This window comes from Cavia porcellus, unplaced genomic scaffold (genome assembly GCF_034190915.1).
Source record: "Cavia porcellus strain 051 isolate PalLab524CR breed Dunkin Hartley unplaced genomic scaffold, mCavPor4.1 scaffold_26, whole genome shotgun sequence".
NCBI lineage: Eukaryota > Metazoa > Chordata > Mammalia > Rodentia > Caviidae > Cavia > Cavia porcellus.
In genome coordinates this window covers 37,379,171-37,502,470 of record NW_026947509.1, presented here as the reverse complement: position 1 = coordinate 37,502,470, position 123,300 = coordinate 37,379,171, and the positions used below count along the sequence as shown (strand labels likewise).

Sequence of the window (123,300 nt, the reverse complement as noted above, 5' to 3'; positions counted from 1 at the left end):
GGGTGAGAGGCAGGGGTACAGTGCTGAGTTTGGAGGAGTATGCACGGATGCTTACTGGCTGTCCTCACCGTTCTGCTCTGACTGCCCTACTGCCCGTGGACTGCACCCCTGCCAGCCTCACCACTGACATGCTATTGGAAATGGCTGAGCTGTTGATCTCTGGCTTATCTTCAGTTGTGTGTAGGCCACCTATGTAAGTTCTCGAGATACGTCAGGCAGTTGAATAGATAAAAGAATGCTTCAGAGGCTTGATTAATATCATACAACATTTCATAGCCACAAAGAGACTCCAAGTAATCCAAGACAATGTACCTTTTCATGAAAAGAGGAGGTAAGTCAGCAGTGTTACCATCTACTTAATGGTAGGGGTTCTTTATCTGGTTCTTTATCCAGTGCAGGGTGACAAATCTGATTCTCATAGAAATGAACAAAAACAACGAGAAAGTAGAATCCAGTCTCTCCCACATTCTTTACTGAATGTTAACAGATGAATTCACTTTGAGGATTGGTGTCAGTGCCGGTGACAGAAACCTATGTCACCCTTCATGTCAAAGATGTGGTCCCCGGGGGAGCAGGTGGGACTGGCGCAATTTAATGGCATTTCCCACTTTAGAATCAAGGGCACTGATGACCCTAGAGATTTATAAATGTTAACCCCAAATCCCACTGTAATAGCCCTTCTATTTGGAATACATTCTTCCTATTTTAATTTTCAAGACAGGATGGATCTAGAAATTAAAGCAACATACTGAATAAATAAGGAGGTTGTGAAAAGAACATAAATGACAATATTCATGTAACTTTTGATACACATAATAAATTTTTATGATGTTTTGTCAAATGCATGCAGCTGCATAATCACAACAATCAAGACACAAACATTTGATCACACATTCCCAAAATCTCTTGGGCTGCTTCCTTAGAGTTAAACTTCACCTGTTTCTTTCTCCACTGCTCTCTGGGAACTGCCCCTCTGAAACTGAAACTATGCCCTTTTCCAGATTGGCTATATAATTGGAATCATATACAATGTAACCTTTTCAGTGGCTTTTTAAATTCAACATAATGTCCACATCTCTCTCTCCCCTCCCTCTCCCCCCTTCCCCTCTCCCTCCCCACTCCCCTCTCCTCCCTCCTTCTCCTCTCCCTCTCCCCTCTCCCTCCTCCCATCTCTCTGAGACAGGGTCTCACTATGTAGCCTAGGCTGGCCTCACCTCATAGTGATCCTTTTCCCTCAGCCTCCCAAGTTATGGGATTACAGATGTGTGCCACCACATCTGGTTTGGTTAGGTAATATTGAATTGTCTTGATAGAGTTTGTTGACAAACATTTAGATTGTGTCCAGTTTTTGACAATGATAAATAAAGCTTCAATAAACATTTGTGGACCAGTGTTTATGTAAAGGTAGATTTTCATTTCCCTTGGATAAAATTGTAGAAATAGGATGACTAGGTCACATGGTTAAATACAGTTTACAAGAAACTGCCAGGCAGTTTTCCATGGTGATTGGCTGAGAGTGCCAATTGTTCCACGTCTTTGCCATTTCATGACATGGGAGGTCTTTGCTCTGTTTGTAGCCATTCCAGGTTGTACACAGTGTCATTTCATTCTCGTTTACCTGCAATTGTTCCATTTCCTAATAATGTGAGCACATTTTCATATGATTATTTAACCTCTGTACCTTGCTTGCATCTTTGACTTTTTTCCCTACAGTACTAGGGATTGAACCCAGGGCTTTTGCACTGAGCTACATAGCCAGCTCTTTTTTTTATTTTGCATTTCAAGACAAAGTCTCACTAAGCTGCTGAGACACCCAGCTGACCTCAGACTTCTAAAGAAATGAAGACTTGTTTAGCTTTTCATACCAAAGCCCATACATGAATGTTTATAACAAGAATAGCAATGTTTATTAGTAACAACTAAAAGCCAGGCGGGGGGCACCAGTCACTCCTCTGTGCTTCCTAAAGGTGCCAGCTGCAGTTAACCCCAGGGACTCCATTTGGGTACAGATGCTAGGGCAGAATGGCTGTGCATCTTACCCGCATAAGCAAACCACCACCAAGTGTGCAGGACAAACAGATGGTTTGGACCGAAACCTTTTGTTTTGTTTTGAGACAGGGTCTCACTATGTAGTTCAAGTTGGCCTTGAACTCGCTATGCAGCCCAGGGCTGATCTCCTGGTTGTGGTGATGCTCCTGCCTCAGCCTCCTGAGTACTGGGATTAGAGTAATTTGCTACCACATCTGGTTTAAATGACTCACTCCTAGCAACAAAAATTACAACCTGTGAATTTATCCAACTAAACCAAGGACTTAGAGATGTGTGCTTATCAGACTCATCAAAAAGATAAATTTATCAAACACACCAATCAATGAATAATGCAACCGCCACATTCCAAGACATATAAACCCAGAAACTTGTGAGGTTCTCGATGCCAACCTGTCATCTTATCGTGTCAAGACCTATACTCAGGTCACAGGTGAGAAACTCCTAACCTTAGCTCAGTGGTGGTGCCCCTGCACTGATGCTGCCCACTTCAAAGTGGAGTAGCTGTCTGCACACCTGCACTCTGACAGCTATGCAACTGGGTTTGTTAATTGAATACTTGACCACCTACCGCAGCTCTTTTACATGGGTGTTAACTCTTTGCCTTTGCTCTTTGCAGTGTCTCCTTAAATGTTACTGTTTCTTTAATCTTTTATTTCTATACTCTAAGCACTGCTGCTTAGCCATGGTGCATGTGTATAATTCCGGCAGGCTGAGGCAGGAGGATCGCAAGTTTGAGCCAAGGTTAAGCAATTTAGTGATTTAGTGAGACTGTGCTTCAAAATAAAAACAAAAAGGCTGGAGATGTAGCTCAGTGCAAAGGTGCTAGGTTCAATCTCCAGCAGGGGAAAAAATTATCTTTTGGTTGTGTGTTACATATTTCCAGTGCTAAGATAGCTAATTATTAGATATTGGTAACAGGTGAGAAACTCCTAACCTTAGCTGGAAGGTTGGAATGGTTGGAACAGAACAAGAAATTTGCAATCGCCATGGTCACACCTCCAGATTAAATCAGGAGTACTCAGGGGAGCAAAGCTGATGAAACTGATGCAGTCTGTCCGTCTACTGATACTAAGTAAATTCTGACAAGTGTGTCAGACTGTGTTAATGGTGTAGCTCACTCACAGCAGTGACGATTCCCATCGCATTCATGAGTTGACCAGAGAATGGCAAAGGAGTAAAAGCTGGTGATGTCAGGTTCCCGGGAGAGTTCACGGCTGGGACGATGTGAATGAGGCTGCAGCAAACGGACAACTCGAGGTCTCGGGGTGGAGGGGACACGGTGGCACTGTGGATCTTGACCCTAACCAGTGCCAGCATCTTGGTTCTGATCTTGCACTGCAGTTTCGAAAGATGTCACCGCTGGAAGAAACTGGGGAGAAGTTTCAGCAGAACTTCCTGTACCATTTGAAAATAATTATTTGGGAGCCTGTTAGGTTGACAGAGGCCCTGTGCCTTTGGTTCCTTCATAAGCAAACTGAGCTTCAGTTCAGTGTGAGTGATCACATGACAAACAAATGCAACGTACGCGTAACCAATCAGAAACTGCCAAGTCATCAAATACTTTGTGGCATTTCTATGAACACTTTACAAAAGTTTTCCTTTGCAAATTACTAGTGGGCACACCTGTAATCCCAGCTATTTCGGAGGCTGAGGCAGGAGGATTGTGAGTTCAAATCCAACCTGGGTAACATAGTGAGACCTTGAAGAGAGAGAGAGACAGAGAGAGGGAGAGAGAGAGAGAGAGAGAAGAAGGAGGAGGAGGAAGAGGAGGAGGAGGAGGAGGAGGAGGAAGAAGAAGAGAGAGGAGAGGAAGGAAAAGAAAAGAAAAAGAAATTTTCTCTTTGAGCCTCTCAGTGGAGTCCAAACCTCTTCTGCATTGTTGTTGTGATTCATGAGCTATAATCTTCTCAAATGAACACTTTGAAGTTTCTAAATGTGCCTCAGTAATATTTTAACACAGCTGAAAAAGGACTCTACAATTATCTCAAAACTAAAGTTTCGTTTACAAATTGAGCCAGGTATACCAGCACTTACCCATAATCTTAGCACTTGGAGGTTGAGGCTGAAGGATCTCAAATCCACAACCAACCTGGGCTACATAGTGATTTCAGGGCCCACTTGGATTAAATAGTGAGATATTAGGGTATAAACCTAAAATGTACCCAAACGTCTCATCAGAGGTGGTGCTTTTGGAAGTGGTTGGGTCAGGGGAGTGCTATCCTCCTCAATGGATTAATCCATCCATGAGTTCATAGCTGAATGTATTTTTGGGAAGTAGCGCTTGGTAGAAGGAGGTGGGGGACACTTGGGGTCATGTCCTGCAAGCCTGTTTTCCTGTTCCCAGCTCCTCCCTTCTTGCTCTGTTTCTTGGCTGCCAAGACAAGAGCAGTTACCTTTGCCCCTTCCCTTCCACCATTCTGTTTCTGGCTTCAAGCCAGTCAACCATGGACTGAACCCTCTAAAACTGTGAGCCAAAATCTCTCCTCCTTTAAACCAGGTATTTTGTCTCAGCAAGAGAAAATGCTGAAGTGACTAACCCAGGGAACCTGTCTCAAAAAAAAAACAAAAAACAAAAAACAAAAAACCAGTATCAACCAAATCAATCAGACACAAAATTGGCAAAATTTAGCATTTATAAACATACTTGAGTGCATGAATATTTATAACTTTTTGTACTTTTTATGTATGAAGTTATTTTGTTTTTTAACAAAGCTTAAAGACTAAAGACAAATGTCTGCTCCACTCAAGGCTGCCGTCAAGTAGGATTACATTAATTGCAGTTTCTCTGAAAGTCTCTGAGGAGCCTGTAATGCCTGGCACAGAGCTTCTCATTGTGCTTACACCACTTTCCACAATTTCTACATTTAGTATAGTGCCTTGAATGCAATTGTTATTCCTTTTGAAACTGTTATTTTTTTTTCCTATTTAGAACTCTAAACCCCCCATTTAAGTCTTTATCTCATAATGAAAAAAAAAAGCAAGCCAAAATAAATACCCTGTGCATTATAGGAATTGAAGGAACCATGTTTTGAACAAAGCAGTCCCTTTGCCTAAAGGAACAGAAGGTGGTTTGTGGAATAGAAACTGTTTTCATTTCTTGGGTGCTGGCTTCTCCAGCTCTGCACTGTTTAGAATGATTCTGGGGTTGAGTGACAGATCTGGAACTTTCTGAGCTTTAATCACGACAAAGCGTGTGGCATGAGGGGCAGGGGTAGCATCGACCACAGCCCAAGGCTGGGGTTCCATCTTCCTGGCTTCTGCTTTCTGAGCTGGCCGACATCATCTGTAGGCTGAATGACCTGCAGGGGCCAGACCCTCTGGGGAGGGTGTCCTGGAGGAGGCGGCCCTGTCCTCATCTTCTTCCCCCTTTGCCTGAGAAGAGCACCCAGGATGCCCTGGGGAAGCCTTCTCATCAGGTGCCCGAGGCTAGACCAGTGTGGCCCCACCGAGACCAGGCCGGTCCCGTGCCTCGGCACAGCTGTAAAGAGGAACTGTGGGTGGCCTGGGGGAGGGGAGTCACCTGAGCCAGGTGGACTTCGCAGGGCAGGTGTGAGAGAAGCTGACTGTCAGGCCCCAGCATGTCTCTCCGCCAGCTTTGGTCAGGCTGCAGCTTCTGTTTGTACCTCTCTTCCAGCAATCTTGCTCTGCTCCGTTTCTGTTAATGAGGTGTTCCCAGGGGCTCTGGGTTCGGGCTGACTTGCATGAAGAACAAAAATGAAGAGAAACACTTTTCTTTGTGTTTTCTGTCCACAGCAATCTGTGCTAAAAGGCCAAGGGCAGAGCCAGGTGAGGGGAATGACTGACTAAAACCCTCCTGAGCTTACATTAGCTATGTAGTGAGATCCTGTCTCAATACCAAAAATTTTTAAAAGGCAGCCAAGCATAGTGGCACATGCCTGTAATCCCAGCATTCTGGGAGGCTGAGACGGGAAGATCCCAAGTTCAAGACCAGCCTTGGCAACTTAGCGAGACCTAGTCTCAACATTAAAAAGACAAAAAGGTCAGAGAATGTGGCTCAGTTCAAAGATTCTGGGTCCTGTCTCTAGTACCAGGGCAGGAAGATCCTAGACCTAAGTCAAAAAGGCTGTAGAAAGAAGGCCCAGACCCAGCTCCAATTTCAGGGAGAAGTCAAGCCAAAGAATACCTACACAGGACAGAAAGACAGAGTGACCATCTGGTGGCAGATCCTCCTTTTAGGTAATGTTGAGTCTGCCTCAAGTCAGACTGGAGGCCAGAATGACTCCACCTCTGGAGAAGCTGAGACCAAACCCAGGTACAATGGTCAAGTGCCAGTGGGTGTTTACCAAGACCAAGGTTTAAGATGTGTTTGGGCCAGCAGGAGATTGGAGGACAGAGGAGTGATGCATTCTGGTACTAGGACTTAAAGGGAATAGCCAAGTGTCAGGATTTCAAAGCCACAAGATGTTAAGGAAGTTGGCCATAGTGGTGGCACACGTTCATAACCCTAGCACTCTGGGAGGCTGAGGCAGGAGGATGGCAAGCTCAAGCTCAGTCTGGGCAACTCAGTGTCTTAGTGGAACTTACCTCAAAAATAAAAAATAAAGCAAAGGGCTGGGGATGTAGCTCAGTGTGAAATCCTGCCAATCCTCAGTTAAAAAACAGAAAACAAACGTGTTCAAGGATATAGGACCACCATATTCAGCTCCGTGGCCCAGGTTCACATGCACCCTGGATTTATAGGGAGTTAATTTAGGCCCCAACATAATTTCAGTAAATGCAGCCCCTTTTAAATTAAAGTAGCTATGAAATTCAAAATGAATTCAGATTTAAAAATACATAAACAAAAAGCATGGAAGGCTGGAAAAAATTATCCGGTCTGTCATTCATTGTAATTGCCATCTCTTCCCTGCCCAAATTGCCTCTCTAGCATCGTTGGAATAGCTTGAGATATTTATGGGACTCGCCTGGTAAAGATTTAGTGATGATACATATTACTGTGAGCTCTGAGAGGAAAAAAAATTGGGACACAGAAAAAAATAATTTTTCTCTTCTCCTCTCTGAAAATGTTTAGGAGAACATATGAAGAGCTATTAATAGTGCTTACTTTGGAGCACAGAAACCTGGGATTGGGCAGACCAGGAAAGGCAATCGATTTGCACTACCATTCTATGTGATAGGCGCTTTTAAAACACACTATGAGTGTATAAAACTATTGTCATTTTTATACATTAAGTAAAGTAACAATAAAGGAAAAGAATTTATAAGATGTATCCTCAGTCGATCAAGTTGGGACCTGATGTACCAGTGCTTAGTTCTGGTGTGTTTTGTGTCGCTGTCCTCTCTGGGAAGAGCTTGAGTTTGATTATCCCTGGCAGCCTCCTTCCAGAGAGCAGGAGACAGAATTTAATGGCAATGAAGGACAGACGTTCCACACTGCTTCTGTTGTATCAATGCTTGTATTGAATATCAAGCATGACATCTCCACTAAGCCCCACCTTCCCACTTCTCAGAAATACCTTAAGAAATGGCCAAAGATCAGACACAGTTCATTAGGAAACGTAACAGAGTTGTGACTAAACATGAGTGACAGATTTTAATTTGAGTTAGCTCAGTGGTGCAGAAAAGTCAACTTTGACTTTGTCCAGGGTGGGGCACAGAACTCCGCTGTGATGCAGGCATGATTTCAGGGCATAAATGACTCCTCAGTAACTTAGAGAATAATTATAATTTTTCCAGTGGATACACATCGTTGTGATGATAACCTCAAAGAATTTAAATGCTATATTTTATAGGGATATGTGTTTAACAAGGACGCTTGGTGGGTCTTGCTTTTTCCTGTACTTAGGAGATGTCTGGATATATCTGAGATGTGTAGCAACTATTTGATCTGGGGAATATTAACTCATATTAGATTCTTAAAACTGGAAACTCTAGGCAGACAAAAAAGGTGATGGCATGTGAAAAACTCAAGCAATGTATTTGTAATTATTGCTTCCTCTTTTGATTGTAGTATTTTGGTAACAAATTTCCTTATCCGTTTTCAGCCTGATCTTTAGTGCTTAAATCTACACATACATAAGACAAAGGCCAGCAGAGTTCCAGTTAGCCGGGTATAGGACAGCCGGTCAGGGAACTTTTATTAGCCTTTAAATCTGCAAAAATAAAACTTTGGGTTTTTCTTTCTTTTCTCTTCCCCTTTCCTTCCTTTTTTTACTCTACCTCCTTCTTACCTCATATTCTTTTTTCCTCTCATCTTAAAAAAGCCTGTGTGGGGGTTCTGATGAACGTAGGGACACTGACTGAATTTTGAGATTGTTGTTTGCTCAGAAGTTCTTCCCTTAAGGATTTGACTTTAAACATCTGCCCTGCCTACAACTTGAAGCAAAAACAAGCTTCTGATTAACAATGGGGTTCTAAAGGTTAAGACAAGAATGATGGTTTATTTCTTCTCACACATTTAATGATTGTTTCTCTTTAATTCTCTAGAACATTATGCATTTGACCCGGAGTTTTATTAAACTCAACACACTCTAAATCTTGAAATAAGTAGCCAAGGTGATTTTGTTTCTGTGTGTGATTATGAACACGTGTTTATCTGGGGACTAAGACTTAGTAAGAGTTTTATTTGAAGGGCTGGGCATGTAACTCAATGAATAATATGTATGTGTAGCATAACATCTGTGAGGCTATGGATTTGCTCCCCAGTACCACAAAAAATATATTAAAATTGTGTCAAAAGAATATATATTTTTCAGGGTCATTTAGTTGGGTCAAGCAATCTGCTTTGTTGGGACTTGATAGGTAAGCAGCAGGAAAAAGAAGAAGCTTGGGGAAAGACCTAAATTTGGGTTTTGCAAGCTCAGCGTCACTGGGATTTTAGGCTGGAAAATTCTTTGCATGTGAGCAAGGGCGGGGCTGGGGAGAGGATTCTGTATAGCCCAGCATGTGACAGCATCCCTAGCTTCTGCCCCGCGGTGCCTGTAGGAATCTCTTCCCCTGAGTTATAACACCCCAAAGCGTCTCCAGATATTGCTAAGGGGAAAAAAATCATTTGCTATGAACCTAAATTCCACCCTGATTACCTGTATGAATTTCTAAATTTTCATGATCAGTATCTCCCTGTGAGTTATTTGAGAAACTTTCAAAAATTAAAAAAACAAACAAAAACAACTGTAGCAGGGTAAACCTTTACATGGCTCTCAATTTTCCTGGGTCATCTGCCTAAGACAGCATGTCATAGCCTCTCCCAGGAGACTTGGCCTGACTCCAGCAATGGATTGTGATGATCTAATAGATCTTTTCCCCTGTCTCAGTATTCTTGCTAATGACAGCATAATTGATGCACTGATGCTGAAAACATGCTGAGATAACAATGGGAACAAATTCTCCTGAAGAAAGGGTTGTTCATAGCCTGGGCCAGACATAACACTGCCACACATTTTCTTTTTATAATGTAGAAAACCCCAGTGATCCAAGACATAGCAAAATGTCAGCCTCTTCATTGTATTCAAGTCTGGTACCCAAATCATACATAGATGGAGCTAAGTTTAATCACAAAAAAAAGAAACCTTGAAATAAGCTACCAAGTGGCTTAAGATGATAGCCAATCTATATTTTTGAGTTAGAAATGAAATACCTTACTTATTTCTTATTTGGGAAATGTATCACACTACGCTGCCTAGATTTGAATAAATTATGAGATGTAGAAATTTAGACTTGGGCATGAAACTATTTCCCCCCCTTCCCTTTTCCTTTCATATTCCTCAACTTCACAAAGGACAGTATTCACACATATAACAAAAGCTGACTCAACACATCTGGACGGTGACACAAAGCATGAGGTGTGGATTACAGTACGTGCATTTCATACTGGTAAAGTTCACTTAAACATTTGAAATTAAGCAGCTTGCCTTAGCGAGGGCTATAAAGGAGTACGGATTTTACCAGCTTCTCTGTAACTTCAGTGACTTTTCCGGTTGTACTAACCAAGGTCAGGTCTTCCACCCACCCTAGTACTGGGAAATGAGCCCAGGTCTGGAGCCCCTTCCATTTTTGAGATAGGGTCTTACTAAGTCATTATATTGCCATGGCTGAACTCCAACGCGTGAGCCCCCTGCCTCATCCTCTGAGATACTGGATTACAGGGGTGCACCACCTCCTGTGTCCCAGCAAGGACAGGTCTCCAGCTGCAGAGGCTGAACGGTAGTGTATGGCTTTCTTCCTGGGTAGGGCTATTAGCCCACTTCCCGGGTGGCTTTATGTTTCTTCTGCTGGCTGAGCTGAGGGTGGGTCAGACCACAAGTGAGTAAGAATTTCACCTTACTGAAAGATTTTACTACTACATTCAAACCCCATGACCAGAAATGTTAAAAATTAAAAACTAAGAGAGACACAAATCTTCAAGAATCCCATGCTATAAAAGAATCGAATTCTCCCTCCTGGTCTTGTTTCCCTAGTTTCCAGCACCAGCCTCAACCCAGCTTGTTCCTTCCTCTCGGGGCCCCTCTCCTCCAAACCTGCCTGCTTCTCCATGCAGTCTCCTTCCTCTGATCCTTCTTGAACCAAGGCAGTATCTTGGGAACTGCCCACTGCCTTATCCCACTGCTTTTGGTAACCTTTCAAATCTCTCTTCAGATCCTTCACCAGCCCTTTCCTATCACCCAGGAAGCCATTGGGGAAGAATGTCTGGCTCCTTGTTCCATTTCCCAACACCATGTGGCTTCAAACTTTGTACACTGAGTTCAGCAGATAACGCGTTAAATTAGATAGCATGCCTGTTCCACCCGAGTGCCCATCTGGAGAGTGAGATAATGTGGCTGAACTCCCCTCCAGTCACACAGCAGTCCCAGGTGAAGAGAGGCAAAGGCCAGCGACAGATCGAATCCCAGGCTGATGTTGCAATTCTTCCTGTGGCAAGCACATGTCAGCATTTCTGGCTCTATATCTTTCTACTTATCAAGCTCCCTATCTCATACCCCAACCTGAATTTCCACATTTACAAATCTACAAATGATTACATCACCTAGTCCTCACTTCTGTGCAGACATCACTGGCCAGTGTTGAAATGATACTACACTGGACCTTTCTGGAAAAGATCTGTCTGCTCAGGCATATTGGTTCTCTGGGAGGCTGCAGCAGGAGGATTGCAAATTTGAGCTCAGCCAGGGCAATTTAACAACTTAGCTACAGCTTGGCTCAAAATAAAAAAGAAACGGCATGCAAATGTATCTCAGTGCAAGGGCCCTGGGTTTAATTCTCAGTAGCACAAGAAGCAAACAAAGAGAAAAGACCTTTCTGAAGGAAGAAATTTCCAGAAGTCTTTATGAGCGAGGAAGACCAATGTTCAGAGTTCTTCAAGATCTTTTGGTTCATTATTTTACATAAATCTGTATTTCAATTAAAGGAACAACTTGAGCTGAACCACTTGAGAGATTTCTTTCACTTGGTCTGGTTCTGGATTCTCTCTTGCCCTTCATAAGAACTGAACTCTGGCAGCAGAGTTTTCTGCTAACTTGTAACCATTGCATTTCCTGCAGGATTTGAAACCCAGGTAAGGTTGATTTTGTCATCTATGCATTACACCATCTGTTAAATCTCAGTACTGGACAAAAGGTAATAGTGGTATATTGCCAGCGGATGGAGGAGGTATTGCATTTATTTGAGTCTTGGCTCTGCTACTGTTGGCAGTTTGCACTGGAGAAAGCCAATTAACCTCTCTGCCTCCCTGATTCTCATGTGAAAAAGGGAGACGATGATAACAGGTATCTCTCAGGATTGCCACGATAGCTTAGTGAATATGCATTGTAAGTTTGGTTCAATCCCCAGTACCATTAAAATAGGAAAGGAAAGGAAATGTACTGTAAAGTCTACATTGTTATATAAATGTCTATTTGAAAAAAAATCACAGCACCAGCATCTGGCATGCAAATGGCACTTTCATTTCAAATCAACACTGGGCGTTTACATTCACTTTCTTCCTTTGAGCCTCAGGGGAGAGAAAGCTAAGACAGACCAACCTCACCTTTAGGGGGTATTTGATGGAGAAGGGCCACAAAAAGTCAAATGAGCTTAATTATATTTGCTTGATGAGTCTGAAAAAGTAGCTTATCTTCTGGGTGTTTTGGTTTCCTCACAGGATAGATGGAGTAATACGGACTTTTCAAGGACAAAGGAGATACTACACATAAGGCATGGAGCCCAATACTTGTCGTATGTAGCTCAGTAAACAATGCTTTCCCAAAGAATATAATGAGTACCGTGAGAGCCCAAGTTAATAACCAAGAAGTATTACATCAGGTTGGAAAAAATCTGGGAAGGCTCCGAGGAAGATTGAGAATTTATTCGACTGGAGCTCTGATGGATCATAGACGTGCGCATTTGGAGACAATAGTGGCAATAGCTAAAACACGCCAGGTGCTGATCAAAGAGGCACGGGGTGGCGGTGTTGGGGGTGATGACAAGAAGCACGTAGAGGGAGAGAAGATGAAGGAGAAACCGCTCCTCTTATTCACATGCGAGAGGGAGCGGAATGAAGAGGAGAAAGAGACAAAAGTCGAAAGAAGCCTCACGTGACCGGAAAGGGTTAGGATAAAAGGGCAAAAGAGACAGACTTGTCAGAGAGTCGTAGCCTACCCAGAGGCCACCAAGAGGGACCCGCTACTGGGCATGGATGGTACCTGGTGGGGGTGAGTGAAGGCAGCGAGAAGGAGCCCTTTGGGCTCTGCAAAAGCAGATCACATTTAATATACCGAAGGATTTTCTCATGGGGCCGCCTTGCCTAAGAAACCAAGATTGTTCCCTGTCTTTGTCCGTAAAACGCTGCTGACCTTTGCTTTGCACCAGAAAAGCCTTTATTTGGTGCTGCTTCTCATCAGGTCTTGATGGTTCCATGCACTTCTTAAAAACGTTAGACTTGTACCTTTTTTCCAGCTGACACAGGAAAGTGCCATTGAATGTGTCTCCTTAATCAGATCAGCATCCAGGTTGTGGAAGGCGACCCTGCAAAGCACATTGGAGACAATGATAATAAACACCTTTCGGTCTCTAACATATGAACAACAAGAACAGTGCACATTTCCTGGGGCTGGGAGCGTGGCTTAGCGGTAGAGCACTTGCTTAGTGAGCATGAGGCCCTGGGTTCTGTTGCCAACACTGCGAGCCAAGAAACAAAAGCACATTTTCCTTACAAACCCTAAGGACTCACATCCAGTTTGTCATCTTATTTTGCATGAGATTTGCTCTTCTCTCAAACTCAGAGTGTTAGGACCGAAGTGTCAGACTTTCTCCTGGATTTGGGTCTGGATGTCTTCATACGGCTTGGTACTGCTATTCTTTTGAGTTGTGTTGCTTCCCCTGAAGAATGTAATGGGATGGAATGACGATTAGCCAGTGATTATCCATTACACCACCTTCGCGTGAGCCCTGGGCCTGTCACTTCAGCAGCAAGCCAGTCTCACTGTGGCTTTTCACTGAATCACAGGCGCTCACCTCCCTGTGCAGAAGTAGAGCCGCTGAAAGGCAGTTAAAAACTACTGTATTGTTCACTCACAGCAGAATTTTTCTTTTGGCAAAATATTTGTGACTTTTAAGTAACTTCCTTGAATATTCATTCTTTTTCCTATATTCATCTAATGAAAGGAAACCTAATGTTTGATTAGTATTCTAGGCAACTGTTTTTGCCAAGAAGACATAGAACTGCTGTGAGCTTCTTGTATTTAAAAGAAGGTTCTGCTTTCTAAAGTAAAATTACTGACCAAACTGTCTTTTCCCAGTTTTGTCGCCTTTGTCCTTATTAACATTGGTAAACAACATTGAGGAGCACATACTAACAATAAATAAATGACATTTATTGTGTGTTCAGTCTTCTCTACATTTTCCGTGTCCTTACTTGAGAACTCTCTAGAGATGATATTCTTATCACAAATCAACTGTCAACCCAGAGCCAAGCTTTATACATTCATTCATTTACATACTCAGACATGCATCCATCACACGGTAACAGAGCACCTGTTAAATGTCTAGCACTGTGCAAAGCACTTGGAATACAGAAGCGAAAAAGCAGGGGTTTCCTCCCCTCCTGGAGCTCCTGACAGCCTCATGGTGGAACAGTTGGATAACAGATGAGAAACACAATAGACAAAGGATTACACGTAGGTAGCTCCTAAGCGCTCTGGGAAAGATAAAGCGTTGGTGTGCATGGTGGGGGGTGCGGAGAGAGCGGATCACTGCATCAAATGGGGTTCTCAGGGGCAGGCCTTGAGGCAGAAACTGAGATGGAAAGAAATCAAGGAGTGGGACCAGCCAGGACCAGGCAGAGGCATACAGGCTGGGGCAGGAGCCTGGAAGGTTCCAGTGCAGGAAGAAGGCCATAGAGACTACAGCAACAGGAGAGGAGAGGAGAGGAGAGGAGAGGAGAGGAGAGGAGAGGAGAGGAGAGGAGAGGAGAGGAGGAGAAGCCCCGTGGAAAGAGGACGGAGGTGTTGGGCAGGGATGTGAGTGATGATGTGACACGACCGAACTCAGAACTAAAAGGACTCACTGGTACTGGGTTGAGAAGGGACAGCAGAGGGGCCATCGGTGGGTGTGGAAGCAGGGAGATAAAATTATTTTCTAAGATTATGTCAGATTTTTGTTTTAGAGAGGGTCCCACTGCGTAATTCAGGCTGGCATTGAACTCGTGGTGATTCTCCTGCCTCGGACTCCCAGGGACTGGAATTACAGGCGTGAGTCACCACATCTGGCCACATCAGAAAATGTAAAAAATTCTCCTTGGTTGATAACTGTTTCAAGTCAGCCACAGAAGTAGGATATAAGGCTAGAGAACAATGTCCTACTAGTCACTCTCTGGGACTGCATCCCTCCTCCCCAGAAACTTTACCCTCACCGCAACCCAGGTTTCTTCCGTTTCAGAGGAGCCCTGGATCCCTGCAAGCAAGCATTCATGCTGTGGTCTTAATTATTTCCCATGGCGGGGAGTGCAGGAGTACAGCTATTCCGAGAAATCCTAGCAGAGGCTCCTGCCCTAGAAAGAGAAGTCTCTGGGCCGCTGCTGAACCAATAAAGCCACCCGAAGGTGTAAGTGGGGTGCAGGGAAGTATACCACCGCATGGGACTGACAGCAGTCTTGGGAGGTCATTTAGCAGCAGGATGACAGTTAGGGTGCTGAGCCCAATACCAACCGGGATCATCCAGAGTCAGGTCACCAGGTAATGTGTGGTGTGCGTCAGAAACGGTGCAGTGTGGTGCCTGATGCCTGCTCCAGCCAAGCAGGCAGGAACAAGCACAGAGAGATGTCTCCCCCTGACTGATGAGTGGTCCCTTGCCTTTGTATCTGTCCCCCTTTGCTGTGTTAGCAAGGCAAGCCGTGTGTCTATTTTTAAGAGGTCTGAAGAAGGCATCATCTAAACTAGCTTCAGAAATGCAGATTGTTACTTAAAATGCATTGTCTTCATCTTATCCAAGGCTTGGCTGCTTTTGTGTAAGTTAATTTCTTGGGTCACTGCTGGGGAAGAGAGGAGCTCCACTTCACAGGAGCCTGCGGCAGAGTCCTCACCCTATCTGCATCTAAGGAGAAGACGCCAGACTCCACTTCCTTGGAGCCACCCCTCCTGCAAACCTCCTCAGGGTCCCTCCCCACCTTGGGCTTCTCTGCAGGCAAGCCAGGGGCTTCGGGTTGAGATGAGGCAAGCTGCCATTCTTGGGATCTTGATGAGTTTGGAGAATCTAGGTGCCTCTTTTGGTTCTGCCAAATTTCCCCCAATAATGATGGAGATCCTCTCCTTCTTTCCTTCCTTCCTTCCTTCCTTCCTTCCCTTCCCTTCTCTTCCTTTCACTTTCCTTTTTTCCTCTCTCCCTCCCTCCTTCGTTCTCTCCCTTTTTTTCTTTCTCCCTCCCTCCTTTTCTCTCTTTTTTTCTTTGTACTGGGGATTGAACCCAGAGCTTCCCACTGCTAAGCAAGAGCTATACTACTGAGCTGCATTCCCCTCACCCTGGTTAAATTTTAAGGTAGGGTCTCATTCAGTTCCCTTGGGCTGGTCTCAAACTGGTGATCCTCCTACCTCATCCTCTCAAGTAACTGAGATCACAGCTGGGCACCCCCACACCTGGGTTTTAATTGAGCACGAGGACCAGCACACTGATATTTTACATGTTTGGTGCATCGTTTGGGTTGGCATTACTTATCAGATGCTCCTAAGGGACTGCACTCTAAACCTGCTAGGTCATAGTCAGGGTGATGTTGATGGGCTCCCTGTTTTAAACCCTGTATAAAAGTCCCTTTCGTGTCCCAGGTAACTGTGTCTCTTGCTCACAGCTGAAGATGTGGCACAGCCCTCAGATTCCTGCCCTTAGCGAGACCGGAGCCATAGTGATCAGATTTGTAGAAGACGCCTAACTTGGAACAAAAGTGTAACATTCATGAAAAAGGGGAAGGGGGGGGGGCTAAAATTACCCTGAAAACCTGTGGGTTATGCAAAGTGAGACATGGTCTAGATGATTTCTTACCTTGTATTAACTGTAAATTAGAGGCATTGCCCATGGGGGAGAAAGGGCTTTGATGATTTCCTAGCCGGAGCAAATCATCCCAAAATAGGTGGCTGGAAGCAACAGGAACTGATTCATTCCCATTGTTCTGGAGGCCAGAAGTCAAGCATTAGGCTACTGGCAGGTTTACGCTGTCTCCAAAGGCTCTCGGAAAGAATCCTTCCTGCCCATCAGGCTCCTGGTGGCCCAGATCTTCCCCGGCTGGTGGCAGCCAGTTCTCTCCTGCTGTCACAAGGCCTTCCTCCCCGGGAGTCCTCGTGTCCTGCTGAATTTAGGGCACTCTAAATCAGAATGATTTCATCTTGAGATCTCCAATCAATCCTACCTTTGATGGCACTATTTCCAAGTAAGTCATATCCGGGTTCCAGGTGACTGTGACGTTTTGGGGTCCACTGCAACCCACTGCCACGGTATGGCTGAAGCTTTTTGAATTAGGAGGCTGCATTCATATACTAACTAGGCCATGAAAAGACAAAAAAAGAAGAAGGCTTAATGAAAGCGTGTGTGTTTGCTCGCTTACTTTGTGGAGTTGAAGGCAGATGTTCGATGGAAGTCAAAGAAACACAGTCACAGTCACAAAACACGCGGAGTGCTTCACTTCCTGTCAGACTCACAGTGGTTTTGGGAGGTTAGCTCATGTAACCCTCAGGGTTATGAGGCGGGGTGACATTTTCACCCCTACCTGCCAAGTAGGGAAAACCCAGGCACAGAAAGGTGGAGATACTGGCTCAGGCTCCCAGGGGAGAATCACCTCGACCATTTGCTGTCTGTCCGAGACAGGGGACAGAGGGACAGAGGTCTGATGCCCCGCTTCCTCTGCACACACAGACCCCAAACCGCCCCCTTTCCTCCCTCAGCCCAGACATAAGATGCGAACATGTCATTTCCGCGGTCAGAGGCGCTTGGTCTGGGGAGTGTCAACCTAGAATAATTTCCGCAGAAACCTGCCCGGCCGAGTGGAAAGCAGGTCCTTGTTCATGCGTGTCCTTGATCGGCTTTCCGACCACTTAGACCACACTAGTGAGACTAGGTCATCTGGCCAGTCAATGGGCAGTGATGCTCTGGTCAGAGGGGAGCCACGTGCGAGACGGCTCACAGAAGCTTCTGGAACACCGCAGCCGAATGACTTCCAAGTGACACATGCTGAGCGGAGAGGGGATTAGTAAGTGCAGATGGAAGGCCAGTGCTGTGCAGAGGCCACTTCCTCCTCCAACCCCAGGCAGCAGCCTTCTGAGTCATCGCAGCCCCAGGGCTGTCTGATGAGTAATACAGGGCAGCCAGGGCGGCCTTACGGTAAGATGCCTGGGCTCAGCCCCGGGCACAAGGGGCCACGAGCACACACAGCAGGACCAGTCTTCCTACCAGTTACCTGAGCGCGCTCAGGCCCTCTTCCCCATGGGAGCTCAGTGTGTTTCACTTTAATTAATTAATTAATTAATTATCTTTTAGAGACGGGGTCTTGCTACGCAGTTCAGCTGGCCTTGAGCTCACTTTGTAGCCCAGGTTGGTCTCGAACTTGCAAGGATCCTCCTGCCTCAGCCTCCCAAACGCTGCGATTTTAGAACATCACCATGCCCAGCTGATGTGTGTGATTTTTCAGGCCGTTTCTCTGAATAATTTGCGGAGGGAAAATGGCCTTCCACATGCATAGCCTGACTCTCTCCAAAGCAGAAACCTCAGGTGAGAGGAGCCGTTATATTTAGGGGTGTTTGTGTTGTGTACCCCCAGGGCCCAGGTTGAGAACAGTATTCCTGTCTTATGGTCTTTCCTGACTCCACATGGGGGCTTCACTGGATTCTCAAGGAGAGGATTCAACAGAGCGTGAGGGGATGCCTGTGGAAGTTAAGTGGTGTCTGTCCCCTGACATAGAACAGTCCCAGTCCCTGCTCCATAGTCCCAGTTCTATGACCTTGGCTGGCTGACCAACTCAGTGGCCTTAGTTTCTTCATCTGTAAAATGGGTAGAGTAGTAAAATCTACCTGCAAAAGCTACTGTGAGGCTTATGCAGTTACTCTACAGAAACAGCTTCATATACTGCTGGGTACTTAGTGCCAGGAGGTATTAGTCCTTGTCATTGGGACTAGGTCCAGGGCTCAGTCACTGGGCTCCAGGGAGGTGTTGTGTGCCCAGTTCACCCTGAGCTGTCTAATCCACCCATTACTTATCTGCAAGGTATTTGCTAAGAAACACAAAAGGACAGAAGCGAGGCTCTTGTTTTTAGAGATCTACTTTTGAAATGGAAAGTTGGCTGGCAGAGTCCATTTTCTTTTCTGTGGACCCAGCCAGTCCTGCGGGGGTTCCCTTCCGATAACTGGAGCAGGTTTCTCTCTCCACAGGGCCCCCTTTCTTTCCTCTGAACCAGAGGGGAAGATCCCCTTTCTCTTCCAGCCCCGGGCGAGAACAACGTTCCATTGATGACGTGAATGGAGTGTTTCTTACCCCGGACTCCTCCTGCCGCAGAGGCAGGGACATTTTCTCCCCCCCTGGCTTCGGAAGGTTGTGAGCCAGGTTGTCTGGAGGCGATGAGGCTGGCCGGGCTTCCTGATTCTGGCCGATCTCCCCAAGGAAGGGGGCTCATTTTGCCTGTGGCTTCTGGTGGGTGCCAGTCCCTCCGCCTGACCCCTGTGCCCACCATCTCAGCTCTGTATGCCCTCACCCTGCTGCCACTTTCACTGTTGCCAGCTGGTCTGTTCGCCCTCCCAGGGAAACCCGAGCTCCAAAAAAGTTACAGACGCTGAACTGTCCATTGTGGTGCCCGGCAGATGGTTGGTGCTCGGTATGCGGGAACTGAATGAAGCAAGGCCAGCTGAAAGCTACTTCTAATTTCTAAAATCCAGAAGATGCTTTTCTGAACAATGGATGAGGGAGGTCAGCTGCAGTTGTTTGGGGGCTTCCAGAAGGGCCTAATTGATCCTGGGTCGGGGTGATTTGTGCAGTACCTTCTACGGCTCTGCAAACGAGGCGTGCAGAGGGGATGGCTTTGGGCCATTTCAAAAGCACAGAATTCAGCTGCTGAGAGAAAAGCTCGCATGTGAGAGCAGAAGAATAAATGCAGGCTGAACCAGCAGGGACAGCCGGGGGTGGGGGCGGCGGTACATCTGCAGCCTCGGTGAGTTCAGGCAGCTGCGGGGATGCCAGGTGTCCACCTGTCAGTGCTACAGGACTGGCGTCCAGTAATCCGTGCCCTGGGGGTGTCTGGCATCTGCACCCTGCATGTGCTCTGCAGAGTGTACCCCGAAACTGAGCTCGTATTTCCAGGAAGTGCACACTGACTGCTTGTTCTCTGTCGCCTCCCCCCCTCCCTCTTCCTTTTCTATCTCGCAGCTTTCTGCAAATTAAAAAGCAAGTCAGGAAGCAATGTTAAAAATAATCAAACCACAGCTAAAGGAAAGCACTATCAAAAGAACGGGGTGGGGGGGATCAACTTGGATATTCTTCTCCAGGGCTGTCTACTGGAGGCCCTGTGATTATTCATTCTGAGAAACCCGCTGGGGCCTGGGGGAGTTCATGGGGCCAGCATGACTTTTCTTTCTGTACTGCTTACACAGGCCATAAAAATTCGCATTGGCTCTTTGGCCAAAAGCCGGAAAAAGTCACGCCACGGGGTGGGAAGAATGTTAATCAAAATGGAAAACCTACAGCTCCGGTTTCCCTGTGCTGGGTGGGCTTTTTGCTGTCAGCTCGCCCCTCTCGACTCACAATCAGCTTCAGGTAGCAGAGGCCTGACGGCAGGAAGCACTGAACACCCCATTCTGGAGAATCAGAGCCCCCCAACACCTGCACTCACCCGCCCAACATTGGGTGTGCCGGACCTGGGGCTTCCAAGGGGCTCTGCACCAAGCTCTAGGGTTAGCAAGAGACAACTGGGAGTCTGGGGGCTCGGGGAATAAGGTGAGCAGCCTCAGAGAGAAGCCATGGTCATTTCAATTTCTTCTTCTTCTTTGTTTTTAAAGGCTCATAGAACATCAAATGTGAAAAGATGTCAAAACAGAGCCCCCAAACTGTGGCATGATCTTATTTACTTATGTATTCATTCTGTTTTTGAGACAAGCTTTGGCTCTGTAGTGTAGGCTGGAGTAGATTTCACTCTATCCTGGGCTGGCCCCAACTCACTGTGCTCCTCCTGCCTCAGCCTCCCAAGTGCTGGGATTCCTGGAGTAGTTTAAAATAATGACACTGAACAAGTTAGCAACTTTACTGTTCACTGGTCTTGCCCCTATGTATTAAAAATAGGAACTCAGCACCCTGCAGGTGGCCAGCGGACACTAGCTTATCTGGTAGCATCTTCCTGTTTTGTAAGAGGGTCTTAGGACCCTGCAGGTAGGAAGTCTGGACCGAGTTCTCTGAGTGTGGGGAGCCCTCCTCCACCTGGGGCCATGCCCAAAGCTTAGCCACTGTTTGGTCAGAGCAGGCAGAGGAGCCTGCTGGGGCCTGGTCTGCAGGCTGAGTGGGCGGGGCAGCGAGGATGAGCTGGATGAGCTGGCCTCTCTCTCTAGCTCCTGGGCTCTCCAAACACCGGGTTTGTCCAGGACATTTTCTCTGACTCACCCTCGGGGATAAGACAGGTGATAGCCTTGGGGCCAGTGGGCCAGCAGGAGGGAGGCACTGGATTCTTTACAGTCAGACGCTTGATTTCAGATCTGGCAAGCTTCTTGACAAAACTGCTGTAGGTTTGACAGAACTGAAGTTGAGCTGAGAGCTAGAATAAACCATGGGTGACAATAAACAGCAGGCTGAGCCCACTGCAGGTGACCCAGGGAAACTTGATGCTCAGGTGCTCCATAGATGCCCTTAGCTATGCATTCAGCCAGTATCTACTGAGCTCCTTCAAACCCCGGCCAAGTGCTGGAGAGACAATGGTGAGCATGGCCCAGCTGGCCCCTTCTGGAAGGAAGCCTGCTGTGTGTGGGAAGGGGTAGGTGTGTGTGTGTGCACACGTGTGTGCACATGTAGGTGGAAGATCTTACTGAACATTACAAAATGACAGAAGCAACCACAGCTTTCCGGGCAATAAAGGAGAAGCATATGGGCTATAAGCACATACAATAACCTGGGGTCTGATTTGGAGAGGCAGCTCCTCTGTTTTCCTGTTGAAAACAGATACTGAGTGGGATCTGAGAGATGAGAAGGGAAGGAAGAGGCAGAAGATGGCTTCTGGCAACAAAAGCGGCATGTGCAAAGGCTCTGTGGTAGAAGAGAGGAGACCGTAAGAAACTGAGAAGCAGGGCTGGAGTGGAGCAGAGGGGCCTTGGGCAGTGCCTGAGGCGGCTGGGGCACAGGAAGGGGAGATGCGGTGTGGCGGGGGAAGGGCTTCTGAGGCACCTAGTGTTTTCATCACAGGAGCAACAGGAAGTCACCAAAAGGCTTTATTGGAAGAGGCGGAGTGGGGCTGTCTCTGACACGTTATGAAAAGACTAAGCTGACACCCAGCCAGGTCTGGTTTGAATCCTGGTTTCTGGCTTCATTTCTCCACGGCATGGGGCAAGCCAGCCTCGGTGCTTTAGTTTCCTCCTACATAAAACAGGAATAATAATACCTCCTTCTGTGCGTCTGTGAGCGTTAAGGAAATGAAAACAAACAGCCTCGTTTGATATGCCACAAAGCCTCCTTGGAATTTTTAAAAGTAGAAACCTTTGATATTATAGATGGTATAAAAGAGCCAACATTCGTACGGTGAGACGAACTTCACTCAGAAAAAAAAAGATTTTTTTGAATTTCATCTAAACTTCATTTTCCCATAGATTTGTAGTTTGGAGATACCAGCTCTTCAAAACAGCAAAAAGACCTCAACAAAACAACCACTGTTGAAATGTTTGTGGAAGGGGCTGCAGTCAGAGGAGAGAGCAGGGCGAGATGAAGAGCCAGAGAAGAGACTAGTGCTACGGGAACACTGCAGATACAGAAAACGGCCACTGGCTGCAGGTGAGCCTGAGCAGAAGACACTGCTGGTGTCCTCTTCGAAGCCAGAGCAGAGCTGGGGTCTGTCTTGATCCTTCCAGGATGTGGCATTTCGGGCCCACATCTCTTGAATGACCCAGGGCCCTGCCAGAATAGAGCTCCAGTTCACCTCCGGAGTCACAGTCTTGTCAAAAAGCTCACTGGCCCACTGCCAGCAGCCCGCACTGGCCAACACAGGGGCGTTGTGAGCAGCCGGGACACCTATGCAATACAGGCAAGCTACACTTGATAGCAAGACTGGAAGGTGATAGAAAACCAGTATGTTGTCTTAAGAATTTATGAATAAAGGAAGGAAACCCTTGTCTTTCTTCTGTGAAATATACCAAACTGCAGATCAAGAGAAGCTTTTTCTTTATAAAAATATTTCACTAAAAAATGAAGTGGGAATGGCAGAACTTCTGTTGTTATCTTATAATCTTTAATGAATTTCTGAATTTAGATATTAGTCACCGATACCTGATAAAAGCGTAAAACAAACACCCAACGATGTGCCTCCTGATGGAAAAAGAATAAAATACTATCCGCTAGATGGACTAGATACAAGTGAACTAGATCCAACTACCAGTTTTGAGGAAATAGGACAGAGGCCCATGTTAAGTGACACAGACCATGTGAATCTCTACTGGAAAACAGCGCCTGATTCCTAAAATTAAATGGAACGCAAGCAAAAAAGGAGACGGAAGGGAAACCTGCAGAGAAGATAAAAAGAGACTTTATGAGACGTTGTCAGACTGCAATGGTCAGGTGCGGTTTCAAACTAGAAATCTTTTAAAATAACAATGACATGAATGCTAACTAGCATAGGACTTTTTAGGAACTATTATTAACTTCTTAGGGGTATTGATGCTATTGCATGGTTAAGTACAAAAAAGAGGAGATTTTAATTTTTGTAGTGATACAAGTTGAAATATTTACAGATGAATGATGTGATAACCACAATATGCTTCGAAATAATAGGACGGGGGTTAGAGACACGGGTCAGGGCATTAGTAAAGCAAGAGTAGATCTGAGCTGACACTTGCTAAAAGTGTACCAAGAATTCATGTTCACTTGAGGTTTTCCATAAAGGCAAGGGTTTTTAAAAATCCATTGGCCAAGCTGCCTGTCCCTCTATTTGAAAGTATAAATAAATAGTGTTATGTTACCACGAAGACTCAGAGGGCTGATTTATCTGGTCACTTTTCTGGGGGCCCTGGATATAGGCATTGGCACTTAGAGATTCTTCTGCGATAGCTTCCCATTCAAAAGCTGAGCGATTTGGAAGCTCCGGCTCTGAGTCTCCCTGTACTCTTTCCAGAAATGTGGCGCAGGGATAATTTCTAACATGCTGCTGGCAACTGATCCTTGCCATGATAAAGAGAGCCAGGTCCTAGAGTGTGACTGGGTGAGTGGGACCTCAGGCAAACTCAGGGCCCTGGTGCTTCACCCTCCTGATTGGTGACATGGAAATGCCAATCATGCTTACTTCCTAGGGTTGTCCTGAGGATCAGATGAAACATTTCAGGCATCTTCCACGCATCCTGAGCACCTCTGAACAGACCCTTGGGCATCAAACTCCGGGCACAGCATGAGTGGAGGAGTGAGGAACACACGGGGCAGTTGACAGCTTCTAGGGAGAGTCCTGTACCTACATCAAACACTAAGAGGCGGCATTTCAAAAAGCTGGAGCCATGAAGAAAATAGAACTCACCAGTTTACTTATTCATTGTTGGGGATAGAATGCAGGGCCTTTGCACTTGAGTTAGTCTTGTAGTTTTCACTGGGGATTGAACCTAGGACCTTTCCATAAACTACAGCCCCAGCCCCCCCCTTTTTTTTCTTTTTCTTTTTGAGATAGGGTCTCACTAAACTGCTAAATTACCCAGTCTGGGCTTAAACTTGCTGTTGTTGTCAAGGTTTACAGGGGGAAAGGATTTAATACATGATATATAAATTATAGGGTTATTTGACAATATTCACCCAAAGAATCACATGCAAAACAGTGCAGGAGCTCTGTGCACACAATGAAGACCTAAAGAATCCAGCTAAAGGCCTGGTTCCCATGGCAGTATCCTGCACAAATCCAGCTGAAGACCTAGAGCCTGTGACAATGTCTCATGCAAGTCTATATCAAGGATCTGCATTGGGAAGGCCCACAGATCACTGGTGGAAGCTACAGAGTCTGTGCCAGTGGGATGAAAGATCTGTGCCCGCAGGCTGAGGGGTCTGCACTGGAGGCAGGAAATGACATTCATGATAAGGACCACTGCACCCCTAAAAAGAACCATAGCCATCCCCAGAACCTCAAGAACCAAACCTACCTCCAACAATGAGAAGAGCTGAGCTCCTTTTAGAAAAGCCAGAGCTTCTCCCTGCAGGAAACCATCCTCAGGTGGGCCTTCTAACACCCTGCACCACACTGATTCAGTTCAATTGGGGGTTGCAAGTCGCCCATTAGTTTAACCCACCACACTTGCCATCCTGCTGCCTCAGCCTCCCAGAGTGCTGGAACGATAGGTGTGCCCCTGCGTCCCCCCAACAACACAGCAGTGTGATGGTGGGCAACTTGCAGCTAGCTGAGGCGCAGCATCAGCAAGGCAGACCCAACACAGTTTGGAGAGGTGGCAGCTGCACTGCATTCCTAGTCCCCTCCTACGCGTGCAGCTTTGGTTCCCAACGCCTTGAACCTCCCTCCACACCTGTCAATACTCTATCTCGGGATCTGGGGCATTTGGAATTGGTGGCAGGGGTCATCATGGCAGCTAGCGGGTAGAGGCTAGGGATAGCTGCCTTATAGCCCTCAGGACATACAAGTGTTAACTGGTCCCACATGTCAACCACGGCGAGGCTGAGAAACCCTGCCGGGCAGGAGGGAGAAGGAGGATGAAAATCCAGGGTGGCTAATAAATGATGAGGCGGAAGAGGATCGCTGAGCGAGCTGCTGGAGGGTGTTCAGGGAACAACCAAGATTTTAGAGTTATCCGCAAAGCAATGGGCAGGAAGGCAATCCATGTTAAGCGCTTAGCACAGAGAGGCACACAAAAAATATTGTGTATTTTTTGTCGAGTATTCCCTACTCAGCCCCGCCCCGGCCTCGGCCTCGGCCTCGGCGTGGCCGCAGTGACTCCTCCTGGCCAGCAGGGGGCGCGAGCCGACGCTTGGCCTCCGGCCGCCGGGGCGGGCCTCCTCTTGCCGTCCCCTTTCTCGTCTTTTCCCTCAGGAGGAGTCGGGAAGGTGGCGGCGGCGGCGGCGGTTGTCCCGCGGTCGGTTGGTGTGGTCGTCAGCGCGCTTCCCGCCGCGTCCGCGCCGCGTCGAGCCCAGTCGAGTCGAGCCGAGCCGAGCCGCGTCGCAGAGGCCGGGCCGGGCACGGGCGGCGCGCGCTGACGGAGGGCGGCGGCCGCGGCCGGGGTGGCCTGTGGGACCGCGGGACCCGGCGCAGCCCGCCCGGCTCCCGGCGCTGCCGCCTCCGCCCTCGGCGCCGCGGCCATGGCGGCCAGCGCGAAGCGGAAGCAGGAGGAGAAGCACCTGAAGATGCTGCGGGACATGACCGGCCTCCCGCACAACCGCAAGTGCTTCGACTGCGACCAGCGCGGCCCCACCTACGTTAACATGACGATCGGCTCGTTCGTGTGTACGTCCTGCTCCGGCAGCCTGTGAGTGCGGGGCCCGCGGGGCCGGGGCCGGGGCCGGGACCGGAGCTGGGCGGGGAGGGGCGGCCGTGCGACGCGGTCTCGGCTAGGTCTTGGGTCGGTCGAGGCCGGGTTGGGTCGGGCCGGGCCGGGCCGCGGCGGGCCGGGTAGCGGGGGAACCGTGAGGGGCCGGGGCAGGGCCCGCGCGGGTCCTTTGTGCGCCCCTCCTCGGCGGACGCGGATCCGAACCGGGCACCTGCCGGCCGCCAGGGCGAAGAAGGTGGAGAGGGCGGTGCGGTCGCAGTGCTCAGCACCGCCGCACCCGGAGCCGAGCTGATGACACAGATGGGGATCCCGGGGGAAGAGTTGGGAGGATTCGTTGCAGGAGGGGGAGACAGAGGCAGGCAGCACCGAGCTTCCCAGGGCAGAGTCAGGGGTCCTCGGGGCAGAGAATGGAAGTAAAGCGTAGGCCAGGAGTTGCATGGCGGTATCTGTGAGAATTGTGGGTCGATACCCAGGAGCCCTGGCCCTCCGCAGAAACGGAGCCGTTGAGACCACAGCGTTGGTTTTAAAAAAATGGAGATTATCAGCTTGGATTACTCAGATGGTTTGTATTTGTTCTTATTTGCTTCGTTAACCTTTATTTTGATAAGATTTGTTGTTTTTGTGACATTTCGTTTGGAAACTTTTGTGGAGGATTTTGGGACTGCTGATATGATGCATTTATATACTAATTATCGTGGATTCAAGTTAAGTTACTTAAGTGGTAGTTACTGAATACTTTCATTCTCAAAATCCTTGTAAGAGTAATAACTTAAAGTACATAATGAATAGAAAAATGAGTTTCTTAAAGGTTGAAAAATGTAGGACATGACCAATGGTCTACTACTAGTTTACTTTTTTTTGGTCTTGTAATTTGGGCAACGATTCATTATTAGTTTTCCATGAGAAGTAGACAATTTTTGGGGTACCCAGTAGGTTGTATGTGACCCTTTGAAGTGTGCTGCTGAACACATACTTACATTTTGTGGAAGAAATGGTAATTCATACGTAAATACAGGAGAAATGTCAGGGGTAAGCAGGGTGCTGAACATTAAAGTGGTATGATAGGCATGTCTCGGAGATCACTTTTAGGTTGTGTAGTAAAAGAAACACTCAGAGAAGTAGTCAGAGGTAGACGGTACCTAGGAGATAGTCTGCGCTGTTTTCCATTTATAAGTGAGGTAAAGCGAGAAAGTAAAGGGACCTGTGTTGCACAAGTTTGATTCTAAAATTAAACTAATGGGCCAGTTTTTTAGTGTTGGGCCCTTAGTATGTGCTTAAAAAGCATATCCCGGGGCCAGGGATTTAGCTCAGTTGCATAAGCGCCTGCCTGGCAAGTGTGAGGTCCTGAGTTCAATCCCTGGTACCTCAAAAAAAGGAAAAAGAAAAAAAAAAAGCATATCCCAGCTGTTACTGTACTAAACAAGTCTTTGAGGCATTTAAAGTAATATATATATGTTTTTATGTTTATATGTTTATATAAAAATCTGTTTATATTTATATATGTTTATACATATATACGTTACAGGTTTCTGCCATTGATTTTTCTTTTTGAGGTGGTGCTTTAATTGAACCCAGGGCCTTTCTCATGCTACAAAAGCATTTAATGGTAATTAAGCCACACACCCCCAAAGCAGATTGATTGATTGATTGATTGATTGATTGATTTCTTTCTTTTTTGAGACAGGGTCTCACTGTGTAGTTCAGGCAGGCCTTGAACTTGCATTTGTAGCCCACACTTGCCTCAAACTCCTGGTGATCCTCCTGACTCAGCCTCCTGAGTGCTGGGATTACAGGTGTGCCTCCAACCAGATTTCTGATTCTTTGTAGCTCTTTATAAGTATACATATTTGGGGCAAATACGTAATATAAGGGAACTATTTTCAGATTTCACCCTACATCCTATGCTTTAGAAGCATTCTATACAAAAGGATATTTTGGTATAATAAGAATTTTTTATTGTTTATTGCAGAGGAATTTAATTTGTAGAGGATAGGACTTAAATTTATCTGTTCACTCTTCATTTCATAAATACTGCTCACTTCATCTGTGTCGTACACTGTGGGAGACTGTGTAGTCACCTGAATCCTACTATACTATGGAGTTGGTATTGTAAGTATCAAGACATATGGTTAATAGTACTTTGTGATAGTCCTTTCGGTGAGTGTGCAAGTCCTGAAATACAGAAATAAATTCTAGAAGGCTTCCCAGAGGAGTTGATGCCTGAATAAAGACCACTCAAGACAAATCTTGGCCTTGCATAGTTAAAAAGACTAACTACTTATGAGCTATAGAAACCTGCTTTTGAATTGTGGCTATTCAGAGTATTAGCTCTGTGGTATTAAGAATGCCACTTAGTAATTGAGTTCATTTTCTCACATACGAAATGTTGAAGATAAAATTTCTTGTGTACATTTTGAATATAGATTTGTTTTCAATATTAAGGGATAATATCTCACATAATGCCTAGTACATGGTATGTGTCCAGTAGTTGAGAAGTGTTAACAGGAGAGAACATTCTGTGACTAGGGGAATCATAAGTAAATTACGATGAAATGAGAAACATCCTAACAGAAATCTGTCACTTTGTAGTGTTTGAAGTAACCCAAAAGCTGACTCAAACTGGTGTTTAAATGCAGATTTCACAGGGTTGCTTATGCCTGCGTAAAGATCATTCAAGACAGATTTCAGCTTCTTGTAGCTAAAAGACCAAGTACATGAAGTAGTTTAAAGTGAGACTTTTAGTCTAGCATCCTAGTGATACTGGTTAGCTTTCCCTTACTCAAAGATGGTTGCCCCTAGCTCCTGCAGTCACATTACTACCTTAAGGTTATGTCCTTGGTCTGACATTTTCAGCAATTCTGTGGTTCAGTCTGATTGGGTTAGCTTAAGTCACGTGGCTACTTTGAACCAATACCTTGACTGGACACCTGTTTTCCCGAGTACCTTTGGAACAAGGATCTCAGTACAGAGTTCCCAAGTCAGAAATCTCAGATTCTGGGAAATGAATGAATGTGGGAATTATAGCCATCAGATCAGATGTGTATTGCAGAATATTAAAGAGGTAGTAGCTCTTGAGGGTTTTTAATTGAAAAGCAAAAATGCCAGGAAATAATTCCAAAAGAACAGCTATTGAGTTAGTAATCAGTGCTATGTAGATGACATAGTATAATTGAAAGGAGCAATTTAAAGTCAGAATTTGATAGTCACTAGTTTCATGACTTAGGGCTAGGTGTTAAACAAGGACGCTATGTGGGATGGCTTGGATCTATCCCCTTGGCTTGGTTTTTCCATTTGTGATAAGGTGATAATGTATAGCTTAGAGCTGTTAGATCAAATGGTTCAAGTACTATGTTTACTAAACACATTCTACATTTGAGGATGAGGCTGACTAACGGAGGAACAAATTATGAAGTGGAGCATGTTAACTGCAGTTGCTTGGTTAACTTAGAAAATAACTGATAACGCCCAGTAAGTGGTATCTATCCTGGACGCTGAATTCCAGGGTAGTCACATACCTTTTAGCTCCCATGTGGCAAAATCTTTAAATGAAGCCAGTGTCTCATTGTTAATATTACTAGATTCAGAGCTAATTTGTCCACTTTTTCTTTTCCTTTGAATATCCTCCTACTGTAGCCTGAGTGATGCTCATTCAGAGTATATGACTGAAGTCACATTTAGATTTAGATGCGGTTTATTATTGAAGCAAAGAAGACATGTCCTAACTTGTTAGTTTGTAGTTAGCTTTCTGGTTCTCTTTACAGACTACTTTATGAATGGACACTCCAATAATTTAAACTGTGGTCATCAATAAAAAATTGTCTTTACAATGCCAGGAATGTAGCTCTCTGGTAGATTGTTTGCCTAGCACGCATGAGGCCCTGGATTCAATCTCTCGAATGTGAAAAAAAATTGCCTTCATGTTACATTACTTTTAGTTAATTGAAAGACTAGTTTTAGGCTAAATTATTTGTTTGTGGGAATTGTGAACATTACTGCCTTATTTTAAAACTTTTAAATTTTTCACTGAAGGATTGGATAGAATGAAAAATGACATTTGTGTTAAGTTTGCTGTTCCTTTTTTTTGGAGACAGGGTCTTGCTATGTAGTCCACACTGTCCTTGAACTCACCATGTAACCCAGGCTGGACTAGAACTCACGGTGATCCTCCTGCCTCAGCTTCCTAACTGCTGGGATTATAAGCATGTACATCATACCTGGCAGCCAAGTTTGCCATTCTTGTGTTACCAAGTACTCTCAGCTGTGTTATTGTTTTATTTTGGCACCTGTTTTATGTGACCAGTGCATTTAAACTGGGTATTTTACAATTGGTAAATGTAGCCGGTATTCTCTGTTTTATGGCTGTTTTCGATTAAGGTCTATCATTTCAACAATTTTAAAGTTAAAATTGGACAGGTAAAAGAAATCTATTATTCATAGGATGAATTGCAACCAGATAATCTTACTCATTGTATTCAGGACTTTAGGAGGTCACAGTTGGTAGTGATTTACAGTCTTAATTCCTTTTTCACTGTTTTTTTTTGAGATCATGGAAATGGAATCAAGGGCCTAGGGAGGTGTCTCACCACTGAGCTACATCTTAGCCCCCTTAAAAATTTGATTTTGAGATGGACTTGCTAAATTGTCTAAGCTGGTCTTCAGTTTATGGTATCCTGCTTCAGCTTCCCACATTGCTGAGACTGTAGGGTTATGACACCTGGACCTTTCCACTTCCTGTGATTTTCTAATGTGGCTGCATTCAGTGAGGTATTTTGACAGTGCAGTAAAATTTCAATCTGGAATGAGGGAAAGAATTGTTTGATATTTTTTAAAACTGTGAATGACTTTAAAAAATTAAGTGACATACTAGTTTATGTGCCTGGGTTATCAAAATATTTGCTAAAATGAAAACAAAAGAATATCTATTACTACTTAATAAATGCTAGCTTCCTAGCAGGCTTTATTCTAGTAACAGTCATTAAAATTCTTTTAAATTTTGAGATCGGGGCGTCTCACTCAGTTGCTGTGTTACCCAAGCTGGAGTTGAATTTAAATCCTGCTTCCTCAACCTTCCAAAGTGCTAGGATCACAGGTATATATATCCATACCTGGCTCTGCCACAACTTTAAATTATGAAATTAACATATTCTTAATTCTTTGCTGTGATATCCAGTTTGATGTTGGCCCCCATAACTAATGTTGATTCTACCATGAAAGGATATATAATGTCTATGGGTTACTATAAATGTTGTGAATTCTTTATTTTGTCAAAATTTCAATGGAAAAGCAAATAGTCAGTGGGTACATTATGCATATTTGTTTCACAGTCGTGTTATGAATGTTTTACAGGAACTTCTTAGCTCCAAATGTGTGTTATCTTAGAATTTTATTCATAAATTACAGTTGTGTGTTCTGGATGCAATGGGGATTTGGTGCTTATCGATGGTTCAGCCGCAGTCCTTCTGAACTCAGCATATTCATGTGTTCCACAGGGCTGGGCTAAGTGATCCTTATGTCTCAGCTAAATAGCTGGGACTATAAGGCATATACCATCATGCCCAGCTTTTATCTTTTAAAGCAATTCAATACTGAATTGTTCTAGATTTGTTTTTGAATTTTTTAAGAGGCAGAAATCTTGCTGTGTAGTTCAGGCTGGCCTTGAATGCTCAGGGATTCTTCCTGCCTCAGCTTCTGGAGTGCTAGAGTTGCAGGCTCCCAAGCTCGCAGGCATGCACGGCCATTCCCAGCAGCCTTTTTACAGTTTTTGTCCACAGTTAAATAGTAGCTTTTCCTAGTGAGTTGATGATTAAGTCCCTGAAACTCTTCACTAAATATACAAAGAATTCTTGAGTCATTGTTATATGTAATACTCAGTTTATGTACTTACCAAGTACTCTCCTAGCTGTGTTACCAAGTACTGTGCCATACAATGCTTGACACACACAAAGCTGAGTTGGAAGGAGCAGGTGTGTAGCCGTGAGCGTTTATGGTGCTGTGGACACCAGGTGGGCTTCAGAGGGAAGGAGAAACAGGAATTCACCAGCAGATAGGGAAAGAAGCTCTTCGCACCATGGCGAAAGCACCTTCGGTGGTGGGAACTGTGCACTGAACATTCAGGTGTGACATCTTTAGGCTTTAACTGGGTACAAAAGCATCATTTTTCTGTTTTATACTTTGGTCTCAGGTTTGTCCATTCATTTGTTGGTTGTTGGCATAATGTGCTCGTAAACACAAGCTGTGAATATGAGATAAAGTACAACTTAAAATTTAAAAATTTTAAATGTTATCTTTGAATTATAAATAAAAATAAAACTATTCTAGTAGCAGTCTTTGGAAAACAAGCATATCTCTAAAACATATGTTTTCAGTTTTTTCTATGTGATGTGCATGATGCTAACATTTGTGAGAAACCTGTGGAGCTCTTCAGCAGTAGCTGTTATTCCGCTTGAGTTTTTCCCTAGTCCTTAAATCATTTTCTAGTTCAAATGGTCAAAGTAGTTTAGGGAAACACAACTTGGCTTCCTCTAATATTTATAAAAAGGTAAATCATTCATAACTTTGAGTACTTTACTAGGCTCCTCTGATACCTTTTACAATCTCACACATGAGAGCTGTTACCCTAGTGATGTCTGACTGAACGTGATTAAAATAAAATTCAGAAACTTAACAGGGGGACAGGAAACCTATTCAAATCATTTGAAATATTAGGAATGATAGTTTTGTAAACATTAAAGATGATAAATGCTTTAGTTTATTAGCGTGTATTAGTAAATAGTGTTTCTACTCATGTAGAGTCGGTGTATGTATGTAACACATCTTAATTCCTTTTCATGTCCGTTCCCTCCTTTCCCTCTCTTTCACCCATCCCTTGACACCCCCCCCCTTTAGTACATGTATGTAACATATCTCAATTCCTTTTTTTTTTTTTAATCCTTTGTCTGTTCTCTCCCACCCCCCTGGGAGAATGGTAATTTTTTAAAAGAACATATTTTGTTTGTAGATTTCTCAGTAGGGTATTAATTTTTTTGCTTGAAACCATTTTTTTTTAAAAGGGAGGTTATAATTACACCTTGTTTTTTTACGTATTTTAAGAGGCACATTAACAGACCGGAGCATGTGTCAAGAAATGTAATGAAGATGGGAAAGATTTGAAATTGCAAGAGAGGCTCTTGCATGCTCTTACCAGAAACAGAATTGTTAATAGCTTGAAGAAGAAAAGACTGGGGGTGTGGTTGTACTTGCGATCACCAATTTTGGGTAATTTGTGATCTCTCATTGAAAGAAGTAATATTTATCTTTATGAGTCTACAGGAGAATGTAACACTTGTGCATGGAAGTGACAAAAACATTGAGAAAAGGAAGATGAATGTTCCTTATAATTGTCTAAGAATTCTCGTCCCTTTTTTGTTGTTGAATTTTAAGCTGTTAGATGGGGAAGTATGAAAATTAAACTAACAGTGTGGAAAAATATGAAAATTTGTGCTCATTTTTCTCTACAAGTCTTTGTGCTAGGCAGTGAATCTTGATGGTTCTAACTTGAAACAGTTTATTTTGTAGGTTCTTGTTTCAGAAGATTTCCAGTATATGATAAAGAAACTGTTTTGAAAGTTTAAAAATTTCCTCAAATTTTATAAGATTTTTTTTCATCAGTTAAAGAAAATAACCTATGTCAGATATACATTACTTTGAAGAGCAAGAAGGGTTTATTTTCACTTCTTTGTTTGATTTTTAATTCAGTTGTAATGTTTTCTTTTCTTTGAGACAGTCTTGCTGTACAATTCAGGCTGGTTCTGAAGTCAGTATGTCCCAAGTTGGCCTCAGACTTGCTGCAGTCCTTTTTCTGCAGTCTCCTGAGTGCTGAGATTACAGCTAATTTTTCTTAAAAGAATACATGAACTTAATTTTAAAAGCAAAGTATGTGATAAATAGCAGTAATGTATTTCTCAATTTTTGATTACCCTAGGAAGTGAATTTATTGTTTCTAAAACAAATTATTTTTGTTTTGCATTTTTGTCTATTGACTACCATAAGAGGAAAAAGATAAGGATTTGGTCCTTTTTTCTTCAATTGGTTTTTTGAGACAGGATCTTGCTGTGTAGGGTGTAGTTCATTTTTGCCTTGAACTTGCTATGTAGTCCAAGCTGGCATCTCAATTTATAGGGCTCCTCCTGCCTCAGTCTATAAAGCATTGAGGTTACAGGCGTGTACCCCCTGCCACCACTCAGACTGTGATTTGGCCTTTATACATTCTTCTTACCCACCTCACATGTACACGTTTTCCTCTCCTCAGGTTTCTAATGGTTTAATATTCTTAGTCTTACTGTATTTTCCATTTGTATATCATTAATACATTACCAGATGAATGATCTCTGATTGAGATATAACACTTCTTTCATTCTGCTCAGACATAAAAGGTTCTTTTTTTAAAAAGTTTTTTGGTTATCTTTCTGGATAACTTTGTGACTCTCATATCTCTTGCTAATATGATGTTGGCATTGAGGGACTTCTCTGCTTCTAATCTGACGATCACCATCACACAGTTAGCCTCCTGAAGGTGAAGTGGGAGATCAGTTTTGGGAGCTAAAGGACCAGAATGGTCTCTGTGCTTTCAGTTCAGAAGTTGTTTATCTGTATTCATAGAAAGGAAAATAGTTTTTCCTTTGAAACTTTTAAGACCTTGATTCTTGCCTTGTTACTGATTCTTCACGAGCTATTATTTTCTTCTTTGGGATTTGTGTATCCCTGCTGGCTCTGTACCTCATATGGAATTGAGGGTGATAAGACTCCTTTTTTATGTGCTTACTTTGGAAATGCACTCCCTTTAGTACAGAGTTATTTGCTATCATCTTCTTTGGGAATAAAAAAGTAGCCCAGCTTCTACTGGGCTAGGAGGGGGACTGGCAAGTGGACCTTGCCGTTCGCTGTGTCCGGTATCAGGTAATTCCCCAGTTTCTAGTCTGCTGCCTAGCTCTGCTTGAGTCCATTTGTGTAGCCTGTCTTAGATTAAACTTTGCAATTTGTGGTTGCTGAAGAACTAGGAATCTAATGGTTTTTGATCCTACATGTTTGTAAACGCCCCATCTGAATCTAGTTCTCTCTTTCAGTATTCTCACAGGTCCTGTGGTGGCGCTCAGCTTCCATTGGACTTCTATTCCATTAGCGCTCCTCTGTTGGCTTTTCTCATAAACTCAGTTGCTGCTGGTGAATTTACCTTTGTTTTTGAGACAGGTCTCAATACATTGTCCAGGTTAGTCCTGAGCTTGTGATCAAATTACCCTCTCACAGCTTCTAATTGGGACTGCAAGTGCAAACTGCGTGTGGCTTAACATACCACCATTTATATTTTTATCTTCCAAGTTTTATTGTTAAGGAACTATTCGTGAGTTCCTTGCTCATTTTCTGTTCATGGTGGGTTCATACCTTTTCTTCTTCTGTGGTCATTTTATTGGTGGTTGGAGATATACTGAAGATATTTTCAGTTTTGTCCACCTTTAACTGAGTGCCTTAATTAGGGTTAAAACTTTGTTTTTTTGAGGTAGGATCTCTATGTAGTTCATACTGGCCTTGAACTCACTATGGAGCCCAGACTGGACTCGAACTTGTGACAGTCCTCCTGCCGCAGCCTCCCATGTGCTGGAATTACAGGCATGCCCCACTGTGTCCAGCTAAATTGTTAGTTGAATGTTATTTTTTTTAGATGCTTGCTCTTAATAGTATTACAGAGATCTAATGGTATAGCATTTGTAGCATTCCAAAAAAACCCCAAATAATGTTGTGGTTTACATCATGCTTATATAAAAACATATAGTATATATATATAATATATTTGATAGACTAATATTTGGACAATGTAGTATCTTGGCATCAACACCCTGTAGACTCTCAATAACCTGCTAAAGGCATCTTCTATCTGTCCTAGACTTTAAATGTGTAATTTTTACAGTATTTTGTAAGTATTGTATATATTATTTTTAGTGACTAGGACTGGGCTAGAACTAAACGTTGCATTAGCTTTATTATTTTCTGCCAGTAGTATCAGCAGCCACATAGATTTCCACAGCATATTGAAATATTTTTACCAGCTTTTCTCCCAGCATGAGAAAAACAAAAAAATAAGCTTTCCTACTGATTTAGCACAGATTGTTATTTGAGTTGAGTCAGTGGCTATTTGTAAGATTTTAAGAGCATCGTACTGGTGACATGCAGAAGGAGGAAGGAGGTGTACTGTCTGGTTGAGTTGTGCTTGAGTGGTGGTCAGTATGACTAATGTTCCCACAGGTCTCTGTATGGCTTAATTGTACCACAAAAAGATACAAGACTGCACAAGTAGGTTACTTTGGACCTTGAAACAACTGGCAAACATGTTTTCAAAACATCTGTGCTGTAGTTATTGAGTCAAATTTTTTTTGGCACAAAACCAAAGACTTCAAATGTCTGTTTCAGAATTTGAAATACTTCATTCAGTATTGACCCTGTAAAAATGTGGTTTACTTGCCCAACATTTCCATCAAATAGATACGAGTACTATCATTATGATAGTGTGAATACTACATTCATGTGGTTGCTGCACAAGGCTTACCCATAAAGAGACATGGATTTGGGTTTACGATTAACAGTTTCGGCCATGTAAAGGATCAGCTTTGGTAGGTAGAAATGAAGGTTTGCTAGCGAGAAAAGTTAGTGTAAAAATTGTTTACCCTAGATAGTAACATGGAACTTCAATTTTATTTCTTCACATATGCTAAAATTAACCTTTTTTTTTTACTGTGTAGTTCTGTGAATTTTAACTATAGATTTCACTCAGAGTAACCCCTTTACTCTTTTTTTTTTTTTGTCTTTCATTTTTACCGGTAACAGGGATCGAACTCACGACCGCCTGCTTACAAGGCAGGTGCTTATGCCGCTGAGCTAAATCCCCAGCCCCCCAGAGTAATCCCTTTAAAATAAATACAATTTAGTTGTTCTGTCTCAATAATTTGTTTAGTCTTATTGCTGAGTAATATTCCATTGTTTATATATTTCTCATTTAGGGATAATTTATGGTTATAGATATTGAGTAAATAAAAATTTTAATTTTGCATAAATAAAGCACTCTACTTTGGGGTAAAATTACTAGGTTAATGGCAAGTATGTTTAACTTTTTTAAAAAAATTGACAAGTTTTGTTTTGTTTTGAGTTTTCTTTTTTATTGGCTTGGAAGCTGTGAATTACATTCTGTTACTGTCACCGTTCAAATTGTATTGTTTACACTGACATTCTACGATTATTTTAATTTTGTAATGATACAGAGTACTAACAATAAAGTGCTTTCTGTTGAGTGTTGAAATGTCACATTTGTCCCTTTTTTCTCTGTACAAATTGGACATTATAATCACTTATTTAGTGAGTGTTTAAAGGATATGAAAATGACACTCTTGCTGTTATACTTCAAAGTAGCTTTTCCAGCAAAATGGTTATTGCCTCTTAGCACTTGAATATGGTATTGTTCCTGATGAGAAGTCTGTAATCTGTCAAATTTAGTTTCTTCTGTGTTTTTCTGATTGCTTTTCAGATCTCTTTGTGTTTGAGATTTTGCCAAAATGATTTTAAATGGAATTTATTTATCCTGGTTTGCTTTTTGTTAGATCTGAAAAATCTCAGCCATTATCTTTTGAAATGTTACCACTCCTTTATTCTTTCAGTTCTCTTATTCAGAAAGGGAATTTATTTCATGTGTTATTAAATTAGTTGTTTTATCTTTTTGTGTGTGTGTGTGTGTGTGTGTGTGCTTCTTTACATACCTGTATTACTTTCTTGCTTTTTTTTGTCTTTTCATTTGTAAATTCTCTCTTTAGGTGTGTCTAATTTTCATTTTAACTGATTTAATTGTTAATTTTCATGTAAGTTTCCATTCTGGTCTTTAGAGATTTCTCTTTCTAAAAATTCCAACAATAAGTTAATAATTTTTTTGGTAATGTATGGAGACTTTCTCATTTTAGCAGTAAATCCTTTTCATAATATCAAAGTCTCTTTATAATGTTAGAAGCAGAAAGATATCAAGTATCCAAAGTGCCAATCTACTTTTTAAGCATAAATTTTCTTCTCTCATGAATTTAATATTTTGCCAACTAGTTGTTTTATATCTTGTAGTAATATGTATACGCATAATTCATATTTTATTTTATGGTTTTTTTTTTTTTTTTGGTAACACGGATCAAACTCATGATTTTGCACTTGCCAGGCAGGCGCTGTGCTGCTGAGCTATGTCATAAACCCCATAATTCATATTTTAAACTTGTATATTTCTTTATCATTTAAAAAAGATACTGTTTTTTGTTATGTTGACATAAGTTATGGAAGAATTTTTTTGTTGCCAATAAAAAATTACAGAATGTGAGATCCAAGAAGTTCTGTTAGTTTATTTTTGCTTGGCATTGACATGTGTTGTAGTTAGAGTAGTGGTTCTTTTTTTTTTTTTTTTTTTTTTTTTGGTCCTTTTCGTTTTTATCAGTACCAGGGATCGAACTCACGACTGCCTGATTGCAAGGCAGGTGCTTATGCCACTGAACTAAATCCCCAGCCCCAGAGTAGTGGTTCTTAATTGGGAGGATTTTTGCCCTGCTCAGAAGGTGAGACATTGGGAAGTAGTCACTAGTTAATGGGGCACACTCTTGACAGTCAGTGGAAGTCAGAGGTTCAACAGAGATCCTCTAGTGTTCAGGGTAGCACCTCACACAGAGTACAATTAATTGGGTCTGAATGCCACTGGTGCTGTGGTTAAGAAACTCGGTTTAGAAAAATGAAGTTGCTGGTGGATGGCTATCAAGAGTTTGCAAGGCAATTTTTTCAGGTTGTGGAAAAATTGCGAGAAAGCCTTAAAAAGATTATTTATTTTCTCTTTCTTACATTTTCTTCACTATTTTTTTTAAGCTACAGTTGTGTCTACATTGAAAAATTCAGGACTCACAGTCCAAATTTTTTGACAACTAATACTAACAGGTCAATTGTATTTTCATTATTTCTTGCCATATTTTCAACTTATAGTTGGAATGTGTACATATAAGTTAATATATATGAAATACATATTGTGGAAAACATTGGATGGAACGATCATTGAAAGTAGAAAAAACAAATCATCCAAACTCATCTGTAGGCCAAGGACTTAATGTTAATTTTGGTTTGTTTTCTTTGTAGAGATATTTTTATTTTTTAGTGTAGTACTGAAAATACTTTGTAATTTTTTAAACTTAAAAATTCAAGCATAAGCATGTTATGAATAGTGTTAGTGTTATTGTCATTGACTTAACCACTTCCCTTTTGATATTGGTGTTTCCTAAATTTTCTTATTATGAAGTGTTTGATGAATATCTCATAATTATTCAACAACATTTCAGATATTTATTTAAAATAGCTTCTTCAAAGTGGTAATGAGCCAAATGGCATGAATGGTGAGGTAATTGATTAAAATTGGTGAATTTGCACCATCAGTGTGTGAGACTTCATTTTCACTGCAAGTTTGTTAACCTGAATGCTACTTATTAGCAGAATCATTCTTCAGTTTCACTAAACTCTTAAATGTGTGTAATATTCATGTATTTGGATAATAACATATGAAGTCTATATATACTTAAATTGGAAATACAGTTTATCTGTTTGCATAAATGGAATATAAAAGAGCAGTTAGAGAAAGCAACATGAGAATGCGCATAAAATTTTCTTAAGATCATTCAATTTATATAAAAATGTGGTCTTGCAGAACTGTGTCTGTTACTGTTACAAATTAAGTACAGTTTATACCAAGACAATTCATTTAAAGAAATTCTGTAACAAGTATTCTTATTAGGTGGAAAGAACACAGTTCTTTCATAGTTTGGCTGTATTTGTTTCATAAGTTCAGATTTGTTTATTTACATACTATGAATACTATCTTTGTTCATAGGTAGACTTGTGATACGGTAGGGCCTGGAAATTTGTCAGTAAATACACTATATATTGTATTGGGTTCATGAGAGTACATCTCTGTAATGTAATTTTAGAAGAGTTCATTTTATGAATTTTTTTATTGAACAGTTTGAGAGGTGTAATTCTTTGCTCCAAAATATACATCTTTGTAATATACATCTAGTGTTTGCTAGTTCTTCATAAAGAGCTATTTCTTTGGTTTTCCTGTTTAAAAAAAAAAAAACTATTATAAGGATGTGGATAAAACAATGAGAAAGTATTCGAGAAAAAGGAGAAAGTTACAGAGTGTGCGGGTAGAAGAGGCATAGAGAACAACAAAATAATTCTTACTATTTTGGAATATTTCTATTATTTTGGACAAGGGAAGATGTAAATATATATATCACAAGTAAATGTATATATCATAGATTAATAAACTTCCCACTACTCTTCCCGAGTGGAAAATTTAGGCTTGTTCTTTTTTTTTTTTTTTTAAGGCTTATTCTTATAATATGGGCAAAATGGAAAGTAGCATTATGCTTTAACAAATAATGATTTTTCACTTTTAGAAATTTATATGATATTTAGTATTAATTTATGATTGCAAATTAATTGTGAAGATACCTGAAATTTATTTATACTAAAATTGTTTCTTCACAGTTAAGCTTGAAAGTTTTACTTAGAGAAGAATTGTTTCTATTTAGTTTCTCCTGTATTGAGTGTTTATTTCTATGTTTTATTACCTTTCAAGACTTGGAAGGAAACAGTTCATTAAGATGTAACAGAACAAAACAAAGTAATAACCAAGTTGATTTTTCTCCACCTTAAAATGTGATACTGATACAGCGTAACTCGTTTTACTTTTTATTGTGACCTGAAAGTTACACTGTTATCATTACTGTTAAGTGGAAGGGGAAGAAAGAAGCAGGATAGGAAGGAGGAGCTTCTAAATTTCACTTGTGTTAACTTAGAGATAGATTATACACTATGTTTAATTAAAAAGTTTCTAAAGATTTTTGAAAGACATTTGGTTCAGCTATTTTTATATCATTGCTAAATCTCATATTTAATTAGCATGGACAATTGTGACTTGACCATGACAGGCTCTGTAAAAATGTTAGTTTTCTTTAGAAACTAGATTCCAAGTGAGGCCTTCATAAGAAGACATGACCTCAAAGTAATTCCATTGAAGTTTTCATGGATTGTTTTAACCTATGTTTTTGTGAGTAGGTCACTTTGTATTAGTTGCACAAGTTTTTCTCTGTATACATGATCAAAGATCATCAGGATAAAATCCTCATAAGACCATCCATAAGTAAAAACTTCAGTGTTGTAAAAGACCCTTCAAAAGGGACTGGGGATTTAGCTCAGGGGCATAAGCGCCTTCCTTGCAAATATGCGGTCGTGAGTTCAATCCCTGGTACTGATCAAAACAAAACAAAACAAAAAAAACAAAAAAACCCCATTCAATGTCATTACATTGTGTAACTAGCTCTTTCTAAATCCCTTTTCTGTGTTTTAACAGTTTTTTCCTATGCATTTAATTGCCTCTTGATTAAAGACATTATTATGAATCTTAAATTGCTGGAGAGAATAGCACCTTATTCATAGTGGTTAATTACTTCAAATTTTGTTAGCTTTCATGTGGTTTTCTAAGTTAGCCCCAAATTTATGTAAAAGTGGTAGATCTTCCAGTCTTAACAGTCTTTGTCTCTTGGAAAACATGAAAATATTTAGTTTTAAAATTCTTTTCCATAGTGCTATGGTCAGTTCTTACAGCAGAAATATTCTGAAGTAGTATTCGGGTTTTCTAGAGGTTCATATGCTATAGGTTCTGTTTTCCTAACTAGGTAATTAGTTGAAGTCATCTTCAAATATATTGTTGAGTAAGAATTTAATTGGACTTATTTTGGCATTTTCTGATGATTAAGACTTTAAAATAATTTTTAAATACTTTCAATTTAGTGATTGAAAACGTGATTCCAGTTTAAATGTGCTAATTAAAAATGTTTTGAATGACTGCATGTGTCATTTTAAGATACACAGTAGTAAATTTTGTGAAATCTATTTTTTTTTTTTAGACGAGGGTTAAATCCTCCACACAGAGTGAAGTCTATATCCATGACAACATTCACGCAACAGGAAATTGAATTCCTGCAAAAACATGGGAATGAAGTAAGTGTTTTCACATTTTTCAATTATTTTAGTGGCAGTCATTTTAATAAAGTTTAATACATTGTTTAAAGTGGTGAATTTCATTTTCTCTAAAATTTGTGTTTGTATTTCATCTTTTGATGTTTTGGCCTATACTCATTTAGTAATGTATTTGGAATTAATGTCTACCACATAAATACCTGAAACCTGAGATGGAACACATATATTTAAAATTCATGGGTGTTGAATTGTTACAGGCATTTTTAGAGAGCATCTAGTATTGAAGTCACTGGTAGTCTTTGTTTTAAAAGTCAAAAAAAAGTTAGCCCTGTGATAGATGCTCTGTTAAACTTTTCTAGGCTGCTGTGTGATGATCAGCTTATAGTTTAGTCCTCTCCTTACTTTTTACTAAGTTTTTTAACTTTGGGTATACAGGTGATGTTTAATATTGAGCAGGTGCTCAGGAGGGAGGAGATTAGTAGTTCAAGGAACAACTTTGAGCTACTAATAGATAAAATGAAGAAAATAGATAAAATAGGGACTTAGATGGGAACTTTTTCCTCTTATCATTATGGACTTCCTGTGATCCTTTTGTTTATTTGTTTTAATTTTATATTTGGCTAATGTAAAAGCAATGAACCAGCATTAGTTTTATAAAAGAGCTCAAATTCTATGGGAGCTGAATCTTAAGACAGAAGAGGAGTTGCTGATACTGCTACTTTGCTACCTGTTGAAAGCAAGCTGGGCTCAATGGTATATGCCTGTGATTCCCAGCACTCTGGGAAGCTGAGGCAGGAGGATCTCCATTTCAAGCTCAGCCTGGACAACCCTGTCTCAAAACAAAAGTGCCAGGGATTTAGTTCTGTGTAGAGGCCCTGGGTTCATTTCCTAGTAAAACATTACACACACACAAACACACACACGCGCATGCACAGAATCAATTAAAAATGAACAAAGAAATGCCAGGTTTTATAATCTCAGTAGCCAGTCAGCCCAGTTGATTAATAATAGCCATTGTTAGTTCATAGGAAAGTCTTATATATTTTTTTAGAAAAGTAGTAGTACTTTAGTTCTTGAATTCTTGTTGCATATGTGTGATACCCTTAGTAGACATACAAGAAGTTTAAGTGTTAAATTATGTTTGTTACAGCAAGTCACAATTATTTGTTATATACATGTCTCTCAGTCTTCTTTGTTACAGTCTTCTTTGGCCCTTAGAAAATGTATACAACTATTTTATATTCAGTCTTTTTTCCTAGTACTTCGATAGTTTATTTAAAGTTATTGGCCTACTGTGAAACACATGTGATTTTGGTTCTAAAACAGTGACTCACAAGTATTGTGACTCTGACTCAGAAATATTTAAAATAAATGTTTTAGAGAAGAGAGTACCCTTGGAAGTCTCCAAATTTTGCTGATAACAACTTATTTTGAGTAATCAAATTCCAGATTGATCTGGGTACAGTGTAGTAAAATAAAAATCTAAATGAAAGAATACAAGATTTTTAATGATACTAAGCTTAGAATAATAATGTTTACTGGTTAAAATACAGTTTGAACTATTTGTAGAATATATTGGATTAGTCTAGCAGCTCAGACTTGAAATTACTTTCTAAAAATGTTGGCAAGGTTTTGAGAATCAGTATGGTGTCAGATGAATATTAATCTGTTTTTAGAATAAAAGATTAAAAGATGAAAATAATGAGAGTAGCCAAGAGTTACAGACCTGGAAGCCAGTGGTCCATTAGAGAAGTAAGTAAAGATTGCTAACCTGCCCTTAGATAAGGTTAGTGGGACTGTTCCCAAAATACGAAGAGTGAAGGAACGTATGTTTTTTATTGTGCTAAGAACTCTTAAGAGAGCTACTCTCTTAATAAATTTTTCAGTGTACAATACATTGTTATTAACTATAGATAGGCACAATGTTCAAGAGATAGCTAACCTACCTGTTTTGCTTAATTGAAACTTTATTTCCACTCTGTAGCAATTCCCTATTTCCTCCTCAGTCTCTGATTTATGTTGTACTTTCTTCCTGTTTGTTTTATATACTTGATATAAATGGACTCATATGATACTTATGTTTTTGTGACTGACTGACTTCACTTAGTATAATGTCACAGTTCATCGTTGTGTCATATAGTAGAATTTCTGAAGAAACAGTTGCAGCTAGAACATCAAGGCAAATTTGGAATATACAAAAACAAATATTTCTTATTGGAAAACTCACTATATCAAAAAGTAGATGCAAGGGCTGGGGATTTAGCTCAGCAGTATAAGTGCCTGCCTGGCAAGTGTGAGTCGTGAGTTCAATCTCCAGTACTCCCCCCCCCCCCCGAAAAAAAAAAGTAGATGCAAAAGTTAAATTAGTTGTGATTGGAATGAGGGCTGAGGATGTAACTCAGTGGCTGAGTGCTTTCTCAGCATGTGTAAGGCCCTGGGGTTGATACCGAGACATTGCAACACAGCAGCACGGAAGTGACTGGATGACTGAAACGAACCTGTGAGTCTTAAATCCTGTAAGGATTTAAGTCTGTGGGCCACTTAGAACATTTTATGACAGTCATTGTGCCAATGTGTCACAGTTGGAGAGACATGTATATAACAAATAATTGTGACTTGAGGGAATAAATTGCAGAATATGGAAGAGGGCTCAAACTGTTGACAGAAAAGAAAAAAACGAGGAAGCTTCACAGAAGAGGCAAAAAAATTTTTGCTTGTTTTTGAGGGTGACTTGGATTTAAGTTGGCAGAGAAAAACCCAGAGATGGAGCAAATAGTCTGCATAGAAAAAGGGAAATTTGTGATAGGAAGTTAAAACACGCTCATACCTTCTTATAGTGTACAGGAATTTCTTAAAAACCAGATTATTAACAGTATTATCAGTTACTGTGCTTTGAAACACTTAGGAGCTATGTAGTGGGTGAGGATTGTGAAGTACAAGTGTTTTTATTATTAGTTTATCTTACTTAAACATTTAAATCTTACATATAATATGTATAGAGTAGAATTTATTCCATAAATTTCATTGCTTTCTATTACTTTTGTGGAAAACTACTACCATTGAATTATATTCCTAGCCTTTTTCATTTTTCATTTTGAGATATGATCTTGCTGAGTAGCCCAGGCTGGTGTAGAACTTGTGATCTTCCTGCCTTAGTGTCTGAGTAGCTGAGTTTACAGGCATGCATTCTTGAATCTGGCTCATAACTTTCCCTTTTTTTTTTTTTTTTCCCTCCTCAACATTTTGTTTGATCAGGATCCAAGTAAGGTCTACATATTGTGAGTGGTTAATAGGCTTAAAATTTTGTACTATTTATAAAGACTGCATATTCTACATTTCAAAATACGTTGTCATATTTCTGCTGTTATCTTTCATTAGTTTGGAGAGGATCATACTCAACCACATATATGTAAGATTAAAACGACAGCTTCATACATCTTTCATATGAATGGATGAATGCTTGAAAATGTATGTTTCTAATCTAAAAGATCAGAAAGAATCTTGACTTTGGCAGCAGTCTTGGATTTTTTCCCTTATTATAGGACATTGTGTGCTGGGACATATTTGGTGGATGTCGTTGTTGGAAGGTATTACTGGAGAGCAAGAAAGCGTGACTTGTAATGTGTTGAGCAGAATTAACTTGCGTGCCACATGTTAATGTCCTTCCAGACATTTATATATAGAAAACATTGTATATAGTCACCATATATAATATAATGCTGTCTTACATGCACTACCATTGTAAATATCCTGTTGCAAAGAAAATCATGCCAGATTCCAAGTGGAAAAAGGACTACCAAGATAGATGGCAAGGGAGCATGGAGACATGGAATCTATTAATCAAGATCTAATATTAAGGTAACAGCTTACCATGTGTGTGCATTTAGGGAGGATTTCACTTCTTTGAGAACTTTATCAAGGGTTACTTGCTGTTTTTGGAAAATAACAAAACTGATGGCAGTACTAATGGAATTTGAGATCTCACTAAAGTATCTCTGTTTCAGTCTGCTTTGTAGCCTTGACTAGCAAATACTGCTATTTACACATACACATGAAGGTTTTTTTTTTCTTTAACAGAGATGTCATTAGTTTGTACAGAAATGGTTTCCAAATTATTGAGTAGTGATTTCAGACTTCCTCAGTGTGTTTGATGCAACAGATGTGTCTAATATTATGTTATAGAACATAGTACGTCAGATGTTATTGTTGCAGAAAGCACTTCATATTTCCTGAAAAAAAATTGACCTTTTAATTTTTTTTAAAACAAGAGCCTGTTATGTCGCAAAGTTTCCACATGTTTACATGTTAGTCAAGTTTCTGTCAGTATAACAGAATACCTTAGATGATTAATTTACAAAGAAGAAAAGATTCTTTTGACAGACAGTTTTGAAGATTGCCATCTGTGATGGGTTGGCCCTACTGCTTTGGGCTTGGGATGAGCCAGAACATCATGGTGGGAGTACATGGTGGAGCCACTTCATTGTCAGAAAGAAGAAGAGGCTGAGAAGGGGCCAGCTTTCCCCAGTCTCCTTGAAGGGCATGCCCCAGTGACTGCAGAGAGCTCTCACTAGACCCTCTCTCACAAAGGTTCCAGTATTTTCCAGTTCTGCCACCCTGGGGACCAAACCTTTACCTCATGAACCTCAAGTGGACATTCAAGAGCCAAACTAAAGTATCCTGTAGTACTTTCTTTTGTATCACAAAGTTATGTGAAAAAAACCCTCTAGTGGTTTCCTCTCTTGTGTCTTCTTTTGTGATACTGTAAGTAAACCTTGGTTTTTTAGTTCAAGGAACTTTACAATTGGGTTAACTTCTGATTATCTGAGTTAATGGAAGGAGGACCAGTAAGTAGTGCTATAAATAATTCAATAGAAAAGAAAATGTAGAAATAATCTTATTTTGAAACATGTATAGTTTTTGTCTTCTAGAAGTAAATTAACCTTCCTAATTATGTTTTAGGACAGAGTAAAAGTATTATTGCCTCAGACATACAGACGACATGTAGAAATAAAATGATTACTTACTAGTATTTGATTAGCTTCATATTAGGTTCAAAACAAAACAGCTGCTTTTAAAATAAACCCCTGAGGCACCCACCCATACCATTCATAATTGACTCATTCTTTGTTCTTAATCACTTTCTATGTACTAAGAGCTGTCTTTGAATGCTTATCTATATAATCATGAGTAAAAAGAGACATAAAACTTGCCATATGGGGAGAAAGACACAACACAACAATATAGTAAGTAAGCCAGTCCAACTTGGTGTAAGTGTAAGAAGGATCTTCAGTTTTGGAATTGATGCTTGAGAATATGGAGACACAATGTTTCTTAGTGAAATTATAACAACATTCCTAAGGTAATTTACAAAGGTTGAAGATTAGATTGGCTTTATTTTATGACACAGCAATTCAAGCTTTGCATTTTCTCTTTAAACCCTAAATTTTTACTCTTCAGATAGAAGTATTTTATTCCCAGGGGTTAAAAATTTCTTATGCCGTTTAAACTTTTTTCAGTAGTCTTTACTATAAGATTTTGCATAACTAAAAATTTCTCTCATAGCTTCTTCTCTCTTGGTTTTTTCTGCCTTCAAAATTATTAACTGACATTTCCATGGCTAATCTTACATACTTTGTAATTACACTTAAAGCAGTGAGAGTGTGCAGGAATATATATATATCCTATATATATATTTTTTTTGTTGTTGTTGTTGTTGTTGTTGTTGTTGTTGTTGTCTGTATACACAGCTTCAGGTTCCTTCCAGGGCCTTTTTAGGCAAACTCAGGCAGCACAGTGCTACCTGGTATACATCTGCTTTGTAGTCCATCCGGAGTATCTTTTCTATTGTTGTGGTTACTCAGGTTCTTGAAAATTGATGCTTGTTTCTTATTCTAGACCAATAAAATCTTTTTGATTTCCAGTATAGCAACTGTCATTCACCTTGGAGATTATCTGGAAGGGTCCATTTGGATGCTTTGTGAATCGACGCAAAGAAACCGGAAACAGGTTCTGGATAGACATTGGAGAAATTGATGACATGATTTCTCGGTTCCATTTCATGGAATCAAAGCCATTCTGCTTGGAAAGATCAGCTTTGGGTTAGAGTAGTTAGGGGCTGTGCCCACAGAAACTTGTTAGAAATTTGAATATTTTTTGGCATTCTTCTGTCGGACCATAAACTAGTCATTTCTTTAAGGATGATCTCTTACGGACCTATGCCATTTCTAAGGGTCCCCTGGCTATGAACAGTCATCTTGTGATATGAGAACTCATCGTGCTTTATACCCTCTGATAGCAGTATGGACTTTAGATAGGGAGCAATGTGTGCTGGTAGCATGAGCGAGATGGTGCAGCAGGGAACCTAGTGTGACTACCTGCTCTGTTATCTAGAACCTGCCTTGGAAAGACCTTGGCCCTGGGCAGTGGCAGTGGCTAAATCTGCCTGTCTGTACCTGCCTTCTCCCATTTTATTATGGAAAATCCCATGATAATACAAAGTTGAAACATTAAGCAGTATAATAAATATACTGTATTTGCTTTAGCAGATACCTGCATTATTATTCCTCAGCCCATTTTATATTTCAAAGTAAGTTTTGGACACTACTAATTAAATATCACTTCTGAAAATTTAAGTGTATCGTTAGGTAAGCTGCTCAATATTTGTTCAGTTTTTTTGAGATATAATTTACATGCTGTAAAATGCAAGAGTTGTAGGTGAATGGTTGGATTTGTTTTCTGTGGTCTCTTGAGATCAAATCCAGAGCTTTGCAGTGCTAGGCAAGCTCTCTGCCACCTTAGTCCCTGGATGACTTGATAGTTGCAATTTGGCAGCATAAAGCCCTTATAATGATTTAGCACACAGGTATCAATCCAGTACATTTCCTGATACTTTTTCCTATGAAGTCTCTTCCCTTTCTAGAGGCACTGTTCTTCACATTCATAAAAATAAAATGACATAATAAAGAATACACATTTTTTTACATTTGTTTTGAGAATTGGCATGTGGATGGATGTAATTTTATTATTATTTATTATTTATTATTATTATTATTATTTTGGTGGTTGTTTTGAGACAGTGTCTTGCGAATAGGATGGCCTTGAACTTTCTGTGCAACCTATGGTTGCCCAGTAAGGCCTCGAACTCTATCTGTACCAGGGATTGAACTCACGACTGCCTGCTTGCAAGGCAGGTGCTTATGCCACTGAGCTAAATTCCCAGCCCCAAGGCCTCGAACTCTTGAGTGTTCCTTTTTATTACTGAGTACTGTTCTATAAATATATCAGAATTTTGCTCATTCTTCACCAGATACTTTCTTAGTAAATATTTTCTCCAGCTTCTGACTTGCTTATTTATTTTCTTTTGATGTCTTTTGGCAAGCAGAAGTTTGATATTGGGATAAAATAGGATTACCAGTTTTTATCTTTGTACTTATTGCTTTCACTACCCTGTCTTAAAAATATAAAATAAAAATTGTGTGAATAATATAATTTTGTTTCTCAAAAAAGGTATTTGTTTTATTTGGCAAGCTCTCTTCCTACGGTAGGTGCCAGCTGACATCTCTGCTGTGTTTTTGAGTTCTTAATTGAACATATGCATAGTTCAAGTGTGAGTCAGAGATTTGGGTACAGTTGATATGCAAGTTTTGGGGTACCTGTTGTCTTACCTCCCTTCTGATATTTACTCCTCTGTCTTACTTACGTTTTACTCGTTGCTGAGACAAAATACCTGAAGCCCAAAGTTGGGAAAGGAAAGGTTCATTTCTTAGTTTTTGGAGGTTTCAGTCCACACTGAGTTGGCTCCAAGGCAGGCGGGCATGGCCGGGCCACAGTTCATGGTGGCTGCAGACAACAAGCAGGAACTAGCAAAGAGTCATACACATCTTCTTCCTGCCATTACATCACATCCTGGCTCCACCCCTTTGTGGGTGGAGCACTGACATCGTCAATCCAAGCACTAGACAATGAACAAATAACAAATGCACAATTCAAACTCATGAACCCTGGGGACCACAGACATAAACCATGACATTCCACCACTGGTCCCCAGGACTCATGTACATCCTTTATACAAAAGATATTTAGTCCACCTCCAAGAGTTGCCAAAGTCCTAACAGCTTCAGCATTGCTGAAAAGTCCAAGTCCCAAGTCTCCTCCACGATCTATGGCAAACTCTTTAACTGTAACCCCCTGTACAAATGAAACAAGATTAAACGTTTCTGGAATGCAAAGGCACAAGATAAACATTACCATTCCAAAAGTTACAAACAGGGCAATAGAAAGCATTGGAAACAAAGCAAGTCCAACATCCAGCAGAACAAACATTAAGTCCTAGAGTTCCATGCTCATCTGAAGCAATCTGGTTGCAAGCTCCAAAAGGCTTGGGTGATTCTACCCCCACGGCACTTCTGGCAATTTCAACTCCCACAGCTTTTCTCTTAAATCCTCTCTGCTCATTTTTTGCAGCTTTCCTTGGGTCATCCACGTTCCTGGATTTTCCAAGCTTCTGGGGTCTGCACTGCACCTTTGGCTTCACCCTTACTTCTTCACAAATTGTCCTCTCAGGAGCACACTGCTTGGTCTCTCAGGCCCTTTGCAATCGAAGTGGAAGCTGTCTTACCCTCAGAATTTGTGCATTTTCCTTGCACCTAAAATCAGCACCATGTGGATGTCACCAAGGTTTGCTGCTAGCTGGAGCAGTAGCCAGGCTTTTCTCTCCTGGCTGTAGACGTCAGTTGCCTGGATCGCAGTGCTCTGTTTATCTTATTGTGAGGAAAAGTTTCTCTACGTTGCCACCATTCTGGAACCTCATATGGCCTCTGTTGCCATTCTGGAGCATGGCACTCTGCAGCTTTCTCCTCTGAGCAAATTCTTTTTACCTTTGCAGTGAGGCTGCACAGGGTGGGATCTGTTTCCTGGGATGTCCTGGGGCCATCTTTCTTATCTCTCTGTTTCTCCTCAGCAGTCAAAATCTCAACTCTGTCTTTACTATCCACAGCCTTCCTGGAATTTTCCTTCTGGCCAAACTCATAGTATTGCAAATTATCCTGCTGGGCTCTTTGCTCTTGATTTGAAAGATAAAGCTGGCTAAAAACCCCCAACAATAGCCATGCCACAGCCTCAATGTTTGATTGCTTTTTAATTTCTTTTTCAAGATTAACCAGTCCATTGCCCTTTGTCTCAGTCTCAGGCAAAGTCTCTGGGCAGGAACAAAATGCAGCCAAACTTTCTGCCAAGCCATAACACACATCATGTGGAGTCCAACAACCAATGCAATCCTTCTTCCCAGCAGAAACCTCCCAAGCCTGGTCTTTACCATCAGGCTTTCTATCAGCCTTCTGGTCTCCTGAGCTTTAACCAGAATCTCCTCTACAGAACAGCCTAAGCCGCACCAGCTCTACATATTCAGGTGACATGTCCGAACCTTTCCAAACTCTGCCCACAAGCCATTTCCAAAGCCTCTCGGAAAAACATGGTCAAGTATAGTCACAGCAGACAACCCTACTCCTCGGTACCAAATTCTGTCTTAGTTACTTTTTACTCATTGCTGAGACAAAATACCTGAAGCCCAAAGTTAGGAAAGGAAAGGTTTATTTCTTACAGTTTTTGGAGGTTTCAGTCCACACTGAGTTGGCTCCAAGGCAGGCGGGCATGGCTGGGCCACAGTTTATGGTGGCTGCAAACAACAAACAGGAACCAGCAAAGAGTAATACACATCTTCTTCTTGCCATTACATCACATCCTGGCTCCACCCCTTTGTGGGTGGAGCACTGACCCCATCAATCCAAGCACTAGACAATGAACGAACAACAAATGCAAAGTTCAAACTCTGGTGGGCCACAGACATAAACCATAACACCCTCACTTTTGATTTGCTATGGTTGTGGCAAACTCTTCTTGTCTTTTAAACTTGGAATTTTGCCTTGATTTCTAGTAGTTGTTGGTTTGGTGGGGCATTACTTTCAAGGGATGATCCCACCAAAAATGTTAAACACCTGTTTCTCTCCTGAAGAAGGTTTCCTTCATATTATGGCCATCTGTCTGTTACTCACTGTGCATATTATAATTCTGACTCAAAAGCAGGTTTTACTTATTTTTGGATGCTGAGATAGTAAATCCATGATTATATCAGGAATCAGCATCCTTTTTCTGTGAAGCATCAGGCATAGTAAATATTTGGGCTGTACTTGTTGGTCACAGGCCTTTGTTTCAGTATTGATCTTTGTTGCTGTGCTGATCTTGTAACAGGCATTAAGCCTGAGTTAGCTCAGAAAGTATAATTCTCTGATCTTTGTCTTATATGTGCTGTGAGAATTTGGATCAGTGGCTTTATTATTTCTGCCTGAATAGGTTGGGAAGCCAAATGTTCTAGGTCAGTGTGTATATTTTAGATGGAACAAAAGAGAAAAGATAGTGTTATGGTACATACATTTCAGGAAAGAAGTTGCTTTCACTCATGTATCAGATATTAAATGCCTACTGTGCTTCAGGCACTGAGCATCCAGATAGGTGGTGAATTAGATAGGGGATACCTGCCTCATGAAATTTTCATTTGAAGATTGTGAGACAAAGAAAGTGAAAATAAAGGATATATTGTATTTGGGATTTGGTGTGGGGAGTGTTGCCATTTTGAATGGAGAACAGTGTGGTTGAAGGCAGTGATGGTACAAGTTGCCTTTGGAGATTTAGTCAGGGGTCAGGTTCTGTTGGATGTTAACTGGCCATGGTGAAAAAGCATGTACTTAGTAAGAAAGCCATGACATTCCTCAAGTAGGTTATGCTTAAAACTAGAAACAAAAGCAACTTGATGCAGTGGCACATGCCTGCATTCCCAGCTACATGGGAGAATGAAGTAGGTGGGAGGTTTGCAAAGTTGAAGCAAAACCCAGGCAATTTAGTGAGACTCTTAAAATAAATAAATAGAGAGGACTGGAGATGTAGCTCAGTGGTAGAGCACCCTAGTACTACAAAACAGGCATGAATAATAATAATCACATCATCTAAGGTAAAATAAACTGAATTTGATCACTCATAAATCTGATACATGTGTCCATATATGTGACTAATTCAAAGTGTTTTGTGTTTGTGCTGTGTGTATGCAGTCTGAGTGTTCCTGTTTTTAGTTACTCCATTGTCTGTTTCGTAGTTGCGGTGGCACATTTTGTAAAACCACATGTAAGGTGGAATAAATCAGTCTTTACAAAGATGTATGTAAAAGCAGAACTGTCAGTTTCTTCTGCATGAGGCATGTGAATAATGCTTTTTGCTTTTTTTAGGCAAACATCTTTCAATTTATATATTCTTTAAGATACTCTTGTCACTGAGAAATACCTATAGCTAGTGGTCTAGAAATAGCGTAGCCATGCCAGTGTAAGCAGGTTGGGTATAGGAGCTGTTAATAATGCACTTATTTTTTAGAATTTGGCTTCAGTCACAGTACATGTTTGAAATATTTCTCTGATTGTGAACTTTTTTTTCCTTGTTCCTGTATGTTGGTGATAGAAAGGCTGTGGGTATAATTTCATGGTAGAGGGCATGCTGGGGTCCAGGGTTTGAACCCCAGTATTATCCCCCTTCACCCTGCCACAAAATAACATTGGCAGTACTATTTTTTATAGATTCATGGCAACCAGCTAGAGATCTTCTAATAATATTTCATGTTTTCTAATATTTATTTCTGTTCGCTTTTTCATTTCCAAAAAGTGGGTATTAATTATTCATGAGATTTTTCAAGTCTTAATTGTCCTGTTATTTGTTCTTGTGCTTTATAGTCAATATTACTTAGTTACATCTTATATATATATAAGGAGACAGAACTCCTACGTCTCTAAGTAGAGAAAGGACAGAAAGCTGAAATTTAATTGAATGTAAATGGATTGGCTTAATGAAAAAGGGAGTCCTTCATTCCAGAGCATTTTTCTTTCCTGTCCTTATTCTTACATGTTTATATGTAGAAGTTCTAAGCAAAGCCATATGACATTTATTCTCTTTAACCTTTTTATGAAAATAAGGACCTGTCTGAATAATATGTGTTTATTTCAACAAGTTAACAGTCTTTCTTTCTGTCCTTGATTTACAAATATATTCTCATCTATTTCTCAAGCTTGATGAAATACTTTATTTTATATATAAAAGTAATTGGGAATTAATATGAATGCTTACTATTTTTGGTTTGCATAATTCAGTTTGATCAGTTGCCTGCCCTGCATATATTTATTATGATTTGCTTTTACTGCTTCTCTTCTTTTACCTTTTTCTGACTCTAGTTAGCATCTGTGCATTCATGTCCATACAAATGGACTCTTGGCTTCTGGTTTGGAATTAGTTGGTGGGGAACATTGTCAGTAGACAAAGGAAGAAAAAAGAGAATTTAGGGTATTTACTTTCTTGACTTCTTCCCTGAGATATTTCTGTAAACTTCCTTTAATGTTCCAGCTCGATCAGGTTTATTTTATTGTTATTATTTTAATGTTATAGTGAAATCCCTCAAACCCCTAGCCCCTCATCCTCCCTTTCACTGCCAGTGAGTGGCAATGAATCCTGCTGTTACTAATCCTGGAAGACTATACTCTCATTTATGGATTTTCTTTGTAACAAAATTTTGTATGAAACTCTTCAAATTAACTCAAATTGAGTGTGCCATCTATTTCCTAAAGTAACCCTGAACACATCTACAGTACTTTAGAAACATTTAAATTCTGTCATTGACTATTGTGATTGGCTAAGATGGTTTAGCACTAGAATAAGGAAAAAATTACTCTGATGATTTCATGAATTTATTCTTTCAGCTGATGTAATTCTATTTTAAATTCACCCATAAGAATTTCACCTACAGTGTTACCAACCTGGTTATTTATTGATTTTAGCATTACAGAGAATTGAGAAGTACTAAATGCAAACGTAAGATTCTAATATGAGGCCCCTTGCAGTGAGAAGTGCAGAGTGCTGTGGTGGAAAGAGTGGTTCTGTCAGGACCACGTTGATTCTGTCTGCAGCAGGGAGACCCGGCTTCCTGTGTTCTTAGGAGACCTCCCCTTTCAGACTCTTGCTTATCCCACTGCATCATAACCCACCCCTACAGACCTCTTAAGAGATCAAGCCCCAGAACCGTATAACTCATACTATTTAAAGCTTGTTATGTATGCCTATTTCAGGTCAAAACATGTTTAAACTCACTTAACCTGCCAGCGTCCCTATGAAGTAAGCTCTGGTACTACTTGTGTTTTGCATTTCAAGATATGTCAGATAGTGAACAGAATTGGAAGTCAAACTCAGGTGGTCTGATTCCCTAGACTAGACAGCCAACAGCCCCAACCACACTGTGCTATAATTAGAACTGATTATCCTTTCCTCCTAAAGAAGTCATCAAAACTAATCCCATTAGTGTTCAGCCTGTGCAGATGATGGCGTGTGTGGGGGTCATTATTGTTCCCTAGTGTTTTTAGTCTCTGACCCCTTATATTCCTTGTGTCAACACATTTTATCACCTACTCTCTTGATGGAGTCAAGCCAGTTAGTCCTTCTCATTTTAGATTTTAACACTTTACATGATATCTTCCCCCCCACTGATCATTTCTTGACAATCCTGACTTCCATGAGGATCATTCGTATAACCTCCTGAATCTTTGACTTAAACACTAATGATTCTTCACTCCTTTTTAGACCTTTTGTAGATAACTACGTCACCTCTCAGATTTCAGCTATCCTGTTTTCTGACTTATCATTCCTCTTCCTAGCTCATTTACTCCAAAACCCAATTCCAGTGATTTTGGGATAATCAAGTCCTCCATTCTGCTAACTTTCTTTGTCTTCAGTTTTCTTAGTCTAGCTTAAATTTCATGGTCTGTTACTATATCATGCCCTTTCAACCCTGTTGTATTCTGCTTGATTAAAACCACCATTCTACCTATTTTGTGCCTTAACAGCCACATGAGGCTGTTTCACAGTAAATATTAATGATCACAAGTCCTTACTGCTATCTGTGCATTCCTTAGTCTCTTCATTTCCTCCACTCAAAACTTTAAAAAAATCACCTTTTCAGTTGATGTTGTTTGTTTTACTGAAACAAAACGCAGAAAAGAGATTTTTACCTCTCCTGCAAATCTGCAAACTTAAAGGAGGACAATATAAGCGAAATCAATTTTTAAGGGGCCAAAATATGATAGTAGGTCCTGGTTGTTCTCTGTGGGTCATGAAACAGGTGCTCTGAAAGGAACCTTTCTCAGTAACAGCTTTACTAGATTTGGGGAATGTCTGTTAAAATTTTTGCTTTCAGCTTACCCATCTATACAGAAATTAGGAAAGATGAAAATTATAGATAGAAAGGAAATTTTTGTCTGCTGACTTAGATACTACTGAAACACTCCTCCCCCCAACCTTTAGCCTGCTTCAGAATTGCCTGGGCATCACCCTAAAATTCTGATTTTCCAGGTCTTGAGTGGCTCCTGATAGTTTGTATTTCCAGTGAGTCCTTAAGTGGCCCTGATGGTGCTGATCCAGGTACCTGGAGAATTGTTTTGAAAGTCACTTCACTGGGGTTCATATTCATACAGTCTGATCTGTTCTGTCCTTTTCCTCATTCTCTCCCTCCCTTTTCCCTACTCTACTTGCCTCCCTCCACCTTCTCCCCCCCGTCCCCCACACTGTTCTTACTGACACATGATGGTATACTTTTTTAAAGGTTTTTTTTTTGTGTGGTTTATTCTATGAGTATGTTATCTCTGGGTGTTTATATTGTGGGTGAATTCTTGGTGTCATTTTTATTTTCTGTATGATATTATTGTTAGGCTTTATTTGCCATGTGTAAATTTTTGAAACAAAATTGGTGAAAGCTTTTGCCTCTTTATTGGGTTGTCTTTTATTTACAATGAAGTTGTAGGAATTTTTTTTTCTTTAATCTAGTTTTAAGTTTTTTAAAGTTCTTGCACATTTTGCAAACAGTTTTTATAGTTGGTGGCTTGCCTTTGTAAGTTATTTTGAAGAACAAACAGTTTAATTTTGATGAAGTCCATTTATCAGTGTTTTTCTAGTTTATAGTTCTTTTTGTGATCTTTGTGTATCTTTGTAACCTTTTACTATGGTTATACTTGAATGGTAAGTTACTTTTGATTCCAGTGTTTGTTCTTTGAGGGTGTTAAAGAGCCCATAAAGTTCCTGCTGATGAAGTTTCCCTATTTTACGGGTAAGAGAACTAAAGTTCATATGGATTACATGACTGTGTTTATGTTATAATGTATGACCATCTCAAGACCAAAAAACTTTAAATCCTCTCAAATTTTGGTTCACTACTTGTCTGAGTGTTCTTGTGTATGATTCTTTTGTTAAAATTGTATTGTATACTGCAATATATTACAATCAACTTCATTCATTTCTGATAATGAATATTCTCATTGAAAGTAGTATTAAAATTATTAAGTAGGCTTGCTGTCTGAAAGAATGATGATTTTCTCTTAAAATCGTAAGTGAAGACGTTGAATTTAACACTTTTTTGGTTTCTTCTTTTGATTCTTTCCAAAGGTTTGTAAACAGATTTGGCTAGGATTATTTGATGATAGATCTTCAGCAATTCCAGACTTCAGGGACCCACAGAAAGTGAAAGAATTTCTACAAGAAAAATATGAAAAAAAAAGATGGTGAGTGAGTAGTTTGTAGAGTAAGCTCCTTAAACCACTCTGATGCAGTGAAGGTAAGGAAGCCAGCCAGGTAGGAAAGAGATAGGTAAGTCTGTAGATTCACATTATCCTTTGGCTTTTTTGAGTTTGTTTTCCAAAAACCTTAATTTCTATTTTTATCTTAACCCATTCATGCATCTATGCCTAGGAGTAGGCTGTTCAATTACCAAGATTCCTACCCTTTCAAAAAGTTAAGGATTTTTCTAATCCTATTAGTCTCTCTAGACATTTTTAGTCCTTTAAAACCTTTCTTAAAGTCTATTTCTTCAGCAAGTGTTCAAGTAGTGTCTTCTGTATAGTAGGCATTGTGCCAGAGTTCAGTCCATAAGATTGCATCTTTCATTGTCTTTCCTTAAAACACAGTATCTTATGTCCCACCCAAGTGTCAGTTTACCCCTGGTTAAGAAGGGAGTTTTGGGGGCTGGGAATTTAGCTCAGCAGCATAAGTACATGCCTTGCAAGCGCGCAGTTGTAAGTTTGATCCCTGGTTTAAAAAAGACGGGGGGTGGAGTTTTTTTACTAACTAAACCTTGCAGATATTATATTTTAAAAAAGAATTCTATACAGATTTACATAAAGCTAGTATGTCCCTTACGGCAGAGCACAGACTAACCCATGGAGGTAGTGCTTAACTGCTGGGGACTTGTTATTTTTACCTCTTGGCACAATGTAAGTACATTTTGTAAAAATTTATTAACTATGAATTTCTTTTGTTTGTTTAATGCGACTGGTAATGGTGTGTTTTCTTTTTAGGAGTTTCAGAAGATTGAGGAGAGAGTCAAGGATAAAGGGAATAGATAGGAGGAAATAAAATGCTACTCAGTTCCTTGAAGAACATTTTAATCCAGGAAATGATCTACTCAGAAGTGTTTTGGTCCTGAGGGACTATTTGCTATAGTTTATGGGGGAGAGGCCTATACTTTCATTCAAGAAGCATATTAGCTCTGACTTCGAGACTCTGCCAAAGTTTTTATTCTTTTTGCTATTTAAAATGTACTAACCTTTCTAAAACAAGATTCATTAGGACTGTGTTGACCTGAACTAGATACACTGAATATAAGTATAGGTAGGTAGAAATAAACCAGAACAATCTTAGTTCAAGAAAGAAGAAATTACTAGAACATGAGTGATAATAAAAAATACAGTGGCAGGAAATTTTGAAGTTTTTCTTGGACTGAACTTGAAAAGGTTTTTTTAAAAAATTATTGTTTTGTTTCTTAATTCTCTAGGCCTTTGATCTTAAAGGCAAGATTGTTTACTTTGCACAGCTCTAACATAGTTTTTGGTTTTCTCAGCATTGTTACTTTGCTTAGAAAATCAATTTGGCTAGAACTTGGTTAGGGTCTTAGATGGGTTGTATAGCTAGGGTCTTAGATGGGTTAACTGTAGCTATGATGAGAAAAGTGGACATAAATAATAAGGGAAATATGAACATGTTAATGGTAGTAAAATTAAAACCATAAATCTCTACCTCTGTATTATAAAAGGAATAAATTATTCATTTAACCTATAATCCAAATAACTGAAAACCATAAATATTTAGTGTTTTTTTTTTTTTTTCTTTAAGAAACATGATAGTAAAAACAAGAACAAGCTTCAAGGAGTGAACTTACATATTTTTATCTTTTGCCTTTGCGCATATGTAACGCAGAATTAGCAATGACTTCTTTTTCTTTTTTTTTAAACATGGTATGAAATGCTATCCTGAAGCATTCTAAGGGAATTTAATAACCAGGTGTGGTGACTTACACTTATACTTCCAGCACTTGGAAAGGCTGAGGTAGGAGGATTGTCTGAGGTTTGAGGCCAGTCCAGGCCATGTAGTAAGTTCAAGGCCACCTTGAACTACGTAGCAAGACCTTATCTCAAAAAGAGGGGGAGAGTACTTCCTGTAAGAAAGTACACTTACAACTGTGCACCTGTGGATCTTCAGTGATGTTGAAATTGTTTGTTTGGCTAGCTGTCAGAATCACTTAGACATGCTTAGTCTCTTTAAATGGAGCCATCAGCTAATACCAGGTTTTATCTTGGATCATACTTGGCAGTGTACAGGAATTTATACCACCAGTGGAATGCCAAGTTATGAGAAAGCAAAATTTCTTGTATTCATTCTCATATTTGTCATTTATTGGGTGGGGAGTTGTTTTGCTTGTAGTTATTATGTGGTTTGGTTGTAGTTAACACTGTGTACAGTTTCAGTGTACCAAGAACCACAGTTGTTAATTGGTTAAACTTCACAGCATCTTTACCTCATTTTATAAAGAAATGGAAGCATAGGGATGTAATAATTTATTCAGGTTTCATCACCTTTGAATTATGCAACTGGGGTTTGAACTCTTGTCTCTGGAATAGTTACTCTTAACCTCTCTTTTCCTACTTTCCTCACCTGTTTGATAACGTGGGATGGGAGGAGGGTAGGAATAAAGTCAGAATTATAAAACTCAAGTAATCCTGCCTCTAGTATCAGCATTGCTGATATTCTTAACTTTCTCTTTCCTTCTTTCACTCCCTCCCATGATTCCTCTATATACATGACTGGGGTAGAACCTGTAAAGACCTGTGAAGCCATATGGCATCTTTCCATGTCAAAGCAGAGTAGCTGTGCAGTAGAATACAGATTTTATTTTGCTTAAGGCAGGATCTCAGAAGGTAGTCCGGTTTGACTCAAACTCATGACTACCCCCTACCCCTTTGCATGTGCTATCATGTCTGGTTCCAGTGTATATAGATTTTTGCATAATCCTTTTAAATCTTTCTCCTAGCAGATGTTTGATTTGCTTCCCAATTTTTAAAATTATACAGATTGCTATGGTAATATTCATGTGCATATACCTGTTACCTGTGTATACTTGCCCAATCCCTAGGGATTAAGTTTTGGGAAGTACTCTCATCTGGGGCACACCATACATTTCAGAGAGAGCAACAGAAAATTTGCACAGTTTACAGACAGATAAAAGATGATAATACCTTAATTTGCATTTTACTACATTATTAAATGTTCATATCTATGCTTTCTTTTATGAATTTCGTTCTTTTTAAAATGAAGTTATTGGGCCAGGGATTTAGCTCAGTTACAGAAGTACCTGCCTGGCAAGCATGAGGACATGAGTTCAATGCCCTGCACCCAAAATAAGTAAATAAATAAATAAATAAAATGAAGTTGTTGACCTTATTCTTGCGTTTATAATAGGCCTCTGTATTTTAGGCTATGAATCATAATATATTCATAATAAATGCTTCTCTTTCTCCAGATGTTATGATTAAGTCTTTGTTTGAATATGGCAATTAAATATAGTCTTAAGCTGTCAATTCTGAGTTTTCAAATAAGGTTGAAATAATTTTGCACAAAATTAGAATTGAGCTAACTTCTATTCTGATTTTTATGTGTTTTAGGTATGTGCCACCAGAACAAGCCAAGGTTGTGGCGTCAGTTCATGCATCTATTTCAGGGTCTTCTGCCAGTAGCACAAGCAGCACACCTGAGGTCAAACCACTAAAGTCTCTTTTAGGAGATTCTGCACCAGCACTGCACTTAAATAAGGGCACACCTAGTCAGGTGAGTAACCTTTAAATCTTTGTAGGAAATGTTTAGGGGAGATTGAGTGCTAGGGTTTGGTAATTCTTTACTAAGACAGGGACATAACCTTGAACAGCAGGGGCATTGTGTCCTAATGGTTTATAATATATTAAAAGAATGTTGGGTAAGTGGAGATAACAATGTATGTACAGTATTTTGTTCTTACGATTGCTTTGATTTCTCTGTAGCTTCATGAGAGTGTACAGGAAGCTTACTAACGCTGTGTCTATCATGTAGACTACAGTCAGTGAAACAGAAATCCGCGGTGACTTTCAGAACAGTGTAGCCTCTGAGGTACTTTAACAGGAAATAGTAATATTTTCCTATATGCCTGACAATGTGGCATATTTATTACTGAAACTTAGTGGCTTTGCATTTTATCTTACTCTGAAGTCTTTTTATAAGTTTGTAGCTAGCCTTTGCTCTACTTCATACAGTTGATGGAGCTATGAAGGATCTTTTTGTGTGGCATTACAACTTCTGTCCTGTACAAGAATGGGTCTAAAGAATAGCACTGTGGATTAAATCCTGCCCTTTTTGTAGTGCATTCTAGGGATCCTGAGTAATTTTTCCCCCCACAAGAGGTATGCATGAAAAAAATGAAGAAGAGTTAAGTCAGTACATATAATTACGTGTAGATGTGTTTAAAGCTTATGGATTAGAGAGCGTTCTATTTAAAGTTCAGTAGGTCTGACTGGAAAATCTTTATAGTTATGTTGTTTATAGTCCCCAGTTGTAGGACGCTCCCAAGGGCAGCAGCAGGAGAAGAAGCAGTTTGACCTTTTGAGTGATCTTGGCTCAGACATCTTTGCTGCTCCAACTCCTCAGTCAACAGCCACAGCCAATTTTGCTAACTTTGCACATTTCAACAGTCATGCAGGTATGTTTTCTCAATAGCTTTAGCCTGAGATGTGTATAAAGCAGCAAGAAACATTCATTCTTTATTAAATTAGGTATCAGTAAACATGTTTAATTGACAATTTATGGTTATCCTTAAATGTCAAAGTGTAATATATAACCATGTATCTGTGGCACTTACTAGTCACAGAAGGGATTGTATGTAGTATTAAGATGTTAACATATGACCTCTTAAGATAAGATGGGAAGGACTTTATATTTTTCTTTTACTGTGGAAAGTGGCAAATGTTCAAAAGAAATGGATAAGTATAACCTTTATGTACTACTATTCACTTGTGGCAAATCTTGTGTCATTTATCATTTCATTCATACTATTTTAGAGCAAAATTTTTTTAAAGAAAAAAATACAGAAAAAAGCAAAAGAAACAACAACAATAACAACAAAACCCCAAAACAATAGCTACATAGGATTTCAAAACAAGATGATAAAAATTTAACAGTGGTCATTATATTGCATATTGTTATTTTCAAGAGTTGCCCAGATTACCAGTTACAGGCAATGAAACAAGAAGTTTGCCCTTAAATATGACATCTGTGAAAAGGACTTTTTTAGGTTAACATCAATCACAGGATTATCACACTGTAAATAGTAGTAACAATTCATTAGTTGGTAGTGAAATTTTCATACCACTCCAGATTGTTTTGTTTATAAATCATGCATATTATATGTATGTTTGTACATACATACTAAGACACACACACACATGTACATTTTGAATTAGGTTTCAAATAAGATGCACACGTTGCAATTATAAACTATCTCTCTTAGGTCTCTCATTCTCTCTTTTTTTTGTTTTTTTTTTTTGGTACCAGGAATCAAACTTACAACCATGACACTTGCCAGGCAGACACTTTACGCCACTGAGCTGAATCCCCAGCTCTCTCAGGTCTCTTAATCTATAAATTTTTTATCTCTTTTCTCCTCTGTAATTTGATAAAGTGAATTATTTTTTCTGTAAGGCTTGTACTAGTTTGAATTTGTTGATTGCACTGCTCTGATTCTGTGTAACAAGATTCTTTTATAAAGTGATAATTGAATTAGAGATCTTATCAGTCACAGGTTTTATATGTACGGGAAGGTGCTAGGAGACTTCCTACTTAGGGTGTGAGGTACAGGATTTTGGACTGTCTCTCAACAGTGTTAATTTTGATGTTCAGTGCCTAAATCTGTTATGCAAAATAATTTAAAATCTCTCCATTATTTGTTTACATTGCATTATACTAGAAACATGTTAAAAGTATAAATGAAGTCTGTTTTGGAGGCCGGTAAGCATTGATATGTACATCGTAGAAAGTGTACTCATCTCTGTTTGCAAATGATTAAATATACCTCAAACCAAATGTAAGACACTAATACAGGAATTGATTTAGTAATTTTATAGTTTTATTTGATAATTTGAGCTTTAACTTTGAATTCTTTAACATGAAAGTGTAAGTTATTGGCTAAAACTGATTTCCATAACTTTAATTGTAGATAAAACTTTAAGAGTATATCTAAGATATGTATAATTTTATGAATATAGCAGAAACCTGCTGTTAGAGTTGATTTATTTGTATTTTATAATTTATTTTGCCTTGTGAGATTACATGGTATTACTTTTTCTTCCTATTTGATGACCTAGCTTATTGAATAGTCATGATATAAAGTATATCTCATACATATACACCCTAAAATGTATTATTTGGGGAGCTTGCCAGTTGTAGCAAAACTGCTCTCCAGCCAGTCACATTTCTTTCTAGCAAGCATTTGGGGTACTTTAATTCTAAATATTAATAAAAACTTTTTCTGAAGACTTGCTTCAGTCATGGTATAGTTTTTATGTGTTTGCTTTTGGAAGGGATACTAGGATGGTGGTTACCTTTTTGCTTTTTTGAAGAGATAATTTTAAAAGACAAACTTGGAGAGCCTCTTTGCTTTTTACCTTTAGGTAGGTAGATGGCTCTCCTGCTGACCAGACAGGAGCCCTAATTCTTGGTTACCACCTCCTAGATTTCAATGCTAGTTAAAAAATTAAGAGAACGAGTGTGAGAGTCAGCATTGAGTATGTTCTGGCTTAATCTCCACTTTTAGGCTTATTGAAATATAAGTTGAAATTACTGATAAGGTAACTACCAAACCCTAGTAAATTTTCAATTTACTTCATGTTCTCTATGCTTGTATGCAGTTTCTGGGTATTCACTTACCAAGGATTATTGTTGCACTCTTCTTTGTAGCCTGGTTAGCTAACCACTGATTAGACCCATTACAACAGCTTCATAGATTAATTTGTACTAGAAACCTTACTCATTCTCTTAATAACCCACTAAAAATGGTCTTTGAACAGTTTTAATAGTCTGTTTCTCGTATAAGGCAGAAGTAGTCGGTTACCTGAGTGGTAAGTAATAGTTTAATAGTCATGTAGATTATTTAAGAATACTGTAGGCCTTTTTAATTTTTTAAAATTGTTTGACTTGTCTTTCAGTTTAATTCTAGGAGAGTAAAGTGTAGTAGGTGCCTTTTGTAGGTTACTAAGTTACTCTGTTTTTCCTTTTAAATGTAGATATTTTGATATTGTTGCCTTAGAGTAATTTTAAGTGTAAAGCAATGTTAGTGTTCAACTTAAAATTTTTCTAGAATTTTTGTGAGCTCTTTCATTTGTAGTTCACAGTGTCATTGGTGACCGAGTTTTCATTCTGAAGTTCTTATAAAATAACATTATGTATGAATCCTTTAATATCAAATGATAATTGTTCAGATACACAGTCTAGTTAACATGGTGTTTTAGGGAAACTGAGGGTTTTTGCAGATAATTTAGTGGAAAGCTGGAAATTTTTACCTTTTGTTATGGACATTCTGGCTACACGTAGTGCATATGAATATGTATTGGTGGTGAGGTCATTATTGTGTTATAAAAAGTAATCTCAGCAACATATAAAGTTAGAAACATAATTGACCTGAAGAATTTAATAACTATTTTTCTTTATGATAACCATTTTATCACAGAACCTGTAAACTGTAAGTTTTGAAATCTCTGTGTCAGTTCCTTTGCAACCTATGTAACACAAATGAGTAATATAATGAGATGTGAAAAATGGTGCTCCTTCTGTACGAGTTGTTCTGATCTGCTGCCACATGGAGACAGGGTTGTAGAATTATTGAATATATTGATTATCTCAAAGAGGAGCAAGATACCTTGTTTGCTTATAAGGAAATTCCATCTTTTCGTATGTTGGGAATTGATGAAAAATGTTAAGGTTTGTAGGTGAAACAATGTGTGTATTTTAAGTGAACTTGCTAAGGATCTTTCAGATTGCATCCTGTAGTTTATCTTTTCGCATGAGTATTTGTTTTAATTGAAGAAAAAATTAAACTGTCGGCAAGTTTCCTGCTCATTAGGTTCACTAGGTGGATTCCTTAAATTCTAAAGTGAAGTGATTACATCATACTCTTAGAAACAAGATTATTTAAGAAACATCTTTATGACTTTGTCATCTTTCTTTAATTTGTATTTCTTTGTGCAGAGTTTGCTTGAATAATCAGGTAGTAATTTTTGTATTATTGAATTTAATAGTGTTTTAATTTGCAAAGTTGTGTTTTCCAAAGCTGGATTCCTCAGCATTTGAACTGATTTTTGAAAATTATAAGTGGATTTGGTACCTAGAGTAAAAATGGATTCAAGTACTACGAAGCCTTGTTGTGTCATATTGAATAGGTATTTGAGGGTGTATTTGGATAACACTTGGAAAATATAAGTATTATAAAAATGAGCTTGCCTAGTCAAAATAGTTTTCATGTTCTCCAACATACAACCACGATGTGCAAAAGCATAACTTGTTTTGCCTTTTGGAGTAATAACTCACTATATTTGATTTGATTGAGTAAAGGGGATGTACCAGGAAACCCACTATTTGAGAATCTCCTATGCTATGTTTTCTATATATTTACAGTTATATACTGTATGCATTACGTGTTTTGGTTTATACCTTATTTTATTTTCTAATTGAACTTTCTTAGCTTACAGTTTCAAAGTCCTTAAAGAATTTACTCCTATTCTCTCAGAAGTTATAGAATGGTAAGGGTGGATTTATAGGTAGAGGGTTAGGGTTAGTGGTAGTGAGAAAACTGGGAAGACTAGAGAAATTGAAGGATTGTTTTCATGCTCTTTAGCTACCTATATTAGGATGGAATTTTCTCTGTTTTTGTTTTGCAACAGGGTCTCACTGTGTAGTTCAGGCTAGCCATGAACTCACTGTGTAGCCCAAACTGGCCTTGAAGTCCTGGTGATCCTCCTGCCTCAGCTTGGGGTTACAAGCGTGCACCACCACATCTGGCTAGGATAGAATTGTGTGATTCTTAACTCAGGTTCCTTTTTATTAGACTACACTTGGTTATTGGTGTTTCCAGTCATACAAAATGGCAACAGTGTTTAAACTTTTTATATATATATTATTTAATCCGCTATACAAAATGGCAACAGTATTTAAACTTACTATATATATATAAAATGTTTAATCCTCTGTGTATATTTCTTTCCAAATACTTTTCAATAAATTCGTTTTTAAAAATTTTTGTTCCCTAAAAATACATTTTCAACCTATAAAGAAGTTGAATGTTTGTCACATTAAGCAAAAAAGAGTAACAAAAGATTTTAGAGTATGTAGAAAATACAAAATTTATGTTATGCAGTAAGCATGCTTTTTTTTTTTTTTTTTTTTGTCTTTTTCCTTTTTATCGGTACCGGGGTCCAACTCACAACTGCCTGCTTTCAAGGCAGGCGCTTATGCGCTGAGCTAAACCCCAAGCCCCTAGTAAGCATGCTTTTAATTTAGGCAGTTTTTATAATGTTTGAGAGGAGGGAAATGTTTGAAAATAAGGTTTTCAAGTGAAGCATGAGACTTGGTATACAGAGTGGCAGCCTTCATTTCAAAGGCAGGGGGCAGGGTCAGGTACCGGTAAAGGGGCAGGGTCTGCTTGAGATGAATCCTCCCTCTCACTATTGTCCCCATTCAGATAAGTACATAGTGGTAATTGTATAAAATGCTTTTTAAGTTTTCCTGATTTTCTTCTTAAAATAGGGTTTAACATATTGATTTGTTGGGTGAAATTTTTGTTCAGTAGTTTTTTTAGTTACATATTCATTGCAAAAGTGTTACAAACTCAGGCAAACATGAAAGAAAATGATAGTGATTTGAAATCCTATTAGGTAAAAAATGAAGATTTTGTTATGTATAAAATATGTTGAGTGTAAGAAAAACTGGCAGGTGAAAGAATAACTAGAATTTTTTTCTTTTTTTTTTTTTTGTTTTTTTGAGACAGGGTCTCATTATGTGTAGTTCAGGGTGGCCTTGGGCTCACTTTGTAGCCCATGTTGGTCTCGAACTTGCAGCAATCCTCCTGCCTCAGCCTTCCTGAGTGCTAGGATTACAGGAGTGTACCACTACGGCCAGTTATTTTTAACTTATTTTCCTTGACATAAAATTTTTGCATGGGGACTGGGGATTTAGCTCAGCTGCATAAGTGCTTGCCTTGCCTGGCAAGTGTGAGGTTGTGAGTTTGATCCTTGGTAATCGGGAAAAAAATTTTTTTTTGCATGGGACTAGATGTTTTCTATGGTTTCTAGTGACCATGTTTTATTCTGTCATGTGATATTTCATATGAAATATATTTAAATGATCCGTTATTGGTGGTCATTTGAGTTTTTAACCTTTCTACTCTTATATAAAAAACTGTAGGCTTTTTTTTTAACTAGGTAGGTTTTTAGATGTGACCATTCTTACTTGCACAGTTATTTCTTTACAGATGCATACTAAACTAGAATACCTGTAGAGGATTTACTACATTGACAGCATCTAACTTTTCCCCACCCTTTGTACATGCTTTTTTGTTCTTTCCATGAGCATCCTTTTCTCCCATGTCAAATGTTTTTTGCATCATATCCTCTCAAAAACTCTAACCCAGCATTTATTTTGCCTTTCAGTAAAAATGTTTTATTTTCTTTTCAAACTTAAAATTTAAGAAAGTCTGAAATTTTGCACTTAGGAATTTTGTACCAGTTGCCAAATATATCTTGATCTTTTTTTTCCCTGAATGTTATAATTGCTTCTGACTTTCATTATTTCTTAAGTTTTTAGCGTGATTTTAAAATGACATATTCTAATGACTATCTGAAATTTGATGATCAGAAGCTGATACATTGTTTTTCTTTTTTGTGTGTCCGTATTTGTTAACTTTTTAAACAATGTATTTTAGATATTTAGGTTACTCTTAAGATTCACATAATGAAGTATGAGTTTAAATCAATGAATTTTCTAGAATGTATCCACAAGATTGTTTATTGTGCTGTGCATCATGTATTCATTGCTCTCAGTTCAAGCTCCTTATGTTAATATACTTTCCAGCATTTAGAATACTTTCATAGTACTTATGTTAGTACTTTCTATTACTATTCCTTAAGCCATTAAAGGTTTGTATGCAGATTTATCATTTCACAAATTATGTTCAGGGAATTTTCTGGGTAGCGTTTGTATTTGGAGTCTGATTTCTATGTGAACTCTTTAAAATGAATTGTGATACATTGACACTTTTCATAAAAGTTTTAAATTCATTTGTCATGTATTTTCATTTATGGTTTTCATATTCATTAACATCTGTTGTTCCTTACCATTTACAGCTCAGAATTCTGCAAATGCAGATTTTGCAAACTTTGATGCATTTGGACAGTCTAGTGGTTCGAGTAATTTTGGAGGTTTCCCCACAGCAAGTCACTCTCCTTTTCAACCCCAAACTACAGGTAGAACTTCTCCAGCATTCTGCTTAAGTGTTTGTTTTAAAAAACAAAACTGTAGATGTAGTTTTGAAAAATTAAATTTAAATTCTGTAATTACCTGACTTTAAAGTAGTTCTGTCTTTCAAAGCTCTGGGGAAACCTGAAAAATATATTTTTTTTTCTGTGTTTATTTGTTTTTCTGAACTGTTTGGTATGTTGTCTAATTTACAAAATCCATTCTTCTCCTTTTCCTGTACATGAATCTTCTTAAATCTTATATGCATAAAGATACTTAAAGTACTAAATATATTTGAGATTCATGGAATATACTGATTTAAGGCTGTTACATCTTCGAATTAGGGAAAATATAATTAGCCACTTCCATATAACTAAAATTGAAGTAATTTTAAGGGCCATAGCTTGAAAAAATTCTGAATACTTAATCAAGAGTAGGTTATTAATGATTAATCAATTATGGAAAGTTTTCTGTGCAGGAATTGGTCTTTATACTTAGAATACTCTCATAAACTATACATACAGTTTTTGGAAACTCTTGGAACCCTTGTTTAGATCATCAGCTGATTGCTTTTTTCCCCCCTAACTTTTAACTCTGTGTATGTGTTGTCTCAAAGCCTTTGCTTTCAATTTTTTTTCTTTTAACTTCATCATTTATGTAATTTCTGACTGTCCAGCATTTAGAATACTTTCATCTAGCTGCAGTTTTGGTGAATTTACTTCAGCTTTTCCTCTCCAGGCTACCCACAGTAAGTTCTTTTATCATGTAGGCATCTTGTACTGCTTTGAATGTTTTGTGTTGTATATTATAGATTTTAATTGAAACAGTTTAATTGCTGAAAGAGTTTTATGCGTATGTTTGATTTAGAATGTTGAAAGGACTGACTGATGAAAGTGTTCGTGTTTTTAGGTAGAGGAGCGTTTTCCCTCTTTTTAAAATACCCCTAAGTGTATTTTGCTGTCACCTTTACATATAGTGTATTTTTAAAAAATTTATGTACACACAGTTTTGATTGCTGAAAGTATGGTTTAGGAGTAAAGAACTAGTGTATGAAACATGAAGTATGAAATGTGTTGATGTTAGTCTTTTGTTAGTGTTTTAGGCGAGTCTAGTTGTGCTTTAGAAGATAGGATATGTACCATCGTGTCTATTAAGTAAATTTTCCTTTGTTAAGTCAAAAATTGCTATAATACATTTTATTTTTATGTCTTGAACTATATGGCAAGGCGTGATTTTACTCTAAACATAATTGGTGCACATTAAAATACTGTGTAGAATTAAGTAACAGCTTTTCAAGTGAAATAAGTCTACAGTGCAGGGACCATCTTTTAAGAAATTCTCGATTGAAATAATACATTTTAATCATTGTTAATCCCAGTCCCTGGGATTTGTTTAAACCATGTGTCCATGTAGCTTTAAATGCTTGAATCCTGTAAGTAAGAGTTGGCATCTTGTTTATAGTGTCTTGGGGAACTAGTGAAGAACATAGTATATAGGATTGTTTTATGGATAGCTGAAGTTCAGCCAGGTATCATGGAGCTAGCCTCCTTCTGCCCTGTTGTACTCTTTATCCCAAGCTAAATGGTATTTTATACTGGCTTAGTTTGACAAATTATAAAAAGTCATCTTAAGATGATTAAAATTGAGTGCCATTTACCAGTCATCGATTTTTAAGAAATACAGATTATAGAATCATATATAAATGTATACTCTATAGTGCTTATGGACAGTTAGTTTAGGAAGAAGTGATCAGTAGTTTTCCAAGGGGTATTGGGAAAAGTTCATGTATTTCAAGTGCTCTGTTTATTCTGTTACAGGTGGAAGTGCTGGATCAGTAAATGCTAATTTTGCTCATTTTGATAACTTCCCCAAATCCTCCAGTGCTGATTTTGGAGCATTCAATACTTCCCAGAGTCATCAGACAGCATCAGCTGTTAGTAAAGTTTCAACAAACAAACCTGGATTACAGACAACAGACAAATATGCAGCACTTGCTAATTTAGACAATATCTTCAGTGCTGGGCAAGGTATCAAGCTTTACACAAAACAAATTCAAATTTATATATTAAGCAATTTGCTATCTTTATTAACATCTGAGAATGTTATACTTTCCTCAGTTGTGTAGAAATTGTGTCTGCATTTTTAGTAAAATAGTTACTTGTTACTTTTAGACCTCAATCAACTATAAAACTAAAGGCACAGAAATTAATCTAAACATTTTTTTTCCCTTTTTCTTTGAGACAGAGTCTTGCTTTGTCAGGCTGGTCTTGAATTTACTGTGTAATTCCAAGCTGGTTTTGAATTCATGGCAATCCTTTTCCCTCAGCCTCCCTGGCTAGGATTATAGGCAGGTGGCCACCATACCTGGCCAAAAGTACTTTTAAAAGAAAATTGAAAAAAAAAATTTTTTTTCCTAGAGAGCATTTTTTATTCTGTGGCATAACGTGATAGATTCCATTAAAGAGCTTAATGGAAAGATTATTTGGTGATTTCTGTCATACATTCAGTTTGAACTGTTTTCTATTAGTGTATTGGTATTTAAATTCATTATCTTTGTACTGTAGTTTTATACCAAGTTTTGGACTTAAGGTCAGGTTCTAGTAGTGTTAGACTGATTCTGCATTCTGATCTCTGAGCCTGTCTTTGTTATCTCCAAAATGAGAATGATAACAGCACTGAATTCATGGAACTGTGTTTTGTGTATTGTTGCCTGTGTGATACTGTGGCAGTACCTGGGATGTACAAAAAGTGCTTAGGAAGTGTTTTGTATTAAAATTGTCTCTTATCTTTTTAATGAAATAGCCCTAGAAAAATGATAAATACTAATAGGTTGTTGACATTTGGTTCACCATTTTATGAGTTTGTTTACTTCAGTGAAATCCACTTTTCTTGGATTTAAGAATTTCTTCTTTATTTATAGTCTAGACATTATCCAAAACAGACTGTTAGATTTTGTTACAGAAATAGCAATTGTGTTTTCATTACAGTGATTTATATGGGAAATAATCTTGTCCAGTATTGTTAAGTCCAGGGTCTTATCTATTTAATTTTTTAGCTCCCAAACAGTTTTGAGTGTGTTTGTTGCAAATGTGGTGTAATTTTTTAAAATTAATTAATTAACTATTTTTTGGTTTGTTTTCAGGTGGTGATCAAGGGAGTAGTTTTGGGGCCACAGGTAAAGTTCCTGTCGGTTCTGTGGTTTCAGTTCCCAGTCAGTCAAGTGCATCTTCAGATAAGTATGCAGCCCTGGCCGAATTAGACAGCGTGTTCAGCTCTGCAGCCACCTCTAATAATGCATACACGTCCACTAGTAATGCTAGCAGGTACTTGGTCTTGTCATTCCTGCTTTGTGTTAATCTTTTAAATTTTTTTTTAAATTCTGAATAACAGCGTAAATAACTGTTTGGGGGTAGCTTAAAAAGAATTGAATAGTTTTTAAATCTGAGAAAATTGAGTTTCATTTGCTAGTAAAAATATAATTCTTGAGTAATTGTCCTAATTTTATTCTTCTCTATATCACAAATTTTTTGTTGCTGTGTTCCTTGAATGCTAAAATTTGTTTAAAAGAATGTGTGTGTGTGTGTGTGTGTGTGTGTGTGTGTGTGTGTGTCTGTATGTGTAAAACTCGGCAGGTAATCCATTTAATAGTTAGATTATGTATTTTTAAGGTACAGTTTCAGGCATGGAGACTAAAGTAGTGTGTTGTAGTCTTAGTTTTTAGAACTGTTTGTGCCAAAACTCATCACTAATCCCATCTTTCTTAAGTGCCTTACTTACGTATAAACAGACACACTTTTTACTATATTCATACATAAAAGATACAAAAGAATTTTTTGTTCTGCTGTGTATCTTTGTAAGGCCACTTGTTCTTTATATGTTTCAGTCAGAATACCACAACATATTGATCTTCTATTAGATCAGCCATTAAAGGAATTTGCAAAAATAAAAAATAGTGCTAGTCTTCTCATTAAGTTCTTTTTGTTTTCAAATCCAGCGTTTTCACAGTACTGATGAGATAAATGTTGTGTAATGGGTACATTTAAATCTGAAGAATATTTTTTAAAAATTTGTTAATTTCTATGTGATACAAATTATAAATATAGCACAAATAAAATTAATTGTTATTGGGTCATTGATTTTTCAGAATATAAACATATCTTGAGACTTGCAATCTGAGAACTGGTGTAGTATATGATATGTTTAATGTTTCCATATTTTGTAACTATCTGATAGGCAGATTACTTTTTAATGAGGGCTTTTAAAATTGTGTTTTCAGCAGTGTTTTTGGAACAGTGCCGGTGGGTGCTTCGGCACAGACTCAGCCTGCTGCTTCAAGTGTGCCTGCTCCATTTGGAGGTATGTGCTTCTGCTCCACGCATATATCGTCATCTGTCTCTATGGGTATTGTTTTCTATAGGGAAGAAGATAAATATATATATATGGGATAGCATTTTCTTTAAAAGACTAATGGATGTCTTTAAAATGGATGTCTTTTCTTTAAAAGACTAATGGATGCCTTTTGATAATAAACTATTGCACTAATTTGTTATCCAAAAGATTATGTTTTCTGATTTCATAAATACTGTGAAATATTTTAAATTTTGAATACAAAATACATTAGGATTTTATGATGTATTTTCTCATTCTTTAAAGCTACACCTTCCACAAATCCATTTGTTGCTGCTGCTGGTCCTTCTGTGGCTTCTTCTACAAATCCATTTCAGACTAATGCCAGAGGAGCAACAGGTAAGAAAAAAAGACAGATTTTGGAATATTAAATGGGGAGAGTTTTTTTTATCAGAAAGGAATCATGTGAACACCACCAGAAAAATCAAATCACTTTTTTACTGGAATGAATGAGAAATGGTTAGAAGAGTTTGCCCATAAAGGTAAACACAAGCTGAAAATTCATAAAGTTTTGGAATTTAACAGTTGAAGGAGACCTAAGAGCAATTATCCTGGGTCCTTTCTTCTGGTCAGAGCTTTTATTTTTCAAGTACAAAATCCCAAACATGGAGATGATTACTCCTTGAACTCACATAGCTAATTTGTAGCAAACGAAAAGCTAGAACACAGACATTTTGACTTATTTTGTAATATGGTTCTGGAATTCCTAGCTGTAAGTCAGCCTTTTTCCTCCCTGGAACTTTTGTCTCTAGCATGGCCTTGACCTCTAGACTTTTCTCCTATTTTAGTCTCCCAAGTGGTGGAATTACAGGTGTGTGCCCCACTGCCTGGCTTTTAATTCTTAATAGAAGAATACTATGAGTGTTTTTTCTCCATAAGGCTGCCCCAGATAATGATTCTAATTAATTCTTATTCTAGTGCATCTCTTCAGTGTGTGCACATATTTTAGATTGTGGGTCCCTGATACAGTTTTGGTATAATGCTTCAGTATTTTCTTTGATGAATTTTTTTCCCATTAATTCACACCCCCCAACTCCATTTTCCTGTTTGATTCATATTGTGCCAGTCACATCTCATTCTGCACTTTTTAAGAGTTTTATTCCATTGTGCTGAACACCAGAGCTCTTTGCTATTATCTTGGGATGTCAGTAAGTGTGGGTGGCTTGGATAGCCATTAAATCTAGACCTTCTTTTACTCTTCTCTTTCTTTCAACCCTTTTTCTCCTCCACCCTCTTATTTGTTTTTTGAGTCAGGGTCTTGCTATAGTCCAGGCTGGTCTTGAAATTACTGTGTAGCCCAGGCTGGCCTTGAACTTGTGGCAGGCCTCCTGCCTCAGCTTCCCAAATTTACAGGTGTGTGCCGCCTGTTCCAGTACTTTAGAACCAAAGCTTTAACCCCATTGATAACAATTGTTGATAGGAAATCCTGAGAAGGGTAAATATTTATAACATAAATTAGATCATTAAGAATTAGTAGTTACTTAATGCAGGACACAACAATTTAAAAAAAAGAATTAGTAATTACTATATTAGTAAATCTTTTTGTCATTGGCAAGACGAGAAGTTTGAATACTGTTTGTCTTTGATATAAATGTCTTTACTCACAGTTTGTTATTATCTAACATAACTAAGTATTTGAATTGCATATCAAATTTAATTTTTCAAGTATTGATTTAATTCAAGTACTGTTACCTAATTAGTGAATGTTCTAAATTTTGTGCTTTTGCTTGTTGATTGATAATTAAGGTATACCTAACAATTGACTTAAATTTCTATTTGTATTTTCTTTATGAGTGTGGTGTATGCAGTATTTCTGTTGTACGGTTTATTAACCGCGAATGAATTTGTAAAATGTCTCATGACATGATAGACTTTGTATGTTCTCTGATCTTCCCAATTGTCATCAAATAATTGTCTCAGTTACTATGTGAAAGTTACAGGATCTGCAGCTTAAAAAAGTAAATGACTATTTTAAGTACATTCAGCCAAACTTGTGTTCAAGTTCTGACCTAGTATTTACTTGGCAGGTGATACTAAGAAAACCTTTTGAATTTTGTTAATCAGTGGGGTATGGATGATGCAGAATGTCCTAACATTTGTTGTTAAAGTCATTTGTGACATATTGCTGAAGAACTGTTCACATTCCAACCCTATTTAACAACCGGAATTCCATTATACCTTGACTGAGTTGTATTAAGTTCTCTGAGCACTACTGCTGTCCTCAGCTGTAGAATGTGACCAGTATTCTCTACCTGGCAGGACTGGTTTGAAATCAAATGGTGCATAACACCCTGTGTGTTTTTGTGTTATAGTATGCACTTGGAAAAAAATCGTGCTTGGTATTTTATTCTCATGACTGTACCTGAGTTGGTTCTATCATTAGAATTAAGGATCTTTTTGCTTATTTTATTTACAGTATGAAAGATTTATAAGTTAAGATTCTGGGCTGGGGATTTAGCTCAGCGGCATAAGCACCTGCCTTGCAAGTGCACAGTCATGAGTTTGATCCCCGGTACCAATTTAAAAAAAAAAAAAAAAAAAAAAAACCTATGTCAAAAAAGTTAAGATTCTGCATAGGATATAAAATTACAAAATGAAATTAATTTTAATATCAGCAAAGTTATATTAGAAAGGTAAATTTGTGCCCACACATTTATTTGTGGGTAAACTATTTTTAACATTATAAGCCAGTTTGAATTTATCATATCGATCACTTTTATTAGGTTATTATTGAATTGACTAAAACAAACATTAGTTGCATATGTTTCTGTTGAAGCTGACAGGTAAATAGTACTTTGACAAATAGTTAGGAATTTCCAGTGCTTTATACTAGAAAAATTAATATTCTTTAGGAATTATTTCTTGTTATCTTTAAATGGATTAGTATTGTATTACTATATTTTGAGGTAGCTTTGGCAAGAAGCCCTTGCATCATAATTCTCTGTGAAATTTGAAAAATTCTGTTTGTACATTTCTTAAAATACACATTTTGATTTTTGTTTTCTTAAATTTACAAAATGTTAGGAATTTAAATTTCTTTTAACATATAGGAACTTTGTTTAGGAGAATAACATACAGCTTAAGAGATTTTTAATTTTAGGATTCAATGATGCTTTATTTTTCCAGTCACTGAATCTTAATTAATAAATTTATTTTTCAATAATTAGGAAATTTTTCTTCCAGATTGTTTTCCTTTCACCAATGAGTGAATTCTATTTCCCTCTTATTTTGAAAAATGAGGAAATGATTTTAAGAGATTTTTTTTGCAAGAAGTCAAGAAAGTAACTTATAGAACTTTACATCTTATTTTTTTAATCTAGTAGATAAAAACTCATTTGCAAAGATGGTAATGAATTTGCTTAGAGTTTAAAGTTAAGTAATAACTAACCTTATGTTAATACTCAGGATGCTTCTAAACTAATGCTGTTTTCCATTGCAGCTTGATTTTGTATTCATGAAACATATCAACATTATGTATTATTCCTTGTTTGTATCTAAATATTCAATATGCCTACTTCTCCATCTTAGTAGACTCTGGAAATGAAGATTAATGCAAAAACAAAAAAAACAAAAAAAACCCAAAAAAACCAAAAAAGAATGACAGTTGAAGAAAGGGGGAAAACCTAAGAGGAAATTTACATCGGACTGTATAGCTCATATTTTTATTTATAGGAAAATAAGGCACTTATATTCAGAAGATTCAAAAAATTCCTTTCAACTCAATAATAAAATTGCTATGCAAATTAAAAAGTAAGCAAAAGATTTGAATAGATATTTGTCCAAGAAGGTGTAGAAATGATTAGTATGCATGAAAAAAGATGTATATCATCAGTCAGTAAGGGAATGTAAATCAGAACCACTGTAATATCACTTTATACCTATTAGGTTGATTGTAGTATACAGATAATAATAAGCATTAATGAGAAAATACAGTGATTAAAAACCTCACATATTGCTTGTGGAATGTAAAGTGATAAAATGTTTTCAAAAAACATATTGACCATTCATTGAAAGGCTTAAAGTTATCTTGCGTTTCTAGTATTAGAAATATACCCAAGAAGAATAGAAACATAAATCTGCCCAAAAATTCATACACAACTGTTTATGTCTTCATGATTCATAGTAGCCAGAAGTGGAAGTAACCCCTTATATCACTAAGTGATGAAACAAGATGTTGAATGAATTGTACAGTGGAATATTTTTTGATTAAAAAGTAATGAAATTCTTACATGTGCTATCCATTATTCATGAACCTTCCAGAAACCTTATTCTAAGTAAACTAACCTAATTCCAAAAGACTCCATATTTGTGCTTCTGTTTGTATGCAGTGCCACAGATAGGCAGAAGTCTATGGAGACAACATTGATTAGTGGTTGTCAGGGGTTGGTAGTAATTGTGGGCACTATGGGGACAAACAGCTGCCAGGTGTGATGGAGTTTCTTTAAGAAAGGATGAAGGAAACCCAAAATTAGATTGTGGTACTACAACTCTGATTATACAAGAAACCTTGAATTGTATACTTCTAATAGACAAATTCGGTTCTCCAATTTGAGACTCCAGAACATTTGGCCATCTAAAGGAGGGGGAAGTGTGTGTGGTGTTTTTGCACCAAAGTTAATATAGTGGATAATATTGGCCATCAAGTACTGTTACTTGAGATGCTCCTGTACATATTCTATGTAGAACACTATGCCTGTTCTTGAATACATACAGAAAATGCTGAGATAACCACAGTGAACTAGTATGAGTAAGTGTAGGATTTTTCAAAGCCTTTGGAGTGTTCTGAGAGGAGATACATGTAAAATGACCAAACTTGATTATCACAGAACCATTAGTTTTTTGTTGTTGTTGAATTCAGTATACAGTATGAAAAAGTGTTTATAAATTATCAAGAAAAAATTTTTAAAAATATTTGCACATTTAATCTTCATAGCAACTTTGATGAAGTGTGAGATCTTATTATTTTGTCCTCTCACCCCTCCCTCTTTCCCTTGGCAAGTGAGGAAGGTCAGGCTTATAACTTAAATACCAACATGCAGCTAGAAAATGCCTGAACCAAGACTCAGAAGTGCCTCACCTCTTAATTACTGTTTTCTCAGATTTATGCTCATCTTAAAAGTATTCTCATTGAAAATATAAAGAAACATATTTTAGAATCCACCCATTCCACATTTTTCAACAGAAAGTTCAAGTATGTAACTGTAGTACTTGTCTTTTACTAATTGTGTATACTTACATGTAAGTTCTGTCCTTAAACGTGCCAGGTAAGATGTGTTTTAGTTGCAGTGCTCTTTTTTCTCCTCTTTTATTCTTACATTTTAAGCTGAATATTTCTAGTTACCAAGTGGTGAATAAAACTGTCTGGCATTGTTCAGGTGCTGTCTCCAAGACGTGAATTTGTGGATACTAAACGATATTTTGGAGAACAGTGCATGATGCCTTCAAAGCCTTTTTGATGGATACAATTGTGTCTTCACATGAAAAGTACTTTTTTTAAAAAAATGGATTTCACCAGTGTTCTTTATTTGGTATTATTTTAAACTCCACTTTAAGCAGTAGAAATAATGTCATGAGTATGGTCGAAATAAAAAGTCTCATTTTGTGAATGTGTTTTTATATTTTTATGCTATCTACCTGGCATAAATCTAATTTTAAAATTCTTTAATGAAGCTTTTTATTTTAATAATAGTTGTCCGTGCCTTAATTGATATTGGTCTCTTTATGGCTTTCCATAAGGCCTTTCTGGAGCAATGCATTCTCAAGTGTTTCCTCACGCTCATTTTGGTAGGTGGCCACAACTAACATCTAGATTTGTGTAGCAATTTGTCTACTTGCTTGTGGAAGCTTCTGCTACTTTTCTGGATCCTTGCATGTTTAATTAAGTTTTCCCATGTTTTAAAATGGAGTGGGCATGGATGTGTGGCATCAAGATTACATTGTATTCAGTTACATGAAAATCTTTGTAGTGATACTGTTTTAATGCTAAAAAGCATTATTGCTTACCTCCATGGTCACAATACAATGTTAATGGCTATTTTGATTCTTTTCCTTCAGTTTGAATTCATGGTACTTAAAGTGATATACCAAACCATTTTACCACATTATTCCATGGAGTTTGATTTTGCTTAAATGTATCCAAGTTTTGCTTTTTAGTGCTTTTTTAAACGGTGATTTGTCAGTTATGTCAGTGCATTAATGTCTGTTATGAAACCCTCCCTTTTCCCTTGCAATGTGCTTATTATTCTTTCACTTGCTTCCCAGTAGCCTGTCTTTCTTTTTTTCTTGCAGTGATGGACAAGTAATTTTTAAAAGTTTGATAGTCCAGTTAGAGTGAGTCAAATCGCACTGTGGTGACAGGATAATGAGGATCACTTTGGGCAGTGTCTATAACTTGTTTTTCAGTTACGTAGAAATTGAACATGATTTTATGAAAGATTTTTAGTATGACCACTTTGTATCACAAATCAGTGATCTAGTTACTAAACATTTTAACATCAGGAAATCGGGTGAATTTTTTTTTTTGGTAAAACTAACACCATTGTATTATGTAATTACTAGAGGTATTTTTAAAGCAATCTCATTTCACTGAATCCTTTCCTAGAACATACAAGTAGAAGGTGCTGTATTAAATATTTATCAGTGGTTACAGTGTTTTGCTACTATATGTGTTTCTATAATTGGAATGGTTTTATAAATGAGTAAATGGGGTTGTTTTGTCTTTAGTTTTTGACTGTAGTTACTAAACTGCATAGTTTTGAGCGGTCTGCTTCTGACTGTGCCCCAACAATCTTATTTTTAGTCATCCGTTTTGCAGAGTTTAAAAATTTTTTCCAGGAATGCTCAAATATGAGCATTATGGCAAACACTTTAGGAAATAAAAAAAAGTATAGCGAAACCTAAAAGCAAAAATACATACTTGTTTATATATGAATTATATGATGAGAGACTTTCAAAAGCAACTACTGTTCAGACTTTCTATAATTACTTTGAGAAATTTTCTTGGACTTTCATATGACAGCTTTAGTAATTTAATTTCACTTTGGTTATTGAGTTTCAAAACAAAATTTCTTGGTTTATGGAGAGGTTTATAATGCTTAAACTCATTACTTAATAACTGTTGAAATTTGTGATTTCAAATGCTTTTAATGTAATCTTAACATTTTTCAAGGTAAGTGATACTTACTCTACAATGTGAAGTATTAGACTGATGTGCCCTTCTTTCTCCTTCAGCGGCAACCTTTGGCACAGCATCTATGAGCATGCCTGCGGGGTTTGGGACCCCTGCGCCCTACAGTCTTCCCACCAGCTTTAGTGGCAGTTTCCAGCAGCCTGCCTTCCCAGCCCAAGCAACTTTCCCTCAACAGACAGCTTTTTCTCAGCAGCCCAATGGTAAGGCCTAACATTTGTCTAGCTGCAGGTCCCCTTGAGGTACTTTTACATACCATAATGTTAAGTGTTTGAGACAATGACTTACTGGCTTACGTAAGGATGCCTTTACAGAGTTATCTTCTGTGTGTTTACTACACAAAAATTGAAGCTATTAGTGATTTTGGTCATAGAAAACTTACTCTTCTGTGTTTTTCAGAATCACCAATGTCTTTCTCATTAATTCATTATACATGCTCTGCTTTGCTCCTTGATTTGGAAAGGAAACTTTATAGACTCTTACACTATTGGTTTTTGTTTTCTGTAACAAAAATACTCCCTACGTGTTTTTTGTATAAGGATTTGTGTCTTAAAGACAGATAAATCTTAAATATAGATTACATTTTAGTTGAGTTTCTTGTTTTTAGCAGAGGTGTGAAGATTTTATTCCCACCATTTTTTAAACCCATTTCTCATTTGCTGAAGTTTGAAATCCATAGATTTGAAGATTGTGGAGTTACAAATGTATGTTTTCTTTTTTACCATGTGATTGGATAAAAATTTGGAAATAATGATTCATAGTAGAACCATAAATGATAAAATAATTCCAGAAAATTTTGTGGTATTCTCATTGAAACCATTGTGTTGTCCATGCAACCCCTCACAAATAATCACAAACCTGTCAGTTCACTAAATCCTTTGAATGCCTGTAATTTACACAGCAGTGGGGACTGGGGATTTAGCTCAGTGGCACAAGCTCCTGTCTGGCAAGTGTGAAGTTGTGAAGTTGAGAACCAAAAAGCAAAAAAACAAAGCAATACAAAACAAAAAAATACCCCACGGACACAGCAGGGGCAAATTGGCATTGACCTCTCAACAGATCTCCGTGAAGCTCTTTTAAAACATAACCTCAGAAGCTTGTCACTGACCTCTGAAAGGGCATGAGACCTAACAACTTCTTAACCTTGATAGTTTGTTCTTACTGCTCTGGCTAGAATTTCTCAGAAACATAGGGACTGTAAGCATGAGATTATATCTTGAAGGTAGAGATTATAATCCATGTTTGTTTTAACCAGGTGCAGGTTTTGCAGCATTTGGACAAACAAAGTCAGTGGTGACCCCTTTTGGTCAAGTTGCAGCTGCTGGAGTATCTAGTAATCCTTTTATGGTAAGTGGAATTCAATTTTAAGCACTTTGTGAGTTTCCACATTTCATTTTCCAATTGGAGAAAACAGGATATGACTGTGCCTACTATTTGGTGTTCTGATAGAACGCCTGAAGATTATACGAATTGAGATATCCTTATCTGAGCTGTACGAATAATTAGTTGCAGATCTACACACTGACAGTATGACAAAACGTACATATTTTGTCTCAAAAAACCATTGTTGGTAGAGGCCATGGATTAGTAAAACAATATGAGAAGGAGTCTTAGAGTCCTTTTTGGACTCGTAGAATCACAAGTTATTCTTTTAAAAGGCCAAGTCTGTAGAATCTAGTAGAACAGTTATATTAGTAGAACAGTTATATGAAATTATGGCTGATAACAGCATAGTCCCTGACACATGAAGTTTCTATCGAGAGTGATGAATGTTGTCAGTACTAATAAAATAATCCTTAAGTAAAATTGAGATTAAGTACAGTTTAATGGTTTCTTATTTTGCAGACACACCACCTTGATTTGTTTATTTTGTCTTGTATTTTTCTGTAGACTGGTGCACCAACAGGACAATTTCCAACAGGAAGCTCATCAACCAATCCTTTCTTATAGCCTTATGTAGACACTTTACTGGAACGAACTTTTATGTGGTCACATTACATCGCTCCGCCTCTTGCACTGTTGTCTTGTTTCACTGATCTTAGCTTTAAACACAAGAGAAATCTTTAAAAGCCTGCACTGTGTATTAAACACCAGGTAATAAGTGCGAAACAGAGGGCTGTGGTAACAACTTTAACCGGTGAATTGGCAGAGAAAGATAGCGGTATCATGTATATTAAAAATTGGCTAATATTAAGTTATTGCAGATACCACATTCATTATGCTGCAGTACTGTACATATTTTTCTTAGAAATTAGCTATTTGTGCATATCAGTATTTGTAACTTTAACACATTGTTATGTGAAAAATGTTACTGGGGAGATAGATCAGCCACTTTTAAGGTGCTGTCATATATCTTGGAATGAATGAACTAAAATCATTTTAACCATTACTACTGGAAAGTTACAAAGACAAAATTGGAAGATTTTATTCGTTCTTGAATTTTTCCTTTCTTAAGAGCTCTTCTATTTATACATGCCTAAATTCTTTTAAAATGTAGAGGGATACCTGTCTGCGTAATAAAGCTGATCATGTTTTGGTACAGTTTGCAGGTGGAAAAAATAAATATTAGAAAATATGCTATTGTTTTGTGTTCTTGCTGCAATGCCTTTACCAAAGTGGCCTTAAATATGAGTAGTGAATTGAGAACATCTTGAATTCTTAAAGACTTCTAGTGACTAACTTTTTATAAAAAGGCCATGTAGAAAATTTATTAAAACTACTAGTACTGCTATGTTCAGGAATATGTCAGTGGTAAAAGCATTTAAATGTAGCTTGTCAGATTCACCATAATCTAATTTTCTTTGCGACTTGTTAATTTTGTGAAATTTGTATATATGAAGAATTTGCATGTATGTGTATTTACAAATTTTTTAAAAGATCTTGAATTGTCAGACTGCAAAAGGCCTATTTTAACTATTGATTTTTTAAATTTTGTCATTGAATGTATTAGAAGCAGACATGCATTAACTGTGACATGATTGCACCTGTTTTTTCCTCCCTCCCCCACTTCTCTGGACAAACTGAAATTATCTATAGGACATTTGTTCATGTTTGTCTTTTGGGGGAAAAACTGGAACCCAGTGTTACCCTGAATTTATGGAATACTTTGTTTAAAAAAGGCAGTGATACTAAGTTTAGTTATATCTTTTTGTTAATATTCAAATGAACTTGATTATTTATATATAGTAAAGCCTCATTCATCCAGAGATACCCGGCAATCTCATCAAAACAGAACACAACTAAGAAACTTGGAATTTTTTAGAAACATGCCTCTGAGCAGTCATATGTTGTGAAGTCTATATGTTGGAGCACATACATTTGTTTTTATGTAAAATTTAAATAATTTTGATTTCTTAGCCCTATAGCAATTAGTAGTGGAGAATTGATGACTTGGAAAGGAGACTGAAAGACTGTGAAGAGCATACACCGTCCACAATCATCTTTAGTACAGGGACAGCCAGCCCAGCTTACAGGACATCATTGTACTACATCATCTTCTGACAATGGTCTGTTACTATATCTGTGCCACCAAGAAAGGATGAAATTAAATATACAAATATGTAATACCTATATGAAAAGTTTTATCTTAAAAAGGATTCAAAATCTGGAAAAGCATTGGTATTAAAAGAAGTGAATATCAATTTCCTCAAATAGTTGTTCATGTTGAATGCCTTTTGCAGTAATGACTATATGAGTTGTCATAGTGTTTTAAAAATCTCTGATACTCGGAACTTGCAATCCAGTGCATATCTGACTGCACGTGTGGCTTATTTGAACTGTTGTGGTAAGCACAGGGACCCTTTTCTGAGCAATAGTATTCTTAGAATTAAACAGTTGTTGCACAGGTCTGTGTGTGCATTCGTACAGTCTTAAAATGTTTCTCCTTTAGGCTGAGGTCTCCCTCAACCTGTTCTTCATGGAAGGAAAACTTAAGAAATGTCTTTGCGTTTCTGTTTTAGCTTGTATCAAGTCCAAATAAATTCACATGTATAAAAGTTATAACTGGAGGCCATTACCCAAATAACTTACTAGGTTTTCCATCTAAGAAGTAAATTAAACAAATGTTATCAAAATAATTATAAAGTCTATTTTTTTCCTGGGTAAATCTTGAAGTCTGTAATTAATTGGGAACTTTTATTGGCTAATTCCTATTTTTAAAAAATCAAGTGTTTCAGAAGAGACTCAGTTTTAAAGTAGATTTTCTTGTCATCTTTATTGTTCAACTTCTATCTTTATATTCAGATTTGCTTTTAGTTTTATATAGACCTTCAGAATTGTGTTGAATACTTAAAAAATAATTCTGGAATGGGACAAGGCTGAAAACCTTCAAATTTCCTGGCTTACTGGTTGATTCAGATCTTTCCTGTTATGTCTTTGTCCAAGAAAGAAATTTGTCTTTTAGGATGGTAAGAACTTTAAAGGCATAGGTTTTTGGTTTTTTGAAATAGAAAATTTTTTTCTCCATTTTTGTGAAATTAAAGATTAGGTTACTGCTTTCTTCCTTAAAAAAAGCAAATTTGAAAAAGTTTACTCATTTTTACCTGTCAGGTGTCTTGCTTTCTGCACACCTCTCCTTTGTCCAGAGCCTGTAAACTGGTAAAAGTAAGGGGACAGCTTGGCTGCTGCTTCACACCACAGCAGCATTTCTGAAGCATTTTGGTTTTAGAACCATAAAACTCTTAAAAATTACTGAAGATCTCCAAATAGCTTTTATTTATAAAATTTATTACATCTTTCAAAATTTATTAAAATGAAGAGATAATTTTAAATGTTTATTCATTTTAAGTGTAACAGTATCCTATTGCTTTTTATTAAAGATAACATTTTTTTATGTAAAGTAACTTTTCCAAAACTATGAAAAATAGGTGCATTGTTCTACATTTTGCATTTCCTTTTAATTTCTGGCTTAATAGAAACTGAAGTTTTCATCCTGTTTTTTCATTCCCATTTCATTGTTTATACCCTGTAGCATAGACTCTAGAAGACTATACTGTGTACTTATGAAATCGTGTGCAAAAGGCATATAACATCTCATATTGTGAAACTAGTTTGACCTTGTGTAGGCAGCTGTTTAGAGGATCTTGAGAACTCAAAGATTTCCAGACCACACTTTGAGAAATTTAAATTTGTATGTTTTCTAAAAAGTGTTTCTTTGTGGGATAAACATTCTACTTCCTGCACTAAGGGATTATTTTCTTTTTAGGGGTTTGATTGGTTGGTAAGAAAAACTGAAATTGCAGTTGAAATTACAAATTTCTTAGCATTGCTTTAATTATTTCAGTATAATAATAGAAATGATATAGAGTGTGGTTTGCAAGGCTTTTCTGTGTATCCAGTACTTGCTAGCTGCTTTTTTTATATTCTGTCATATAATCCTTAAAATTGATCCCAGACATAGAATAGTTAAACTAGTTACAGTTTAGCTCTTGGGAATAAATATTTTATTGTTGGACTAAAATGAGATCACATTTATGTGTGAGTAGTTTTTTTAATCTTTTGAAATTTCAAGTTTCTGTATTTTATATACTTAAAAATGCACTCTCATTTAACATTCATGATTTGATGAAAATTATGAAATTCAGCTCTTCTCTGGTTTTTAACTATACTTTAGAAAGAAGGTAAATAGTGGAGCATGTTTTAGACTGAAGACACATCCACAGTATCATGGTGACTCCCATTTTGTGGTATGTTGCACCTTTATCGACGTAGTTTGTGTCTTCAGTTTTAAAATTTGCTTTTTTTAAAAAAAGATACTAGATTTGAATTAAATTAACCTATTTATTGTATTTATTTGTGCTCAATTTTTTTCTTTGTATATTTTAAAGCAGTGTTTTTAATTAAACTTTTTTTAATGTGGTTGTGCTTGAACAGAAGACTGTGACCATGGTGTGGGCTAGTGTTTGCTGGTAATGTTTAACAATCATCTCTTAAAAAAGAAAAAGGACATTGTTTTGTAGCGTTTGCTTAGAGTTGGTCTACAAATACTGTCACTGTGGCTCCTTTGTCCTACAATCTGATGTCCTGAAATGTACTTTAAAAAAAAAAATACACCTGTGGATCACACTTTTGCAAGCCAGCTCGAGTACAGCATTGATGTCTGTTTCCACAGTTTCTCCTTTAAATTTATCAGTCCTTTAATGATTGTATCCAGTATTTGGAGAGCATTTTGTTTTGTATTATTTTGTTGTTAGTATTAATTCATTCAGCAAGAATTTGGATATAAAGTTCATTTCTAAAATTGTGTCAGGTTCTGGGAAGAGCCTAAGTATGTGTAGAGGTTATCCTTTGTGCCTCCTTCTCTGGATATGGTGTGCAGTTTGTATTTGGCCAGCACAGTGTTTCCAAAGTTGGCTTCTGACTCCACTACCTGGAGCGTGTCCTCAAAATGGCCCCTAGCTGATCCTTAGCCATTTTCTTACCCTCAAACGCTCATATGCTTTTCAGGTCCTTTGAGTTGGCTTTTCCAGTGGTACCTTTTATTCTGACTTTGGGTAGTTGTATGAAGCGCAAATTCATTTCCGTTTTTTCCAGTGAAGACTTCTGCCAAGAATGTATACCAGAGAGCCTGTATCCATCTGCTTATTTTACGCCAGCAATGAGAATTGATTGTATGTTTAAATCTATTTTTGAAATCTGTGCTTGACTACAGAGGGCTTTAGAGTTAATTCAAATAGAATGGTGTGTTTTAGGCTTTTGTTAAAAAAGAAAGACTGATTCTGGATAGAATATTTCAGTTGGTGACTAAAATACCCATTAAGTTTTAAAAATTGATTCTGTGAAATCTTGAAGTTATTTTCCAAGTTACTGTGTAAGCAATAAGAGTCTGATTCAAATTCTGAATTCTCAGCATTTTCTTCCCATCAACACAGGACTTAATATTACTCCTAAAAATGCTCCCTTAGAGATAAACATGTTACCTACTTTGTATACTTCACATAAAAATTAACCCAAAACTACCAGGAAAATATATAGAATGTTCTAAAATACATGCCTGTGATTTTTTAAAAACTATGCAGTGTACACAGGGTATAAGATTTATTTAAAAAAACCTTCACTTTGTGACTTTATTCCCACATTCCAGAAGGATATAATTTCTTGTGCTCTAGAGTAGTCTCTCAGAAATATTATCATTTGTTTCATATCTATACGTGCCTCTTTTGTAGCATGGTTAGTTTTATTCAAAGCAGTTGTCTTTTTATGTTGCCACATCCAGCTTTAATTCATTGTTTTAACAACTTCAGAGTTCTCCTATACGGATGCCCCTTTGGAAGAATATTTGCTTGTAGACTTTCTTTTTTTTTAAAACCTAAAAACCTTACTTCTATGAGAATTTTCTTATGCTTATGTGATTACTCTTGATTCTGACTGGAAATTTTGAATGAAATGATCATTGTGAGGTTTACTAGCTGTTTTTAAGTATAACGTCGTTTCCATTTAAGAATTCTTCCATATGAGAAAAAAAAAAGTCCTTCAAATTGAGTGTCAAAAGATACTTGAAAAATTCTAGTTTATAATTCTAGCAAGTTCACTAATGTATAAGGCCTCATTTATTTTGAAGCTTTATTTTATGGTCACTTTTTACCTATGAATCTTGGAGCTTCTAAAGGAACAGATTTGGAACTCTGTGTTAAAATTTCTTGGTATTGTGCCTTTCTCATCTACATTTGCTTATACTATACCTTATTTTTAAGAAAGAATTCAAATTATGCCAAAGTCTTATTTTAGCACAACCTTCAAAATTAGCTTTCTTGGTTTTAGAAAAAAAATGTAATAATCTGAAAGTTCTGTTTCTGATTTTTCACAGGTTAGAGTTCAGAAATGTTATCAGGTATATTTACCATTAGTTAAGAATAGGGCATACTTTCTGGAAAAGTTTGGTTTTATGAGAAATGCTTGCCCTAGTGGCTTAATTAAAAGTACATGTGCACTTTTAAGGTTAGAAATAGTAAATGAGGGATCTTCTGAAAAGCTCAAAAGAAAGAGTTGCTTCTAGCCAACAGGGCATGTTCGGAAAACGTTAGTATGTTAAGATTTTTGAAAACCAATCTGATGACAGGAGATACTTTCAAGTGTAGATGAAAACTTACAGAATGACTTCATTCATTTCTAAGATACTGCAGTGTGATAAATTTGCTTAAATTCTTGTCCATTGTGAAATAATTGTTGGAAGAATTTTTTAAAATAAAGGCTTCTGAATTTGTATACTATTTGGGATAGCTTCTTTTCTTTAACTGTCATAATATAGCAAGATACTAGAAATGTTGGAAGATTAATGTATTCCTATGTTCTTATGAAACAACTTGTGCATCACTTCTGATGACCTTTTTATATTCCATTAGCTGTGTATTAATAACTGCTAGGTAGAGATACTTTCTGTTTGCTTTTTAAATTATAAGACACCTACATTTTTAAAAGGACATTATTACTTGTAATATTAATCTCCTTTCCTCTTAAAGAATAACTACCTTTCTTGACGTTCTATGTTTGTAGATTGGTTTTAAGACAGCAGTGGAATGGAATTTTTCTTACTGTACTTAAGTATAGATGTTTAAAATATAAATATTGAACTGCTCCAATTCTTCATACTGCTCATCTTTTTTCCCTGTACCAGTCACTATTGCCTGTCATGGATCTGTCCTGATTATGTACATTTGTATTGTTTAGATTGTTTTTATTAACCATTACCAGAACCTGAAAGAAAACTTTGGTTTCATTAGCAAGAACAAGCGTTTCCACCCTGATCCCAGCCTATGTATGCCTTGAGTAACTAAATACTTTTTCTCTTATTTAATAAGAAAAGATTCAAGTTTTAAAATCTGTTTGTTTCTTAAATGGTATGGTAACAGTGGGACTCCCTAAAAAATGTTAGAATCAGAGTTCCTGTGTTTAGTCAGGTTCTGCTATTAATTGGTATTTTGGAATTCAGATGCTTCCAGTTCCCTAACTTTAAAATGAAACTTCTTTCGGACTTAAAGGTTTTCATCAACCCTTCGGAGTATGTGTTTAAATTAGAGCATATAAGTTTTAGGAATTAGAATTAAACTTTGATCATCCTCTATTTAAATACTTGGACTGGTGAGTGGTTAAAGATCAGACTGACAACTTTATAGATATGAGCTAAATGGTACGAACACCATATTCCTACTTTGAAAATTACCGTGAGCAGTTTTGAGAAGTAGAAGTATGGATTGAAGAAAACAACCACAAAAGAAAAAACAGATTCACTTGTTTCTCAAACATTGCTAGAAGTCAAAACTCACAGCAATTTAGCTTCTTTGTTCTCTCCACTGTGACATTTACTTCTTGCCCATGTGAAGTTTTACATATATTATCCATTTTTATATATATATATATATATATATTGAGAGAGGGTCTCACTGTGTAATCCAGGCTGGCTGGCTGGGCTTGAATTTACCCAAACTGGGATTACAGGTGTGAGCCAAATACCTTTCACTTCTAATACGGTCTTGCTAGCTTGAGCTAGCAGTGGCACTTGCACAAGTGTCCCACCAGTGGTTGAGAGCTTTCCAGCAGTGAGATACGCAAATTATGGTTCTGTTGTAAATGTGTTAATCTGTTTTCCCCACCTAATTTGAAGTGAAGTACATTTAATATTTTTTCTGATTATGAAAATATATGCTTATTGTAAAAAACCTGAAAATACAGAACATATTGTTTTAAAATGAGCTTTATAGTCCTGTCCATTTACTATATTGTTAAATACTTAGGGATTTTGTTTCATGCATAACTAAATATGAAGACCCCTTACAGAACAGGGTCATACAGTGCTTTCTGTTCTGTAATTTCTTCTTGGTATATGCTGGGTTTCTTTCACTGTCAAATATATTCTGTTCCAGTGAAGTGTTACTATATGGAGTTCTCATAATCTCCATGGTGAACACTGAGATTATCCCAAGTTTCCAACATTGAAAATTTTTCCTGTTTTGTGTGTGGTATGTGTGTGTGGTTTAGGATCGTGTTATCTTAGAAATGGAGCTGATGTCTGAACAGCACACCTACTAAGACTTTCTGTGTTGCAGTGTGTAGTGTTCAGATCATTTGGCATATTCCATGTTAATACTTACGTGTAGCGTTTCACCTGAAGTTATGTCTTGGAATAAATTTTATAAATTATATCATTGGCTTAATAAGGATTGAGTTTACTGTTTCACTTGGTTATTATGTAAAGGAATTGTTAATTTTAACAAATACGCATGTGAGCCAATTTTTTACTTCCAGTTATCAGAAGGAATTCTTTTTAATGATTGCTAATTTAGGGAATATGAAATACAGTAATGCCTCATCTTTCTTTCCTTTTTTTGTTTACAGATGTCCCCATGATTTCCTAGTTGCTGTTTCTCTTTTATGATTTGTCTTAAAAGCTAATTTAAAAATGTTTGAATCACCTGACTAGGACTTTTCTGTTGCTAATGTCATTTAGGCTGAATAATTTCTAACAAAGGGATTAAAAATCTAAAGTTAGGTTTTATAGAGCATAAACAAATTTAGATACTGCTGTTCCATTTATTATCAGAGAATGATAACTTATTCAGATCCTCTAATGGCAGTGGTCATTACTCAAGTTTACAGGCTTTTCATCTTGTCATGTATCTGCTCTACACAAAAGGGCTGTTTTTATTTGGTGTATTAGTTTCACTATGATATCTGCTTATAGGTGTTTAATTTGCATGGAATTTGATGTGCTCCTTGAATGTGTTGCTGTTTTTGCACCCTGTTTGCTTTCATGGTATTTTTTTTTTTAGGGTTGATAAAAATTTTAAAGAAAGACCTAAGGGAAATTCTTTTGGATCCTTGAAGGAGTTTAATGATTTAAAATTTTCTTTTTCTTTTCTTTTTTTTGGAGGAGGGTACTGGGGATCAAACTCATGACTGCACACTTCCAAGGCAGGCACTTACGCCACTGAGCTAAATCCCTAGCATGATTTAAATTTTTACAGTTATCAATATCAATTTAGACTAAATTCCTATAAAGTTATTCAAGAAGGGTATTATAAATTTAGAATATATAAATCATAATATTTTTAAAACTGTTTCTTTCAGATTTGTTATTTCAGTTACAAAATGTATTTGTGTAACTCTTTTAAATACCAAACATAGGAGTCACTAGGCCGCCCATATATTTCCAGTGTACTAACCTGTAAGAACTTTATAGAGAAATCTGTAAATCATAGTTGGCCTGAGACTTCTAATATTTTTATTTCTTATTTGGAAATCATACAGATTAACTTTGACTTTTTAAGTGGCATTCTAGAAAAAGAAAAGAGTAAAAGGCTATATACCAGAGTTGTGGTCACTTCCATTTAGTACATGTCAATTTGGTGCCACTTTGCTGAATGATTTTTAAGCATTTCTTGTAACTCATATATGTGGGCATGATATGAGAGCTTTTTAAAACTCAAGCAAAATGGACAGAATGGCACTGTACCTGCTCAAGTGAACTAAGCAGCAGGACTGAACCTTGAACCGAGTGTTCCAACTCTGTTACAGATACTCTGTTCCAACCTGATACAGATACTTGGAACCACTTCACTGCAGTGCCTTTTAAGGAACAGATAATTAGGTTTAAGTGCAAGTCAAGGACAGATGTGAATTTGGGCAAGTAGAAGAAGTAGTAGACTTAGGACTGACGGACGGGAAAAGGAAGCAGAAAGTTTTGTAGGCAAGATATGTTGATGGTTAAGTGTCTCTTGGAAGTCTGATTAAAGATGTGTGTGATGTAGAAATACTGGAAAAAGATTTACTTTTCTGGTTCCTGTGGCATGGATAACATGGAAAAAGGGTGTAAGAGTCAATAATTAATTAAAATGAGTGCAAGATAGTATCAGGTTGGAGAATCCAACCTAAGGTTTTGGGATGTTCCCCAAGGTTTATGTTCCACCTAAGGTTTTGAAGATGGATATAGCCTTGTGGTACTAATGCACTTGGGGATCCACAGCTGGGCTGCCCTTTCCTAGGAGCTTGTTAACCATAGCATCTCAGGCCCCACCCCAGTGTAGTACATCAGAGTCTGCATTTTAACAGAATTCCCAGGTGATACAGGTGGATACTAAAGATCAGTATGCACTGATTTAGGTCATGTGTTACATAAGTCTTCTTTGTGTCTGTGTTTTTAAAAAGTTGATTTGTCATGCTAAAATCACTGACCAACCTTGAAAAAGTCACCTAAAAGCAATTCTGTAAGTACATATTTAATTTAAAGTTCCCATTTAAGTGTTGCAGTTTTAGGTACATTTCCAAGAATTAGGACTGCATTGAGAGTATTTTATTTAAAAAGTAAGAAATAGACCAGTGTCCATGTTGGACACATAAAGGCATTAGGGGAAGCTGCCACAAAATTGTGTGTGAATAAAGTGGTTTTTTTTTTGTTTTTTCTGGAGCGTACTATGGAAAGGAGAAATCTGAAGAACACAGGTTCAACTCTAAATATGCAGTACCCTTAGAAGAGAGATGGACGCTCTGCAGGTGATAGAAGTATGTGAAAGCACCTGACGGGTTTTGTGGTGCCAGTCCACATGTAGGAGTGACCTATAGAGAGCAGGACGGTTGATGAGTGTTACCCCCTCGCTGCCCAGGGGAGGGCCAGGGTACTGGGGGCCGGCTGACTGAGCAGTGTTTCGAATGAGAATGGCTAGGAAGTAAGTGTTTAAAGTTGGTTTTCTTACATCCTATTTATTTACCTGGTATGTTGTTTTGCAGTTTTTCAAAGGATGTCACAGAAGGAAAATATGCTTAGCCTAAATACCCGGAGATCACCAATACTATCGTTTTGGTGTATATTGTTTGCTGACTGTTTAGCATGCATGTGTGTGTTTTATATATTGTGTATGATTTAGGTACATTTTATATTTGCTTTTAAATTTTAATTGGTAAAATTGTGTACAAAGACAAATAGCTGTGCTGTATGTCTTTTCAAAGCGTATATTCTTTACTAGTCATTTAGCGGTGCACACATTTAAAATGTCTAGCTAGTGTATATTTTAGGCTTTCCAGACCATGTGATTTCTGTCGCAGTTACTGGGAAGACCTGTAGCCAAAGCAGCTGAAAGCACATGTAAATGAGTTCAGCTTCATCTTAATGAAATTTTATGTAGGGAATCAGGCTGGGGATAGTGTGTCTACTGTTGCTCCAGAGGAATCTTTATATTTTTTGCATTGTTTCTGAACATTAGGTATGCTTTCATATTTGTATAACTAGTGTCACAGTTTACTCCCTTATAACAGGCTCTTTGGGCCAAAGCCTAGTAGAACTTAAGCCTTTTTAATTCATGTAAACCTCCAGAAAGGTTTCCCAACTCGTGTTCTTGCAAATTTTTAAGTTTATTCTCTAGAACATTGATAACACTGGATATTTCTTTTTTTGCCAATTTTACCAGCCAGAGATGTTGTTTACTAGTAAAGTTGATCATCTTTTCATACTCTAAATTTTCTTTTCTTATGTTAATATTAAAATCAGTTATGCATTTTACATTCTTATTTTTTAATATACACAAATTTTGTATCTTTTATAAAGTTGATCAATATTTTCTATTAATTTCTGATTTTGAATTCATACATAAGAATCCCTCTGTTTTAAACGGTGTTACCTAAATATTCACCTGTATATTTTCCTGGTACTTTGTGTTTAATTTTTATATGAAGTATACAAAGTAGTTAATATTTTTATCTCTGAGGGAGCATTTTTAGGAGTAATACTAGGAAGTCCTGTGTTGATGGGATATTACAGTTCTCATTGAAATTCACTGGTCAAATGTGTGAAACTGTGATCAACAGCCCAAATGATGTAATACTGTGATCTCACGTAGCCTAGGATGAGCTCAGTTTTGAAGCGTCACACCCCAGAAGAGATGTAAAGACAATCAGAAGAAAGTTAGATGGGTTTTGAAAGGGGTGGGGAAGCTAATGTGATGCAGGGCCGGAGCTAGAGGTAGGACAGGTGGGAGACCGACTTGGGGGAGAGGGGACAGGTCTAGTGTGGCTGTGTCTCAGAGGAGACTCTGAAGATGCCAGGGTCCTAGATACTTAGGCCGTTTGAGCAACCTGAGTCCTGGAGAGGGACTTGAACTGACCTTGCTGATTTGGAGCAATTGAGCCATGTGAATGAGGAAACTTCAGGGACTGAAATGTTAGTTCATTGGGTAAATTTGACAGTTTCTTGGAGGTTTAAATAAGGAAGAGCCACATAAGACTGTCCATTTATTGCTGTAGAAATCCTCAGGCAGGCTTGTTACAGATCTTGTAGATAAAGTTGTGTCTTGACCACAAGGGTTTGATTCTGGGTTTACAAAAAATTCCATAGAATACAAGTAGAAAATATAAATTTTTTAAAGGTAGCAAATACTTCTGAAAATAGTTCAAAAAATGGGTAAGGAATAAAGACCACAAAATGGCCCTGAAGGCGAGTATGATGCATTTAAAAATATACATGAAAAGGTAATTAAAAAGTTATATTCCATTTTCCCTAAATGGAATAAATACATCACATTTAATAGACTGTGATGTTGGATCACAGCAGTAAACTTTCTTAGGGCCTCCTGGCTGACTGGTTCTCTGCTTATCTGTGTAATCATGGTTTTAGTAGGCTGCAAATACACCCATCTTTTATTCCTTGTAGGTGTTACTGTTGCCCAGGAGAGCTGTGTGGTTGTGATTAGACACTTGCAGCCCACAGAACTTAAACTTAAGTTCCTTTATAGAACAACTTTGCTGACCCCTAATTAGCTGTGCCAGCTGTTCCAGCTAATTAGGAAAATGTAGACAATAAAAAAATTTTAAGTTCTCCATACCTTTCCTGTTATAAATGTGAGCTTATGAGTGTACATTATATAGAACAAAATCTAAACTGGTTGTATATGGTTATGTACATGTTTTTAGTCACATTATTAAATATTAGGAAACAAGGGCTGCGGATTTAGCTCAGTGGCATAAGTGCCTGCCTGCCAAGTGCAAGGGCCTGAGTTCGATAACCTATACTGCAAAAAAAAAAAAAAAAAAAGGAAACAAGACTTTAATGCCTGCATAGCATTATATAGCATAGAACTTGTTAAATTCACAGTAACTTACAATACACAGTAATTTATTAAATATTTTCATATTAATGTTTTCAGTTTTAGTACAAATATTTCAACATTCTGTGTATATGTATATATACATACTGTCATTTTTAATGATATTTTCAGATACTTAATGAAAATAATATTTTAAAGGTTCTTCATAATGTCAAAGTTACCCTTCAAAGACATTTTACTAAGTTTATACTACCTCCATTAGGGTATGAGTGTTTATTTTACTTGATCCTTACTGATGAAGGACTTTTAAGTGGTCTTGGGCATTGTATAATGAAAAAAAATTGTCTCATTAAATTGCTAAAGATGCTGACTCTCCCCAAAATTGATTTGCTTGTATCATTTCTTCTTTTTGGAGTTGCCTGTTGTTCAGAGTGTGTTTCTTAATTGCTTATGTAAGTACAGCATTCATCTTGTCAATACTCCACATGAAAATTTCATTACTGTCAACTGTATTTCTAGTATATTTTATTCGTTTATGATTTAGTGTAATATTTAAAATTTACTTACTGTTTGCCTGCTAGACAGTGAACTCTTCTTAGTTGATTACTGTGATCATCACTGGATTACATGGGCTAATCAGTAAATGTCACATTGGTTAATGAGTATTTTTTGCATCACTTGATGAATGAGAAAGAGTTGGTCCTAAAAAGTAACAGTTCTTTAAAACATTACTCCGTATTTTTTGAGAATTTTTTCATCATCACCACAAGTATCTTTTTTTTTTTTTTTTTTGAGGTCTCATGTAGTTCCGGCTGGGCTTGAACTCACAGTGATCCTCCAGAGTGCTGGAATTACAAGCATGCCCCACCGTGCCCAACTGGTATTGAGTTTAGCAGTGAATAAAATGTAGTGCTGTCTAGAAATCTAGGGAGAATCTTGGAATTACAGTGAGGTGTAAGTTACAGTGTAGTGGGGGATATAGTGCTCAGTAAAATAAGATACAGTAAGAGAGGTGCTATGGATACGGACAGGAGAAGCTCTTAAACTGGAGCACTGAGAAAGGCTTTCTATAAAAAGGAATTTTTTTAGAACAATGAGAGAGAATGTATCTATTTCAGAGTCAAGAGAAATGCAGGCGCTGAGGTCACCTATTGCAAAAGTCTAAGGTTTGCAGAAACTAAAGCTAGCTCAGTTCCAAGTTATGGGGGGGGGGCATGGAGACTGCGGGCAAAATGATGAGATAGGGCTGAACGGATTGATGCCCCCTCATGAAGGGCTTCCTGTGCCATTTTGGGAGTTCTGACTTCATAGGACAGTGAAGAACAAGAGTGATTAAGCACCGGAGTATTTTAAGGAGTTTAGAATAATCAGACTAGTATAACTAGAAATTCGAACTATGGCTTTGGCTACAGAGTGGAGAATGAGCTTGAGATGAAAAATTAAGGATTCAGTGAGGTCCCTCCTGAAGGAATAAGATGAAGCAAAGAAACCATTACAAGATTGCTTTAATAATTTATGTGGAAAATCATAGTGATCTGAGCCAGCATCATGGGTAGAAGGATGAGCGCTTGGACCCTCAAACGTCTGGCTTGTCATTGGATGGAGTGGCACTTGCTGATTTGGAGAAGCAGTGAGATAATGAACAGGTGTCCAGTTTTAGATACGTACCTTAAAGCCCTCCATATGTGTAGATGGAATAAACAGGCAGCTTCAGGTTCTCAGGTGAGAAATTACACATTTGAGTCAGCACATTCTTAGTACTTGAAAAAATAATTCTATAGAAGAACTTCCAGCTTCCAATAATGAAAGAATAATTTCTTTCTGACCAACCCTTCCCTAGCTAAATTCTGGAAACCATTGTCTGAAGATCAGCCAGTAGCAGGCAGAAATTAGAAGGAACTGACCGTTGAAGATAAGGGAATGACATTGAACTTCCTTGGCTCCAATCAAGTTTATGTGGGACAGTTAAAAGTTGACCAAGAGACAAGCCCAAAAGCCTATTGTTGAATTCTTCTTGTATCTCTTGAGTTTTATGTGTACAAGGCAGACTGCAGGTAGCCAACCCAGTCAAGGCTAGAAGAGCTGAACAGCTGTCTGCTGCTGGTAATCTTAGAGATGGTAGAATTTTCAGTTTGAGTCCAGGAAAGTAAATTGCTTGATAAAGTTTTCAAAAGAATATAGTAGAATTCTGTGTCTCAATAGCAATGTTCAAATTTTAACAGAAATCACTAAATGTCTCGGGTTAGCACAGTATTTGCTTAAATGTGCAGATAGTACTTCAGAGGATGCAGACTATATGGCTATTGTTACAACTATTCAACTCTGCCATTGTCATGTGAAAGTGTATGTAGATGAATATGGCTGTATTTTAATAAAACTATGGAAAGGTTATATACTGGATTCAGTCAGTGAGGCATAGTTTACAGCCCTTGAATGACACGGAGAAACAGGAAAATTTGACCCATACTTTGAAGAAGAGGCAACAAAATGAGGCCAACGTAGACAAAGATATGCATGTAATATAACTATGCCCAAGAACGTAAAGGAAAATACAAACATAATGAGTAAAATGGTAAGAAATCTCACCAGAAAAAACCTATGAGATAAATAGAAATAATTGATCCAGAAATACAATCTCTGACATAAAAATTAGTTGATGGCATTAGTAACTAAGATGCCAGTGTTTGTGACCTTGAAGATACTCTCTTACAAACTATCCACAGGAAAAAGACTTTAAACAGTCTGATCCATGAGACAATAAGTCAAACTCTAATGTATGAATAACTAAGCTCTAGAAGGGAAAGGGAAAACAAGCCAAAAAAATGAAATAGTGACCGAAAGTTTGCAAAAAAAAAAACCCTTAAATCTATGAGTCTAAGAAGTCCAAGGAATCTCAAGGATGATAAATTAGAAAAGAAACATTTGATGTAATCACAGAAGAACTAGTCATGTCAGGATTTGGAAGGAAGGATAAATGGAAAAGATGTTTAGAGCAGTGAAACTACTGTACTGTGGCACTGAAATGAATACGTGTCCACACATGTAGAATGTACAGTACCAAGGGTGGACTCAGGTAACTGAACTTTGTGTGATAATCTTAATGTCAGGGTAGACACATTGATTTTAACATGTACCACTTAGACAATGTTGGTAGTACAGAAAGCACTGTACAACTGGGCAGCAGTTGTGAAGGAAATCTCTGACTCTCCTGTGTACAAAGGGACACGGGATATATGGGAAATCTTGGTATCTTCACTTTTTGTGTGTAAACTTAAAACTGCTCTGAAATACCAGTTTGGTTTTAAAAGTTCAACAATGAACAATGCAGTAGTTTCTGGTTAAGACACTTGGAGGAATCTAGTCATCCCCCTTCCATCTTTCCTGGTTCCTCTAGCACCCAGTGATTCTGGGCTCAGCAAAAATTCCCAATACAGTAACTAAAGAGACTAGACTGAAGAATCTTACCTGGATTCAAATCCCAGCTCCTTTTCTGAAAGTTTCCCTGAATATTGGTTTTTCGTCTTTATTTCTAGTTACTAATAAAGGCTTTGCTTTCAAGATTTTCTTTGCTCAGAGTCTAAATTTCTTTTAGGTTTAGACTGCCTGTGAGTAAGGTTTGGGCCTGCTTTAATTAAAATTACATTTTAATATTAATCCACTCGGCCTTTTTCCATGGAAATATTTTCACTAAATCACTTCCTGCATTAGTGATGTGTATGAGGTTTTACTAAAAAGTCTTCACTCTAGACCAAGTTGAAAAGATGCTTAGACATATCAATTCCTTTAATACATATCTAAGATACAGGTTGTTTAGTTAAAATAGATCATTATTATTATCAGTGAACTTAGAAGTTGGAAACTAGAGTGAGCCCTTGGGAGTCTGGCCTCAGTATTTACAAGGAAAAAATGGCTTACAGGGAGATGAGGCTGTTCTGAAATCAGCTGCACTGGATACGGGCCAAGCTGGACCACACTGTCTCCCGTCTGCATTTGATGCTCATTCCAAGCCATCAACTCCCATATTAAGAAGAAGGTAAACAGTGAAATAAGTCCTTTTCTCAGAATGCTTTTCTATCACCCGCTCCGTTACCCATTTGCCTTCAGGGCACTCATCACCCATCTCACATGTAACTTCTGACTCATCCTTGTCCATCAGCATTACAAAGCTCAGGCTCAAGTTCCAAAGGTTTCTTGAAGCTGCCAGTGGTAATTATATCTCTGGCACTATTACCACAGTCCTCTGAGCAAACAAAAGCTAGTTATCTCTGAGTGAACCCCCACATCCACGAGCTGACCTGCAGAACTGTCTGATGTCTTAACCTCCCAGGTTAGCGATGTTGCCCAGACACCTGTTTCATGGTCCCTTCAATGGCTCTTAGTTCCTAATTCTTTGTGGTGTTCTATCAGCGTATCTGAAAGAGAAAAGAATATCCATTAATGTCTTCCTTGAAAAATAGTCAAAAGCCATTTTGAAGACCTCAGGTCCCTAGAAACTGGTGTGTCTCTTTGTTCTTGCTTTGGTCCTAATGGCAAAACTTTCTGCCTTTGGATCAGAGAATGGTGGCTGAACAAAGACACTGGCCTTTGGAGTGAGCATAGCTGTATGGCAGTTCCAGTCTGGGCACCACATGGACATTTGCCACAAATTCAGGCTGGGTCTGCATGAGCAGACTTGAGTCTGTTTCTGGACTATAGAAAACCTATTGCAACGAGGCTTCTGCTTTGGTTAGATATTTTGGGTTCTTCAAAGATTTTCTTTTCATCATCCAACTATTTGGCCTGATTTTTTTTTTTTTTCTGTTAGGTTTTGTAACGTATTTGCTTTTGTTTAAGTTTCTTAAAAAAAAAAAAAAACAAACAAAACAAAAAAAAAAAAACCAAGCAACCAAGTTACAATAACAACGAACACTAGGTAAATTGGGGGATCACCTTACCATAATTTAAGAGCACCAGCCAGCATTTAATAGCAGAGATTTTAAAATGAATGTCTGCTTTTGAGATAGCTTTCTTTTTTGAATTTCTATTACCTGCTCTGTGGACCTCCAGAACCTTGGTGAACCAGAGGTCACTTGGTCCTTTTTTAAAAAATGATTTCATTACAAGTGAGATTCATTAGATTGCTTTTATAAGACTTGTACCTGCTATTTCAGGTAGTGTGCTCTTTAAATATTTAACTCCAACTACCTCCTTTGGTTTGTAGCTTTGCCACTTTGTTTTGTAAGTTTTCTGTGAACACATCTCCCACTGGAAGCTTAGCAGCACAGCCAAGCTGCATATCTACTGAGGCCTTCGGACTCTGACTCATATCCCTCATATAAGACGCTGTCCAATGCTCACCATAGCTCGCCTTGTAAACGGCTTGAAATGGACAGGGTGACGTAACCACCTGGTGTCACCCCTGGAGAGAGGATGAAGTCATTCTCTCATCAAATTTTAATTGGTGCCATCTACTGCAAAAGGACCTGGCAAATCAAGACCACAGCCACGTGGCCCCTGCCCTTTTGCAGTGCTTATAAACGCACGCATCCTAGTGTCAGTGTGGATGTGGAGGCAGGCACTGGCTCAGGCGGGGGCGTACCCTGCTGATCTGGAAGAGCAGGATGAGAGGGAGCGTGCCTCCCAGTACTTTCCTTTATTCATCCAGTAACCATTCCCAGGCCAGGCTGCAGGCACCCCTAACAAACCTAGCATTGAGGAGGTGGGTGAGCAGGCAGGATTCCACTTAACAGGAGGAGGGAGGACAGTCAGTGGGGCCAGTGGACTGTCGAGTCTCAGCAGTCACAAGCACAGTGCACCCTCGAGTTGCTGTTGGCCTCACATACTAACAAATGAGGTTGCGACCAGAATTTTAGGTATCATTTGTGACCAAAGTCTTGATTTACAAGTCAAACACTGGCCGCTTGTGTGGTAGTAAACAGATGCATGTTGCCAGAAAACTATGTAAGCAGTCTGAGCCAACGTGAGTGTTTGTGGATGTGATTTTGGCCGGTGCTTTTTATAACTGCTATGATTATTACTACCAAAATGGCCCCCCACAAGCTAGAAAAGAAAGGGAGGCTAATGAAAGCAATCACAGTGGAAAAGAACAGTGTTAAAGAACAGACAGAGACAGATAACCTTAGACCAGTTTTTAGTTCTGAAGCGTTGAGGCCTAGTGATCCCAGAGCAGGTCCTAGTGGGTTATAGATTCTCTCGAGGAAAGAAAGGACACTGGAGAGCCTGATTCCTGACCTCTTTATGGAAGAGGACCCTCCTTCCAAACACTAACCACCTTCCATGTCCTCCTCCCTCCCTGCAAGCCAAAGATGTCAATTTAAATGGCTAGTACAGTATAGCATTGTTTCTGGTAAACTAGAAACATTAACTTTTTGGTAAAGACTTTAGGAAAATTATTGGTGTTTCATGTAAATTATGCACGTATTACAACTTTTTGTGATGAAAAGGTTAAGAGGTACTTTGGGAGGTTAGCAGTGCATTGTGGGTATATTATTTCTTATGTGAAAAAGGCTTGACTTAAAACCCACTTGAGTTACAACCAGCCCTCACGAATGAATTAAGTTTTGTAAGTCAAGAGCCCACTGAGATTAAGCTGTAAACAGACAACCTAACCTGGCCTGAGGCTGACTGCAGATTGAACAGCTAAGATAAATGACCCTTAGAGAATGATATTTAATTTTAATCTGCAAATGAAGCAGAAGTTAACCATGCAAAGATCTAGAAAAATTATTCCAGGCAGAGAAAAGAGCCAGGGCAAAGATATTGAAGAAGGTATAAGCTTTATGTGTTTAAGCAATGGACAGAGTGAAAGTTTGTGGGCAGTGGGGTTGGCCAGGGGGTAGAAGCTGGATCATGCAGGGCCTTGCCTGAGGCAGAAGAAGATCCAAAGTACAGAGGAGCCATCAGTGGATGTGCTATGGCCCAAACCTTCGGTGCTATGTGGAAAATGAAATTGAGGAGTGAGAAGTAGGCAGATCGGTAGTGAGCTGTTTAATTGTTCAGGGAAGAGACCGTGGCTAGTCCCAGAGGTTGACCACACTGGAGGAAGAAGGGGACTGAAGACAGCCCATGCATTGAAGCAAATCTGAGACGATTGTCACTTGTCAGCTGGAGTGAGTGAGGGGTGTGGTCAGGGAGGGGTGGGCAGGTGGCCTTTATCCCTCCGCCTAATGCCATGTTCATGTCCCCACCTTCCTTGAAGTTTTTCTAGGTGTATTTTTTAAACTTTTATTTTGAGATGTTGTCAACTCATGTTCAGTTTTTAAGAAATAAAGACATTTCCCCCCCTTTCCCACATTCCCCAAGTGTAACATCTTTTATAACTACAGTACAGTATTACAGCTGAGGCGACATTTTGCTGAATGTATGCAAATTGTGCCAGGTTTTGTGTGCTCACCTGTGTATGTACCTCTGCCGGTCTTATCACATGAGTCAGGTCTGTCACAAAGCTTCCTCATGCTGCTGTCTCTCCTCTTCTCCAACCTCCAGTGACACTAATTGTTGGGAGCCGCAGCCCCGAGCCCGGTCGCCTCACTTGGCGGACGTGAGGCCTGTAGTAAAGAGTAAAGCCTGAGGTAGATTACCCCTCCCATCGAGCACGTTAGTTTCCTGCTTACCGCGTAAGCAACCCGCTCAACAATATAGTCTGCCTGGCAACTGATGATGTTAGCCAATCAGCTTGCCTTGCTCACTTTAACATGATTGGACACTGTATCCGTATATATACTGGTGCCACCCCTGGGGGGGAAGAAGAAGCCCGGAAGTAGAAGCCCAGAAGGAGCCGCGGGGAGCGGACCAGAGGAGGCTTCGGCTGGGAGCGATCCCAGGGCAGGCTGTACGGAGAAGGAAAATAAAAAGAAAAGGTTGTCCACTGCCAGACTTTGTCGTGTGTCCTTCCTGTCGGCCGGGAGCGGACATCGACATTTGGAGGCCCGCACGGGGACTGATCACCCCCGAGACGTGACAGCGGACAACGCTCCAGTACAGAGCTGCGAGACAGGTGAGTTGGGGATAAGCCTGGGCTCTGGGTGGCGCGCACCTACAGGGCTTTTAGACTCCCCTCAGGCTCACGCGTAAGTGGCGGATTCCTTGGGCCTCACGCGGTGAGTAACATATTAAAAGATGGGAAACATGCTAGGTAGCAACACTAAGAGCGAGGGTGGTTGTGGAGAAAGCTCTCAAGAGCTTACAAAAGTACGCAGGGTATTTGAGCAGGCCCAGTCGGGGAGCTCCCGAGAGGGGCCCGTCAAGGGGAACAAAGATGCTAAGGAGAAGGACGGGGCTCTAGCCTCGGAGTCGTCTGACTCCGAGGACGAGGGAAAGTTGAATGGCAAGGAGGCCAAAGAGACCAGCTGTCAGGAGCCTAAGTCGCTCGATAAGGAGTCGCAGGGTTCCTTCCCAGCATTGCGCCGTGAATTGTGCTCCGCTCAACTTGGTCTGCGGAGGAGTAGAGAGCTCCTGAGCGCTCCCCGGCGCGAGAGGGAGGCGAAGCCTTCCGCCCCACCTTGGGGGCTGTTCCCGGAAGCGATCCCTCGCCACGAGGCGGCCGCCCGGGAGCTCCCTTCCTCTTCGCCAGAACAGGAAGTGATGCACGGGCCCCCATTTTCCGCCCAATCATGGCCGCCGTCTTATGCTCCGCCGCCGGCGGGTCGGTATTTTTACAGGCGGCTTTGGCAGGGGGGACGTTTGTCTCATGAGGTACATCCACCACCTGGGATAGATAGTGGCCCCTACGGGATATTTCCTGTACAAGTAGCTATGGGCCAGGGACGTAATGCATGGGAGCCTTTTGAGATAAAGCAGATTAGAGAACTTAAAAATGCAGTTACAACCTTTGGGCCGACTGCGCCTTACACCATTGCCATGCTGGAGAACCTGTCTTCTGGGCCCCTCACCCCCGCGGACTGGATTCAGCTGGCAAAGGCGTGTCTGCCCTCGGGTAGTTACCTGGATTGGCGAGCCTGGTACACAGAGTTCTCTGCAGAGCAGGCTGAGAAAAACGCCGGTCGAGGAAATGGGGGCTGAGGATTTAGCTTAGCGGCATAAGCGCCTGCCTTGTAAGCAGGCAATCGCCAGTTCGATCCCTGGTACCAATAAAAAAAAAAAAAAAAAACGAAAAAGATAAAAATAAAAAATAAAAAATAAAAAACAAAAAGGGGGAGTAAGCCAAGGCCTGCCTCCAAAGGCGCGGTTATCTATGACAGGACAATGGATGGGCCCAGATCCAGTGGTCAGCTGGAACCGAGGCGCGGTTTGTGTTTTCCCACAGGAATCGGGACGAGAACCACTGTGGGTACCGGAGAGACTGACACGGGCGACAAAGCCCTCGACTGAAGATCAGACCTGCCCTACCGGAGATCCATCACAGACCAACCAACAAGATGAATAGAAATAGCGATAGCCCGAAATGGACAAGAAGATCCTCAGGCATATGCATGGCTCGCTCGCCTAGCCTACGACCGAGTCTAGCGGTGGTGAGCTTCCCACACTCCTCCTCTAAAAAATTATGACATAGCTGGGTAGGAGAGTCAATGACGGGTAAGAGCGTACTCCCCCGGTGCGACTCAACCTAAGCCAGGCCCTACCCCATCCTGCACGTAAGCCGCTGGACTGTTAGATGCTGCCCAGGTCTAAATTTCTCTCCGAGGGGATTTCTTTACGGAGAGGAAATGAGTGCAAGCTTGTGTGCATCCAGGTTCCGTCCAGTTTGTGCCTGGCCCTAGAAAAAGGACGAGGGCCTCAGGGCCTTGGCAGACCATGGGACGGCCGACCAGGGTCTAAGCCAAGGACCTACGGTGGGCCTACGCATAGGGCATAAGCCTCTGCACCCAGTCCAGGAAGGGCTACGATGCGCACATTTATAAAAAAAATAAAAAAGGGGGAGATGTTGGGAGCCGCAGCCCCGAGCCCGGTCGCCTCACTTGGCGGACGTGAGGCCTGTAGTAAAGAGTAAAGCCTGAGGTAGATTACCCCTCCCATCGAGCACGTTAGTTTCCTGCTTACCGCGTAAGCAACCCGCTCAACAATATAGTCTGCCTGGCAACTGATGATGTTAGCCAATCAGCTTGCCTTGCTCACTTTAACATGATTGGACACTGTATCCGTATATATACTGGTGCCACCCCTGGGGGGGAAGAAGAAGCCCGGAAGTAGAAGCCCAGAAGGAGCCGCGGGGAGCGGACCAGAGGAGGCTTCGGCTGGGAGCGATCCCAGGGCAGGCTGTACGGAGAAGAAAAATAAAAAGAAAAGGTTGTCCACTGCCAGACTTTGTCTTGTGTCCTTCCTGCCGGCCGGGAGCGGACATCGACAACTAATCTCTTCTCCAGTGCTATACTTTTGTCATTTCAGGAAGGTTAAAATGGAATTAGGTAGCATGCATCCTTTTGAGATTGGTTTCCTTTTCATTCAGCCCAGCTGCCTTGAGTTCCTCCAGGCTTCATGGGCACCAGTGGACTCTTTGTTTCTATGGCAAAGTGGCACTCCCCAATAGACCAGTTTATTCATCCATTCATCCACTGACCAATGTCTGCCCTGCTTCCGGTCTTGGACTCTTCTGAATTCATGTGTAGGTTTTTGTGTGAGCATGAGTTCTTTCATTTCTCTAAGATAAATGTTCAGAAGTACAGTTTCCAGGTTGCACGGTGAAGAGACATGATTTTGGGAGAAGCTCTAGTGTGCTCTTCCAAGATGGCCGTGGGCTGTTTGCTATTCCCTGTAACCTTGTGTGAGTGAGCAGTTCCTTGGCATCCTTTTCAGTGTTTGGTGTCATGATTTTTTATTTTAGACACTGATAGGTGGATAGTAATAGCTCATTGTGGTTTTAATTTGCATTTCCCTAATAGCTAATGGGGCTGAGAATCCTTTTCATGTGCTAGTTTGTGTGCTGTATATCCCCTTTGTGAAATCACTCTTTGTGTCTCTCAGCCATTTTCTTTCTTTCTTTCTTTTTTTAGTACCAGGGATTGAACTCACAACCTTGCACTTGCCAGGTAGGCACTTGTGCCAATGAGCTAAATCCCCAGCGCCCTCTCAGCCATTTTCTAGATGATTGTTTTCTAACAGCAGGGCTTTGAGAGTTCTATATGTGTTCTCTATAAATCCTTTGTTGAGTGTATGATTTGTAAATACTTCCAGCCTAGAGCTTGTCTTCTTATCTTTTCAATGGAGTCTTTCTCTTTTTTTTTTTTTTTTTTCTTTTTTTTAGGGGCGGGGGGGATAGGCTGCTGTTGAACTTGTTTCTGTAGCCTAGGGTGGCCTCAAACTCATGGAAATCTTCCTGTCTCAGCCTTTCAAGTGCCAAGATTATAGGCATGCACAACCATGACTGGCCCTTTTCATAATACAAACATTTTTAATTTTGATGAAATCTAATTTAACAATTTTTCCAGTTCTTGCTTTTCATGTCAAGCCTAAGAATTGTTCATCTAGTTTTAGGTCTCAAATATTTTCTCCTTTGCTTTTTCTTAAGAATGTTTACAGTTATTTGCTTTTTTTCACTTAGATCCAGGATCGATTCCGATTTAATTTTGTATAAGGTGTGAAGTTGAGCTTGTGATTTTCTTTCTTTTCTTTCTTTGAGGGGAAAATGTCCAGCTTTACCAATATCATGCGTTATGGAAAAACTATTCTTCTTCCAGTAGTTTGTTTATGTTTCTTTATGCAAAATCAAGTGGATATGTCGGTGTCGCTCCCGGCCTGCAGGAAGAACACGCGACAGATTCTGACGGTGTGCAATCTTGCCTTTATTTATCTCCGCGTGGGCCCCGCGAGGCCTCCGCTCTGTCACCAGCCCTTTCTCGCCGGTGGACTTTCTCTATCCCTCTCTGTGCTTCTTCCTCGTGGCGGGAGAGGCATTTACTTTTATAGGGCAACAGTAGCCAATCAGTTCAAAGCGCGCGATGCGGGCTGACTGGCTAACATCAGCTGTTGCTAGGCAGACTATCTTACAGAGCGGGTTGTTTAAGTCGCCAGCGCAATCAGGGGGCAGGAAGCAGGCGCCAACTTGGCTCACTCGATGGGAGGGGCAATCTAGCTCAGGCTCCGCTCCTACCCACAGGCCCTACGTCCGCCAAGTAAGGCGACCGGTGTCGGCCGCGGCTCCCAACATGGATATCTATGTCTTCCACAGTCTTCATTCTGTTCCCTTGACTCTAGCTTTTCTCTCTTGCCTTACACACAGTCTTGATCACTTCATGTATATTACTCTTACTTTATTCTTTGTTTTTAAAAATGGCTTTAGTTATTACAGGGTACTTCAAATTTTAGAATGTATTTTTCTGTGTCTAAGGAGTAATTTTTCTTGGAATTTAGAATTACAGTAAACCTACAGGTTTACTGATGTGGGAAAATGGGCATCTTCACATTATCTAGTCTTCCAATTCATGAGCCTGACACATTTCCACATTTTTTAGGTCTTTGATATCTTTCATTATGTAATTCTCGGAATCCAGACACTGTATATTTTGTTAGGTTTGTACTTAAGTATTTTAGTTTCAGGGAGTGTCACTTAAAAGTGACACTGTTTTAAATTTGTTTCTACATTTGTGCATATACACCTGCCCTTGCCTGTGGCCACCTGTTCTCAGGCGAAAGATACTGCCTTACAAATATAAGTAACTAGGAAAATCATTTGTTTTGGGATGGCAATTTTCCAAAGAAAACTTAAAGCCTGAATTTCTGGCAGTTTTCTCTGGTCAGGGTTAGAGTAGCTCTGCACCATGAGTGCCTGTAACATGTACCTGAGGTTCTTTGTGAGTGTGTGTTGGGAAAAGAGAATAGTAGCTATTTCCTCTATGTGTCTGGAATTAAAAAACTGAACCCATCTGGGATCTTTGAGAATCTGCATTTCTAACAAGCTTTCAGCAGTGCTGGCTACTCAGCCCAGGAATCGCATTTTAAGCTGTACAGATCTAGTCTAAGACTCATGCCACAAAAAACTAAAAACCAAACCGAAACATCAGGGCTGTTGGATACTGAGGAAAAAACAAAAGGCTGAAGGCCGTCCTTAGATCTGGACCGTGCTGGCTACCTAGCATCGTCCTCCTAGACACTGGCTCTTGGGTCTGCAGTGGACACAGGGTAACGTGAGAGCAGGGCAGTTGTATATGTGAACAACTTTACCTGTCAGTGTTTTAGTGCATGAGGATGGGCCCACAATGAAGTGAGCCGATTTTCTATCCCTAGAGTCCTTCTAGGAAAGACAGGACAATCATTTAGTTCAATGATTTAGAAATTCTCCTTCCTAAAGATAAATGACCAAGTTTTTAAAAAATGTAGCATATGCCACAATGTAGTACAGATGAATTCCTTCCAGTTTGAAGATCTAGTGCTGTAGTCATGGAAACCTTCAGCTAGGCAGATGTTCTTCTGTGTGCTTGTGGTCTGGCCTCATAGTTGCATGAGGAGCATCTTCCTGGGTCTGGGACCGTGAGGTGCTCAGTTTAGATGCTCTTTGCCTAGGTGTCAATTACTCTTCTCAGATTTCATTGAGACTTAAGACATCCTCGATCTCTTGCACCTGGCAGTATTTGGTCACCATCTTACACCCACCTTATACTTTGACTTTCCTCGTTTTTCTTATGGAAAACAGATCGAACGTCATGCTCAAAAACTAGCAAATATAAAATTAAATCTTTATCTCCATTTCTGAGACTGATCTTCGAGTAAAAACAAAACTATTGGGACTTAGATCTCCATGAGTGGTCTTAAACTGAGATCAGTGACTTTGACGACACTGGCTCTTCATACATTTCTGTCCTTATCAGCATGGAGCCGGTCATAAGGTAGTTTTAAAATATATTACATTTGTCTTAAAATTGGCCTTCTCTGGATGAGTTAGGCTGATTTGGGATACAATATCTGCTATTTTTCTGGAGCAGTGCAACCCAAATTGGCTTCTAGCTCCTTTGGTCCTATCCAATGTGTGGAGTTGAAATGTAAATGTAATGAAATGTAAATGTACTTAAAATTCGTTTTTATTAGTAAATGCTAGAGAAATATAAATATATATTGAATATATTTATTGCCAGGAGTTGGTACACAATCCATCAGTTCTTTTTACTTCCTCTTTCCCTCTTCCCATTGTTCTATCCTTGTGTCTCCTTTTCATTTGTATAAGTCTACCTTCCTCATTCCTATTACTTATTTTGCTGTTTAAATTATTTAAACTTTGAGTTTCTCATCTGAAAGAAACCATGCAATATTTAACCTTCTGGGCCTGATTTATTTCACATAGCATTATAGTCTCAAGCTGCATCCAGTTTTGAGATCTAGGCATTTTTAAAATAAATAATAACATTTCTATTGAGTTCGAAGAAATGAATATCCTAAACATCGGGGCAGGGAAATTAAACTTGGATCAATAAGTCTGTGTTAACCTTATTGGTATGTATGAACAGTGGTTTTGCTCTGAGACCCTCAATGCATCCTTTATAATTTTGATCATAAAATAAATGAGTCTGACAGGAGGACATTTTTTTTTTCCAACAGGAACTTCTTTATTTAACTTGGAAGAATTTATAGAACATAGCAAGACAATAGATAAAAATGTAAAAGAGATCTTTGGCCATTAACTTATGATACATTTTCTGCATTTGATTTTCAAGATTCCAAGAGTGTAAGATGCAAGAACAGGATAGAAACAGGAATAATGTGATGCACAATGAAAGAAGCACAGGCACTGAAGTTGTGTGAAAGAACTTCAGGAAAACCTGGAAATTACTGATTATGATTCCACTTTCTATTTGTTAAACATGTAGCTTAGTTCTTGGTGCTCATGCCAATATCAATATCTATCAGTATTTAGAAATGATGGATGTGTGATGCAACAGAGAGAAGAGGATCAAATCTATAGCTCTGAGTGGCCTCTAGGTCTTCAACAGGGAGTGAGGAGGGATGGCCAAAGACTCACCAGTGTGCAAGGGCATCAAAGTGAATGGCACCACAGGTCAGGCGCCCCCCTAGCAACAGCACTGCTTCTGGCAGCAGCACTTCTGCTGGCAGCAGCCCTTCCCGCAGCCACAGCCACAGGAGCCACAGCCACAGGAGCCGCAGCCACAGGAGTTGCAGCAGGTGCGGCGGCAGCAGACGACCACGGGGGTGCTGCAGCAGCCCCCACAGCAGCCAGCGCAGCAGGGGCAGCAGCCAGAGCAGCAGCCCACCCGGTAGCATCTGCAGGTGGTGCAGCTGTTGCAGCCACCGCAGCCGCCACAGCCACCGCAGCTGCCACAGCCACCGCAGCTGCCACAGCCACCGCAGCCGCCACAACCTCCACAGCCACAGCAACCCATAGTGTTAGTAAAGAGAACACAGGTGAGGGGAGGAGAGAGGACTCAGCAGAGCAGAGAGAGTCTGATGCCGCCTCCTTCCGGGGCCCTTAAATACCCCGCTGCCTTGGTTCACATGGTAGTCACTTCCTCCTTGTTGTTTTGGCTGTGTCTCTGGCAGCCAGGTATTTCCTGTCAGCTGCTTCCTCATGGGATTTCATTTGATTGCTAGATAAGAGAAACTCACTTCTGCTTCAGCAATGGCAGCAGACCTGGCTGAAATGCTTAGGAGGACACTGCGCTTCCAGTGCGTCTCTGCCTGAAAGGACAATGCCCTCCCTCAGTGGTCATCAACCTCAGAGACTGCACTGCCTCGTCCTTCACAGGTCAGAGCGCCTCCGGGGGAAAGGTGACAAACCTGAGTTCTCATCCTTTATTTTATGTTTATTCATTTTCTGTACATTATCCTCAATAACCACTTAAAAAAGTGATTTTGGTGCATACATATTATGCATATTGTCTTAATTTGGGAAATTCATATTAACATATTAGAGGTAACAGTTTCTGGAAGAGAAAAAGTCTTGAAAATCAATATTTAACAATAAAGAAAGTCTCACTTATCAAATAGAAAACAAAAAATAAACCATAGGGGTCGCTAGGCCGCATAAGCAAGTGCGAGGTCATAAGTTAGATCCCCAATAACAAAACAAACAAAAATAAACCAAAAAATAAACCATTCACAATGGCAAACAATACACGTTTGTAAATCTAAAAACATACATATTTATGGAGAAAATTATTAAATTGTATTGAGGAACATAAGAGATAAATGGTGAAATATACTAGACTTATTCCATTGATTGTGGATGGGAGGTCTCAATGTCTAAAAGGTGTCAGTTCTTCCTAAAGTTATTTATACATTCATTGCTGGGCATAATGGTGCACACCTGTGGTCCCAGCATGTGAGAGGCTGAGGCAGGGGTATCGCCATGAATTTGCAACCAGCCTAGGCTACATCGTGAGTTTGGTGCCAGCCTGAACTGCGCAGCGAGACTGTCTTAAAAAACAAAACAAAAAGTCATTGTAATACATCCATTCTAATTCTATTTAAGATTCTAGGAAAATTATAAATTTGTCTTAAAAAAAAAACTAAACGATTGCCCCTAAAATACCAATTCTTAAAAAGCATTTTTTGCATATTTAAGTCTTTAATCATTCTGAGCTAATTTTTGTAACCGGTGAGACCAGTGGGCTCTAGTTTCATTCTTCTGCATGTGGGTGTCTAAGAGATTATCTCTGAAAGCTGAACCACACACTTTGCTATGTATCATCCTAGGCCTGCTGGGCTGATTGCCCTTTCCCACGTTCTTGCTTTCAGACCTAGCCCCTAGGTTTATGTGTCACCTTTCTCATTCCTGTCATCTACAGAGAACCTTTGGACAATGCCTCCTGCATATATGGCTGAGAAAGAAAGGAGAGACAAAAATATACTCACCAAAGGGGGGTGGGGACCAACAGAAGGTTCCCTATTTGAAGGAAGAAATGTCATCCTGGAAGTTTTAAAGCCATTAGGAAGGGCCCAGCCAGCCGACTGGAGTTCAGCTGCAGGGGTGAGGTGAAGCCAGGCTGCTAAGTGCATTTAACGCAGATCCCTAAGTGTGAACTGTTGAGTAGGAACAAAATGCAGAGCATCAGAAAACAGTAGGACAGGGTAGCTCCCTTCCTTTCTCTCTTCTCCTTCCTCTTTTGTGCCATGCTTGGAGTGGACCCAAACCTTGTGGCAGGCCAGTGCTTTGCCTTGAGCTGCATTCGCAGCCTCTGGTAGCTTTCAAAATACACAAACACCAACATTTCAAAAATAGCATTAAACTTCCGTGATACCACACACTCACAATGGAGCAGAAATTGGGATTGGGTGACATGCAAGTCTATAATAAGGAGCATTTTAAAGTAACTCATTGCATCGGGGACCAACATTTTCCCAATAACTGGGAACTTTTTCTTTTAATTGGTACCAGGGATCAAACTCACGATCACACGCTTGCAGGTGCTTATGCCATTGAGCTAAATCCCCGATTCTTAACTGGGAATTCTTAGAAACTTGTAGTGTTTAAGAATGCTGGAGTTCCTGAGGTCGGTGTGATACCCCATCTTCCTACTCCATGTCCATGGGAGGCTGAACTTTCTTCATGCACTCCAACCAAAAGAGCATCAGATCCCACACCTGTCACAGAAGCAGTCACAGATGTGAGACTCTGGCCATTTTAACCAGCCAGACCTGCAAGAAATTTGCAGAATCATTAAACGGTGCCACTGTATTCACTGATTTGTGTTGTTGCTGTTTTAAAAAATATATTTATGTGGGTATGTAGCAGGCTTATCTTAAGATCATTGATAACTTTTTAATAGTTTGTTAATTTCCAATGCAGTAAATATCTACAGATATAAGTCATATCATGAGAGCTATTGGGGTCTTCAATCAAGTTTTTTCAAATGTATGTTAGCAATATGGCCGAGTGAAGAGGCAGGAGGTTGCATGTGAGAAGATGGATCTGTGTACTGTGGGCCTCCCCAGAGAGGGGATTCTGATAGTTCCCTCATGAGGTCACCGTGGTCAGGGTTCCTCTCCTGGGAAAGGAAACCAACAGCTGCCAGCGGAGAGGCAGGGACCTCTTTGGACCCTGGCACCCAGACCAGTACTGTAAGCAGTGAATGTTGGAAGCCACTTCCTTAGGTTAGGTCTTCTGTTGCTGAATGCTCTTTTGTATCAGGTATCAGGAGGTATCAGGAGACGTGCACAATTGGTCTGGGAAATGTAGTGAGCAAAGACAATGCCAACAGGCAGATGCATTTCGCTGGCTCACTTATGCTCAAGCTGGCTATCTTTGGAAATACGGAAAGTCCTGTGCTAAATACCTTCAGGGGATGGGGCTGAGGTAAGTTTAGTGACACTGAAAATCAGTGATTGAGTGCGACAAAGCTGTGTTAGTAGGTAAATAAACAGGAGGAGTCTGATGTTTTCCTACAGAAATGGAAACACATAATAAGGAAGTGGTCATGTGCCCTCCTGCTTCCTCTCCTGAGAACTGGTACATAAGGGCCCCCAGCAGGAGGCAGCGTCAGACTCTTCTGCTCTCCTGAGTCCTCTCTCCTCCCTCATCTGCGTCCTCTCTACCAACACCATGGGTTGCTGTGGCTGTGGAGGTTGTGGCGGCTGTGGCGGCTGTGGCGGCTGTGGCGGCTGTGGTGGCTGTGGTGGCTGTGGTGGCTGCGGTGGCTGCGGTGGCTGTGGCAGTTGCTGTGGCAGCTGCTGTGGTTGCTGTGGCTGCTGCTGCAGACCTGTGGTTGTCTGCTGCCGCCGCACCTGCTGCCGCCGCACCTGCTGTCAATCCTGTGGCTGCGGCTCCTGTGGCTGTGGCTGTGGCTGTGGCTGTGGCTGTGGGAAAGGCTGCTGCCAGCAGAAGTGCTGTTGCCAGAAGAAGTGCTGCTGCTAGGCAGCTCCGTCTCTGCCTCTGCCCAGGGACCGTGGGTGCACTCAGGCCCTTCTGCTGGTAAGATGTTGCCTCCCCCTCTTCTCAGCACTCTTGTCCTGCCCTATCGCCAGCTCATCCCCTCATTCTTCAGATCCTCATGCTTTATCCTCCTGAGCTCTTCCTTTTAAAGTATCTAATCTTTTATAAATATTCAGGCCTGGATTGGGTCATTTGGGTGTCTACTACCTCTGTGCAGTCTTTGCTATTGCTTTTGCCTGTATTTGTTTTTATCAGTTTCCTAATAAAATAATGTGATGCACAATAAAAATCTCTTCACGAGTCATCTTTACCACTTGCTTTGTCAGCTACTCTGTGCCCTGCTGTATGAATCAAATTCTGCTTGTCACTCTCTGCAGTCTGCTATTGCTGGCCTGGGAGCAGACCCTGCATCCACAGACATTTATCAGAGAGGACATAGCCTCCAAAATGACATTCTACCTGAAGGCCTTTTCCGTATCTCCTCCAAATTTTCTATGGTGGGGGATGAGGGTGGTGGGAATTGGTGGCGGTGGTTGTCTTTCAGTTTCTTGAAGCTTATCTAGTGAATGAAAAATAGAACCAAAACGGAGGAAGAATGCATATGGCCTTTGTCGAGTGGCACCCAGAGGTTTCTGAAGTGGCTGAAAACCTGCTGCTGGGGTAGGGAGCTTGGGTGGTTCTGCGTGGCTGTCACCCCACTGGGGTTTGTGGCCCGCCATGGCTCAGTCTGGTTTCTTTGCTAGTGTCATGCGGTAACCTCACAGGAGTGAAGCCCTGCTGTCTCTCAGCTGCTCAGGAGGCAGGAAGTAGAACCTGCTGGTCCGTGCCCCAGTTTCTAACCCAACTCCAGCAGCGGAGCAGCAGAGAAGCTGGGGTGGGTGACGAGTCCCTTTGGATCCTCATCTAGGTTCAGGAATCTTCTGTCCCTCTGGATGACCCCAGGAGGTGAGTGGCATCAGATGCAATTCACAGGTGAAGAGACCAAGGCTGAGCAGTCAAGAAGCTCACTCAAAGAATCACAACTGCTAAGTCCTGATTAAATCCCCGATTACCTCAAACTCTTTCCATACCCTACTGAGCCTGTTTCCAACATTCCCTTTCTTATTTCCCCTTTCCATATTCCCACGCACACACGGCCCCAAAGCCCCTCCCTGTCATGTGGTCCTCTGACCCAGCATCCCGGTGAAGGGCTGTGCTCAGGCTACTCGCTCTCATGACCTCCGGCAGTGTCTTGGCTGTGTGTGGCATGCTCTGTGCTTACTAGGATACAGTTAGTTGTCAGCTCTTGGGTTGTGAATGCTTCTGATGTCTAACTGGAGTGAAGAGTAGACCCTTGACAGACATCTCCAAGAGGCGTTCTGGAAGTTGCTGTATTCATTTTGGATGCCAGAGTAGACTGAACACAGACCTTCCTGAGATGCAGAGACTTGAGCTGCTTTTTCAAGTCTTACTTAAGTCTTGTTTTCTAATAATGCCCCTTGAATCTATGCACGGCTATTTAGAAGTGGCAAGACTTTAGCTTATTCCATATTCCTTTTAGCCCTCTCCTTTCTTGATCTACCCCAGGGATGTTATTGTTCTCTGAGTACCACTAACACTTCTTTGTTTCTGTAAGATCAGAAAACATATTCTGACTTTTATTACTTATGAACAGGGGGTGATAGATAGGTACTCTCCTCTTTATAAAATTAAAATGTATCCTGTCTTTTATTATGAACAGGGAGTGACAGATGGATATTTTCTTCTCTATAAAATTATGCACGCACATGAGTTTTATCTGCTGGGTCCCATTCACACACCTATCCATTCAGGCTCCAACGTGAATCTCCATACACTGTGCAAGCTCTGTATTAAACGCCGGGGACAGAAGATGACAAGGGTGCTTCCTGGCCTTGCAGGAGCAAGGATCTAATAATTACTAAGGAAGGCAGTAAGTGATATCGCTGAGAGCATCCTGGAGTGTGGCTTTGTGTAAGATGAGAAGGTCAAAGAAAGCTTCATGAAGGTGACTCATGGACCAAGTCATGAAGACTGAAGGTGACTGACGGGATAAGGGTGTCAGATGATATCAGGGTGAGGAATGTGACTATCAATCCTGATTCATCAGCTTCACTGGATTCAGAACTGCCTAAAAGATTAGCAAAGCTTGCTCCTGAGTATATCTGAGTGGGTCATGGAGGCATGACTTCGGGTACTCTGTGTGATCACCAGTCCCCTCCTCCTCAGCTCTGCTCTCTTGCTGTGCTTCCTGGCTGACACAAACCACGCAGCTTGCTCCACCATGCAGTCCACATGGCCTTGCAGTAGACGATCATTGACTTACTCCCTTGAAACCATGAGCCAAATTAAACCTTTGCTTCTCTCAGTTGTGAGAATCAGGCATGATGTCCCAGTAGTGTGAAAGCTGGCTAATAGAAGTTGTATCAGCCAGATGTAGCTATGTGTGCAAAGATCAGAGGAGGGGAAATTTCCAGCCTGGGAACAGCATACAGAACACCACTGTGGCTAGAGAGTTGAGAGTGAGGATATTGGGTGGTAGGAGGTGAGGCTCAGGAGGTAAGCAAAGTGCAGATCAGGAAACACTTTGTTCAAGCATTTAGAAGTTACGTTCTACACTAGGGAAGAATCTGTGAAGGATTTGAGGTGAGAATAGCAAGTTTTGTAGAAAATACCAACTTGGCAGCAGAGGATGAGTGGATTGGAGGAAGATGAGTTCTGGGGCAAAAAAAACTAAGAAATCACTGAAGTGGCTATTAGGGAACTGATAATGGGATCCTGATTCAAGTGTGACAGAGAAATTTGAGACATATTTAAAGATAATGCAGGAGCTAATAGCTACATAAGTCAATGGGTGGGAGGAGAATTTAAGAATAATGTTTCTGGCTCAGATAGGTTGTGTATAAACAGGACAAATGGGTCACTTGGTCACCAAGATGGAGCTGATGATAGTAACAGATGACATAACCAGCAAGCATCATGTCATTTATCCTAAGAGGGGACATGGCTTGCAAGCATTCTCATTAATCCTAAGGGGCAGGTACTAACATCACCCTATGTGTTTCCTAAAGGAAGTGCAGGTTGGCAGAGACATTATCTAAGACATTGTATGGTGGAGTCAGTATTTAAATCTAGTCTCCTGGAAACCGACACTCAGTCTTCTTTGCAATCTGAGTCTGTAGAGGAGGAAAGGGAGCAATGCTTTGAGCATCTCTGTAGCCTTTCAGAAGCTGGAATAATATCCCATGGAGATCTCCCCAAAGAATTTCTTGAAAATCTATGAGAAATAGGACTTTAAACTCTTGTTTTTTTTTTTTTTAATCTCAAAGAGAATAAAACCAAACAAAATAAAACAGAATTAAACCAATTGAAACAAAACAGTGAAAATGATACAGGACTTCAGAATAGGATAATAGGAAATCAACCGTTGCTACCATAATGCCTCATTATCTTCAGAATTGCTGCCCATACCATCAGACATAATAAAATCAAACAAAACAGAATAGAATAAAACCATTCAAAACAAAACACTGAATAAAACAAACCAATAAAATGGAGCAATACAAAACAGTGAGAACAATATTGGATTTCAGAAACAAGACAGAAGAAAATTCCTCATAGTTGATATATTGCATATTGTTATCCTCTAAATAGATGCTCAGACTATTGGCTCTAGACCTGAAAAGTCAATCAAACAATATAAGCATTAGGTTGTTTTAGTGCCTCAGCTGCTATCAACTCAGTCTGTGTTCCTCTGAATCAGCTGGTGGCTTGGGGGAAAGGGCAGGGTGAGCGTGGCTCTTCTTGTCTCCCAGCCTACATGCTGGCTGGCCCATGGGAAGGGCACTTCCCGTTTCTCCTCCCAGGCCATAGTTACTGCTCACTCTTGGGATTTCTGATGACCCGTGTACTTCCCTCTTGTCTTTCCTAAGCAGGTGGGGTAAGGTTGAATTATGTTTAGATGTTGCAGAAGCTGGGCAGCATTTAAATACCTACATAGGGTCATCCCATCCCACTCTTATAAGAGGTCAGGCTGAGAAAGCTTGAGGTGAGTCAGGAAGAAGCAGGGTCTCACTCTATTCTTATGTAAAATGTAGACATGCCGTTCATCATGGATTTTTTCCTACTCATTTTGATTTTAAAAATACTGTTTTTATTTTGATTATTTTACTGAACTTTTGGTGCCGCTTTAAATTTGGCTGCCCAGGAAAGTGACTTCATCACTTCACTTTAGGCCCAACTCTGGAAAGATCCATTATATGGATGCCAGTACTCTCTGCCCACTCCAACACCATTATTTGTATGCAGATTTAAGTAAGTGTCTCACCTGCAACAATATGCCCGTTGTTGGAAAGAATGACCACTTCAAACCAATTATCCTTAGACTGGGACTAGACATCAGTAACAAAAGTGCTTGGAGACTAATAGGGCAATCATCCTAACAGTGGTTACAAGACCAAAATAGATTCCACTTCAGAAGAAAGTCTGCTGAAAAATCTCATTTGAACAGGAGAGAGAATAAAAGCATCAAAGTCTAATCGCCCCCACGGCTTATCACAGTATAGCAGGGCAAAAGCAATCTGGACTCAATCCCTCTTCAAAAATTTTTTAATTCATATTTTAATTGACACACAAAAATGTAAAACTGTATTAATGAGTACCATTTTCTATTGTATATATGTACAAGGTCTGATCAAAACTCACAGTGGTGAATCTTTAAATTTTGAAAGTTTATTGCAGTGAAAGACGGCCATTTGCCCCCCTCCAGGTCCTCTCCCGTGCTTCGTCCCTCCCATCCCTCTGGTCACTTTCTGAAGCCTTCTGGAAATCCTCTTCCTTGGGTGTCTGATGATGCTCCTGTGGCTGCCTCAACATTCTGAATCAGTTTAAAACATTTATCTGTCATGGACATTTTGACTTTGGGTAAGAGCCAAAGGTCATCTGCTGCCAGATCCAGTGAATAAGGTAGGCGACAAAAACTCTAATGATTTTACGAACCTACCTGCCGTTTGATACCATTCAGCAGTCACATTCACCATATTTTCAATCACATCTTGTATGCGTGATAGTCATGAAAGAGGACTTCTAGAACTGCTTCAGATACTGGCAAATGTAGTGGGCTAAATGTGTGGGAGGTAAGGGAGAGTGCTTTGAGAGGGATCAATGGCAATATGTCTTCTCTGTAATACATTTTAAAAGTGTAAACAATCCCTGTAAATTTTGATCACACTTCTTGTAAGTTGCATGAGATTTAAAACAGGTTTAAACTTGTGAAAGCTTCCAATATCTTTTCTCCTAGTTTTTTGAAGTGTACATCATCTTGTATCTGTAGTCATTATTCCAGTGCAATAGCATATTTGGAAAAAAAAAAAGCAACGATTAGACGCCAACCCCTGAAGCTACGCTTTAAACATACGCTCACTGTGATGCCTGACAGTCTCTTCTTTGTCTAGGGAAGTGCTAAACTTCTCTTGTTCATGCAACACAGAAAAATGCTCTTTTGACCAGATATTCTCAACCACCAGTCCTCTTGAGTAATTTTTGTAAAGGACCAGATGTAAACGTTTCCATCTTTGCAGGTTTTGTGATCTGTTGCCACTTCTGAGTGCAGCAATTCTACCTTGAAGTAGATTACTGAGCCTGATCTAGACAGTAAAGACAAGAAGTGATCAATGTTTTACAGGGGTCAGGGAGGCTGGCGCTGAGGTCAGGCTGCCCAGCCTTTTTTTTTCCAACCTTAAATTTCCTCCATGATCTGAGACAATCAGTTTCTTAGTGTCTTACTTTTTCTTCTTCTGCAAAGTCGGGGTTGTGTGTGTGTGTGCTTGCATGTGCATGTTAGGGGGATCAAAACTAGAGCCTCATGCATGCTAGGCAAGCACTCTACTACTGAGTACATTCCAATTCCTAAGTGGGAGTTAATAATATTATATTCTTTGGAATGTTCGTTATAGAACAAGCTCAAGTGTTAACATGTAAAATATGTAGAATTGTGTCTAGAACATGATAAGAGCTAAAAAATTTTGACACAGAGAACCAGAAAGGGTTTAAGCGTTATGGAGGAAGTACATGTCATACAGGTGTCACTTTCCTGGCAGTCCCAGAGACCTTGATTTTGACAGGACCATGTGTGGGGCCTAGGAGCTCTTTCAGAATGGACTCTCTTGTCATCTGTCGTTAGTTTGGAGTAATGTAAATGTACATTTCTTTATTTCACCCCTGTTGCCTTGCATGTGACAGGAGTTCACAAGGGCTTGTTGATTTTTGTTGATATTGCTCAGAGGTTGACATTTTGGAGTACAACAATAAGCAGGAAGTTAATTGATAGATGCATAATGGCATCCTCTCTGTACAGCAGTGTCTGGGTAGTTTTAGCTGGCATATTGACACACTCATGCCATGCTTTATGTAGGACTGTGTGCCACTGACGCATGGGTCATGTGTCTGGATGCCTGGCTTCAGGTGACCTGGGTTTTACAAGTTGCCTGACTGGAGTTTGGGGCTGTTGTCTATCCACGTGTCATGCTGAGCTGACTGCCCATATGTGAGTAAATATGAATGCGGGTCTATTTTGAATGAATTTTGATCATGGTCCAGTGTTATTTTTTTTCTAATTATGATTTAAAAAGATTTCAAGAAAAGCAACATCTCATTCAGTGGTATCTATGTAGGAGCCTAGTTTGGTACATTGGCTAATTAATTACGGGGCTTTTTACACTCTTTGACAAGGGAAGGTGTCATTGTTAGGTTTAAATATTGTCGTCTCACCACCAGATAATTCTAATCTAAAAGTAGTTACCATATTGTCTCTTTCCTTGAAATCCTTGAGTACAACTTCGTATACTGTAGCATTAAGTATATCAAAACAATGTAAAACCATTTAAGAGAATGACAGCATTACAGAGTATTTAGAATCGACTAACAGAAAATGAACAATGGTTTCTGTATAATCTCTTTGTCTTTAAAAGGTTTTTGCTTATACTATCGTACATAACTATTCTGCTTAAATGGTTATGTTTTGATCTGCGCTGTTTTGTTGTTATGCCCTCTTTTATCTCAATCTCCACTCCATTATTTACTTTTTTATCTTTATCCTTTTAATTAAAGGAAAAAAATAGCAGGATATATTATAGTAACCCACTTTGACTTTCCATTACCTCGATTTAAAGCCCTGTATTACTCTCATCATCTGGTTTTTTACTGATGTTCCCCTATTCTGTTTTGCTGGATAGTATCAGGTTCGAAAGTTTAGGCATCAGCTGTGAAGAGAATGAGATTCATTATGACGCCCATTCTCGTTGACTTTTATCTACTTTTGAAGACCTACAATGTCTCCAATGTTTTGGTTTTGTCGGTTTTATTCTTCACTGTTTTGTTCAATTGTATTATAACTAACGATATGGGCAATTCTATTAGAGATAGCGGGAGGCATTATGGTAACCATTGTTGATCACCTTGTATTATGTTTTTACATTATCTATTATGTCCACCCTTTTGACTTGACCGATTTTGTTCTGTTATGTCACATTTGGTTTTACTCTCTTCCAAAAAAGTAATAAGAACCGTGGGAGCAATGAAACCCAAAATGTGTAATAGTCATGGTACAAAAGAGAGGAAAAGGAAGTGCTCTAAACTATATAACTGCATGTATATTTAAGTGTATAAGATAGAAAATGATATCACAGAGTTTTATTGGATCATTGAACAGAACTGTTTGAAGTATCATTGATGGAATGTCCACTTTACAAGCTTTAATTTTGTGACTTGAACAATTATTTCTAAGATGACAATATGTAATCCATTAACTAGTGATTTCCTACTGTTCACTTTTTTTTCCTGTAAATCTGTATAACTTGTACCCTTTCTCTGCTTTTTTTTCTTTTCTCCTTAAATAAAATTAAAAAAAAAAATATTGTCGTCTAGGACCTATGGTGATCTGTGGGCACTCTGAGTCCTGACGCATTTCCTCTCTGTCCTTTCTTGGTTTAACTCTGTGAAATGTTCCTAACATGCATCCTCCTGGGAAATCCACCACATTTGTCCTCTAGGGCAGCATATCACTGTACAGAATTTTTCTATTTTCCCCTAAGAGAGGAACAGAGAAACAAAGTACTCTTTTTCTTTTTTTTTAAATTGAAGTGTTTTTTCCTGTGTTAACTCACAAAGATATAGAAAAATCACAATTGCAATATTCAAGATAAAAACGAGTAATTCAGTTTTCTTTAGTGAGAACACGCAATGTGTTTGTGATTAACGCATTCACAGTGTGATCTGAAGCAGAGCCCGCAGGCAGCAGTGTGCACGCTGTCCAGGTGATCATTATCTGCCTGGCTCATTATCTGCATGAATACTTGGGAAGGTGGCTTGCAGGGAGGGGAACCCAGTAAAGCAAATCTCTGATTGCCGCTCAGCACTTCTAGTAAATGCACTTTGAGCAGGAGAACTGGACAGACAAGTGTACGCTGTAACCTCCTTGTGTGGAGGATTGATTGGCCTAGAAGAGTGAGCAATGGCAAATACAGAGGCAGAAGGCTTAATACAGACTCGTTTATTAAACTAAGTGGGGAAATTTGAAATTTGCATGGGTAGCCACAAATTTTCATCCTTTCTACTAATTACACTTAAATAATATGTTAGGAACAACCGTCTCAGCTTGAGCTTAAATGCTACCAGTTTGGACTGAGAGTTCCAAAGCTGTGAGCTGAAATAGACCTCTCCTCCTTCCAGTGGCAAGTGTCTGGTATTTTGTCCTAG

At 39.2% G+C, this 123,300-nt stretch overlaps 2 protein-coding genes, 3 long non-coding RNA genes and 1 pseudogene across 13 annotated transcripts; 2 read left to right on the top strand and 4 right to left on the bottom strand.

Annotated features, from left to right (window-relative positions):
• Positions 1–5,208: 5,208 nt before the first annotated feature.
• Positions 5,209–7,545, bottom strand: LOC134473286 (uncharacterized). Of its 2 annotated transcripts, none has more exons than XR_010043474.1 (2): positions 6,198–7,545; positions 5,209–5,811 (listed from the first exon to the last, which is right to left on the bottom strand). It is a non-coding gene; the product is annotated as an uncharacterized LOC134473286 (long non-coding RNA). The 2 variants fall into 2 exon arrangements; XR_010043475.1 differs by having other exon boundaries at positions 5,209–5,745.
• A 3,665-nt stretch (positions 7,546–11,210) lies between these two features.
• Positions 11,211–17,321, bottom strand: LOC134473144 (uncharacterized). Its single transcript, XR_010043237.1, has 3 exons — positions 16,513–17,321; positions 13,214–13,362; positions 11,211–13,008 (listed from the first exon to the last, which is right to left on the bottom strand). It is a non-coding gene; the product is annotated as an uncharacterized LOC134473144 (long non-coding RNA).
• Positions 17,322–17,459: 138 nt separating this feature from the next.
• On the top strand, positions 17,460–21,791 carry LOC134473143 (uncharacterized). The gene is made up of 3 exons (XR_010043236.1): positions 17,460–17,713; positions 18,001–18,231; positions 18,888–21,791. It is a non-coding gene; the product is annotated as an uncharacterized LOC134473143 (long non-coding RNA).
• A 3,941-nt stretch (positions 21,792–25,732) lies between these two features.
• Agfg1 (ArfGAP with FG repeats 1) lies at positions 25,733–83,326 on the top strand. 8 transcript variants are annotated; one of them, XM_013157652.3, is made up of 15 exons: positions 25,733–26,141; positions 42,161–42,254; positions 57,747–57,862; positions 61,295–61,457; positions 62,205–62,358; positions 69,047–69,166; positions 69,835–69,906; positions 70,976–71,185; positions 72,301–72,481; positions 73,438–73,514; positions 73,812–73,904; positions 79,302–79,349; positions 80,796–80,954; positions 82,007–82,098; positions 82,642–83,326. In XM_013157652.3, exons 1-15 carry the CDS (start codon positions 25,975–25,977, stop codon positions 82,699–82,701), a joined length of 1,806 nt encoding a protein of 601 aa, XP_013013106.1. In that variant the 5' UTR covers positions 25,733–25,974; the 3' UTR covers positions 82,702–83,326. The 8 variants fall into 8 exon arrangements, with proteins under 8 accessions (XP_013013106.1, XP_013013105.1, XP_013013108.1 ...); XM_013157651.3 differs by having other exon boundaries at positions 73,435–73,514; XM_013157654.3 differs by lacking the exon at positions 69,835–69,906 and having other exon boundaries at positions 73,435–73,514.
• Positions 83,327–110,705: 27,379 nt separating this feature from the next.
• Positions 110,706–111,101, bottom strand: LOC134473285 (small cysteine and glycine repeat-containing protein 5-like). The gene has a single exon (XM_063237218.1). It carries the CDS (start codon positions 111,059–111,061, stop codon positions 110,732–110,734), a length of 330 nt encoding a protein of 109 aa, XP_063093288.1. The 5' UTR covers positions 111,062–111,101; the 3' UTR covers positions 110,706–110,731.
• An 8,812-nt stretch (positions 111,102–119,913) lies between these two features.
• LOC111758174 (U6atac minor spliceosomal RNA) lies at positions 119,914–120,032 on the bottom strand (annotated as a pseudogene).
• Between the last annotated feature and the right edge of the window lie 3,268 nt (positions 120,033–123,300).

Coding starts and splice junctions, on each gene's coding strand:
- Agfg1 (XM_013157651.3), top strand. CDS start 25,975: ATGGCGGCCAGCGCGAAGCGGAAGCAGGAGGAGAAGCACCTGAAGATG. Junction 69,907..70,975: donor TCCTCTCCAGGCTACCCACA/GTAAGTTCTTTT, acceptor ATTCTGTTACAG/GTGGAAGTGCTGGATCAGTA. Junction 73,905..79,301: donor TAATGCCAGAGGAGCAACAG/GTAAGAAAAAAA, acceptor GCTTTCCATAAG/GCCTTTCTGGAGCAATGCAT.
- LOC134473285 (XM_063237218.1), bottom strand. CDS start 111,061: ATGGGTTGCTGTGGCTGTGGAGGTTGTGGCGGCTGCGGTGGCTGTGGC.